Genomic DNA, 144179 nt, shown 5'->3' with positions numbered 1-144179 from the left:
TTTGCCCAGGATGCCTGGCAGATTAGTATTTTTGCAATTTTACATAGCACAGACTCGACCCAACGGTATTAGAGCCATTACATCGGCACCAGTTAGTTTACACATGGGCACAGAAGATTTAATAATTTGCACAGAATCCTGTGATGTGGAGATGAAGCCGAGGATGGAACCTAGTTCATCAGGTCCAAAGTCGTCAGCTCTGCCTGTTACGACACAGGTAGAATGCTCTATTTGTACCTAACAATGTGAGAAAAAATTCCAAAACACCAATATTGGTTTGAATAAATATGATAGTGTGTTTAATCACTTGGATTTTCAATTTCCACATTTGGTAGCCGAGAAACAGATGAAAACAGAAAGAGTAAAAGATTAGCCAGAGATGGCGGAGGACAAAGAAGGAGAAAGTCCAAAAAGAGGGAACATGAAAGACGCAGGAAGCAGTAAAGAATGCTTCATCATTTCCACGCCTGTTTTGATCCAAAAATGTTTTCGTTATCAGAGGCTAAATGTCTATTTATGTGCATGAGAACTGATTACAAAACAGCGTACAAAAAATTTAACAAAACTTGAAAAAACTGACCTTGAGTGCGATTTTGATTTGGGCTAGGAATATAAACATGTTCTGTGGCAGTTTACCTTATCTTCTAGATCCACATAATTTTCACATAGGTATTAAGGATGTGTACAACATTCTAAACACCTTCAGGTCATTGCACTGTAAACCATGCACAGCAAAACACTGTAGCCAGAGACATGGCACAAATGCTGACTAATCGGTCTTGCCAGGCCTAGAAAGTTGAGGCCTACAGAAAGTGAGGTCACAGCTCCTTGTTACGCAATAGCTGGCTAATTCTGTAAGTGTGCTTGCTTTCACATGCATTGGCCAAGAGCAGAAACCTAACTCACGTGGTTCAATTTATTATGTGTGCCCTCATTTCAAGCCGTTTCCCAAAGATGTTTACTCTTAATAGAACAGTTTATGCGATAGGCTAAGTCAATCTCAGCAAAGGAACTGTGAGTAAACAATAAATTATACAAATTATTTTGTATAGCACTTCATACCTCTCTTTTGCAGTTTCTAAACGCCTTAAACAAATGATCCGAATACTAGTAAATGACATACACAAAGACAACTGTATGTTTGCATGTGTGCCTGTCTGTGCTAAATAAGCTGGTTTGCCAAACGGGAAACATCCTTTACAACAAAACTTTTACAACGCAGTGCTTTTACAACGCAGGTTTTACAACGAAAACCATTACAACGCATTGCACTGGGGGGCGCTCTAGGATAGGGATAGTTTTAATTTACTATCCAACACCTTCCCTACTATCCACGGGGACTGGAGTTGGAATAGTAAATTAAACTATTCACTATCCAGCACCCCAAAGCGCTATGCATTGTAACAGCATGCGTTGTAAAAACTGCGTTGTAACAGCATGCGTGGTAAAAGCATGCGTTGTAATGTCATACATCCTTGCCAAACCGCATTAAAATGTAAATGAGAATCACATGAAAAGATGATAAAATGAATGAGCTAATCAGATACACTGATATGGGGAAACGCACCACCACGCCAGGCTCCCGTCTCACCACTACCACCACCATAGACAGCACGTTAGAAAGAGCAGTCAGCATTGTCTCAACAGACATCGAGTTAACAGAAAGGCGACTATCTTTGGGACTGTTGACACACCAGCCTACCTTGATGGAAGAAGAGGAGCAGGAGGTTTGCACTGCCCCCTCCCCCCCGACACCAAATGTAATCGTTAACACTATCAGACACTCAGAAAGGCGGTTACGAGTTGGCAAACAATGAGGGTAACGAGGTCAATGTAGGCCTTACGGCTAGTCAAGCTTCGACCCAGGCAAAATACATTGTCCCAATAAAAGACGTATCCCCAGACCTCAAAACCACAGGTCTTAAAGATAAAGAACTTTGGCGAAACATATCAGTACTAAGAGGAAACAACCACCTTGCTCAAAACCACAACGCACAGCCCTGAGCTCATGGATACAAGGCACGGCTGCCCCGGCGATCACAGTAAGCACTACAATTGATAACACCATTGATCTGACCTCATCAGAAACTGTAACCCACTCTATTCATACACAAACTGAACATACAATAGCCCGATGACTCGCATTAGACCCGGTGACATCTCAATTGACACCATAGTGGACTTGGTGGATAAAAATTGTAATGCCCTTTTGAAACGCTTAGATTGCTTGGAGGCTTTGATAAATAAATCAAATACACATATAAGTATACCCAAAGTCCCAAGCAAAACTGGGGGGTTCAGAATACAAAGCCCTCTAGCGCAGCAAACACAAATATGCAGAGCAAATAGAGAACTGCGTGTAGCATTAGCGGCTACACCCAGGGATGTAACTCTTGTTAGATTATTACGATCTCATTATAAAGAAGAAGCAAGGCTACAAAAAGACGAGCTTTTAAAAGAACGCTGGGTCAGCCTTGCCTTTGCCGCTACACTTAATAACGGAAATGGTTTCTGGGCAGCAGTTAAAACTATGAGATCCTTGGGCCTCACCTTACTCCCCTAAGCTGCAACATAACCAGTGAATCATGGGAAGCACATTTTGCTAGGATTTACACAGCCCCGTCCGAGACTATGAACACGTTAATTAGTCCTTATGTCACTAGGGTCTTTATATCGGTGTCAGAAGTTGAGGATGCCATACATCAAAGCGTAGGCAATAAAGCCCCAGGGCCGGACGGGATTTCTATTGATCTTATCAAACATGAACCAGACTTCTGGGCGCCCCTTTTATGTAATGTTTTTAACAACTTAACAAACACCTTTATTCCAAGCACCTGGTCTACCAGCATTATCGTACCTATTTTTAAAAAAGGAGATCGATCTAATCCTAGCTGCTATAGACCGATCTCTCTGATTGAGAACACCTTAAAAATCCTAGGGAGTGTCGTGTTTAACAAAATTAGGACATGGGCAGAAAGGGAACACATTTTAAATCGGTGCCAGCTGGGATTTAGAAGCAAACTGGGAACAATCGAACAGTGTCTTAACTTAAATCTTATTATTGGCAAGCATACAATAGCACAGAAGTCACCTATTTATTTGGCCTTCATGGACCTTACCTCAGCGTTCGATTTTGTCAACAGGTCACGCTTGTGGTGGGGGCTTTTTAAACTATGGGTTGGACGAGGCTCTGGTTGACTTTTTGGCACATTTGCACAGGGACTTGAAGGCGCGGGTAAGGATCTGCAATGATGGGAAGTCTCAGGGGACATCGTTATTGGTGGAGGGGTCAGACAGGGATTTGTACTGGCCCTTCTCCTATTCATTCTTTACATAAATGAATTACATATTACCCTGTCAGTACTCACTAATGACGTAACAAAAATGAATGGAAATGTACTTCCCACGCTCTTATATGCGGATGATGCGGTCCTTATGGGCCACACTGCGAATGCACTACACACGTTAGTTGGGGGTTTCGTGTCATTTATGACAGACCTAGACCTCTGCACCAATTTAAAAAAATCCTTTATAATGACTTCTGGCCCAAAAAAACACTGTATAAATTCAATAACCTCAGGTCATGAACGCCTACTACGCACCCTCACTTTTCCCTGTTTGGGTTTAGTATTTTCTGACACTGGATCTTGGGCACTCCATGCTGCCCATAGTAGAAGTAAGTTTTTAAAAGCAACTAACTCTATTCCAAGTCTCCCTCAAGCAAAACAGGCAGAGGTAGTTTTACCCTTAATGAAGATCTACAAATCGCAGTGTATCCCCACCGCCACATATGGCGCTGATGTATGGGGTTTTATAAATTACAGTGGGATCCAAAGAGAGGAAAATAGAGTTTGCAGGAAACTTCTAGGGGTCCAAATTTCGTCCCCAAATTATGTATGTCATAAGGAACTAAAATTGTAATATATTGAAGATTTTATCAGGTCACGCCCAGATATATTTTGCCTAAAAATCTGGCTAAACCCAGCAGCAACTTTAACAAGGGAGATCATTGTAGACTGCCTCAACTGCGCGTGGGAGGATCCATACCCTGGCTTTTCGCTGTCAGAAAAAGCCTAACCAGCGTGAACCTTGAACATATCTTCTTAAACCCATTAGCACTAGTGGGTATGAACAAAAGAGTCCTCATGGGTGCATTGTATGAATCTTATAACATTGAAAGACATGCCACAGAGCGTCTAAAACCTTCAGTTGCTAGGTATATGTCCCTACTGGGGTTAAATAGCCCTCAAATGCCTATACCGTCCAAATACCTTCTGAAGAGTATTGGATGTTGGGGAGGAGCCTGCCTTTTCGCCTTAGGGATGGCACTTTAAAATACTCACTTTGCTTCCCTCTGGGATTTAACATCAATCTAGATCAATGCCCTGCCCGTGTGGCACTGGCAACAACCAAACGGTAGTACATTTTATATTCTTCTGTAATTTTTACGGAAGGTACACAAAACAATACTTGATTCCGTATTGTAAGGCATTTGCTAATATTGACAGACCAGGGTACCTTGAGATTCTTAGACTTGAAACTGACGATCTGATTTTCCGTGTCAGCTCGTTTCTGAGAGCGGCAGTCCGCTCACTTATTTCAATGAGCAATCTTCAATGTGTTAAAGACCCTCAAACACATAATATTGTATTTTGCATGCAGTTACTTCTATTTACTTAGTTGAACACCAATTAAAGTGCTATTCGTGGGCCGGATAACCTTAAAAGCTTAAAATGTAATTGCACTTATACTATGCTGCTAATATTGTTAATAACCAATTGCACTTAATTTCAACATAATGTTGCTGCTACATGTCTGTCCAACTCTTTTAATGTGCTACCATTTTAACACTGTTATCTGCTTATCAACTTGAAAATTTTAATTATGATATTGTTGTCGTATATTATGCCCTTTTTAATGTGGTTCCCAAACTTTTTTGACCCGTGACTCCCTTGACCTAATTGGCAGTTGGCCGTGGCTCCCCACCATTTTTTTTTACCGGTTGGCGGGTGGGGGAGGATGTAAGCCCGACCTCGGGAGTACTTCCTGTTGTCTTCCTTAAATTAATTGGGATGCAATGAAGGTATTATAATCATATTTGTAACAAAATAAGATAACAGTTGTTTAATAAAAACTCGTTAATCTATAAGATTAATACGCAAATATGTTTCCATGCAACTTTTTTCAACCACACAAAAATTCAAAAACTTCTGTATAATAAAATCTTTTCAATGAACAGGTAAAACAACAGAGTCCGAAATTTACCTTAAAAATCCTAGTGAGATGGGTGCGTTTGTTTTTCCAACTTTGATTTATTTTATTTATTTATTTGAAAAGTTTTATATAGCGCTGGCTAGACCCGGAGGTATCAGAAAATATAAGATAATTAACACGTAGGCCAGACTAATGACTAACAAAAGCTTGATTGCTATGTCAAACTGTCAGTGTAAGCATTATCGCCGATTAGTACCCCATGGTTTTTGGTGTCACTTCTTATTTACATGCAATAGTTTAGGTGCCATTTTTCCACCAATGGCAATCTAGGTTGGAAGACTTGTGTATAGTGCAAAAAACCTCCATAGTGTGTCTTTACACCTTTAAAACTGCCATAATTTACTAATATAGGCACGCTTTTTAGCAATCAGATTCGCTAAAGGGGGTCGTATATATTTTGGTTCCTGTGCCTATTTTCTCTCAGTCCGATCCTGAAGACAGCCATGCTGCTATTTGTAATGTAATTTTTGATCGGTAATTGAATACCTTACAGGTTTATATGGTGGCATGGTTTTTTTTACACTTTAATTCTTTTAGTTTATGTTCCAAGTGCTTATGTTTGTGTGTCTGTTTATTGCAGGTGGGTACATGGATGAATACATGAGTGGGTCAGTGGGTGGATGAATACGAGTGCAGAGATGAGTGACACAGTGTGTGTAGGTTGACTTATTGAGTGTCTAAATTCATCAGTGGTGGCATTTCAGTCATAAGCTATGCCTATTGGAATTGCCAGTTCTTGGCTCTCAATTTCTCTTTCCTCTCTTTTCTTCTGTCTCCTTTCTTCATTTTGCATTGCTCTTTCTTTTGTTACTCCTTCCTTGCTCTTCTGTCTTTTCTCCCGTTCATCTGTTTATTCTTCTGCTTTTTATGTCTCTTGCTCGCTATTATCTTTAGCTCTCTTTCCCTGCCTTCATTTTCAACTGCTCCGTTTCATCCTCTGGCTCTTGCTCACAACCTCGTACTTCTCTACTTCTTTCTTTTGCCAAATGTCACCTTGTTCTTTCAGCTATGACGCCTCTCTGTTTTCCTTATTCCTTTTTCATTTTGACTCACTACCACTTGTAGATTTTCTGTTCTCTTATACTTTTCTGTTCTTACCCTACCATCACCTCCCTCCGCCTAATTTGTGTTCTCTTATGCCTCTCTCTCTCCGACTGTGCACCCATCCATTCACCCTTACATATTTCCATTCATCATCCCTTCCTTGCATTTGTTCAGCACCAGGCATCTATCTGATGGCGGCCAATCTATTGATCTAATCTCTTTCTCACTCCACTGTGCTCTTTTGTTTTTCTGTCTTTCCCTCCCATGCTCGTGTTCTCGTCCTCTGTTAGTATATCTCCCTGCCTACATTTCACTCTGACGCTCTGATGCCTTACAGTTCCCATCCTCTCATCCTCGGAAACACTCGGTTTTCTCCCAGTAACCAGACTCCCTTAAAGTGGTCGCAAGATAGATCACTTTCAACTAACAAAGCTAAAAGCCAACAGGAGCCTGTGAGGGGAAATAGAGCGGCCGTCTGACGCCTGCTCTGCGGCTGCGGTAACCGGAGGTCCGACCTATGGACAATTGACTTCCTGCATTTTAAACGCTGTCTATTTACCGTCTTAGTCCGACCATTTCCTCACTGTGGTCGCCCCTGGCTCCTCATTATGGCGCACCGGGGTGCCGCTGCGCACAGTTTGGGAACCACGGGTTTTACACAATTGTAGTCTTTTTATATCGAAAGTTCCTTTTAATCAAAGCTTTCTATGCACCTTGTGCTTTTACAAGAATAGTATTAATGTTGATGGTGTTTGAACTGTGCTTTTATGGATATTTGTATCCAAATAAAGAATATTGAATGAAAATGAATGGGCAATTGAACATTGCTCTAATTGTCTTGAGCTCTTCATAGCAGCTGTCAAAAGAGCAACGTGTTTTGAAAGAAACCACTCTAAGACACTATGACCCTTGGGCCTTTTTTCACTGCATCTGCTGCAGTCAGCACTTTTAGATTTACACATTTTGTTTAAAGAAATGTTATGTTACTGCATGACCGTACATTTAAAGGTGTTTGAAAGACTGAACAGCAGTGTGTAAGACTTTCTTCAGCAACTTCGATGTTGGAAGACTGAAATTCATGAACATTAAATTCTTCATTTCACAAACTAACATGAAATTAAATAAACAAGTAGTCCCTAAATAACAAATAACACTTACTTTTGTAAGGAGACTGTAATTGGCCCGTGCTCCTCACGAAAAGCCAGAAATGATTAATCGGAGCACTAACGAATACGGAGAAAGGAGACAAAAAATGACACACCAATTAACCAATTGCGAGAAGCAATGCCAGAATGTCAGAGATTACACTCCTTAGAGTGATTACTGAAGGTCTTGCAGACAGCGCATGCACGCTGATGCTCAACCTAAAAACAACCTCGGCTCATGTGGTTGCGTAGACCAGTAGGACTGCCAGCGGGGTTTGTGCACTAACCTCATTTTAAGAGTAGGGTCCAAACATTTTTTCAACTCCTCAAGTCGAGTGGGAATTCACCGGTGTACCCTAGAATGATGCCCTACAGTGCCTCCATGCTCCCTCAGAAATTGTTCTGCACACACATTTGCTTGCTGCACAATCTGCTTAAGGAAGTCAACGGCCAAAAAGAGATGGACATACTCAATTGACAAAATGTTGGGTGCTATGACTGTACCTCCAGCACTGCCAGTGAACGGCGGAATTTGGGGATGAACTAAATTGTGGGATGCCAAGAAAGCACTTTATCTGTGCCTGCCGCCCCAAGTGCCTGCCCTCTGGGTTGGTCTACCTTGCTACAGTCACTCCACTGCACAGTCTGTGTTTACAAAGGAACAACACAACTGCCATCACCATGTCCCTCAGGATTGGATGGGACTCCGCCAGATTCTACTCCATTTTCCTCTCCCTCAGATGCTGCCTCAGTATCTAATCTTGATAGCTCGAGTATGGGCCTGGGCAGCAGTAATCCACCAAGGTGCCATATCTGCTGACTAGCTAAAACCTTCCTTCTAACAACACTGCCCTATGAAAAAGGCAGAAGTATTGTTTTAAATCAGCCAGTGGGTGTGAGCGTCTGTGGGATGTGTGCAACAGTAAATAAAAATAAATCCTAATAATGCAAAATGACTTCATCTTGTTTGCTGAATCTGTAGATTGTCCAAAGATACTACAAAAAGTCAAAAAAGACACAGCATTACTTCACCTTGACACATGCCCAATTCCACAGCATACGTTTGTCATGGGTTATGCAAATTGTTATAGCTGGGGGAACTGCTGGGCACATGCCAGTATAAAATGAATTTCCTAAAGCCGAAAATCTCCCTTTGATTTAAAAAGCATACATTCACATAGTAGCCCCTGAAACTTTGTGCACAGGCGTTCTCCTCGTGAAAACACACAGTGCTATCACCAGGGTAAATGGAAATGTGCAAGGGATTATGAGACAGGGTTAGGTGGCATAATGCAGCACATTTTTCTGATAGTATTACTTATTTTGTGATTTCAAAATATGATAATACTGCCTGGGCATACTAATTTTATCACCAGTATAGCAACCAAATACAGAAATAAGAAACTGAACTATGATCAGTCAACTTTCTGTAGGGCCTTCAACAGCATACCAATAAAATACTGCCACGTATGTACAGTGTGGCCTTTTATTGTTTTTATAAATGGGTGTTTTCCTATGGGAGTCTCAATTGCCCCACATGAGGAAAATACACACTTAAGAAAAAAGAAAAGAAAATGAGCCTCAAAGGGAGTCGACCCATGTCCTCAGGGCTGACATTTTGCCCCACCTACATTTTTAAAATTTTTGGGAAATGTGTGTTTTTCCTTGAAGGACTGCGTTTTGGTAATAAATGCAGTCCCAACAGGGGGGGGGGGGTCAGCCTGTATATGACAGTAAGGCAGATGCACTGACAATTTTATTTTAAAAAATAACCTATATATATTTCTTTTTAAATCAGTAAATGCGATCGCTCCACAAAGGGTATCAGCCAGTTCCCCATAAAGGCCGACATCCCTATACACTGGTACCTGGTGTCTTAGTGGGATCCCTGGCAGTGGATCGCTGAGCAACTGCAATCGACAGCCATGAAACAGTTTTAGGACAGCCTCGTTGTCCAACAAGGCCTCTCAGAAATGTGGTGGGAGGCCATTTTAGGCATTCTAATCCCCTACCCCAGTCCCCCCCCCTAGAGCGGGAAAGAGCACTCGCCTACGCCTTTTGGCCACTTCAGTGAATAATCTGTGAAGTCAACGCACCTCGTCCAACTGAAGTGGGTAAGGAAATATTTATCATGGAATAGAAAACACACTTCTACAATGCAGATATTCAACACTTCTACAATGCAGATATTTAGTGAGAGATAGGCAGACAGCCAAAAACACAGACTGTAGAACAAAAAATGTGAACTGGTATAGACGAAGCAACCAGTTCGCAGCCACTGATTGTAGCTTTTGTTTTAAAGCAGCAGTTAGCAGCCACAGATTTTTGTATTTCCTATTTTAATTTTGTGTTGATATAAATATATGCATTTTAAATGTATGTTACTATTTTATTTTTAATACCAGTTTGATTAATGGGTTTACTTGTAGACATACTTTTATACATGCACGTATTTTATATAAATATTTGAAACACTTTCTTACACCCCTATTGTAAGTAGGCCACAACCTTGCCATTGCCTGCAATTCCTTTTTTTCGTGATGTTTATGGCATGTTAGAAATGGAGCTACGGTTTGACTGGGGTGTGAGCCCTGGTCAAGCAGCAACAACAGTCCTAGTCAGGGTAAGGCACAAACAAACTCCAAATTAATCTGTGCACAACCCCCTGATAGTTTGGCCCAGAGCAGTCAGGCTTAACTTAGAGCCAATATGTAAAGTATTTGAACAACACTTCAAACATTAAAACAGTGACAACACCACACTAAAAGACCCCACACCAGGTTAGACCAATAGAGCTTCACCTAATGAACAAAAAAAGACCAAAACGATAAAAATGCAATCAGTAGAACCGGAGTTATGAACTTTAAAAGAATAAAGTACAATACAATGCCTAAAGCATAAAGCGCCAACCGCAGCTATCTGGTTGCACTGGACAAGGTCAAAGTTAGAAGTTCAAGCTGACCGCTATGGAGCTAGGGTCGGATACAGTCACAGATTAGTCCATCTTAAGTTTTACCTTCTTTCTTTTTGTGCCAAAAGTCCTGTTTGCATTAGAGAGGGTCGCAAGTAGAGCGTCACGGGCCACGGTCGGCATTGTGCAAAGAGCATATTGGTGCTTCCCGCTCGCTGACTCCAGTGAACGGTTGATACTGCTGTACAAAGAGATGGGCTGGTGGCGGCTTGAGCTGATTTTTGGTGTGGGCAGCACAGTTCCGGTGCGAAAGCCCCTGTTCTTGGTTGAAAATAGTCCAAAAGCTTGCATTTAAGAACTCAAGAGCCACACCAAGGGTCCAGGATCTGAGAGGCAGGAACATGCTGAAGATGGGTCCAGGAGCTGTTGGGAGGCCTGTTATGTCCCTGAGGCTCAGATCAGGACACCAGCAGACTAGTCCTTGGAGTCACTTTGAGATTCTGGGTTCAAGATGGGTTGCAGGTCTAGTTCTTCCTCCCAGGCATGATGGCATCAGACAGCAGGTCAGCACAGGAAGACAGCAGCTCCTTCAGAGCAGCAGTCCACCTGAGCGGCAGTCTTTTCAGCAACACAGCAGTCCTTCTTCCTGACAGAGTATCCACAGGCCCAGAAGTGTACTGAAGAGGTGGAGTGAAGGCCCTATATTTATATCCTGGTGCCTTTCTCCTAGAAGGTGGAAGAAGATTCTGGAATAGTTTGTTGAAGTGCAATGGATTTCCTTACTCCCCTGTCCTGGCTCCAAGCTGGCTGCACGGGTCATGAGGCCCTGCGTGTGAAGGCAGAACACAGGCTACTCTGGTATAAGTGGGGTTGTGCTCAACTAAGGCCCCCATCCAGCCAGCAGATGTCCCATTTAGGCACACCTAATCCATATATTGTGGGATTGTCTGGGAGTAATTCACAAAATCCAACTGTCAGCAACATCCGGTCGTGTGACCTAAGACAGGCTGCTGGCACAAAGGGCTATGGGCAGGAAAATGCCAACTTTCTACAAAGACGGTTTGTCATTACAATTTCATAGGTAACCAACGTGATATATATCCCTCCTTTCAATTAGGAATTACACTGTATTAAATGTAATAAGGAATACCCAATGTTATCCTATTGGAGGGATAGACCTCACAGTAATGAGAAACAAATTAGTTTTCACTACCGGGACACGTAAAACTTAAAAGTACATGTCCAACCTTTTAATTACACAGCACCCAGACCTATCGGCTACCTAGTACCTACCACAGGGATGACTTAGATGTAATAAAAGGGGAGTTTAAGGCTTGGCAAGGGGGTTGAAATGTTAAGTTGACTAAGCAGTGAAACACTGCATTCAGGCTTCAATGGCAGGCCTGGGACATGTTCAAAGTGTAAAGAGCTACTTAAGTGAACGCTGTCCAGGTGGATCATCCTCTGCATCAAGATATTCTACGCCTTGGTCAAGAAGGAGCGTCCTAAAGGTATTCAAGCTCATTCCACTAGAGATAAGTCCTCTTCTTCGGCTTTAGCTAGCAGTGTCCCTGTTGTAGACATCTGGAAGGCAGCAACTTGGACCTCCCGCCACACTTTGGTGAAGCATTATTGCTTAGACTCAGAGGTGAGGAGGGACGGCCACTTCGTACGTTCGGTGCTGCAAGATGTTTTGGTTTAGATAGGCATACACCCTCCTCCGAGAGCCGGACTGCTTGGGGCTTCCCTTCATAAGGTGATGAATCCACAGGCAGATGTATCTATCAGAAGACCAAGTTACTTACCTTCGGTGATGCTTTTTCTGGTGGATACAGTATCTGCCTGTGGATTCCTCACTGACCTGCTCACCTCATGCTGCCTGCCTGTTTATACCAAAAACAGTTGACATGTCAATCGTGAATTTTGTTATGGTATATTTGAAATAATGTGATATTTGTCACTAGGAAACATCTATGTATTACAATTTTCAGTTTCTTTCTTGGTTTCTGTATACTGTGTATACTTGTGGAAATGTTGTTGGCTCACCCCTTTGCCTCGAAGGCACAGAGAAAATGGGTGGAACTGACATCAGCAGGCCGACGAGGTCTTCTTATGGCTCCGATGACATCACGCGGAGTCGCGTGTGGAGACATTCCATTGTGACGTCCTCGTCGACGTGGGTGAGCTATAGAGAAATGTTTCCGTCGAATGATGCGCATGGGATAATTCATAAAGTGAGGCATCCACAGGTAGATGTATCCATCAGAACTATGGTGTTTGGAGTTGCAGCAGGGTTTGGTGACCTTTGTACAACACAAAGAAGAACGGGTGAATGGGGAAAGTTTGCGCTGGAAAGAAAGAAAAGTTATTGACAAGAAACAATATTTGGTAAGCTCAAAAGGATCAGATACCGGTCACCCAACCAGGATCAAACAAATGCGACTCCGAAGGGGCCACGTTTGTACAATTAAACCATGAACATTAACCGCAGCGGTTGTTTGTGTACGTGTGAAGATTGGATTCTACTAAAGATTGAAAAACTAAAGAAGAATAAAACGGAAAAACTTATAAATTTGGACTTGATATTTTGAATTGACGTACTCCTTTTCAGCTCAGGATCTAATGTTCTTTGGTGACCTTTGTGCACAAGGTGCATTTCGCTGTGGGTGGTCATGTTGGGGTGGAATGTGTAGACTGCTGTAGAGTTTTATGGGGATTTAATTGTGTAGTGTAGCAAAGCACAAGTATTTTCTGTAGAACACATTATAAACAGTCCTAGATGATCAGTAATAACCTCTTTGCTAACATCCATCAAAATGTTAATTTTCCTATTACTGTGTGTTTTTCACCTCTCTAGCAAGAAAACGTCGAAGGTATGTAATGAACATCTTTAAAATATTTAGTGTCAAATATCAGTGTTTTCTTGTTCCTAGATCACTACTGGGATTATATAACATTCATAGCAAGAAGACAAATTTGAATATAAAAACTGATTATATTCCAGTATTACTATATAAAGACTATGCAATAAGGGTCCTTTAATGACATGGGTTTTCGGCTCAATGGCCGGCTGTGTGAAACATTTTAGATGTTAATCTGTGACTCACAAGTTACGCATGGGTTTCTGAAATAGGTGCATTGATCTAGTGAGCTATCTTACCACAATTAGAAGGATGTATTTAACCTAGCATCTTTATAGCTGTTCAGAAACTAGCTCATTTTTATGCACTTAATAAAAGTCACAAAATGTTTAGAGATGAAGTAATGCTTAAATTAGGTTGTCTAAAGTGTTCTGATTAGTTCTAGGAGTTATGAATCACCAAAAGAATTAATGGGCAATGATTAATACATGTGGTATTTACTGGTGAGAGCCTGAAGCAGGAGTCCTTGGTACTTCCAAGGGCATTCACTTTTTGTAGGTGAGTTAGTACAATGAACAATACAATTAAAAAGGAGAGGAGAGGGTTATTTAGCCAAACTGTCTACAGCACTTCACAATCGAAGATCTATCTTGTACAGCACAGCTCCCTTGTCTGGCATAGTTTCAGACTCCGGTCGGTATTCGGTATTCGGGACCGCCCGCCACAAGGGCGGGGGTCCCGTGGGGGGTATTAGGATGTGCCCGCCACAGTGGCGGGCTCATCCTGTATTTTCAGCATTGTGGTGGGCGGTGCTCTCTGCACAGCCCGCCACAATGCTAAAAATGCATTTCAGCATTTGCATTTACAAAGCGGCAGGCACCGCGCGGTGCCTGCCACTTTGTAAATGCAAATGAAGGGGGGTACCACAGGTACCCCCGTGTGCACTCCCCACCTCTCCTTCACTCTGGGGGACCGCAGGGGGCCCCAAGAGTGAAGACCGCATGCCTTTCCGTGGCGGCATCGCCGCCGCGGAAAGGCACCTAAATTCAACCATCATAATATGGTGTCTGATAGATACCACCACCATATTATTCCTTTTCCGCCCCGGCCGCAAGGCGACTGGGGCGGAAAAGCGGCGGACGGTCTTTCCATCCGCCGAGGTCCCCCCCGCCATACTAATATGGTGGGGGAAAACAAGTGTGGATGTCGGGCGGATTGCCCCCGCCAGGCGGGCAGTCCGCTCGACATCCTAATGGGCCCCATAGTTTTTTCGATTAGCTCCATTTTAGCAATGACATTTAATTTAAACATTTTGTGCAAGTGTTGGCACAAGCTGAGTTAATCAGGAGCTCGTGATTTTGCAATATATAATTCAAAAGATTAGAATATAAAGTTTCTTTTGAGATATGATGTACTTTTTAACAGCTGCTAATTGGGCAGATAATGAAAAGAGGAATGTATTGAAGACACCAGAAAGTTAATGATATATTGGTATTTATTAAGGAGATAAGTCCACATCAACCAACCCCTGGCAGGGGCAGACACCGTCTAAGCACATTTCCCCAGTCTAAAATACCCACATAACATTCTCTACAAGAGACTAGAGTAAAAAGATGAAATAGAACATTAACAGTATGGGGAACGGAGGAACTCTGGTCACTGACCAAATCTGAAATCAGTTAACTACATGTGAAATGCACAAATCAGTATCACATAGTTACCATGCTTCTCTGCACTGGAACAAAATGATGCATTGACGCAATATTAAATTCTGTAACATAAGTCTCCCAGAAAAGGATATTCTTTCCAATATGTTTACAAACCTCGCAACTGGATGGTGCGCGTTGGTGAGCCAAATGAAGCACAAAATGATGTTGATAATTGTGAGGTCACAATTATCAACATCACTTTGATAATTGTGAGGTCAGAAGATGGCGGCTGTGTGAGGTAGCCGCGGAGCAGCAGCACGGGCGCGGCGCAGTAACCTCTCTCCCCCCCATCGACTTACCCGGTTGAGAAGGAGGTTCGCTGTCCGAGCAAGCTGGCGGCTGTGTGAGGTAGCCGCGGTGCAGTTACCAGGAGATGAGCTGCAGTCTCTGGTGGACTGGAGCAGCGGGCTTCGGTGCGAGGCGGATCGCAGATGAGATTCTGGGGCTGCTGTTCACGGCCGTCCTGGCGTTCTGGAGCCGACGCCTGCGGCGCTGGGGGCGTGTCCGGAGCTGGCAGAAGCAGGCCGTGCGAATCGAGGGGAGAGCAGCGGGAGGAGCGTCCCTGCTCAGAAACCTGCAGCAAAGACTGCATTCAGCGATCACCACATCAGTAATGGCCCCGAAAATGACAGCAGGAGCAGCAGCAAAGGCAGCGGCTGCTGCAAAGAAGAAAGCCCAGGCAGCACAAGCAGCACAATCAGCCCAGGCACAGGCAATACAGACTGCACAAATGGCTCAAGCTGCAGCTACAAGTATGGAGCAAACACAGCATGAGACAGCAAACCTATCTCCGCCCTCAGTGATCCCGAGTGTAGATGAAAATGTTGAAACGCCGGCGCAAACCAAGAGAGGAAAACTGGTGGCACAGCGTTTACGGCAGTCCCCTTCTATTTCGGAGCTGCTGATTCGTGGTGGTAAGAACCAAAAGAACGCTGATGTGACGGTGCTGCAACCCTTAGCCCAGGAGTCAGTGACACAAAAATGTAAGTAGATTAAAGAAGCAGGTATCGATCCCGCACTTACCCCCCTTCCGGATGAAGTAGAGGAGCTGTTATGTTATGTTATGTTATAGTGGCTTTTATAGAGCGCACGGCTACTCAAAAAGAGTGTCCCGGCGCTTTTAATTAACAGGCTGCAGTAAAACTAACATAACACATTAAAAAGAGAGTAACAGCTACACAGTCAACAACAAAAAAAAATAAATACAACACCAAGGGCCTACTGGGAGAATAGCCACGTTTTAAGGTCCTTTCTGAAGGCTAATAAACTAGATGCTCCCCGAAGAGACAGGGGCAAAGAGTTCCACAGTTGGGGCGCCAGTAAACCAAATGAACGGCCTCCCAGGCGTGCACGCTTTACTCGAGGAACGGTCGCCAGAAGTAAAGATTCTGACCTCAGGGAGCGCGCCGGTTGGTAAAAGGTGAGTCTCCTCTGGAGGTACTTAGCCCCCGTCGCATGGAGCGCTTTGTACGTCAGAGTCAAGGTCTTAAAGGCGATCCGCTTACGGATTGGCAGCCAGTGCAAGGTCTGTAACAGAACCGTAGCACTGGCCCGTCTGTTCAATCCATAGATTGCACGCGCCGCCGCGTTCTGCACAACTTGCAGCCGCTGAAGCAGGTATTCTGGCAGGCCCAGGTATAGAACGTTGGAATAATCCAACCTGGACCCTATCAGGGCCTGCACAGTCAGCCTCCTGTGCTCCTCCGATAGTAGGGGAAGAAACCTCCGTAGCATCTTCAGGAGGCCGAAACACATACCCGACACTCCGAGGATCTGGGCCTTCATTGTTAGCCCCGTGTCCATCTTCACTCCCAGGTTCTTAGCCCATTGGGATGAGCGCGAAGGGGGGGCCATGTTGATAGGCCACCAGGCCTGCCACTCTGGTTCCACATCACACCCGAAGAAAAGTACCTCAGACTTATCGGGGTTGCACTTGAGGCTGTGTAGATGGAACCATTGAAACACAGCCTCAAGGCAATCCCGGATACTTTCCCCCTCAAAGTCCACTCCTCTCTTACACGAGAAGAGGAGCTGGGTATCGTCGGCGTACGATACGATCCGGGCCCCGAAAGACTCCGCCAAAGCCGCCACAGGGGTCATGAAGATATTAAAGAGGGTCGGGCTCAAAATAGAGCCCTGAGGGACCCCTACTCCCAGCGGCGGCATCACGGCGGATGGCAGCTGGCGGATGAGACGCTGCCTGCTGCTGTGCAGGCTGAAGAAACAGTCGAAACCGAGGGACAAGTGGTAGCTGATGGACTCTTGGAGCATGCAGGTACAGATAAACAACCTGGTGGGACTACACCTGAAAGCGGGGGGGTCAATTGAACTTGTTGCGTACATCGCACAACCAGTGCCTGTGCAGCCTCCGCAGTCAAGTAACCAGCTGGAGATGACTTTGGGCCAAGCTATGATGATTGAAGAGGGTGCGGTTAGAGTGAAGGAGAAGGAGATTACACAATTGTGCCCTCGTCTAGCCCAGATGACTCTCACGGGTGAAAGGTATATAGAATAAGAGAAGGATAAAGATAGTAGCGAATGTTTCTTCTCAGTATCAGAAGATGCAGAATGGTCCGATGAGGCGAGGTCCTCTGAGGGGGAAAGCATTTCGGGTTCCGATAGTGATTTGGAACAGAACCCCCCCAGCACGGCTAAAAGACTTGCTGCCCATGAAAGTGCCCATACACAACCCATGTGTGATCTGGCCTGGGATAATTCTTCTGCTACACCCCTTCAGGGTAGTCCTAATACCGAGGCCCCAGCATCCTATCCTCCATTATTAGTTGTTATCTACCAGACCATCCTTACGCACAGGGAAGAGGCTAGGCAGGACACCCGGAAGGCACAGGCAGCTATGCGTAAGATGCAGGGTGTCGTTAGAAAACTGTCTAAGGCATACACTAATGTGGGGGATAGGGTCACTAACTTGGAGGAACGGATTGTGGCAACTGAAGCGGAAGCCGCTGCAGCATCATCTAAGGTAGACTCCCAGAGCGCTCAAGTTATTGACATTCAGTGGAAACTGGAGGATATGGAAAATCAGCTAAGGCGCAATAACCTGCGCGTTCTGGGAGTTCCGGAAGGGGCAGAGGGCTCGGACATCAGGGTCTTTATGATCAATCTTTTTAAGTCAGCATTCCCCGAATTATCGGAGTGGAACTGGGAGGCGGAAATGCAAAGAATACACCGCACACCGTTTAGACCTCGCCTGGGAGCTGGAAATAGTGACAAGCCGAGGGCAGTCTTGATTTTTTGGGAAACTTTGTCCTTCGACAGCTTGTCTCTGAAAAGGCTCGCCCTGATGCAAAAAGATCTAGCGAGGGTGTGACCTTTTTTGTGAGACCGGATTTCTGTCATGCAACAGTCGAGAGGCGGTGGAGACTCCGCCAGTTGATCAAGCCCCTCCAAGATAAACATCTCCAAGTCTACTTAGTGAATCCAGCGCAGTTAAAGATAATTAAGGATGGAAGGACTCTCTACTTCTCGTCAGAAGTAAAAGCAAGGGAGTTTTTGGATTCTTTGTAACTTAAATAAGCATGTATACCGGAGGGTTCAGTTTGCTGGTGGGTTTAAAAGGTAAAAGAAAAAAGAAAATGCATAATGTGAGTGCTCTTTTTTGCTTGTTTAGATTTGTCTAGTTTGATAGTAGGACTTTTTAGGTATAGGGATTTAGAAGGATCTAGAATGATTTATGCTTAGGGCTGGTTATTTTCTTAGCCTAGCTTCGTTCGTTTGACTCCACTTCTCTTTCTGGGTTTTTTTCTTTTTTCTTTTTTTTTCTTCATCTACTCTTGATGGGGGGGCGTGGGGGAGGGGTAAGATATGGTTCACTTGATTGTTTAGGTTTATCTAACTGCTGCGCCCACGATCCGTGCTGCTACACTCAACCATCATCAGCTCAGACCAAGGTCTGAGTGCTTCCAGAGGGAGGGGGGGGTAGCAAGGGGGAAGGGGGGCGGGAGGGTAGTACGAGGTGTGGGGGGGGCCACGGGTTGGGGGGCTGAGGGGGGGGGGGAGCAAAATAAAATGAGAATTTATGATACAGTGATTTTTGTAGTTTTTGTATTTTCAGGAAATGATACAAATGATACGGAAACAATTTTTTCTTTGTATTTACTGCGGGCAAGAGTAGGGTGCCTTTCTTATAGTGGGTATGTCGAGCCTTAGTGTATATTCAATAAATATAGGTGGGTTGAACGATTGGAGGAAGAGAGCAAGATTGGCACAGTTTGTCAAAACTGAGCCTATCGACATTCTTTGCCTACAGGAAACCCACCTACCATGGGCTAAGAAGCAGCTCCTTAGGCTTGAGGGGTTTAATATATTGGCATGCTCCACTCAAACCTCAACAGTAAGAGGGGTTGTGATTCTGGGGAAAACCATGCTGGGGGTGGCGAAATGTGCTAAGTCTGATGCACATGGTAGATGGGTCCTGGCGGAGCTGGAGTGTGGCCTTACAATTTGCAGCATTTATGGTTCAAATCAGGATGACCCAGAGGTTTTTGAAATATTGGAAGCGGAATTGGCTACTTGGCCAGCCCCCATCCTCGTTTGTGGGGACTTCAATATTTCTATAGACCTTTCTGTAGGGAGCCCGTATGCGGGTAGAAAACCCAGGGTATCTGCAGCTCTTCGGTCTATGATGCTATCTCATGGTTTAACGGATGTCTGGGGGGCAAAAGAGCCTAACGACCCTTGCTACACATATTTTTCCTGTCCTCATCAGAGGTATAGCAAGTTGGACTACTATCTTATTTCGTCCACGGAAATTAGTAAGATCAGTATCAGGAAACTCCCCAAGGTCCTCTCGGGTCATAATCCGCTGGCAATGTTATATAATGGCATAGCATTGGTCAGGAGTCGCAGTGCTTGGACATTTAATCGAAAACTCCTGTCAGACGCACAGTTTGTGGAACATATGCAAAAAATGGACCATAGAATACTTCGATGCCAATCGATATAGCGCATCAAGAAACGGTGTATGGGATTCATATAAGGCAGCACTGAGGGGGGAGGTCATTAGTTACACTGCTCATTCTAGGGAAAAAGTTCAATCCAATAGGAATAGGCTCATGGCAGATTTAGTAAAGGCATAGGAACAGCATTGCCAAGATCTATGTCAAGGAAAGGAAGGCAAAGAGAGTCAAACCAGTAGCTGCTTAATCAAAGCGGAAATAGAGAAACAACTGGCAGAGAAAGCGGCAGCAGAATACTGGACATATAGGAGGAGAGTATATGAGACCGGGGAGCAGGCGGGGAAGGAGTTGGCGTTAAGGGTCAGGCAAGGCTATACTAAGAACATAATAACCAGCATCCAAGAGAACGGACAGGAGGTTGTGGAACCCCAGGGTATCCTTGCAGTTTTTGCAAATTTCTATCAAACCCTCTATAGGGAAGAATCGTCTGGGGAGCGCCCACTTGGCAGATACCCGGACAATGGGCCCAGAGTGGGATCAGAGGACAGAGCAAAATTGGAGCTGGACATAACACTGGAAGAGATCCGCGGGGCGCTGTCTGAACTGGCCTCCGGAAAGGCCGCCAGGCCAGACAGCATCCCCCTGGAGTTGTATAAGTGTCTCTCGGTGGTGCTGGCTCCAATTTTGATGGATCTATTTAATGGCATTATGGGTACGGGTAGGATCCCGGAAACATGGAAAGACACTACCATCATAGTCTTTCATAAAAAGGGAAAGCCAAGGGAGAATCCGGGGTCCTACAGGCCCATATCTCTGATTAACTCAGACAATAAGCTGTATGCAAAGATCTTGGCCGCACGGTTAGGGGGGATCATTGGCGGGCTCGTCTCGCCCTGGCAGCATGGGTTCATCCCCGGCCGGGGAACGATGGACCACGTTAGGAGAGCAATCTCATTGTTTGGGGCCCATGCCGCTGGGGGGAGGGGGGTCGCCATGATCATCCTTGATGCGGAAAAAGCATTCGACCGTGTCAGGTGGCTATATCTGTGGACGTCCTGACAGACAGAGGCTTTGGCCCAAAATTCCGGATGGCTATGGAGGCCATGCATTCAGTTGATGGGTCAGTGCTCCGATAGGATCCGGATTAGCAGGGGTACCCGTCAAGGCTGCCCCTGCTCACCGATCCTGTTTGCACTATACATCGATCCACTGATTAGGCAAATTCTGGGGAACGTGGGAATCCTGCCAGTAGTAACCAATGGTTTTGAAAGTAAAATATTGGCCTATGCCCATGATCTGGCAGTCATTACTCCAGAGCCAGCTGAGGCCATGCGGATTTTGGTGGAAGTTACCAGGGAATTTGGCAAGCACTCGGGGTACCGACTGAATGAGTCAAAAACTCAGGTGATTTGCTCAAACGAGGTCATTAAAGCTGATGAAAGATATGTAGACTCTGCGATTTATCTTGGGGTAGTAATTAACGCAGAGACAGGCTCTATTGTTCAGGATAACTATGCTCCACTCTTAAAAAAAATTGAGGCAGAGTTGAAGTGGATGGATTCACTGCACTTATCTTTGATAGGGAGGACCAATGTGCTAAAGATGACTATGTTACCCAAGCGCCTCTATTTGTTTAGATGCATACCTTTCTTAATTGAGGAAGGGTTGTTAAAAAAGTTTGAGTCTATTTTTAACAGTTTTCTCTGGCAGTATGGTAAAGTTAGGAGGGCAGCCAGGTATATGACTCTCCCACAGGAACGTGGAGGCCTAGCAGCCCCAAACATAAGATTCTATCATTGGGCTTGCTTGCTGACCCAGATGTCTATATTATTTATGCCAGCACCCAGAAGAAGGCACTCTTATGACCCGACATCTAATTTATATGAACCTCCATCAATCTACGAACTATTGATGGGCAAGGAGGCCGTAGGGGCACTGTTGAGAAAAACTAGCCGCAGATTTTTTTAAAAATCCCGGCATAAAGGGTTGCTCAGTGCCTGGGATTTATGGAAGAATCTGCAGAAATTGCTTCATATCCCCAAGATTAATAAGTATACCCCGCTGTGGAATTCAGGGCATCTCCCAAACTTGAGTGTGGATGGGCCTGGCAACAATGGGAACTACTGGGTATTCGGACGGTTGGAGATGTAATGCCAAATGGCAGCATACTGAGCTTTAACAGGCTACAGGAAAAGTTCGGTCTGACCAGCGGCCACATTTTTAAATATCTCCAGATCTCCCAAACACTTAAAACTGTTGCTTCAGAAATAGCTCCTGGCCCACCTTGCCCAGCGCTGGGATATCTGATAAGAGGAGGAGATAAGATAAGGAATATATATCAAGCCCTTATAGAAAGAATACCAGATGACCTTGAGAAGCACGAGGCGGCTTGGGCAGACAGACTACAAGATCCTGACACCGATCTTGATAAAGCTTTGGGGTTCGATAAACAAATACTGCGCTCCTCAAACTTGAAGGCTCAACATTTTAAAACATTATTTAATCTGTACTATACTCCCTTTAAACTACATGACTGGGGTATGAGGAGTGATAGCAACTGTCCCAGGTGCCAGAAAGGCCCTGGAGATCTTTTACACATGTTTTCTAATTGTGAGAAGCTCAGTCTGATAAAATCTGAGATTGAGAAATTTTTGGAGGGGCTGCTAGGCATAAAGATCAGCCTATCCCTGACGGTGATAATTTTGGGAGTGATAGTAAAACGGGCCTCGTCAACAGGGAAACAGAGGCTTTTATTTTTCTGGCCGTGGCGGTATTACGCATTTTACTCGCAGCTGCCTGGAAAGACTCTAATGCCCCAACATTCCAAATGTGGCTGTCCAGACTTCTTGGTATACACAATATTGAATCCACCTTATATCTTTATAAGGGTAAGAAAACGCGGGATTTCGGCAACAAGATGTGGGATCCCCTAAAAGTTTGGAGGGATGGGCAGTTATAATTAAATGAGGCTGGGCCCATTTTTATCTATATTTATTTATAATGTATGTGTAAATATGTATTTATTTGTATATATATTGTATGAATATATTCTAGCCTGTATCTCTGTTTTACCGAACTATTTTTTACCGTGTAATACATCTTCGTTAGTACCATGTGTATCTATTGTAAAAAAAAAAAAAAACATTTTTTTTTGCTGCATCTGTTTTGTATCAATGAATTCTCAATAAAAAAAATTTTTTAAAAAAAGATACTTGTGAGGTGAAGTGCTAATTCTACGTCTCACGCCTAGACAATCTTGTGTTAATTCCCATGTCTTTAGACATTCTTCCATGTAATGTTGCATTAGAACAAGAAAGTCAATTTTCGGGTTTCTTTTGTGAAAGAAAATCAACAAAGGTTGTTGTTTTACTCTGTAAAGGGAAAACACACTATAATTACTCAGTTTGTGATGATTGGATGGAGACCACATCAGCTTTTCAAAATGTAGCTCATGCAGGTTAGGCATGATGGCAGGCTGAATCTCAGGTTTGGGATTTAATGAAAAAGTAGATAAAGTATCCTATTTTAACAGATGTCTGTCTACTGTTTATTCTCATGGATAAAAATAACATAAGTATAACCCATGAATTATCTGTCTTTTTATTGGTCAGAGCACCGAACCAACTTTCTGTTGGAAGCCATCCAAATGGTATGTATAGTAAATTCATCCCCACATTCTTTCTTCTGTTTTCAGAGCTTTCTAGATTGCTCACTCACATCTAACAATCTAACCTTCAATTTTCTTCTGATATTTGTGCATTACTCCCACTCGCTTCTCTTCCCGCATATTTACTTTCTAACTCCCACCCTTGCTTGAATTAATGATTTGGAAGGGATGTACTCATTTTAAGATATCCTGTTAAATCTTCCAATCGTTAAAACTAAACATGCATTGTTTCAATAGCGATGAATGTTTCAAAATGATTACTTATCTTTCACGGTACAAAAGGGGGGGCACCGCTTTGTTTGCCATAAGTTGGCAGGGTATGCTCAGACGTGAGTACCTTGCTCACTTTGCCACTGGATTCAAGAAAGCGTGGCTGAAGACGGCAGGAAGGCCAGAAACCGGTCCTCGGAAGCTTGTTTCCGGTCCAGGGAAGGCATGGCTTGGCAGTTCGGGCTGGACTGTTCCCATGAGGCACAGGGTCAGACTGATTTGCATATGGCCATGTCTGAACTGGGGTGGCAGAGTGGGCTAAAGAAAGGTGATGGATTAAACCCAGATCTGTTGACTGGGTGTGAGTGTTTGGTTGGTTCAGATGCTCCGTCCATCACCCTCCCCCCTTTTGTACTACTTATCTTTCACATCAGGTAATATGTGGCTACTTCTTAACCATGATCTGCTACAATTAAGAGTTTAGATTTTGTGTTGCATACACATTACTACAGATTAACATTCAGTAGTGTACTTGTGCTTAGAAATATACTTTTTTACTTTTTATTCTCTAAGCAGCTTAGGATAATGAGCAATCAATCAATTAATTTCATTATGTTGGAAAATAGACATAAATATTTCGAGGGAACAATAAGTAAATTGAAGGTGTCCCTTCCTGCACATAAACAATTCTAAAATGCCATTCTGTCACTTTCATGTGTGCTGCTTCATGTAGCACACATGAAAGTGGCAACATGGCATTTTTTTCAAAGGTTTGTGTAGTAATCTGCTTCTTATGTAATGCATCTCCCTGGCCCTGGTTCTCTGCCTGATGCTCTAGCTATATGATGTCATTTGGAATGTTATGGATGTTTGTACTTGAAGGGGAGCAGTTGGAGAAGATGGGCTGAGCAGCCAGGAGGCTGCTCCTGGTGGGGCTTATATTAAGGCTTACATTGGAACTTACTAAGCTGTAACCTAATGAATAAAATACCATCTACAAGAGCTGTCAACAAGATGTCATTGATTTCTACAGTTTGTTTATGTACAGGAAGGGACACCTTCCTGTACATAGACAAACCATGGCATTTTGCTCGTCCCATGTGTCCTCGTTTCACCAACTTAAGACCAGGGTTTAACTGGTCTTAATTTTGGCGCTTCCTCCCATGTACGCCACCCTTGTATATAGGGGGCAGCGTCAAATACAATGGGTGTAGCAGTGGAACCCCGACCACAACACCCACTGCACGCCCCTTTCATGCTAATCATAGCGTGAAAGAGGCCCTTATGTACAAGGAAGAGTTAAGCGACGTTAAGTGGCTTAACGCTGCCTTGTTTTTTTTTTAAGTGGCTCAGTGCTGCCTTGTACATAAGGTGCAGCCCCTATTGCCACCACAACGTCTGTAAAAGTGACGTTGTGGTGGCGATAGGGGCTTGTACATATGCCCCTCAGTTCTGTATTTTGGAACTGAAGATGAGATGACCACATTCTTCCAATCCATATTTCACAACCGTCAGTGCGCCTTCCTCACAGAAGCCACCATACTTCCTTTGATTTAGAAGACAAGCTAAATTGATTTATGCACTGGTGTCACAGGTCATTTCACCTTATGGGAACCAGAACTGGGATGACAGTAAACTCGGTTTAAACTGGCCACAAAAGGTGGAAGATCATTTTCGGTCTTGCTGCCTAGGATCTGGAATAAACTGCCTGAGGCTCTTCGTAAAGATGGACACCGGCTCCACTTTAGGAAAGCCCTAAAGACTATCTTATTCAGAGCAGCGCTGTGCCCAGTATAGTTTCTACTCGTTCTCCCGTTATTGATTAGGTTGTTATGTTTTGCGGTCAAAAGCGCCCTGAGACCTGCCGGTGATTTGGCGCTATATAAACTGACATTAACAATAACAATAACAATAACAATCTTGTCTTAAGTAGTCAAACAGATGCAATTTTTGCCAATTTACTTACTCCTCTTGTTAATAGATATCCTTCTGAAATTAAATTATGATGCAGCAAAGTGATGAATTAACAAAAAGAAAAAGCACAATTCTGTACATTATTGTATATTTGTTTTTCTTTGTTTTATTATCGCCAATATGTAAACTTGATTTGAACATGTTTAATGCACCCAAATCTAGGCAATGCCTATCAACGGGTTTCATAATATTGTAAGCCAAAGTTGAACAGGATAGTTTTTAATACAACCTGGTAATTTGCTTATATTTCAGAATCATCAAGACTACAGCGCAACATGCAGGTAAACATGGTGTTTTGTTAGTACTTGTGTTCCCTCTCCATTTCTTCAAGTTTTGCAAAGGGTCACTACACAAAAAAACCTTCAGTTGAATGCAAGATCCCTAAGAAATCCCATTGCATTTAACAATTAACTGATGCTTAAAAATGAGGGAAAGGATGCACAGACTACTACAGAGTGGCTTGGCTAGATGCTGAAAACTGTTAAATGGCAGGAGTAGTCATTTAAATGTTATTTTAATATACCTTACCGCAATGATTATTCACTTCTCTTTATAGATGTGTATGATAGTGTTCTGCTTGTAATTTAGTTTTTATGAAAAAGTGTTGCACTGCTAACCTTAGAAAATGTTGGTCCATAACCAGACAAAATCGTAATACTAGACATGAATAATCACAATACATAGTTCTCTGTGGTAACATGCTGAAAGTGGGCATCACATTGAGTAAACAGAACATGTCCCTGTGCTTCTTCAAAAATAGTGCCCATTTTTAAGAAAGGTCTCCCAAATGCTATTGCCCCATCCCCCTTATTGATAGCTCTGCTAAAATCATGGCCCGAGAGAATTTTAACAGTCTGAAACCCTGGGCAAACCAGTCCAACATCTTGTGTCCTTCTCAGTCTTTGATTCGCCAGGGGCTGGGTACAGTGGAGCAGTGCCTAAACCTAAACTTGATTATCGGCACGTATACCATTGCTAAGCACTACCCGTTGTATACCTGGCCATTATGGCATGTGGGCTGGGCAAGAAAAATCTTTCAAGATTAATTATTATTTGGGGTTTGTTTTCACAATGTAGGGTCTTGCCAACCACTGATGTGTCTGAAGTTTTAGTATACCATACCATACCATACCACAATATTTGTAGAGCGCTCAGCCGCCACAAACGGCGGTGTCCCGGGGCTAAATGGTATAGATCAGCAGAGGGTTTATTTAGTATGCCTCATGCGGCAGTGGTCCCGTCTTGCCTTTTATGACCATTTATGATGCCCAGTGCATCTCTGTGGCCCTATATAGTGCAGGGGTTTGGGGACACCATAAATCTAAGACTCGGCAAATAGAGTAAAACCGCTTGTGTAGGTGTCTCCTGCACCTTCCTTCTTCTAGTTCTCATTTTATTATACGTTCCAAACCAAACCTGCAGTACATATCCGATAAGGTGAAGATGGCCCCTCTTTTGTTATCGGTCAGTTTTTGGATCAACACCGAGACAAGTCTAACTAGAGACATAATTCTAGATTGTATTAAACAGGATAATGGTAACTCATTCCCCTGGTTAGCATATGTCTGCCACAGCTTCATAGCTTTAAGCCTCTATGGCATTTTTGATGAACCTTGCACTTTAAAAAATCATATAAGTCACGCTGAAGCACTGTTTTTTAGATCTTTGTCAATCATAAAGATTACAGTCAGAAATATGCAAAAGTTCTATTAAAAATGACCTTGTGTTTTTGTACCCAGGGAGCCCATGCTGTATTCCAACACTGCCTTCCCAAGCTGGGCAAGATCGCTATGGGTGGGCACAGTGTAGCGGTTAATGAGCTTGCCCGGCTCGAATGGTCTCTTGGGGGTGCCAACCTCAGCATGTCCCTGTGATGGTCTTTCAAAGCAGACTTTCAGCCATTTTATGTTTCTTTGCAAGTATTATAATCCTTTTGTATTACTATTTATTAAGCCAATTTTAAAACCCCTGAGATTTAGGAAACGCAGAGATGCTCTGATTTATCTCCAGTTTTTGAATTGCTATGTCGTCGTTTCCGGCCTATACTCCTTTCTGAAAACTGCGGTAAGATGCCGGAAGTCAATGGAGGGTTAGCCTAATATCTATTTCTATTGACTGGAAGAGGGCCACTGAATTATGTCGTTTAGACGTTGTTGTGCGTCAGAAATAGCAATGTTTTTTAAATCAAAATTTTAATGCTGATTTTCTGATGAAATTGTTATGGATTTTATGTATGGTTTATTTATGCACCTTTTATGGCCACAATGCGAGCCGAAAAAATCAATTTGACTTGACTTGAGTAAACAGGGCAGGTTGTGCCAATTACACACTTTTTCACTAAGCCAAATGGAAACTAAACTCCAACAGAGCTAAACACATTTGCCTGGCAACACTCAACAAGGAGAGTGAAGACTTCACTTGAACCACCAAGACAACAAGAATAATACAAACTTCTCTTTTCCATACCGGCTGTTTTATTAAGCACAGTATGCAAATTGCATGTTAACGCATCTAAAATAATTATGCATACATTTTTTAATAGATTCAGAAACATGTACAAAATAAAAGTGTTTAATCAGAGTGAAGCAACTATAACATAATCATACAAGGGATGATTCAACAGGCCAAACAAGTGAGCAGAATCAAGAGAGCAGGCTACACTTAAATGGAATCTCCTGCAAACCACATCCATCGCAAACAAACCCACAGCTAGTGTACCCCACATAATCAGACCTGAAAACCTCTACAGCCGCGGCCCGTGGAGGAAGTTGCGGTGGGGCACAAAGGCGGGGCGGGGGAGGGGCAGGGTGGGGGGTGCTAAAATCCGGAAGATGGATAATTGGAGGTAAGTAAACAATGTAATTAATAAAACAAATTTCGTAGCACGCCCTGCATTGCAAAATGCGATGCAGCGCGCGCTACAAAATTCGTTTTATTTATTAAATTGGTTACTTACCTCCAATTATCCATCTTCTGGATTTTAGCAGCCCCCACCCTGCCCCTCCCCACCCTGCCTTTGTGCCCCACCCCAACTCCCTCCACGGGCCGCGGCTCAAACTTCATAAAAGCATAGCTGCCATTGTTAGCTCCCGCCCAAACGCTGGCGCAAAGCTATTTGCCTTGGACTACACTGATGTTACCAACCAGCAAGAATAATTCAACCTCATCAATTTGAAACACAAACTAGCAAACTACTGAAATACATGCAACACTAAGCCCCCTGTCCCTCGCCCCAAGGCCAATATCAATGAGTAGCTACTCTGGGTTGCTTGCCTCTCAGCTTCTTCCCTTCCACTGTTGTTTTATAATGCTTCCAAATACTCACCATCTCTGATACCAGACGTGCTTCTCAAGAGTCAGACCAGCTGGCCTCCTGTAGTCCCAGGGACAAAAAGGCAAGAAGGGCAACTTTTCAAAACAATCAGCAAACCTGTGCTGGAAGCCAGGCTGAAGTGAGTGGTTGAATCTGCTTCCCAATACTATATCGGGTCTGGTTTTCTAGAAGCTCTTCACAGCAGTTTGGGTTTTTTAGAAGTGGCCAGGTAGAACATATGCAGTCATCTGAACGAAACAAAACATTATAGTGTTGCAACTTTTTAGAGGAATGGGACTAGCTGAGGCCACCCTAGAAAAAAGTATTTGGTATTTGACAAACAAGGTATCTGCCCATGGGGTCTGTTCTCATCCTTGCACCAGTGAAGGATTTCGGGCTCAGGATAATTGAGTTTGTCCAAATTTAAATAGCAAGAGAAGGGAAAAGAAGCAAAGGGAACTAAGCAGTGAAGTGATCTCAGTGGCTACATTTGTCAACATTGCCTCACTCTGAGATGTAGATGCCAAAGCTAAAGGCTTCATTGGGACTGTGAATTGATCCTATCATGCCCATAAAAGTGAGTACGACAGAATGTAAAATGGGCCGTATCCGACCAGGGTGCCACTGCACCCGGACAGCAAAGTTCCTAGGTCCAGCTCAACCCCTGCTTAAACCATCAGTCCAGAAAATAACTGCTGTCTGTGGTGCTGTGTTTCAGAGCCTGCAAATAGTCATGAAAAGGAAACCAAGTATTGTTACTGGTGGATAGGGTTTGGGGAGAACCAGGAGTGAAATAAAAGCAGGTACTATTTATACCTAACTGTAACAGAAACAGTGAATTACCAAGGCACCAGCACATGTTCAAGGAAATAAGTTTTACTATATGAAAAACATGCTTTCCGGTGGGGGTGGGGGCTATCAGTTCCTGGGATCAATAACATTCTAAGCACCATCTTGTCAGTAATAATAAGGAAGCTTGTAAAGCGCCTGGTTACGCCCACCAGCGTGTCCCCGCGCTATAGTAAGTGAAAGATCCTAGAGCCCCCATGCCCAGACTACGGCGCCCAGGCCCATTAATGAAGGAACAAGTGTGTTTTAAGCTCTCTTCTGAACCTGGTCTCAGAAGGTGCCAACCGAAGCTCAAGAGGGAGTTTATTCCAGCTCCTGGCCGCCAAGAGACGGAATGATCTACCACCCATTCGAGCCATCTTGACTGTGACACCGACTGGACTACGGCAACGCTCTCTACGCCGGAACCACCGCCAAGCTCCAGAAGAGACTCCAGCGGGTCCAGAACGCCTCAGCCAGACTCATCCTCGACCTCCCACGAAACAGCCACATCTCCGGACATCTGAGAGACCTGCACTGGCTCCCCGTCAAGAAAAGAATCACATTCCGTCTCCTCACCCACGCACACAAAGCCCTACACGACCAAGGCCCGAGCTACCTCAACAACCGAATCAACTTCTACGCTCCCAAGCGCCACCTCAGATCAACCAGCCTCGCCCTCGCCGCCGTCCCCCGCATCCGAAGAGCGACAACAGGAGGAAGGTCCTTCTCCCACCTGGCCGCCAAGACCTGGAACTCCCTCCCGACTGACCTGCGCCTGACCCAAGACCACCTCGCCTTCAGGAAGAAGCTCAAGACCTGGCTGTCGAGCAGTAACGGCACCCCCCCCCCCAGCGCCTTGAGACCCTACGGGTGAGTAGTGCGCTCTAAAAATGTCGTGATTGATTGATTGAACTCCCATGCCACCCTATTACATAATTCCATCCACCTTTAACTGCACATACCACAGAGAACACACATATTCCTTACTGTTGATTTGTATTTTTTTCAGTGGGGCCAGAAGGCCATGCAAGGCAAGCCTTTCATGCATCATAGGAAAACAGGACCAAAAGCACCACCTGTGCCTGATTTTTTATAACTTATTTCAATGTGTCTCACACTAACGCGGTCTTCGACTCCATGCAGTTAATGTTATTCTTTTGCTTGACAGCACTGGGTAGGTGTCAACCTAAAGAGCTCTCTTGAGTTTACCTGTGATGTTGCAGCACTGGTACTCTGTGGACGGTCAGGTTCTAGCACTGGCTGTACTAGATCCCTCTAATAATGAGACTAACACCTTCTTCCCCAGCTAGAGAATAGCACTGAGCATGTAAGCATGTACCTGTACAGATGCTTTAGTCTGCGCCTCAGCCACAGGGCCACTGTTATACCGCTCTCTTCTATGCAAACTCTATAGGGCAGCTAGCTGGGCTCCTGGTGGACATAATTAACTCATTTTCCTGAGAGAGATCAGAAAATATTTTTTTAAGCCACAAAAGAATCATTAAAACAATATTTATTATGGAGACAAAATCGTCTTTCATCTGGCAGTGTAAAAAAGACAAATAATACTGTTATAATACCTCTTTTCTATTTTTCCTAAAGGGAAGAAATGTGGCGACCACTTTAAGAGACGACAACATCAAATATGCCCAGATTAACTTGCAAAACCCTTCTTCGCAAGGCCCGAGGGCAAATGCCATCCTCTACAACCAGAAGCATCAAAAGAATGTTCCACTTCCTACTCAGAGAGAGGGTGAAGTTTGCTATGCTCAAATCAACCAAGTGAAATAAAAGCATCAGAAACCCAGGCTGCTGGAGAATGCAATGAAAACAGGATATGAAGCGGTTGTAATGCAGAAACACCCTAGTGTCTGAGTTCAGAGAACAGACTCACGAAGCAGCAATCTGTTTTTTCACAAAAATACCACTAACACACTCACAGCCCAAGTTGTTCACACTTGAAATAATACTGTATGGCAGTGGTTTCTTTTTTATCAGGATAATTATTTTAGGCACATTTGTAGCATGAACGACTGTGAGAACATACTCAAAAACCTGGTCTTGTTAGCAAAGACCGAAAAAAAGTCATACTTACCTTTCATAAATTGTGCACCAGAAGCTGATCTGCTGCTGGTTTCTCTTCAAAGCAAACCGCAGCTGAAACCCACAGCTATGATCTCTGACCAATAAATGATGATCGTACAAACAAGACATGCTTTGAATGCAGGATCTGTGCCAGGGTTCCAGGATTGCTACATGGGATACATTTTGATACAATCTAAATGGAAATCATTTAGTTATTGGTAACAGCTCCAGCCTTCAAGGAAGGAATAAAACATGTTGCTCAAACCAAACTTAATATTAAGGACTATACCAAGATACTCTTTCTTTGATTGGTAAGTACTGACTGTTGCAGATACAATTACCATAGATGGGATTTACATTTCTGACACTGATCCGCAATATATTTCTGTAAGTTTTCAAGACACCTTTCAAGAAACACATTACAGCCTTCTAAAGATATTAGGACATTGAATTGTTTACGAATCCCAAGGGTTACTTTACGTTTGAGATGACTAACTTATCTTTTCTTTTGTAATCATCAGAACTTTAATTTGAGAACAAGATAAAGTATTCTTAGAATTGGGCTCAACAAAAGGATCCAAAGCAACTCTGAAAACTGCACCCTCAAATAATGAACTAAGTACTTACTGGTGATCTTCATTACCCCTTCATTTGTCATCCCCATCACAGTCCCTTTTCTTTGAGGATGTAGTCAATATTAATCATTTTCTGCAGGCAGATACACACATGAAGTTTTCAATTGCCAACTCTGCATTTTTAATGAATCTCTCTCTCAGAACATTGTTATTCCTTATACATAATTGTTTTCCAAATTTCTTAACCACATTTTTAGCATCATCACTTTCTAAAGCCAAATTATGGGGTCAATTAGGATGGCGGACGGATCGCCACCGCCATGCAGACGGTGGCGATCCGTCCGCCATCCTTGCTCGTCCGCCACCTATTTCTCCCCCGCCATATTACATTGGCGGGGGAGACCGTAGCGGACGGGAAGACCGCTGCAATGTTACAAATGCGGGATGCACCCGCCACTGTGGCGGGTGCATCCTAATTCCACGGACGGGACCTCCGCCCCTGTGGCGGACGGTGCCGTCCTCAGACAGGATGGCGGATGGACTTTGTCCGTCCGCCATCCTAATTGACCCCATAGTTTCATAAATATATTGCTATTAAACTAGGTTGGTGTTTTGCAAATCTCTGACAGAGGTTCACCACTTGCATCTGCCCATGATTGCGCAATTCCCCTGGATGATCTGCTGTGTATATTTCCAGGAACTGGAACTCCTATTGACAATTAAGCCTGAGCAATACCTAAGAAAATCCACCAACTTGGAGCTTTATTGCGATGTCGGTGGGACTGACACCAATGTACTGTCAGTCCCATAGACATCTATGTCCGTGGTCAGACCGCCGCATTACGATGTGGTCAGATGGATCACATTGCTCGAGGGACCGACCAACAGCTTCTAACAGGCTCAAGGAGCCTGCTGGGCGGTTGGTCGGATCTCATTCCCCACAATGGAGGCAATGCCTTCTCGGGCACCACTGTGGGGATTACGATACACCTTCCTGCCAGCCATTTCATGTTGGGTCTTCCGACGTGAAAAGGCTGGCGGAAAGGATTTCTTTGGTGCCGCAAGCAGGGCTCCTGTCCCCCGAGGCTCTCCGCTATGGACCCTGGGGGGCACTAAACATCCCTGCAAAATGAGGCACATGGTGCCTGCAACAGGGTGCAGGGACGTTTAAAAACAGGTCCCTTTATCGCAACAATGCCAGTCGGACACTCATCCGACCGGCATTGTAATCAGGCCCTTAGAGTCATCATAGAGAGTTTGTTCACTTGTTCCCTGGACAATATAAGACAAATAGAGACTCTGAATCTCTAAATTACTTTCTAGGTAGATTTGGAGCACCCTAAAATTATCAAACCCTAAAAGAGGATTAGCTTTATTTTCTGATTGATAAACTGGAAGAGAAGACTGAAACTGTGAAAGAACCTTTGGTTTAAACCTAGGGTCTAGTCGTAGGACTGTCCTGTCTGGAAAGAAGACACCTCCCATACCACTTGCCAAGGTTTGGTCCACTAGAAAAACCCACTTTTGCTATAACCAGCTGGAGGGATATTGTTTCCAAATATATCCAAGGATTTTAGATCCCAGGATATACAAGTAATTGTTCTGCTTGGAAAAAGAGGATATCCATCAAAACATGTGTTGGCTGGCTTTTTTGAATGCTGTTTCTCTGGAATTTGGGTTTTATGAAGAAATGTATCCAAACTGTACAATAAAGAAATGTTTTGAACTTGCTGATTGCATTCTTGTGTGACCTCCTGTATAATACCATGTATTTTTTTAATGTACCTCTGGGTTTTGGTGCAGGAGATGGACTTGATACCAATTCTGCTCACCCTGGAAAGTCGTACAATGATACGTAGCAGGAATGACTGCTACGATTCCTGGATTTGTTCATCTAAAACTTATCAGGAATATAATGGTTTCAGAGATGAAAACTCTACCCATGACTCCTGGAAACCTCTAATAGCTGCCCACTGGACTGACAAAGTAGGTGGTGCACGTCTCTTTTGAGAACCATCCACCAGGAAGCCTAAAAGTTTTAATTAATCACAGGAGATAGGCTCTAAGGTCTTGATTTAGAGTTTGGCTGACAGATTACTGCTGTCACAAAAGTGGAAGATATCCTATCCACCTTATTACAAGAGAATACATTCTATAGGCTTGTAACAAGGCAGAAAGGAAACCCCATCCACCAAACTCAAAATCAGGCCCTAAATCTTTGTCTGTACACTACTGAAAATGTCTCAGAAGTTTATTGTATGCTGATACATTAACTGGCTTTCTGGAGTTTTGAATGGACTTCTCTTGAACAACTCTGGTTCTGTAAAACTACTTTCTCAATTTTCACCCTTTGATGTGAAGCATCTGTAGGGACTTCTGAGATTAGAAAACTCAAAAGATATGGATGGAGAAGTAAATGAAAACACTCCGGGACTGGCATTTACAGTGCAGGAAACTACCATTACGACGCGGTCATAACACCGCAGTACCATTACAATGCGGATTTTAGAACGCAAGTCGTTACCACGACTTGCGCTGGAGGGCGCTCTAGACTAAGGAATAGTGTGATTTACTATTCCAACACCTTCCCTACTGTACCTAGGCTGGAGTTGGAATAGTAAATCATACTATTCCTAAGTCCAGCACCCTACAGCGCAAGTCGTGGTAACGACTTGCGTTGTAAAAGCTGCATTGTGATGGTACTGCGGTGTTATGTACCGCGTTGTACCTTCAACATCCTTACAGTGCTGTCATGAACCATGGTCTACTTGACAGATAAGGAGAATTCAAGATCAATGGAGTCGTTTCCTCCCAAATCTAAAGAAGCACCTTTGGGAGAACGGGATTACGAAGGAAATTAATGGAGGAGCCCTGTTGGCTATTCCCTTTCAAAAGGATTCCCTCTCAATGTCAGTAATGGTGTTACTTGAAAAATTTACTCTAGAGAGGATTCCTTTAGCTCTATATACAGGCCCCAAAAAATCACAAAAATATTATCAGGCCTGCAGGTATAATGACCTAAATAATCTACCCAACCTATTTGCAATGCTTTGACCCACAAACTGGTTTCAAATGATGCGATCATGGGAAAATATTTGAATTCATTGAGCCACCATTTTTTGTCATTATCACATACGAGAGCACCTCCAAATGTGCGAGTTCAGCATGTCTGTTGTACAAAATAATTATTTTGTTTGATTTAATAGACTAAACTTTTTTTCTATGTATCTAGCCACATATAGGATACACATGACCCCTGACCTGCCTCTTAGTTCATTAACACATTGTCATCAGGGCAGGAATGTTTCTCAAATCATGGTTTAAAAATAATCACTTGGAATAAATCCATAACTAAGGCATGAAGTGGTAGAACAATGTCATTTGTAATCAGCAGATTTTACATTGAAATGGCCACAAACTTTCCCATTGACAAGCGGCTTTACTGATAAAACTATATAGTGTACACACAACAATATTTGGAAATAGAGTTTCTGCAAATATGCAACATTTACACATCACAAAGTAAAGTGTTCTGGTTTGTTTTGCTCCTATTTAACTCTTTGTTAGCATCACACTTCTTAATTACAAAAAAAAATGTGCTTTCGTGATTCCGGATATATTTTGAAATATTTGTAGTATTAATGTACAGGCTATTTATTTAAATGTTATGTGTTAGAGAAAAATAAGTGACATCTTCTGACTGTTCCCATGACAAAAACCTCTAACTCTAGTATGAGAGCGAAAAATAAACCTAATTTTCCAAGCAGCAATTAGTTAAAAGACAAACTGACATTTGACCACTTTCCTTGAACAGACAGCAAGATAAAAACAAGATTTAATGGCATCTTTATTGCTCATTCACTTTCGGAATAAACAGAAACACCTGTTCCCTTCCAGCCTAAGTATACTCACCAGATGGGATGAGTAGGTGCTGAAAATAGCTCGACCTGACAAAATTTTACTCACAATTGCGAGAGGGCCGGTGATTCCTCAAGGCCTGATAGAATATCCATTAAAATATATGGAGAGTACTTAAGCCTCTGGTGAATAGATGTTTCCACTTACCATAATGATTGCTATCCTGCCTCTGATTACCCATAGTCATGCTTTTGCAAGCTGCTGATGAGATTGCAGAGTGGTATTTTCCAGCAAGAACAGCACTTGCAAGGCCACGGGTTTGGACCCAAAAAAGGTATTTGATTTTCCTGTACATCTTGCATATATGTTTCATGAATAAACAATGTCTTCATTTGAGTAGACCAGAACTGCAGCACAATCTTCCTTTCTTCTGCAGTTTTGTGCAGTAGGTCATTTAGCGCTGGCCCAATCAACTTCTGCCCAAAGAATTGAAGGGGATGTATCAGTGCCCTTTGTCCATTTTCGAGCATCAAAGGCTTAGCCAAAAAGGTCTTCTTTCTTTCTTCCTGCAGTAATAGCGGCTGCTGTGCAAAATTTGCATTGGCATACGCACATGTGAGAGCACTCTCCATTATTTTATGAGTTGGATCAGACAATAAAGCTTCTTCAGAAGCCAAAAAAAAGATTGGAACTATGTTTGAAAAATATGATATTCAATTTGGGAACCTACAGAACAACCTCTTAATTATTTTATAGGGGATAGCTTTTGTTCACAAAACATGAAAAAGAGAATATGTCTATGTCTTACAATTCTTGCATTCATATATTTGTAATACCTCATGAAAAAGACTGTCTTCATCTTGCATACTGGAAATAAAAGCCTTCCTAAGGTTGCTGATACTGAATCAAACCCCAAATCTTTCCTAATATGTATCAACATATCTTGAAATTATATAACCTACACATATGCACCCTTAGGTACCATCTATAGGTCATCCTCACACAATTCCAAAAGCTGCCTTTTTGTAGCTGGCCTCTTTAAAGTAATAGAAATATCTTCTGCCATCATGGCATGCAAGTCTGAGCTTGTGATACCATTTCCTCTTCACTCTCCACCAAAATGTGGTGGTGCTACTACGTGCTTTTCAATTTCATAGTGTGCTCTCAAATGACGGCAGTAGTCCTGTTTGTAAGGAGTTTCTATAGGAAACTAAGCTCTTTTTGTGAGAATAGGTTTCTTAAGAAAACTCACGGGTGCAATTGCCTATGTTTATGTTACATTATCAACAGCACACAAAACAAGAGCTACCAGTTCAACACCAAGGAAGCATAGGCCATAAGAAACAACAGGAAACAAAACCACAGGTGGTTTCATTTTAAATGACATTTGTCTAGAAAATTTTCAGCAGTAGCCTTCAACCAAGAAAGAATGAGTCAAAGAAAATTACATATCTGCCAACATTGACGATTGAGAAGTAACCTTTTGTTAATATAGAAAAATATGTGTGTGTGTGTGTGTGCATACATATAAACATTCAGTATTAATGCAAATCGTTAAGGTGCTCAGTGCTTTTGTGAGTCCACCATGAAGTAAAATACTGAAATGTAAATTGTATATGTATACTTGTATAGCGCACTACTCACCCGCAAGGGTCTGAAGGCGCTTGTACAAATACCGCTGTGGAACCCATCCTGGCTTTCCCTGTGAGGTGTCCACTCCTGGGAACCCCCAGGTGGAGGCCAGGCATCCTTAGCGTTGTGGGGGCCGTTGTGGAGATTAAGCAAGCTATTGCCCAGAGTTGCAGAGTGGGACTCCATGATTGGAATAGGCACCGAGGCGAGAATTATCAGGTCCGTGGAATTTTGAGCCCAAGATCCGCCGAGTCAGGGAATTGAACCCTGGTCTCGGGATAGACCTCTGCATCAGGGTCTGCCGCTCTAACCATTGAGTGAACACCAAATGGGGGTTTGGCCCAAGCGACAGGACCCAGCAAGGGCCTTAATTACTAAGTAAACTCAATATACCTGGAGTCCCTTTAATTTAGTTTTTAAGAAACCACACTATATGCTTTTTGTGGTTAGGGTTATTTATTTTACCCATCAATTTATATTTTCTTTTTCTGCAAAACAGTTTTTAAAGGATAATCTCTTCTTTTCAGAGAAGCACACAATACACTTTAACATTCAATATTTAAACATTATTACATTCAGACACTGTACAACATGAATAACTCCACATATATAAATGATTGTTCTACAATATATATAGAAGAAATGTATGACAAATTGAAAAAAATCAAAAAATATTTTTGACGCTATGTACATCACATATATATACACATGTAGCACCTTGCACACCAGTTTATCAAGTGCATAAACACTACCATGAACTCAATCCTGATTTGAGAAAACTATTCATAAACTTGACAAGAAAAAGGCATAACATTATTCTGTCAACCTTTTTGTCAGTAATTGAAGACATAAATCAATTATGTCTGCTCTAACCATTGAGCCACACTTCTCCACGCATACATGTGACCTGTATAAACGAATAGGGTACTGAAGTAGCTTTACTCATGTTCCATACTATCCAGTTATTGTATTAAAACTGTTCACAGATAACATGGAATTACTTTTCTGTCAATAAGTCTAATTATTGATGACACTGTCATTCCATAAAATACAGGAATCATCATCCGGACAAAACACAATTGCAGAGTCAGAAACTGACAATTAACCCACATATTGATCGTTCAATGTGCCCCCTCTGAAGCTCCCCATCTCAGCCCAGGAAATGGATGGTGAGCTGCTGATCATGTCAGAGCACCTTAGCAGCATTTGCTGAAGCGAGACCCCAAACTGCGGTAAACTCCAACCAAAAATGCATTATATTGTTAGAATGCTGCATATGATGAAGCCTTGACATGTCTCAGCATACAGATTAAGGAGGCACAGGGAACAACGGAGGGAACCTTTTATTGTTTCAAGAGCAGTAAAAAGGGTTAGCCACGAGTCTGTGATTAGGGGATGGACCAATTAAAAGAGTAAGGACTGTGAGAGGGAGGAAGGGTGAAGGAGTAAAGTGAATCTTAATGAATACAAAATGGCTTTAAAAAAAGATTAAGCAGAAGTCATTGGAATGTAAGATCACCCATGTTTTTGAGGATATTAAGTTGGAGCCGTTTAGCCAGGTTATAAAAGAAATTGGAAGTAACGGAAAAACACCTGATTCATGGCAAATGACTAAAATAATATTTGTTTTAAAAAAGGGTAAACCAGCAGAGGAATGTCGGTCATTTAGACCAATTTCATTGATAAAGGCAGATGCGAAAATGTATGCTAAAATCCTGGCTAACCGCTTCGCCCCTATAATGCCCAACTTAGTCTCCCCCCATCAACATGGGTTTATTCAAGTGAGAGATACTACCTCACATATAATTACTGCAATAAGTGCATTTGACTTTGCTAATATCAATCCCACCCCACTGTGGTTCTCAAAATCCGGACCCTGTTGTTCTCCCGATATCGAGGTCCAATACCCGTGTCACGAAACCTCAACGTACCGAGACGATTTTTGTGTCTACGAACCGATAATGATTAGGACATCATTCCTATGTATTTGCGTTACAATCGAGGGTTGCCAACACCCCTAAATCACAGTTTCCGTCCCATCCCTTAAACTCCATTTTGTGAACGGCATCCATCTTGCATCTTGCCCTCATGATAAGTCAATTAAAGGTCGAGCTTGATCCAAATAGACACGTCCACCTTTCGTGACTTTCCCCTGACCTGTCCCAACTGACTCCACTGTCTTCGGCCAAACCTGTTTAGGCAGCTCCTCGCCCAGTGGCCGAATGCGATAGCATCTACGCATAACATTCCACGAAGCATTCACTACATACAGACCATGCTTTCTGCAAACGTGCACCTGTCCACGTTCCTTGTTTATGGCCAGGTTTATGACTGGGTTACACCTTTCTTTATTGAGGTTTCATCGATATCTGATGGGAGTTCCAGGCCTAACTGGGTAATCTATCAACGAACTGGACATCTAAAATATGGGCTTGCTTACATGACTTCGCTCTTTGTATTATTGTAGAAATATGTATATTGCCATACCATAAACTCAAGAATTCTTGCTTGAAGCCATGTCTCTTGTATATAAGGAGAAGGCTGGTTCTGTAAAAACGAACAGTCTCCCAAGAACCTACTCTCCGTGTGGTGTACTTCTGGGACACGTGTTACTTGGTAGCTACCAATAAAACTTGATCTTTGACTGCGACTAGAAGACTCCGTGTTTCTGTGGTCCGGAACAAGGGAGAACTCAGAGGTCTTCGGGTGTTATACCCTGACACCTGCGGGTTCCTAAAAACCCGTTACCTCAGTTGGCGCCCAACGTGGGGCGATATCAAGCGGTGACGGTCCAAGCCAGATGTTCGTGAGGAGCTTCGTGTGAAAATTCCGGAGGACGGCCAGCCACTTCAGCGACCCCTGTATGTCGACGTGGTTCCGAAGGTCTTTGCTGCGAGGTTCCCCGCGTCCCGACGGCTACGAAGGACTGCTTGCCTGACTATCGCCTTGTTTTGGACCCAGTGATCCTTGGTAGAGCGAAACGATAGACGAGTCTTCTAGCGACGTCATCGATCTTCAAATACTTCAGTTAAGTATAAGTGGAGCGTCTCCCAGTCCTTAGTTTGTCCTTAGTTTTTGGTATCCTTGAGATACGACTTGATTTGGTACTTGCAAGCCCCAAAGCCGAAGGACTCGTGTATTCACGAGAAATATCGTAACAGATAATCCTTTGAAGTTTGAAGCTAGACTAGTGAGCGAAGATGCCTGGTTTTAGCAGACTTGGAAACTTGTTTTGTCTTGGTTGTAGTAAGGACTCCCAATTGGAAGATTCTTGTCCGGTTCCTCCAATTGGAACTCCAACGTATGAACTCTATGTGTAGCACGGCGTAGGTCCTATAACATATAACGAGGTATGGATAAAATACACCCGCAAGGATGGTGTTTTAAAATGGCCCCAATATGGTAGTTTCGACCAAGAAATATTAGATAACTTAGAGGTCAAATTGTTCAAGAAGAAAGCCCGGCCGGCGATGTTTGACTCTTTCCGCTTATGGCGCAAAGAAGCCAAAAAGAAAGAAATAAGATTAGCAAAAAAGAATAAAAGAGGTATGTCAATGGTGCAAGCTGCCGTTGCATACAGAGATAACGAGGAAGAGCAGGAGAGCGAACAGATGCTTAGGAGCAAGAAACTAGCGATAGATAAATGTTACCCGATGCTGCCAAATAGAGGAAAAGGTCAAAAGGAAGGATCCGAGAAAGATCCATTAATGTCCCACCTATTAAATTCTCCGCCACCCTATGCACAAAATGCCACAGCACCTCCGCAACCTTTAGTTGCACCTTTGGTAGCTGTAATACAGGCTCCTTTACCGCACCCACCGGCTACTCTTCAGCTGGCTCCTGTTTCTTTGGCACAGCCTCCTCAAGGCTCACCGATCACATCTACTTCTCCTACCGTTCCTTCTAAAATTTCGCCTAGCGCACCTTCTAGTCTCTCTGATACTCGTTCTACGAACATTTCTGTTTCTGCTTTGCGTGACTCTGTTCTACTACCAGTTATTTCTCCACTTTCACCTTCCGTCTGGCATAAAATGGCCAGCATTGTTACTAACTTTCCTTCACCACTATTTCGGTCGCCTAAAACGACCCCTAACACGGAACGAAGACAATTACGAAGCCAAAGGCCTGATTATCAGGAAAGGGAGTCATTGAATAAGTTAGCACGAAATTGGGCTATGGATACAGCGAGATATGATGTAGAGTCTGTCATGAACGTCTTCCGTCAATGGGATGAACCAACGCAAAGATACGTCTTTGAGCAGATGTGTGTTTTCCTGTGTGAGGATTTGGAAGATAATGGTCAGAAGAGCAACCAGCAAGAGTTGTGTAGTGTGCGATTTAAATTTGGGGAGGGTATGATAGTTGGTCCCGATGTTGAAAAAGCAGTTGAGATATTATTATCACATCGAAGTACGGGTGGTAATTCTGGGTCATCCTCTGACAGTGGTACGTCTAGTAGGAAAAGAGCGAGACAGTACCCCATGAGAGAGGTTCCTCCGGTTTGGAGGGAAGGTGATGCAAACGCAGTTCCACCGGTTCTGCCTCATTTCCAGCGTGTATGGGTACATGTCCCCTGGAAAAGATCCGAAGTTTTAGCACTCAAACAGACACTACCCGATCCCCGTAAAAACCCGACTGGGTATTATAAGGAGTTGTCCCAAACTGCAAGCTCATGTATAATGAATTTAGCGGATATAGACATGTTGTTTGGGAACGTTGTTCCACATCCTTTATGGAGTAAGATACGTCATACGGATCATGACCAAGAATTAGGTGACTCATGGGCGAACATTGCGACTACAGATGCTAGACAAATCGGTGGTTTCAAGCCTGAGCCGTTAATAGCTGAACTTCCTGGTAGAATTATTGCGTACATGAAGACAATTATGCCTGATGTACGTGTAAACTGGGACAAGCTATCCGCGTGCAAGCAGAAGAAAGACGAGAATGTGTCTGACTTCTTCACGAGATTTGAGGAAACTTTCACTGACCATAGTGGTCAGGATATGGCTACCGAGGGTGGCCAAAGACTGTTTGTAGACAAGTTTGTACACAATTTGCTTCCTGAATTGTGTGCTAAACTAAAAGACTCAGAAAGTGCTTGGGCTGTCTCTACGTCAGCGCAGATTCTAGCAACAGCCCAGTACTATGAAAATAGGCGTAAAGACGAGTTAGACAAGGCAGACAAAAAGACGAAAGATTTGAAAACTAAAGTTCTTCTCCAACAGGCCTATCCGCCTCGTATGGCTAGCCAGCCCAATTATCAACAGAATCAGCAGTACTCTAGAGACGTGCAAGGAAACGAGCTTTCCCATCAGCGTCCTACGTATGGCCCGAATCAATGTGCGTATTGCAAAGAAGAGGGTCATTTTAAAGGTAATTGTCCGGCTCTTGCACGACGTTTAAACGGTGCCCAAGGTGTAAGGGGAAGAGGTGTCCAGCATGCCTCTAGAGGTAGAGGCCGTGGAAATTTCACTCAGAATATAACTTCTTTTCCGCCTCAGAAATCCATGAATAGCTTTGATCAACAGAGTAATTCATCGTCCAAGTCAGCTCAGTACTATGCTGACGACTATTACACCGAACACGACAATGAGGGTAACGATCGCTAGGACAGCCATGGACAAAGAGAGGGAGTTGTTTCAGTTCCAGTAGATCAGGATGGACCTTATGTCGAGGTAATTACCTCAGGAGTGTCAGAGCCATTTGTGCTGGATACTGGTGCTACAAAAAGTTCTATTATGCACTCAAAACTTCCTGGCGCACCTTTGTCTGGCGAAATGAATGTCTCAGTAGGCTTCTCTGGCGCCCCTGTTAGAAACCCGATCTCTAGTCCTGTTTCCCTTTCTGTTGGCCCCTGTGAATTAGAAGCACCCCTCATTCTTACAACAGGTTGCGGTGAAAATTTGTTAGGATTGGATTTGCTAAAGAGGTTGTACGCGACTTTGTACTGTTCTCCCTCGGGAGTACAGCTTACTTTAGGGAAAAAAGTCATTTCTCCAATGTACTTGTCAAAAGAAGGTATCCCAACCGAATTGTCATCACTTCCGGATATACTGTGGGCTAATGGTTCCAACGATGTAGGTCGTTTAGAGATAGCACCGTATGTCATAACTTTGAAAGCCAACGTCAGATTGCCACGTATTCCCCAATACAAAATATCTAGCGAATGCGAGAAGGCATTATTAACGATCATTTATGATTTGATCAATAAAGATGTTATCGAAGAAACAACAGGAAACGTTTGTAACAGTCCAGTTTTACCGGTCTTAAAACGTACTGATCCTTCACAGCCCCCTGTGTATAGGTTTGTGATTGACCTCCGAGAAGTAAATAAGGTAGTTATACCGCAGTTTTCAGTCGTCCCCGACATTACTGCTTTATTGACAATGGTTCCAGCTTCAGCAGCTTGGTTCTCGGTGATTGACCTGAAGAACGCTTTCTTCAGCGTCCCGATCGCCGAAGAGAGTAGAGACCTTTTCGGCTTCAATTTAGGAGGACGAAGCTTCCGCTTCAAATGCGCTGCTCAAGGCTACTGCGAAAGCCCATCAATATTCAGTCAGGCTCTGAAAACACAACTAGACACAATTGTACTGCCAGATGGGTCAACATTGATTCAGTACGTAGACGATCTACTGATCGCTGCAGACACTGAAGAGATTTGCAAGGAAGCTACGTTGTCGCTATTACGTCACCTATGTGACATGAAGCACAAAGTCTCCCTTTCAAAACTGCAATTTTGTCGACAAGAAGTAACCTACCTAGGTCACATCTTATCGAAGGAGGGAAGGAGACTGACACCAGAAAGAATACAGGCAATCACAGAACTAAGTGCCCCACGGACACAGAGAGGTGTTCGAGCTTTTTTGGGCATTACATCGTACTGTAGACAATGGATACCGAATTTCTCACTACTAGCCAAACCCTTACTGTCACTACTCCGCAAAGACACGCCTAATCCTATGCCTTGGTCTGAAGATTGTCAGACGAGTTTCCACGAGTTGCGCGATGCATTGTGTTCGGCTCCTGTGTTGGGAAACCCCAACTACAGTAAGCCTTTTACATTGTATGTCCACGAAAAAGAAGGTTGTGCATTATCAGTCTTAACGCAACTCTTTGGGGACAAACAGCGCCCATGCGTGTATTTTTCGGCAACTCTGGATCCAGTGGCTAAGGCACTGCCAAGTTGTCTAAGAGCAACAGCCGCAGCAGCTGTCTGCATTCGACAGTCTGCTGGATTAGTCATGAATAACACTTTGATCGTTATGGTTCCGCATGCAGTAGACATTTTGCTAAATAGGACAAAGACACAACACCTTACTAGCGCTCGACTATCCAGTTACGAACTTACCCTGCTAGCAAGTCACATCCATATAAAGAGGTGTGATACACTCAACCCCGCTACGTTATTACCCATCCCGACAGAGACAGACAAGATTGACAAACATGACTGCTGTTTCAGGACCGAGGAAGAGACAAAAGGGAGAGTAGACTTACAAGACACTCCCCTTCCCGAATGCAATGATACTCTATGGGTTGATGGTTCATGTTTCAAGTTGCCGAATGGTGATACGACTACAGCATATGCCGTAACAACGTTACACACCATTGTAGAGACTGCAGGCATTTCCCACAGTTCTGCACAAGCTGCAGAGTTGATAGCGCTTACTAGAGCATGTGTGCTGGCGAAAGGAAAGCGAGTGAATGTGTACACTGACAGCCAATATGCCTTTGGTGTGGCTCACAGTTTTGGGAGATTATGGCGTGAACGTGGGTTCCTTACGTCCCATGGTGCAAAGATACAACATGGCCAGCTAGTCAATGAGCTCCTTGAGTCACTCACCTTGCCCCTACAAGTCGCCATTATAAAATGCAGTGCACACAAAAAGATTCAGGATGATGTTGGCCGGGGGAATGCATTGGCAGATGAGGATGCGAAAGAAACTGCAAGGAACACAATGAGTCGGATGTATGTCATGGGTCCCGCTAGATGGATTGCTGATGTGGGAATGTGTGAGGACACCATTGAAAGCGTAAAATCGATACAAGCCGAGGCCACTGAGAACAAGATGAATGAATGGAGAGGAAGCACAGGTAGATTGGATGCGAATGGTTGTTGGGTCGAATTATCGGAACACCAGCGATGGTTATTACCTAATGCATACGTACTTGCAGTAGTAACGATGGCTCACGGAATGGCACACATCAGTTCGAGAGGAATATGTAAACTATTGGCCCCAGTATGGCAGAATAGCAATATCCCAAAATGTGCAAAGAATGTGGTCGAAAAGTGTATGGTATGTTTGAAGTACAATCCCGGTAGGGGAACCCCAACTCCAGCTGGTCATTTTGCGCCTCCAACGTACCCGTTCGAGGTTTTGCAGCTCGATTTCATCCACATGGAGAGGTGCAACAATCTGAAATACGTTCTCGTTGTTGTTTGCGCCTTTTCAAGGTGGGTGGAAGCTTACCCCCTTAAGGACAACACCGCCTTATCAACTGCCAAAGCCCTTGTCAAAGAGTTCTTCCCTAGGTTCGGTATGCCTAGAATCGTCTGGAGTGATAACGGAAGTGAATTCGTAGGATGCGTGATGAAGAGAGTGTGTGAGTGTTTAGGCATCCACCAGAAATTCCACTCTGCAAATCACCCCCAATCAGCTGGATTAGTAGAGTGCTACAATGGCACTCTAAAACTCAAACTAGCCAAGATCCAAGCCAGTACAGGTCTTAAATGGCCTGACGCCCTGCCTCTAGCACTTTTGTCAACCAGGACGACTGTCCACTCCAGGTTAGGACTTAGCCCCCATGAGATTGTGTTTGGCCGCCCAGCCAACGTCTGGGTCGTGCCAAGACCCAAGAAACTAAGCGAGATAGAACACCCCGTACTGCTTGACTATTTGTGCGAATTGACAACTAAATTGCGTGTTTTACACCAACAGGTTCACAGTTCTTCTCCACCAGCCTCTGACGATCCAGGTAACCTCATCGAACCCGGTTCGTGGGTTTTGTTGCGGAATTTTCAGCGCACCAACAACGGACAACCGAGGTGGACCGGACCGCACCTAGTACTACTTTCAACAAGATCTGCTGTGCGAGTGGAAGGCAAGAAGAACTGGGTACATGGGACCCACTGCAAACGGGTCCCTCTACCCCTTCCATACGACCGGTGGGTCAACAAAGGACTTGCCGACTCAGACAGAATCCGTACCTCACTTCATCCCCTTCAGCGATGCCCGTTTGAAAGAAACAAGTACCGAAAAGGAGAGTGATCATATTTTGCAAGGACTTGTGTCACCATCTATGCAATTGGACACTACTGAACCTGAAACGCTGTTTGAAGATCACACCGTACCTGGGAAACGACGATACAACCTGCGGTCTAGACAAAAGAACTAATAAAAGTTTGATCTAATGTAATTTCCTTTTTCCCCTAAGAACTATTTTTGGATTTTCAGCTCTCTCGTCCCAAGGGAACTAGCTCATTTTTGATTTTTCTAACCGCCATCCGGTTCTGCTGCTAGGGTCGCGGTTGAAGTCTGGGGAGTGCAACTGGGAAGTTCTAGGTCCACGGTTCTGATTGGTCCACGGGAGTTACCCCGGACTGAGCAGAGCGCGCTCCCTGGGAGAATCAATCAACCACCGCGGGCAGCAACTAGAGGATGGAGTTTCCAAGGGTAGAGAGACCTGTCAGGCTCACGAACTTCAGAAAACAGTTATGCGCGATACTGTCCAGAAGAAGATTCCTGATACTATGTGTTTTAATGTTATGTAGCATACTTGTGTTTTTTACTAGTTATACACTATTCGTTTTTAAAGTTCCCTTTTCGAATGACACCCAGCCACCACCTCCTCCCACTATTTCTCCACACTACTTTCACCCTTTACCTGAACACGAGTCTGCCCGAAGACTCGAATTTGTAAACAACTCTTTCATCCAGCTTCTACACCAACACCAGTCCATAATGAACACGTCAAACTGTTGGATATGCGGACTTATGCCACACACAACCGATAAGGGGATCCCATACTTCATTTTGCCATTCAGCTACTATGGTTATCTGTGGGCTTTCCAGACCATGTTCTTATTCGCCCTAGAACCATACCCGACCCGTTCCGCTGTGAGCGATTCCAGTAACAAGGCACTAATTGCAGGGATAAGGAACATGAGTAGGGATATCGACACATATCTGACAATGCCCAAAGATGAACTGAGTCCCTACACCCGTCGGAACGTGACTAAACATGGGGTTTACCTGGTCAAGAGCCAGGCAGCACAGAAATCTCGCCCAGTTTGGATAGTTCCCCACCGAGGTCACTTATGCTTACAGGGTATTGGTAGGAACCCCACAGCACAGTTAGGAAAGAGCATTTGCACGGAAACATATGTATTTACTTCCCGAACTTCCCCTATACTCTTGGCAGCCAAAGGCACGTATTTCGTTTGCCACGACCAAGCCTACACGTGGTTGCCCCCTGATTTCTCAGGTACATGTTTTATTTCATTTCTGCTGCCTCCTACCTACACGGCCCGAGCCGATTACCATCGGACAAGGACAGCTAGAGGTGTCGTGAGTAAAGACGACACCGCGGGTCAGGAATTCGCTGACTTCGCAAAGGGTTTTCTGCCATTTTGGGGGCCTATGGTGAACAGCAGGAATATTCGCCAGCTAGCACGGATAGTTGAATCCGCCGTGATTACTACGGCCGGAGCCCTTGGCAATTTGACAACAGAGCTTCGGTCGGATCGACTTATGACCCTTCAGAACCGAATTGCCTTAGACATCATACTCGCCGATCGTGGTGGTGTGTGTAGAGTCATCCAATCCAGTTGCTGCATATTCATCCCTGATAACGCACCGACAGCATACCAGGCCATCTCCAAACTGCACAAAATATCTGGTTCCCTTTACATTGAGAAAGGGGATTGGTCCCTGCTGGGGTGGTTCTGGGAACTGATCACTGCCTGGGGATGGAAAACTTTGATTTTCATTGGGATGATCTTGGCACTTCTGTTCATGTTTTGCTTGTGTATACAGTGTGCTCCTGCACTATGTGGCCTCTGTGCTACCTCGTGTGTACGGAAGCCTGTGTCGCAGGACGAGCTGAGTAACAGAATGATGCTACAGCAACATCTCCTCGAATTTCTTCATACCGATTTGGACTCAGATTAGCATGAGTTATTGCCTTATATGAGGGCAAAAGGAGGGTCTGTGGTTCTCAAAATCCGGACCCTGTTGTTCTCCCGATATCGAGGTCCAATACCCGTGTCACGAAACCTCAACGTACCGAGACGATTTTTGTGTCTACGAACCGATAATGATTAGGACATCATTCCTATGTATTTGCGTTACAATCGAGGGTTGCCAACACCCCTAAATCACAGTTTCCGTCCCATCCCTTAAACTCCATTTTGTGAACGGCATCCATCTTGCATCTTGCCCTCATGATAAGTCAATTAAAGGTCGAGCTTGATCCAAATAGACACGTCCACCTTTCGTGACTTTCCCCTGACCTGTCCCAACTGACTCCACTGTCTTCGGCCAAACCTGTTTAGGCAGCTCCTCGCCCAGTGGCCGAATGCGATAGCATCTACGCATAACATTCCACGAACCATTCACTACATACAGACCATGCTTTCTGCAAACATGCACCTGTCCACGTTCCTTGTTTATGGCCAGGTTTATGACTGGGTTACACCTTTCTTTATTGAGGTTTCATCGATATCTGATGGGAGTTCCAGGCCTAACTGGGTAATCTATCAACGAACTGGACATCTAAAATATGGGCTTGCTTACATGACTTCGCTCTTTGTATTATTGTAGAAATATGTATATTGCCATACCATAAACTCAAGAATTCTTGCTTGAAGCCATGTATCTTGTATATAAGGAGAAGGCTGGTTCTGTAAAAACGAACAGTCTCCCAAGAACCTACTCTCCGTGTGGTGTACTTCTGGGACACGTGTTACTTGGTAGCTACCAATAAAACTTGATCTTTGACTGCGACTAGAAGACTCCGTGTTTCTGTGGTCCGGAACAAGGGAGAACTCAGAGGTCTTCGGGTGTTATCCCCTGACATCAGCGGGTTCCTAAAAACCCGTTACCTCAGGTATGATTGTATTAGTGACCGTCCTGAGCTCCTCAGAAGCGGTCGCTCCCCACGCTGCTCCCTGCTCTGACCTGGAATCTGGTATTGTAGCGCTATACTGCCAGATTGATCTTTGCTCTTTGCTTGGGAAATCAACAGCGCTTAGCTCGCATTGCTACTGGTTTCATTTGTGCCTGATTGCTGATTACATTTTATCATAGCGCTATATTGCTGAAGTAATTTATCATAGCGCTATACTGCCAAAGTGCGCTTTAAGTAATAATCAATTGCGCTTTGCTGCCTTTGCCTGTTTAATCGATTTGTGCCTGATTGTGCTGGTGCCATTGACCATTTCCTAGCCATTATTCAGGTTGTGCCCCAATATCGTCGTGGTAGGCTCTTGGCTTGCTGCCATTTTGTTGTTTGTTGTTGTGCCTCCCAGCCCAGCTCTCCACCCCGCTCCCGCCTCCCAGCTGCTCCTCCCTCCCACTGAAAGTTTAGGCTCTACCATCCTGTTCTAGTGCTGTGACCGTCCTGAGCTCCTCAGAAGCGATCGCTCCCACACTGCTCCCTGCTCTGACCTGGAATCTGGTATCGTAGCGCTATACTGCCAGATTGATCTTTGCTCTTTGCTTGGGAAATCAACAGCGCTTAGCTCGCATTGCTACTGGTTTCATTTGTGCCTGATTGCTGATTAAGTTTTATCATAGCGCTATATTGCCAAAGTGCGCTTTAAGTAATAATCAATTGCGCTTTGCTGCCTTTGCCTGTTTAATCGATTTGTGCCTGATTGTGCTGGTGCCATTGACCATTTCCTAGCCATTATTCAGGTTGTGCCCCAATATCGTCGTGGTAGGCTCTTGGCTCGCTGCCATTTTGTTGTTTGTTGTTGTGCCCCCCAGCCCAGCTCTCCACCCCGCTCCCGCCTCCCAGCTGCTCCTCCCTCCCACTGAAAGTTTAGGCTCTACCGTCCTGTTCTAGCGCTGTGACCGTCCTGAGCTCCTCAGAAGCGGTCGCTCCCCACGCTGCTCCCTGCTCTGACCTGGAATCTGGTATCGTAGCGCTATACTGCCAGATTGCTCTTTGCTTGGGAAATCAACAGCGCTTAGCTCGCATTGCTACTGGTTTCATTTGTGCCTGATTGCTGATTAAATTTTATCATAGTGCTATATTGCTGAAGTAATTTATCATAGCGCTATACTACCAAAGTGCGCTTTAATTAATAATAAATTGCGCTTTGCTGCCTTTGCCTGTTTAATCGATTTGTGCCTGATTGTGCTGGTGCCATTGCCCATTTCCTAGCCATTATTCAGGTTGTGCCCCAATATCGTCGTGGTAGGCTCTTGGCTTGCTGCCATTTTGTTGTTTGTTGTTGTGCCTCCCAGCCCAGCTCTCCACCCCGCTCCCGCCTCCCAGCTGCTCCTCCCTCCCACTGAAAGTTTAGGCTCTACCGTCCTGTTCTAGCGCTGTGACCGTCCTGAGCTCCTCAGAAGCGGTCGCTCCCCACGCTGCTCCCTGCTCTGACCTGGAATCTGGTATCGTAGCGCTATACTGCCAGCTTTATCTTTGCTCTTTGCTTGTGAAATCAACAGCGCTTAGCTCGCATTGCTACTGGTTTCATTTGTGCCTGATTGCTGATTACATTTTATCATAGCGCTATATTGCTGAAGTAATTTATCATAGCGCTATACTGCCAAAGTGCGCTTTAATTAATAATCAATTGCGCTTTGCTGCCTTTGCCTGTTTAATCGATTTGTGCCTGATTGTGCTGGTGCCATTGCCCATTTCCTAGCCATTATTCAGGTTGTGCCCCAATATCGTCGTGGTAGGCTCTTGGCTTGCTGCCATTTTGTTGTTTGTTGTTGTGCCCCCCAGCCCAGCTCTCCACCCCGCTCCCGCCTCCCAGCTGCTCCTCCCTCCCACTGAAAGTTTAGGCTCTACTGTCCTGTTCTAGCGCTGTGACCGTCCTGAGCTCCTCAGAAGCGGTCGCTCCCCACGCTGCTCCCTGCTCTGACCTGGAATCTGGTATCGTAGCGCTATACTGCCAGATTGATCTTTGCTCTTTGCTTGTGAAATCAACAGCGCTTAGCTCGCATTGCTACTGGTTTCATTTGTGCCTGATTGCTGATTAAATTTTATCATAGCGCTATATTGCTGAAGTAATTTATCATAGCGCTATACTGCCAAAGTGCGCTTTAATTAATAATCAATTGTGTTTTGCTGCCTTTGCCTGTTTAATCGATTTGTGCCTGATTGTGCTGGTGCCATTGCCCATTTCCTAGCCATTATTCAGGTTGTGCCCCAATATCGTCGTGGTAGGCTCTTGGCTTGCTGGCATTTTGTTGTTTGTTGTTGTGCCTCCCAGCCCAGCTCTCCACCCCGCTCCCGCTTCCCAGCTGCTCCTCCCTCGCCCCTCCCCACTCCATTATCCACTTATGACAGATGCTTTTGCGCGCAGTGTTCACGCACAGCGATCGCGCCCAATGCGCGCCGAAGGCGCGCCAAAGGTAAGCCGGTCTACGCCCGTCCGCGCCTGGACCGCGCCCAGCGCCAGACCCCCTGGTCCCCGCATAATCCACTCCGCCCGCATAACATACGACGCCGCAACCCTCTCAGCCCTTAACCCTGGCCGCCCACCAAACTGCTACCAAGCCGCCCCAGGACACACCCATGGACCCTTCACCTGCCACTCCTGCAAATTCGATTGCATCAGGACCCACACCAAATCCACAGACTCCAATCAGAGCTCCGACACTAACCACCTAAAGTGCATCCTGCTCAACACCCGCTCGGTCCACAGGCACGCCATTGAACTCTGGAACCTACTCGACACTACATCGCCGGATGTCGCCTTCCTTACAGAAACCTGGATGAACACCTCATCAGCACCCGACATCACCATAGCCATCCCGGACGGCTACAAGATCATCCAAAAGGACCGCACCAACCAAACAGGAGGAGGCATCGCCATCGTCCATAAGAACTCCATCCGCATCATGACCAGTTCCTACGACTACCTCTCTACCGCCTAACACCTTCACTTCCAGATCCACACCGACCCCAAGACCACACTCAGAGGCACCCTCATCTACAGGCCACCAGGACCCCGCACACAATTCAACGAAGACATCACTGACTTCATCAGCCCACACGCCCTCCCTTCTGAGGACTACATTCTACTGGGAGACCTCAACTACCACCTGGAAAAGAAAAACGACTGCAACACCACCACCCTGCTGGACAACCTGGACAACCTCGGACTCGAACAACTCGTCAATACCCCCACCCACTATGCCGGACACACGCTCGACCCAATCTTCACCTCCAGCAAGCACATCTCCTTCAATCACACCACAGCTCTCCACTGGACGGACCACAGCTGCGTTCACTTCAACTACAAAAAGACCACGACCCACAACCCCCCACAACCTAGTCCCCGAAGAAACTGGAACAAAATTACTACCGACCAGCTCTTCACATCGCTTCACCAAAACCCTCCTGCCAAATCATCGGACCCAAACCAAGCAGCCACCAACCTCACACAATGGATCACCCACAGCGCTGACGAACTAGCACCCTTGAAAAACCATCAAATCAAGCAAGGTAGCAAAAAAGCCCCCTGGATCAACGATGACCTTAAGAAATCCCAAAAATTATGTCGCACCCTCGAGAAAGCCTGGAGAAAAAACCCAACCACTGACAGCCTGACCACCTTCAAGAACGCCACCCGCAAACACCACCAACTGATCCGATCCACCAAGAAATCAGCATTCAAGGATCAACTTGACAACAACGCCCACAACAGCAAGGAACTATTCAATATCGTCAAAGAATTTACCAACCCCACCGCCGGCACAAACGACATCACTCCCTCCCAAGACCTCTGCGACTCCCTAGCCTCTTTCTTCTACAACAAAATCGCCGACCTACATAACAGCTTTGAAAACCAGTCCGGAGACCATTCCACTCCACCCACCTCCGACCCAAAACCCCCCTCTAACAACCTTTGCGCCTGGAACCAAATCACCACTGAAGACACCATCCGCCTGATGAACTCCATCCACTCAGGATCGCCAACCGACCTATGTCCCCACCACATTTTCAACAAAGCAGACTCCATCATCGCACCCCATCTCCGAGACATCATCAACTGCTCCCTCAAATCCACCACCTTCCCGGAAAGCTTGAAGCACGCCGAACTCAGCGCCCTTCTGAGGAAACCTACAGCAGAACCCACTGAACTTAAGAACTACCGCCCCATATCGCTCCTCCCATTCCCAGCCAAAGTTATTGAGAAAGCCGTCAACAGTCAGCTCGCCGCCTTCCTCGAATCCAACAAATCCCTCGACCCCTCACAGTCCGGCTTCCGAGCCAAACACAGCACCGAGACCGCCCTCATCGCAGCAACAGACGACATTCAAACTCTACTGGACAACGGAGAAACAGCTGCCCTCATCTTACTTGACCTCTCCGCAGCCTTCGACACAGTCTGTCATAGCACCCTCATACAACGCCTCAGCAACGTCGGAATACAAGGAAAAGCCCTGGACTGGATCATCTCGTTCCTCGCCGGAAGAACCCAGAGAGTCCGCCTCCCCCTTTTAGATCAGAGGCCACCGAACTCATCTGCGGCGTACCACAAGGATCATCACTCAGTTCAACCCTCTTCAACATATACATGAGTCCCGTCGCATCCATCGCACGCCAACACAACCTCAACATCATCTCCTACGCAGACGACACCCAGCTGATCCTCTCCCTCACCAAAGACCCAAACACCGCCAAAACCAACTTACACGAAGGAATGAAAGAAGTAGCCGAGTGGATGAAGAACAGCCGTTTAAAACTGAACTCGGACAAAACGGAAGTCCTCATCTTAGGATCATCCCCCTCCGCCTAGGACGACTCATGGTGGCCACCGGCCCTGGGAACCGCACCCATACCTACAGACCACGCACGTAACCTGGGCTTCATCCTGGACCCCTCCCTCTCGATGACCAGACAAGTCAACGCCGTCTCATCTTCATGCTTCAACATCCTACGCATGCTCAAAAAAATCTTCCGCTGGATCCCCACCGAAACAAGAAAGACGGTCACCCATGCACTGGTCACAAGCCGACTGGATTACGGAAACACCCTTCACGCCGGAACCACAGCCAAACTACAGAACAAACTCCAACGCATCCAAAACGCCTCAGCTAGACTCATACTGGACATCCCCCGTCAAGCTCACATCTCCGGCCACCAAAAAGACCTCCACTGGCTCCCCGTCAACAAGAGAATAACGTTCCGTCTCCTCACCCGCGCACACAAAGCCCTCTACGACCTAGGACCCGAATGCCTCAACACGCGACTGTCCTTCTACACCCCCACCCGCCAACTACGATCGTCCAATCAAGCCCTCGCCGCAATCCCGCGTATCCATAGATCCACCATGGGGGGGGAAGATCCTTCTCCTACTTAGCGGCCAAAACCTGGAATTCTCTCCCCACCCACCTCCGCCTTGTACAGAACCACCTCTCCTTCAGAAAGCAACTAAAAACTTGGATATTCGAAAGTAAAGTACCTCCCCCCCCCTCCCCCAAGCGCCTTGAGACCCTCTGGGTGAGTAGTGCACTATACAAATTTCTGAACTTGAACTTGAACTAGAAAAGGCGTTTGACCGAGTGGGGTGGGAATTATTATGGGCTATGTATGAATTTGGATTTAAGGGACAATGTTTGCTACAGATACAAGCACTATATGAGAACCCTTGTGCTAAACTGGCTTATTTAGACCTCCAATCCTCTACATTTTCGGTGCTATGGGGCACCCGTCAGTGATGCCCCTTATCACCCTCATTAGTTACAAAATGATTTGCGAATAAGGGATTTTAAATCAGGGGCAAACTCCCTGAGGGTAGGCCCCTATGCAGACGACATCGCGGTCTTTTCAACAGAACCGGGGGAAGCATTAAATATAATAACTGAAGCAGCAGAACAGTTTGGATCAGTGTCTGGTTATAAATTAAATGTTAATAAGACACAGGTTCTCCTTAACTATGAACCAGAGCGATCTATATTAGATGCTTGCCTGACTGTTACATACTTAGGGGTTAAACTAACAGCAAGGATTGATCAAATATTATCATTAAATTATGATGAACTACTAAAAGAGACGAGCAGGTTTTTAAAAAAATGGCATTCACTACCGATTGGGATAATTGGTAGAGTTAATATTATCAAAATGAAAATGTTGCCCAAATTTCTATATCTCTTTCGAGCCATACCGCTCCGTGTCCCAAACATATTTTTCAAAAAATTAGAAGGCGTATTAAATATTTTTAAATGGGGGTATAGGAAGGCACGGCGAGCGATAGATCGGCTAAAACTTCCGTATAGCCAGGGTGGTCTAGAGTTTCCTGATTTTAAAACATATTTTTGGTCAGCTTGCTTCACACAACTTTGCAGTCTTATCAATTCAGCCAACACGATGTTTAGTTATAAGTTTATTTTGGGGATAGAGAGTTACAAGTTTTTGTATAGACTTAACAACCCTAACTACTTTAAAAGGGTCAAATGAAAGACTCTACGAGGCGAGGTTTTTACTTGGCGCTCAATTGCGTTAAGTAAAAATATTTCTTGTTACCACAAGGAGCTCTTTGGCAGAACCCAGGGCTACCCAAGATATTTCATGATCTGGCAGGAAAGAAATTTGATGATAGTGGTGTCACTTGTATGGGACATCTATATGATTATGATGGATGTGTTTCATTTGAAAGGTTGCAGGAAAATTATAAGTTATCGGGGTCTATGCTCTTTAAGTATGATCAGATTAGAGATTTCTTTGTGAAACAACTAAAATTAGAGAATACAAAGGATTCGGAGATATGGGGCATCTTCTATACTGGTGGACCAAAAGCCATAATAAGTAGAGCATACAAATGGCTTAGTATTGGGAGACTGGATGACTGTGATAGATTAGCAGAAAAGTGGAGTGGGATGACTGTGATAGATTAGCAGAAAAGTGGAGTGGGATGACTGTGATAGATTAGCAGAAAAGTGGAGTGGGATGACTGTGATAGATTAGCAGAAAAGTGGAGTGGGATGACTGTGATAGATTAGCAGAAAAGTGGAGTGGGATTTTGGGGACAACATTGACGACAGGTGCAATCTCTCAGGCTTTTATTACCATAGATAAGGCTGTACATGCGACTAACTTGAGACTGCAGCAACATCGCATGATCTGTTTGTTATATAACACTCCAGATAGAATTGTAAAATGGTCATCAGGTAACAACGCTAATAATTAGCGGACAAGTTTGTCTGTGGGGAATTGCATTTTGTACTGGAAGGGTACCCGCCCAGTACACGACCTATGGTAGACATCATGTACACACCGTTTCACTATGGTGCAAAGGTATATGCTAGGCAGCCTTATTGTGTGCCAGCACTAGGGAGAGATATATGAAGAAGTGGTTCTGTCCGGAATGTGTCAATTTCTTTGTTCAATGTAATTAATATATCCAAAACATTCAATTTTCTAGCAGTAAACATTTACAACCTTAATGGAAGAAAATGTTCAACATCATTTTTAAAGAACCAAATTGGAATACGCGGAACACACCACAAGGACAAAATATTTTTGGTCAAAAACGACAATTGTAGTGTGTGAGTATTATACACACATATTAAAGAATATGGCTGTCAATAAAACAATACAATACAAGGCGATAAAGTGATTGAAGTGCATGAAAAGTGACTCGTGGTGATAAGTGAAAGATTTTCTATACATTTATTATACAAATAGGTAACCCGTAAGGTCAATAGTAGTTATGTTGAACTGTCCATTTCTCAATGCATGGATACATGACCCAAGAGTGACTTTATATTGAGGTCAGGGAAGCTGCATGGACTAGTATGACTGCAACGTCGACGTTTCGACCCTAGGCGGAAGCGCATCTTAATATGTGTCAAAGGCAGGTCTTCATCTGGACAGGGGGGTAGGAAAAACAAATGTTGACAGCCGCAAGGAATGAATGCTGGGGATCCTATGAGGTAAGTAGTGTAGGATCCGAATTAGTTCCGATTTTGAAGAACTGGTAGACCCACACCAGGAGTTTATGGTCTGAAAAAGTGATGTTAACTCGTGCAAGCTCCACCAGTCAGTTGGAGATGAGTTAAAGAATGATTTTAAACAACGCTGCCCTCAAGCGATCATTACAATAGGGAGAGACGTGACCTATTCAGTCTGCTTCCACTCTGCTAGTCTAGAAGTGCCATGTTACCGACCGAACCACTTCTTTATATATCATACATACCCAGGTTCTGAGGGAAACAGGGTCACCCCATTATTGCTAATGGAGCACTAGGGAAAGAGCTGGATAGTGCCATATCTGAGTAGCTATGGCACTTTCCTGCTCTCTGCTTATCACGCAACACAGTGCAACGCAATGCAGCAATTTTGGTTCCTGTGCTGGATTGCATGCATGTTTTTTAGTAAATATACCATGCCGTGTCAAGAAATAGTCATTATTAGTAAAGCTCATAAGGGAACGACCTACAGGTTATATGGGGGCATCTCTGTATGAATGAATACTATATGGAAAAATATATGTATATTGAGCTTGATATCTTAAGCTTGCACAGTGGCACGATAGATTAGTGGGAAATGGTTCAGGTTACACTGGTTGGTCACTGGATTAAAGGTTCCAGGAACCTAATTAGCCCCGACAGAAAGTGTAGGCCATCTACCTGTTTAAGTGGTGTTAGGTTATGTTATGTTACATTGATTACATTTAATATAGCGCTCGATTCAGCTGTGGGCTTCTCAGTGCTCTAAACAGAAGCAGGCAAGCATCTACAAAAATATCTCATTGGAAAAGGGAGGCTTTCAACAGTTACCTAAATTGGCAATAATTCATACAGGTGTGAATATGCACTGGGAGTCTGTTGCAATAGACAGGGGCCAGGTAAGAAAAGGTTCTACCCCCACATCTAGTCAAGCAAATGCAGAGGACACACAACAGGGCTTTGTCCTTGGATCTTAGACTTCTGGTTGGTACATGAAAAGTAACTTTCTGTTGGAGAGCGCTAGGGCCAATGCCCCTTACAGCCTTATATGTGAGGAAGCAGATCTTAAAAAATACACATTTTTCTTACCGGCCGACAGTGCAGAGACTACAATGAAGGAGCTGATGGAGTACCGACGTAAGACTGAGAATAAGTCTTGCTGCTGTATTTTGCACCACCTGTAGTTTAGCCACGCAGTCTCATTCGCTGGGGCCAATATGGCGTTCCTGTACTCTAGTCGACTCACTACTTAGGCTTCAACTAATGTTCTTCTCGCAGAGAGCGGTAGAAAGGGGAATATTATGCGTAGGAGACGCATATTATAGTAGCACCTGCCAGTGGCGTCCAGGAAATGATCTTTCACATAGAGGGCTTGAGCAATTTTTATGCCAAGAATCTTCACAGATTGTTTGGCGGATGGGTCTGATCCTAGTTGGGAGGGCCACTACTCCTTAGACCAGTGATGGCTTTACCATACAGCATGATCTCAATCTTGTCTGCGTTCCATTATAAAAATTGTCTGTCATCCAACAGAAATGGCCAACATTCCTTTCACAACGTGATCTTTAGGTAAATCTAAATCAGACTCAAAAGTGAAGGTCTGCAGCGTGTCATCAGCATAGGATTTAATTCCGAAGTCAAAAGGCTCAACTATCTTAGAAAGGGACATCATATATATGTTGAACAGAGTGGGGCTCAAGCATGAGCCCTGTGGAATACCCTTAGACAAACACTTCTTACAAGAGGTATATGGACCTAGTATGATTGATTGGGATCTATCGTCCAAGAAATTATGTAACCATTTAAGCACAGACCCTCGAACATCAATCTCACGCAGCCTCTTAAACAGTCTAGAATGAGAAACTCCCGATCTCCATTTTCCACCTTGGCATTAGTCACAGAGCGTACAGGTAAATGGGGGAGTGGAGCTCATTGGTCTGGACTTGAGTGATAACTAAAAGGAGGTGTTAGGACAGCAGAATATGGCCTGGATACGAGGTAAAGTTAAAAACAGTGACATGGAATATCTGTCCAACATATGATTAAGCTATATTTAAGGTAACAACAGCCATAATACGCTTTCCAGAAATAGGTAGAAGTCTTCTTTTGTGCATGGGATTAATAGCATGCATCTGCTCCCCTTGCAATCTGGGTCCTCATACTGGGCTCTCCTGTGGGAGAACTTTTACTGACTCATCAGCAAGCTGTGGTGGTTTTCTATCACAATCTTAGACGTTATCTTGCACAACCTCTGCAAATTCTCACTGGCATAAATCACACTACCTGTGTAGATGTAGGTGCATGACAAGTTCTAATTCTACCCATAACAGCTTCTAACTTCTATCTACTTTTCATGGGATGCCTGGAGACTGCCTAGCCTTCCACAAGTAACACTGGTCAGCCTCTGAAAATAGTGGGATTGTGCTTTTAATTAAAAGGTTTGTGTAATAAAGTATATTCCAGGGCCAACAAGGTTAAAGTAAGAGGTCTTTATTAAACAACCTCCTCCAACAGGAGTAACTGCCAAACTTAGAACCTCACAAGATTCACATAAGGAACATTACACTGACTTGGTTCTATACTGGAACACTATACTGGAACACTCCTCATAGAACCAAGTCACATCATCACAGTTTGCATCTCTGAAAAGATGCTCTCAGTCTCAAATCGAGGATGGGAGAAATGAAGGAACCTGTTGATATTTTACTCTTCTCCAAACTAAACATGTAGATTTATTCCTACGCAATGCCAAAAACGTGGTTGTTTCTTTTCAATCTTTCCATGTAAACTTCATGAATCAAGGAGATATGGAGTATTTCCTGACCCAGGAGAACCACATGAGATTTTCTTGCTTTTAGTCATAGCAATACTATAAGCCACAAATGAAATAGGCATTCTCCTTCATGATGAAATTAAACCCAGTAACCAAAGTTTTCCACTGGAGCATTGGCTACTGGAGCATGAAAGTAAGATTAACGTAAGGGTAATGCAAGGGTTAAGGACCAACATGTGTCCACTGGATGCCACTAGTTACACAAACTACGTTTTGTGGCTGAATTCAGTATGTTCAGTAGCTGGTTCTGGTTCTGGAACAGTTGATTGTTAAGTAAGTGAACCTTACTGAACTTTACTACGACCATTTTTACTCATCTATTCTCTGGGTACACTTCTAAAGTGTCAGTATTTGATCAGGAACTGGAAATCACATCCTTAGCACCCAATACAACAACATGAACATGCAATAACAATTAACTCGCTTATAAATTTTGAAGCCAAAATTCACAAGTTGAGTCACACATAAAATAGGTACATGCAAGACGTGCGAAAATATAGTTAAGGCTGAGTTCACAAAGACATTTATAGCCATAAACATATGTTCTTCGTCAAAAACAGTTCCATTTACACCAGTCAGGAACTCTCAAAAGTATACCTGGTAGGTGTGACTTGCTTTACTACTGCGTATTGTATGCCATTACTGTATACAATTATGAAGTGGTAACTCTCTCTGCCTAACGGTTGTTGAGGATGAAAGTGTGGTTTGCTTTCAGAGTTTGTGAAAGGCAACTGATACCTCTCAGGAAACAATTGGAAAATTACTCTGGTAAAAGGGTAGAGTAACTCCCATTCCAAAATGGGTACAGGAATGGACAAGCCCCAAAGTTTATGGGAGTGCAAGAAAAGTGGTTTCTCATTGGGGCAAAAAGTAAAAAAAAAACAAAAAAAACAATATGGACTTAGGAAACAGGAAAGTCATATGACATTTCCAGAAGCACAAGCACAAAGATGAGGCTAGTACAGCATTACAAATATAGTATTGGTCATGTTTGAGAATTTGACACATGGCAGGTATAGCCTTTGGGCAAGGGACAGATGAACCACTGGCTTGCACACTTTGGTAACTTGAAGTAAAATATATTTTTTAAAACCATTCGTAATTACACTTTAATTTAAAAATATAAGTTTATTTAAATAAACTGTAAATTGTAAAAAAAATGTATAATTACATAAATGTGTCTGTATATTTTTGGGAGGATAGATCCCCCCTTTCCTCCTCTTTTCTAATATAATTTCAATGTTCTGTTTTGGAATTACCCCATCACCCCCATCACCCCCCCCCCCACCTCCCCAATTTAAGCTAATTTTGAACGTTTGTTTCAAGGGTAAGCCCCACAACCCTCATTTTCCTTTAAGAGGAGAAATGGAAGACATTTTGAGAGTAGCTGATTGCTCAAACGCAGGAGTTTTTGCAAAGGTTTAATAAAGACCTTTGAAGCATGTTCTAAGTGTTACAATGATGGGCTTTGAACATGCAGAACACTAGCTTTCGGTCATGCCATTACATGACTATTGTCCAAGGATTGGTGCCAGGAGAATTTAGGTTTTACCAAAAGCACAGAGACTGCTTTATCTCACCCATATTAAAAAAATAAAAAATGAGTGAGTAAAAAAATGTTTCAGAGTAAAGCAAGGATTAAGAAAGAATGTGTAGGTTATTGAATTGCTGTTCTCTTATGTTCGCAGAAGGGAACATGTGTGATGGAGGAATTGAGAATGAAGACGAAAAAGGAACAACATAATTTATAGCGTCAAGTGTCAAATACAATGAAGAGCTCTGTAACCCAGAGGCTATCTGCTACAGTGTAAAGTACAAAAAATTTGCATTGACATTCAAAATATATATTTTTCAACAAAAAAACATTATACATAACCAGAATAACCCCCTCCCTCATTGCACTGTCCCTGCACTGCATCTCCAGCATCACCTCCACTCCCACCACATTAATAACAGTTTCCGCTTAACCACTGGTCCCTTGCAACTCCGTCCTGCGCACTCATCCCAAAACCGTAGCATCTCCAGAAGAAATGGGCTCCAGGTAGAGGCCTCTATAGTCCGCCCATCGCTTCTAGATCTTGGAACGGTTTTGCGAGCACCCCCTTGCTTTAAAGATAGGAACTTCCAATCCCATGTTCAAATCAAGACCATTTTTCCGTGCTGACAATGAAGGGGGGACCTCTGCCTTCCACTTACGTGCAATGTCTCGTATAGCTAGTGGAAATCCCAAATAGCATTAGGTTGCGTTTATTAATATTACCTCCCACAGGGGAGAAGGGGAGCTCCCACCACAACACCTCTGCAAGACAGGCCAAACCCCCACCAGAACTTTGCTATCGCTGTACACTGCCAGCCCGTGTGAAATAAGGTGCCCTCCTCCTGACCGCATGGTAGTCAAGTTGGAGATGCCACTAAGCCTGCCCTCTACAGCCAGATCCTAGTATATTATACTCAGTGTAGGTGATTACATTGGATTAGGCGGAGCCGCATTGCGATCACTGCCTCCCAAGGGGAGGCCAGCGCCGCTGTCCAATAATCTCCATCCAATGGGCCAAGGTCCTCATCCCACGCTTCCCTACGTTTATCTAGTGTGGTGGGACTATTCATTACTAGAGACCGCTACATTTTGGAGATTGTATGGTCCTTTAGGTCTCCCATAAACAGTCTGGCTTCAATGGGCCTAAAATCCTGGAGGGATTTGAGTCCCTCAACATTCCGCAGGAGGGCATGCTGATACTGAAGGTATTTATAAAATTGGGTCTTTGGCATCTGATATTCTTGCTGGAGATCCTGAAAAAACTTGAGAACCGTGCCCCTCATCACATCTCCTGGAGTAGAAATCCCTATATTGTCCCAACCCCGGAAGCCCACTACAGCAGCTAATTAAGGCAATCTCCCTTTATTTATTTAGAGATTTATAAAGCGCCTGGTGACGCGGAGGCATCCCCGCGCTATAAAGTCAAAAGTCAGAAACGGGCAGAAGGAAGCAAAAGGACCTATTTAGGAAAAAGAAAAGTTTTAAGCTGCTTACGAAAGCGCAAATGGCAAGATTCCAGCCGCAGGGGAGAGGGGAGTCTCCTTCTTCAATCTACCCCACCACCCATTCTCCGCAGAGCCTGTTTCCACACTTGGAATACAACTCTGGTGGCCAATGGCAGGGTATTGCGCACAGAAGCCCCGTTTAAGATAGTATGTAGAGTGGTAGTTCCTATGCATCTTCGTTCTGCTGCATACACAGGGTCCGTCCTGTCACCATACCACCAGTTAAATGCTTATTTTTTGAAGACAGTTTCCAACTCAACTGTCATAAATTTAACAACATAATAACAAGCCAAGACTCCAATAATGTAAATATGATGTCTAAATCCAGATAGGGCTATACCTTACTGTAAACTTTGTTGCTTGTTGTAGCTACCTCAGAATTGATAGAACTGCAGCTCTCCACTATGTAAACAGGCTTCAGGGTCTCCACTCAGATGTTCTTTCAGACATTGTAATGGATATTTAGCACTTTTCTGAACCAGTAGTCTCTCTTCGGAGAAAGCATATCTCAGGCCTCAAGAACCAGGAGGCAGGTTGGCACTGTGACATTTCATCAAAACAGCAGCAACTGACTCCTTATTTTGACTCTGAAATGGGGCACATTCGCAATGGAACAAAAGGACACCAAGTAGAGCCATGTTTCCCGGATCTTCCTGTCTCTTCTGGACAGTTTAACCAGGGAAGCCCACAACCTCGTCCTCCAGGTTCAAATTGAATTGGTTGACTGCTTAATGTTAAGATTTTCTTATTCAACTTGAGAATTTTGGCTTCAGCTGCAGAACTTCTTACAAAAGTATGAGACCTGGGGGCGTGGCTAGAGCCAGAGCAAGATGGCAGCTTGAATCTTCTGCTCCACACCCAGCCTGCAGCTTGAAGGGATGGGTACGCTCCAGGATGAACTGGCCATTCTTTCCACCTTAGTAAAAGCAATTGGATACCAGTGGCGGACCCTTGGTGCTGTTTTTAGCCCTGAAACATCAAGATTTGAGTGGATTGTACGGATAGGTGCGCTAAGGCCGAGAGTAACATGATGAGGGTGGCACTGCAAGGTTCTGATCGGCCCGCTCCCCGTGTCCCTGTCTGCCTCCAGCGACCACAAACAAAAAGTAAAGAGGAAGTTGGTATTAGCTCCCACACTTCATGCAATTCACCCAGTCGGCCCGAGCTCACATCTAGACTGCAAATACCAAATCAGAGTGTAAGCATGCACAGCGCTAACAAACCTCCAGGGCCGCACTGTGGGGGAGGCAGACGGGGACACCCGCGTACCCTCTACAATCAGGGCTGATATCTAACACCTAAAAACACCTGAACACCACCACACGGATACTGTTGGATACGGTCGGCTGACCTGCATACCGTTGTAGTCCAGAGTGTTGCATCCCAAGCGGGTTGCACTGACAACGCAACACTAGTAATGCAACGCGAGAAAATCCATGATGGTGGCCCCCTCTCCCCCCAATCCGTGTGTCCAGAAATGAGCACCCCAGAAGATCTACGATAAAAAGAAGCAAAAGAGAATTCAGTTTGAGTAAGCCCGAGGGAACACCATCAGTCAATGCTGAGAATGTGCACCTCAGGTCCTTTCACCCTCTCCTCACTGCGCACAGAACATAACTAACTTCCACGATCGAACCGCAAGGAATGTTACGGGTGTGAGACTTGTGCATCATCCCACCTCAGGGATAACCTTCAGACCTCCAGACTCCAAAGGGAACCAAACCCACATACCTCGGGCGGGGTCCTGCTTAAGAAGCTCATTCAGATTCAGGAAAGTAAAGCTTCTGCTCACAAGATGGCTGCTGTTATCATAGCCTATGTGGCTAAAAGGTGACCACTTGTGGAGGAGTGTGGCTCAATGGTTAGAGCGGCAGACCCTGATGCAGAGTTCTGGCCCGGGACCAGGGTTCAATTCCCGCCTCGGCGGGTCCTGGGCTCAATTTCCTCGGACCTGACAATTCTCGCCTCGGTGCCTATTCTAATCATGGGCCCCACGCTGTAACTCTGGGCAATAGCTTGCTTAACCTCCACACCGGCCCCAACAGCACTAGGATGCCTGGCCTCACCCTGGGGGTGCCCAGGAGTGGACAATTCACAGGGAAAGCCAGGAAGGGTTCCACATCGGTATGAGTAATAGCGCCAGGAAACCGCTTGGTGACAGTGCGCTCTACAAATACCTTGACATTGACATTTACATTTACATTTAAAAGGTAACTGGGTCCCTGCCATACTTCAAGAATAGGTTCTGGCTCCAGTCTGTCTAGCCTGCCCAGCACCAGCCTGCCCACTAGCCTACCTGACCACTACATGGGGTACTTCCCGTGTAAAACCACAACCTGTAACCCGGCAACCCCAACAGATCAAAGAATTACCACAGATGAAAGATAAACCATGCACCAATCTAAACTCAAACAGAGCTACACTTAAAAACTGGAAGTCCCCAACGGCACTCAGGTGCCAAATGGAAACCAGACAACACTATTCAAGATGGCAACCTTCTGCTAGTGCTGCAAGCAATGTAACAAGACTCGACTCAGTAAATTGAATAGAAGGAAGGAGTTTGGAATCCTGAACCTATGCTGAGGTCAAAGATCAGCACTCAAAACCTGTACTCAAACTACATTGAAAATGGAGTCAGCCTCCTGCTAGAGCTATGAGCCTCGCAGTATGGCACAGCTTGACAAGCTAAATAGAAAGTAGAAGTTAAAACCCTAAACCTTCAAGTGTGGCACAAACACCTATCGTAACCCGCGGATCATTGCCGGAAGTATTCCTAACTCCAAACCCGGCAAATCGTTCAAATCAATGAACTGAGTGGCATTGACCCTGTCACACATACACAAGATCTCGGTGACTCACAATGGTGGATCATTGGGGTAAAACACCCAAGGACAGCAGAGACCCCAATGACAACCAGGCACCATAAATAGACACCTGGTAGAGACATGCTCTAGCTGCAGATTTCTTACCTTTGAACTTCCAGGCGTCAGGCTGGATCCAGAAGATTTTTGATAGCAGTACCCCTGCATACCAGTAGGTGGCGTCGGTTGACTCTGCGTGACATCGTAGGCATCGTGTTTGTCGTCATTATGTCCATGTCGTCATTATAACCACCACTCCGGAGTGCTGATGTCCATACTTTTCACGACTACCACACCAAAAGGGGAGCATCTGAGAGGGAGTCAGGTGTGACTTTGGCACGTTCATAGTGAACCCAAGTGAATGCAAGAGGTTTGCCGTAGTCTGGAAATGGCAGATGACTGCCTGGGACGAGCTGGCCTTCAACAACCAGTCATCGAGATAGGGGAAGACTGGAACCCCTGATATCCGCAGATGAGCTGCGACCACCACCCTCACCTTGATAAACACCCGCGGGGCACTGGTGAGGCCAAAGGGGAGCACAGCAAATTGAAAGTGCCCCTAGCCCATTGTAAACCGCAGATAGCGACGATACGCCAACAGGACGGGAATGTGGAAATAGGCGTCCTGCAAGTCCAAAGCTACCATCCAGTCTCCCGGGTCGAGAGCAGACAGAGTGAGCTGGTGGAAGAGAAAATTTTCTTCCCAAAGGTCTCCAGCCATTTGGATTCCCTGTCCAGAGGGGGGGAAGGGAGCACACCACAGGAAGTGGAAGCCTGACCAAGCTTTGGGGGGTGGGGTGGGCGTGAGAAAAACTGGGTCGACCGGTGCAGGGCGATGGCGGCGGGCAGTCATTGTATTCACACCAGCCTCTGTGCTGGGTTTGGACCAGATACCCAGAAGAACGTCCGTTAAGGCCTCGTTAAAAAGCAACAAGGGTTCTGACGAGGAGACACCAGGCTCCAGGATTTCCATCAAGACTTTCGTCTTGACCTCCACTCTAGGAAGCTGCAGGCCCAGGACCTCCACAGCCCTATGCACCGCCATACCAAACGACACCCCCTCCTTCGTAGCCAGCTTAGGGGAAACAGCATGCCAGAATCTGGGGAGGTGTCCAGGCCACTGGCATCACCATGTCTTGGAGCTGCTGGATTTCTAAGGGACCCTGCTCCCCCTCCCAATCCTGTTTCCTCCAAACCTAAACCTTCAGAAAGGGGTTGGTTAGATGGCATAAAGCCATACGGCTCCGGCGTTGCTGGTCTCAGTCTCAGAGGATGCCAGACCGGCTCCGTATTATCTAGAAGAAGGAAGGGGGATGCACCACCGTGGGCACCGGAGACCTTGGCGTCTGATGCGGCACATGGGAAGGTCGTTGTAGAGGTGCTACCAGCACCAGTCTGGACCCAGGAATGGGTGCAAAGGGAGGCTGTGGCACCGGAGCTGAAGGCCTGGGGCCTGGGGCCCAAAGGCGCACCGGCAGCATCAGGCCGCCCAAATATGGCACACATGGTGTCGGAAAAGTCCTTAAGTTGGGCGGGGGTTGCTCCTGCCCCCGGAAAGGGAGGGAGACGTGGAGTCGACCCAGGTGACCACTCCGCGGAGTGGGGCCTAGAACACCGAGGCACCTCCGTCTCGCCACGTGGCAGACCGGGCAAAGTCGAAGTACACTTGGATTTCTTGTCGTGCCTCTTACCTGATGACTTTGACAAAGAGGACTTCGGGCCCCCGGAACGATGCTCAGAATTTCCTCTCGACTGAGACCGGGAGCGAGATTGACAAGGCGACATCCGCGGTGCATGCCGGTCCACGAGCAGCTTCAGGAACTGCTCCCTCAAAGCCTTCAGCGCCATGGCCCAGCAACCAGTGCACGACTTTATGTTGTGATCGCGCTCCAAGCAACAGAGACACATGAGGTGGGGGTCCGGTACCTACATGGCGCGGTGACAGGCGCCGCACAGCTTGAACCCCGAAGTCTTCTAACTGGACATCTTAACACACCAAAATGAGTAAACAAAAGGTTAAAAAATTCTGTCAAAAAGTGAAAGAGGTTAGCTCTCTTCAACAGAACGGCGCTGGCAGGCACGAAAAAAAATAACTAACATCAGCGCTCCAGAGTGGCGATTATACTGACGACGTGGACTTCGCGATGATGATGAACACGTTGCCCACAATGTCATGTGGAGTCGACCGATGGCCCCTACTCCCGCGCAGGGGTACTGCTATAAAAAATCTTCTGGATCCAGCCTGATGCCTGGAAGTTCAAAGGTAAGGAATCTGCAGCTAGGTGTCTCTTTCAGATGTATCATATCGAACACCGTTGCCTCTCTCTATCTACTACGCAAACGATACATCATCGCACATATGGTTCTACCATAGCCTTCTTATGGCATAACCATGCAATCAAACTAGAGGGCACAACACTCTACTAGGAAACGTGGGCTAGGACACGTATTAATTCAATAAATTACCTGGGCTCACGTCCAAACCCCATCCCATTCTGATCCTTGCAGCAGTGTTTTGATCTCCCAAACATAGACTTCTATAAATTCCTGAGACTGAATGGCGCATTCAGCAGGTTGATGCCTTCACACCACCCAGAGCTACCGGGAATCCTGGGAAAACTTAGAAGAGAAGACCCTACCGGTTCACATTTATACCAACTCCTGGAAACACCCAACACCTCTACACGGTGACTCTTAACCTATAAATGGGGACCGCACATACAGTTTACACATCCAGCCGATTTCACAGAGAAAAAGTGGTGTAACATTTGGCAGTCTCCCTTTATGTGGAATATCACACCAGCTCTTGCACGGTCAAGCTTCTGGTCAATTCACAACATTTAGTGGACCCCTCCCAGACTGCACAAACCGAGGCTTAGAGATTTGGATTTATGCTGGAGATGCAGGGAAGGCACAGCTGACCTACAACACATGTTTCTTACACACAAAATCTCTCACCCACTGTGGTTGAGAATACAGTTCCAGAAAATCTCAGGGTCAACAATAGAAATTGACATTTTAACAACAGCACTGGGCATCCACGCTAATCCCCCTTCCTCTGAAATTACTGGAAATACTGCATTACTAGTGGACCTGCTAATTTCATTGGGGACTAAGTCTATACATACTCGCAGATTGGAACAAACCATCCCCAAACCTCCTTTGACAAATGGTGGAAGCTACTATGCTCAGTCCAAGGACCAGAAAATATACTATGCTCCAAATTTCACACCTCCACAGTACCCAAATGAACCCCACTTTTAGGATTAATAAGGAAAGGTCTCTATCCCCTCTAATTGGGCGCACACACCTGTATGATGGTACCCCCAGGGTTAAGTGTGAGCCCAACCCAGTGTAGCCTCCTTTCCTCTCCATCCTCCCCGTGCCTGTCTCTCTTTCACCCTCTTAAATCTAGCTTTCCCTATATTCTTATCTCTCTTCTCCTATGAGCCACTCAGTCCGCCATGTTACACACCTGTTGGACCAGGCCTCATAGTACACCCTTGCAACACCTTTATTGCACTCTGAATGCAGATCTTGATGTATCCCATCAGCTCCCCACTTGTTTAAGACTGCTAATCAATACTTTTCCCCCCTTCCAAATGTATTGTAACAGGAGTGTATGGTATACTGTTGCTACTTATTTTGCCTATTTTATATGAAAATTAAAATCAACTGAACAACAACAACAAAATAAAAAGCCTGAAACCCTAGAATTCCTAGGTGCCAAAGATCCGTTTGGTCATGCTGGGGTCAGTGGTTAGTGGCAAGTGGTCGGTTTAGCCCCCTTTTTAGCACCTCTCACAGCCATAGTCAATTTTATGATGTTCCTCATCACTAAGAGCAAGTTCTACTGATCCAATACCTTCTATCCACTGGCTGTCTCCATTAGTCATCTCTTGTTTAATGGTCTTCCAGTGAGAAGAATGGACTTTATCTCTCATCTACTTAAAAGTACTTAAAGCATCCCGTGGGGGGATCATTTTGTTCTGTCTGTGTTGCCTTCTTGGACTCTGACTGGTTCACTGGACCTTGAGAAGCTGTATCTGAAGCTGACACATCTCTCTTTTTCCTATTTCCATCCTCTTGGTATCCAATACTTCTGCATTGGATATTGATAATGGGTAGTTTACTCCTGAGGGTGTGTCAGGTTATCCCTGGCAAATGATGCCCGTGCAGGAACAGCTTTGAGATTCGTTGTTCTTAGAATATACATTTTTAAGGCTAGATGTTGGATTTATACATTTTATAGTCTTGTGTATAAGTCAATATCCTCTCTCTCTCTGTTAAGTAAAAAAACATAAACAAAGAACATCCATAATATCTTCTCCAGTAGTTCAAGGTAGTTTAGACTTTAATCACAGGCATTTCAGTCTTTATTCACAGAGTCCTGATGGGGAGAGGTTACCGTTTAAAGATCCTCCAGTGGCCGAGGGCATGAAGAGGAGGAGGAGAAAAACTGATGATGAATATCACACCAGGGCTGCATGCATCTCATCACCCAAACAACCTTGCCAATATTATAGCTCCTGCTCTACTTGTCATCCACTTGACTGAAGAGGTGGAGAGAAACCGGTCAAATATATTCCACCAGCATTGCCTGTATCTCCCAGCCTCAGATCTCAGTTCCTATCTGTATGTAGCTGCATGGTGGGTTGAAGCCCATCGCCTTTGTTGAATTGTTCCAATCCTAGTCATCTTTTAAAAGAGGGCTGCACCCTTGGGGAGTGTCCCACTATTTCTACAGGTTGAAGGGTAGGGCAGCTAAGCCAGGCTATTCCCTATAAAAGGACACTGCTACACTTGGCAACCAACATGGTGGCCGTCACAGTTGGCATGCCAGGATTTTGCAAGGCTCCTGTGAACATAAATACTGGGAAGTTTGTGTGGAAGTGGGGTTAGTCGACTACCTGTTCACCAACCGTGGGAGCCGTGAAGGGGATTGTAAGGTGATAACCTAGTTACATTCGGTGCACCAAAATTAGGTGGTATGTTTTCCCAGATCAGCATCAGCTTAAGGGCGGGCATACGGTAGGTACCAGTGCTTTGCTTATTAAACGACGTCTGTTTATTTCCTATCCTGGAGCAACAGAAAACCTGTTATTTGATTTTTTTTGCCTCCTTCCCAAACTTCCAAAACTTGTGTGTCATATGCTGCTTTTAAGTCTATGATGAGAGAACTGAGCAGAAAGTGGTGTCAGTGGCAATTTTGGCACTCACCATGTGTTGCATGTACCTGGAACATTTAGTGCACACCATCATCCTAGGCTGCAGTTTACGGGACACCTTAAAGGTTGCTGGTTGGTCCAGTGCCTCTAGCCTGAAGACAGTCAATTTCACAAATTCTACTGAAAATATTATCACTAGGCATTGAACTTGCATTAATGTTAGCCTCTGCATTTTTAACTAAAATTTATATTTTTCATCCTATGCATAATAAATAATCACTTTACGAAAGACAAGTAGGTTAATATTGTTCTCTCTGTAACCACTCATTATCTCTCCTCTCTTTTAGGTATTTCTAGGCCGAATACCATAGGGTTAGCTTTCGCTTCACAAGCATGGTTCTGCTTCTTGTCCGATGGTCTGAGTAGCTGGTTGTTACTTCCCGACAAGGACAAAGCCAGAATGTACTGTAGCTCGTATAAGTATTGTTTGTTTATGATGTAATTGTTTCCTATAGAGTGGGGTGAAATATATATCTTAAACTTAATTATAAAATAGGCTATTTGAATAAACACGAACATAACTGAGAAATGCCTTTTCAAATCTTACATATACTTTAGTTAGTTTAATCAACAAAGAGGATTTGCTCAAATACTGTGCTTTCAATCAAGAGGGGTGTTTTACAAAAACAAGGGAGCCCAAATGGTGGTCAGGGACCTTGGGTGTAGAATATGTTGCAGGAACAACAGTCCCTAACAAGGAAACAATGTTGAAAAAGTATTTATGTAGAAATACAATGTCTATATTTGGCTGTCCTACTGTACATGATTGTTTAATGTAAGAAATGTAAGGAACAACATACAAGTGGGAACATGTACAACATTGAAAAGGGAAGAACTCAGGCTTTACATGGAGCAGGGACAAAAATACATCAGTTAGGCCAGCAAAAGATACACTAAGGCACCCTTGCACATACTAATGAGAGTATAAGTTTGTGTTAGAGTGCAAAAAGTCAAAGACGTTTCAATAACTTTAACACATTATTGGGATCATCTTCAGGACTAGACAATTGGTGCCTGAGACAGATGCCTATTAGAGTCTGAAGCAAGAAGGTGGAAAGAAGGGGGAGGGAAGGAAAAGAGGACATACAATGGGAATATATTAGAGAGAGGGAAAGATACCTGATTTTTAATTACTGGTGAATAGTAGAGTTCGATGAGCTCAGTAGTATTCAATATTCAGCATGCACTGAATGTAAGGCATGCTTAGAAGATGCTAAACGTATTTCTTAGACAGTTGTGTGTTCAGAGTATTATAACGTGAGTTGGTACAAACAAGCAGTGATGTTCGCTGTGACCGTGTCCACCAGTAATTATCAATTAAGTTCAATAAAACGTGCACAAGTCTTGTAAAATTGTGGGAATTTGTGATTTTAACAATTAGTGACTGAAATATTGTAGTAGACTTAATTAGCTTTTTTACCACAGGCCCTTATATGAGCGGAGGTAATGGCTCAATTCAAGAGGAGAAGGATTCTGGTTGGTGCTAAGCAGTTGTGGTAAAGGAGGAGATCCACCTTGCCGTTACGATCAATGTATCACAAGTATTTTGGAAATTGGAAGTACTGTGGGGATAAGTTAAGCGGATTAACGAGCGCTGGGAAATTTGCGCATTGGAGGCAAAATACTGGGGAAGGCAAGGGGATACATATGCTTGTGGCAAAATTGGAGTGATCAGGGAACGGACAACATTTCCATGGTACAAACAAAAAACAAATGCTCCAGGGAATGGAGCCTACCGCTGCAAAAATAAGTGAGGGGCGTTATAAAAACAGATAGCAATTAGGTTGAGAAATGGGCCTGGGTGCACGGTGATTCTTATTATGATCGATATGAGCGAGCGGACTTCAAGAGGAGTGACGGCGTTCAGCTGCCTTGAACAGAAGGAAGGGTATTTATTGCAAGAGTTAATTTAAGGTGAGAGAGTTCTGGTGAGACTAACGTGATAACACAGTAGCGTTACATCTAATTAATGTGCTCAGAAACGGATGAAAAGCTGTGGCCATATTGGAACAGAGTATTCAGAGAGCAGTTGAAAGAGAAAACATGTTATTTAAAGATTTGCTAGCAATATTAAATTTGTAACAATTATGAAATGTACATTGATCTGCACAAACAAAAGCAAAATGCTGTGACCACAATCAAGCAAAAAAATCAAGAGAGTTGCTGTGTGGATATATAGACAAACCTTATCATGGTCAAACTAGAGAGCGAAAGAATAAAAATGTATCAACTGTAAAAAACAAACAAGCATGTAACATTTGGAGCGGCGTCAATACAACATATCATTTGGTGATGCGAAATTTTGTAATGATAAAGTGAGCCGACTGATACAACTATTTAGGATTGGGTCACATTCATGATTTCAAGGTATACTGTGCAGAGATTTGTATTCCTATATATGAATAGGTTGCAGTGGTTCAGTATTGTTCTTGGAATTTAATTAGGAACTATATGAGAGTGGTCCAGATCTCCATTCGGTTTAGACTTGTGTATAGGTTCTTGATGTCTACAGCTCTTGGTGGTGGTTTAACCACACTGATGACATGCCAGCGGATGTCGTCTTCTGTGTGTCCCTTAAGAGAGAAATGATCCAAGAGCGGGGCATTTGATGTTGAGAGATGCAAATTCTTACTTTTTGAGTAATTTGGCTAATGTAGATCTTGCTGCATGGACGCAGAATGGCATAAATCACACGGAGAGTGTTACAATTAGAAAAGTGTTCTAGAGAAATCCTGATGGCATCAAACACAAATTCTTTGCTTTCAAAAGTAAACTGGCATGCAACCCAGTTGCCACATTTGGAGTGGCCAGTTAGAGGGGGTCGGGCCCGGGGATCATTAAGTGTCTGTGTTGGTTTTTTGGCAGAGGCAAGCCCTGACCAGATGGTCTTATTTTTGCAAAATGCAAAAATGGGGCATTCTTCCTCTATGAATCCTATCACTAAATCTAGAAATGCGATCTCCGTCCTGCTGTGTGTTAGTGTGAATTTTAGCCCATTGTTGTTAATATTGAGCAATTCTAAGAAGTCCATCAATGATCCCTGGTTGCCATGCCAAATCAGAAAAATATTGTTAGTATAGCATTTCCAGGTACATATATTTTCTAGGTACGGGTTAGTGGGGGTCAGTATTTTGGTGTTGTTAAGGTTGTCCATGTATAGTATTGCAAAATTTGTGGCAAACCCGCTCCATTTGATGTATCCTTGATCTGTTGGTAAAATTGGTCATTGAAGAAGAAAAATTACGAGTTAGGAATATGGTTAGTAAATGTAGAATAAAAAAGTAGGGACCGCGTGTGGGTGTGTTCTACAGTTGAGTGTATTCTCAATGACTGCCAAACCTTCCTTTTGGGGAATATTAGTGTAGAGTGATTCTACGTCCAAGGTGCAGAGAATATCTGTGTCTTGGTTAAAATGGTGATGTTCGACTTGTTTTTTAAGATCCATGCTTTCCCTGACATAACATGCAATATAATAGGGTAACCCAGTGTCCCTCAGATTCTGGGTAAGATTGAGATTGCTCCAATAGGTTCTGTCGGGTGTGGCAATTGCTTTGTGTCGCAAGAGAGCTGATCGCTTTATGCACTTCAAAGATAATTAGATTATACTGATCAATCTGGAACACACCAAACACCAACACAATAAATAGGTTCAAGGCTTTATATATTCATTGATTGCTGCATGGAATATAAGGCTGTTGTACAATGAATAAAAAGGACCAAAAATAATAATAACAAAGTAACGCATCATGTGATGTGGCAGTGCAGTTGTTGGATTACATTTGTTTTGTTAAATTCTCACAGAGTCAGCGTCTGTCATTTGCTGTTGCCAGGACTGGTTATATAGATAGATAGATAAATATATATGGTCTAGTTGAAGGCATTGTGAATAAAAACAGAGGATCTAGCTGAAACGTATATGTAACGACTGGACCGATAATTTCAGTAATGTTTTTTTATTCTTTAAGTTTGATAACAGTTACATGTTGGATTTATATATATATATATATATATATATATATGTTGCACTGCCACATCACATGTTGTGTTACTTTGTTATTATTCTCTTTTGTCCTTTATATTCATTGTACAACAGCCTTTTATTCCATGCAGCAATCAATGGATATATAAAGCCTAAACCTATTTATTGTGTTTGGTGTGTCCCAGATTGATCAGTATAATCTAATTATCTTTGAACTTTAAAGTGCATACGGTGATAAGTTCTCTTGCACCACAAAGTCCCTGACATAACAGCGAGTCTTTGGTTCCAAGGGGCATATTTACAAGGGCTTTATCTCCGCTTTTGTGGCTTACAAAGCCAAAAAAGCAGAGATAAAACCAGCGCCCTATTTACAAGAGGGTGCCAACATGCATAATCGCATGTTAGCACCCTTTTTCCAAACGCCTCCCGTTACTGGGCGTAACCAAGATGGATTACCTTGCTAATATCGCTGATGTTTACATCGCAATATTTACAAGGCAGCCCACATGATTTTAGCAAACATTAGATTTTGGCGTAAACGGACATTTTTGCTAAAACCTAACGTCTGCTAAAATCCTGACTTAGCCATCCCTAACATGAGGGTGGATTATGCTGTGGGTCGTATCAGCAAGGTTATTGCCCTTTTGCAGGGAACATCGCTGGGAAACCAGCGATGTTCCCTGCAAAAGGGCGATAACCTCGCTATCTCTGGAATTTTTATCGCCCTGGAGTAACGCATTGTTAATAACGAGCTACCAGGGTGATAAATACCAGAGATAGCCTGCGATAATATAATTATCGCTATGCACGGCCAGCGATAATTATCGCTGGCCGTTGTTAATATGCCCCAAAGTCTTTTATGAAGAAGACAACATACTGTCCAAGGGGTTCCAAAATAGATCGACATCCAGAAATAATTGGACGTCCATGGGACTCTCAGTATTCTTATGGAGTTTGGGAAGTGTGTGAATGGCAGGTGTTCTGGGTGATTTGGCGTTAAGGAACAAGAATTCATTTTGAGTTAGTTGCCTTGTTCCGTGATATTTAGAAAAATGTTTCAGATTTCATGTGTAGTGTCTGTAGCCAGTTTTTGATAATGATTTGTGTTGGACAGATGTCCTAATATTTCTGCTTTATAAGGATCAATATCCTGGATCAAAATTCCTCTGCTTTTGTCGGCCAGTTTTATAACCATGGTCAGGTTTGCTTTTAGGCTGGTTAGGGCCTTTTTTTCTAGTAGTGTTAGCTTGTAGGGAATAAAGGTGGGTGTGTGTTCAAGTCTGTTTATTTCTTTGAGAACATATTTCTCATAGGTATGTATCTCTTGGGGGAGGCATCCATGTATGGTAGAGAAGATAGATGAGGGTGTAATGTAGTGTTAGCATTACTCGGGATGCTTGGGCTTCTCTGGAAAAAGAATTCTAACCGAATTTTGCAAAAAAGGCATAATAGCTCTTTCTGCAGTTCCAAAACATTGGGACGAAGTGTGGGGACGAATGAGAGACCTTTACTCAGTAGAGATACCTCATCTTCAGAAAGAAGATGTGTAGACAAGTTGAAAATGGGTACAGTTTGTATTGTTTCCATGGTGTTGATGTTGTTAGTGGATTTTACCACTGATAGTATTTCTACTGTGTCTGGCGATCTCCTGGTGTATTGTACCATCGTTGTTGTCGTACTTTGCCCAGTGTGGTGGGTTGAACCTGGCCTCTCCCTAAGAAAGCCTGGCTGCATGTGTTGGTGGATGAACTGGGACCTTCACTTTGGTCAGAGTTGCCCGATAAGTCTCCTGATGTGTCTGAAAAACCTACTATGGTGTTTCCTTTTATATCTACCCCAGGTCCGTCCAAAGTTGGGGTTAGTATATGTTCTGTTAGTGTAAAAGTAGTTGTTTAGATAAGGGTATGTTTTCTCTGTTGTGTAGGATTGAATGTCTTTCTTCACCTTAGTCGTTTTTTTATACACTTTAATCTTATGGAATTCGTTCACGGTCTTCTGAACCTGGAGTTTCTTGCAGACCGTAATGGAACTTGTTTCTTTTATTTGCTTTTCATGGTCATTAATTTCTTTTGTTAATTTCTGAACCTGTTCAACAGCTGTATCTCTCCCAAGCACAATCCAGTGCCTGGAGCAGGTAGTGTCAATGTAACTAAAATTATTCAGGTATTTCTTGTTGTCAGTGAAGCCACCAGACATATTCCTACCCTGCAGGCCAACCGGGATGACTTCTGCCTTGAGGTATTCTGTTAGCATATGACTCATTAATTGTAGTCTGACCAGTTTCTTTCTACACCTTTCTAGTTGTTCAACTAGTGATACGCTGGCTGGTACCTCAATGGGAGCTGTTTTTGCTCCACACTTTGTGAAACTATTCATGGACAACCTTGACACCACCAAAATACTGACCCCCACTAACCTGTACCAAGAAAATATATGTACCCGGAAACGCTATATCGACGACATTTTTCTGATTTGGCATGGCAACCAGGGATCATTAATGGACTTCTTAGAATTGCTCAATATTAACAGCAATGGGCTAAAATTCACACTAACACACAGCAAAACGGAGATCGCATTTCTAGATTTAATGATAAGACACATAGCAGGAGAACTATTACTTCACTCTATAGGAAACCCACAGAAACACTTTGCTACTTTATGGCAGCCACCATCCCTGCCCTTGACAGGATTCACTCCCATTCTCACAATTTCTGCAAATTAGGAGAAACTGTTCATTTGAAGAGGACTATTTTCATGAAGCCAACCTTGTGGTGGACAAAGTACTAGCCAGAGGATATCCTCATAAACTAATTTGTAGACCAATCATGAGAGCCTGGTACTGCCCACAAGATAGCCTCCTTACACCAAAAACCAAAAAAGACACCCTTAACCGCTTAGTATGTGTAACAACTTTTTCACTCATATCCAATAAAGTGAAGAAAAGCATCCTAAAGCACTGGCCTACACAAAAGTTGGTGATTTCAATCTGGAACACCCCCTTTTTAGATTTCGCAAAAATGAGAGCATCAGAGAACATCTGGTCATGGCTTGAAAAGAACAACACAGACACTTAATGATTACTGGGCCCTTCCCCCTCTAACTGACCCCTCCAAATGTAGCAACTGTCTTCCAGGTAAGTTTAATATTGAAAGCAAGGAAATTGTGTTTGATGCCATCAGAATTTCTCTAGAATACTTTTCTAATTGTAACACTTCAATGTGATTTATGCCATTCTGTGTCCGTGCAACATGATCTAGATTGGCCAAACTACTCAAACAGTAAGAATTTGCATCTGTCAACATCGAAGCCGCCTACACTGCAAGGTTACACATGCCCAGCTTGTGGAGCATTTCTCTCTAAAGGAACACACAGAAGGCGACATCTGCTGGCAAGTCATCACTGTGGTGAAACCACAACTATGAGGTGCAGACATCAAGCAAATCTTTAATGAGGAGGAACTTAAATGGATTCTACGCACCAAGACCTTTTACACATATCTGAACCAGATGGAGGACTGGACCACTCTCATATAGTCTCTAATGAACTTCCAAGAACAACACTGAAGCACTTCAACCTATTTATATGTATGAATACAAACCTCAACACACTATGCCTTGAAATCATGAAAGTGACCTAAGCCTAAATCTTTATGTCTCAATCGGCTCACATTATCATTACAAAATGTAACATCGCCAAATGATATGTTGTATTGACGCCGCTCCAAACGTTAAATGCTTGTTTGTATTTTATGGTTGATACACTTTTATTCTTTTGCTCTCAACTTTGACCACAATAAGCTTTTTCTATAACAGCCACACAGCAACTCTCTTGATTTGTTGCTCAGTTGTGGCCACAGTGTTTTGCTTGTTTTTGTGCACATCAATGTATATTTCATAATTGTTACAAACCTAATATTGCTAGCAAATCTTTAAATAATATGTGTCTATCATTTTCTCTTTCCACTGCTCTCTGAATATACCAATATGGCCGCAGCTTTTCATCTGTTTCGAAGCACATTAATTGGACACATTGCTACTGTGTCATCACGTTAGTCTCTCCCGAACTCTCTTGCCTTAAATCAACTCTTGCATTTCCCTTCCCGCTGTTCACAGTGGCTGAACGCTGTCATTCCCTTGAAGGCCGCTCCCTCACAACGATTACGGTAAGAATCACAGCAAACGCAGGGCCATTTCTCAATCTGGTGGCTATCTGTTTTTATAACATCCCTCACTAATTTTTGAAGTGTTAAGCTCTCTTAGCTGGAGCATTGTTTTATAGTTTGGACCATGGAAATTTCGTCCATTTCCTGATCGCTCCAATTTTGCTACAACGGTTTGAATCCCCTTGTCTTCCCCATACTGTGGTCTCCAATGCACAAATTCACAAGCGCTCATTAATCTGCTTAACATATCCTCACAGGGCTTCCAATTTCAAAAATACTTGTGATACATTTATCGCCACAACTGCTTCACACCAGCCAGAATCCTTCTTCTCTTGAATTGAGCCACGGCCTCCGCTCATATAAGGACCTATGGTAAACAAGCTAATTAAATCTACCACTAAATTCAGTCACTAATTGTTAAAATCACGAATTCCAATAATTTTACAAGACTTGTGCTTGTGTTCTTTAACTTAATCTATAATTACTGGTGGACATAGTGGCAGCGAATGCTACTGCATGTTTGTGACATCTCACGCTATAATACTCTGAACACACAACCGTCTAAGAAATGAGTTTACCATATTCTAAGCATACCTCACATTCAGTGCATGTTGAATATTGAATACTGCTGAGCTCATCAAACTCTACTATTCACCAGTAGTCAATGACCACGTATCTTTAGTTCCTCCCCCTTCTTTTCACCTTCTTGTTTCAGACTCTAACTGGTATCTGTCTCAGGCACTAATTGTCTAGTCCTGAAGATGATCCCAATAATATGTTTAAGGGATCAAAACATCATCAACTCTTTGCAATCTAAATCAATCTTATGCTCTCATTAGTATCTGAGGGTGCCTTAATATATAACTGATGTATTTTTGGGCATGCTCCATGTAATGCCTGAGTTCTTCCCTTTTAAATTTTAGTATGTGTTCCCACTTGTATGTTGTCCCTTTAATTCCTTACATTAAACTATCATGTCCAGTGGGACAGCCAAATATAGACATATTTGTATTTCTATATATATATGTATGTTTTTATGTTTCTGTCCTTCTTTAGGAGAAAGTAACATGTCAGTTTTAGTGTGCTTGGAAATACTGCTGAAAGTCTTTTCAGGCTAATTACCACTCCCAGAGGGCTGGTGCTTTACGTTCAGAAAACAAATTGTTCAAAACAGCTTTTATATAATCAAGACTTGAAGTCAAATATTTATAATATGACTAGGGCATTCGACAATGCGAACCAAATCGTAAATTTACCCTAGTTTTTAGTTGTTAACTAACCCAAAAGAGGACACATCACAAACAATATGGGTCTCTGTAATTACTAAACTAAATATTTCTCCATAAGAAATATATCACTGTGAGCTATTCTAGTTTCTCTTTCAAGCCAAACTCCATTACGTAGAAGGTCCAGAAACTTTCTTGTAATGAGCATTATATATGCACACAGCATTTAAACAAATTGCAAATAATCTTTTCAAGGATAACCGATCACAAATAATAAGTCTCAAGCTTCATCTTAATGAATTTTTTTTTACAAATTATACAGTTTTTTTTGTCCTAGTAGTATTTTTAGTGATTCCACGTTTTTGCTGGTGTTACATATAATCATCATGAGCTTTATTTAGAATCTGGAAGAACTCCTCAGATGAGGATGAGCAGATAATTTAGAAAACCTCACAAATTTTCTGGGCTCAGAGTATCTCTTCAGGAAAGCCCTGATAAGCTTAGTTCCTAAGCTCATTGGTCTCATAATAAAGTTGTCAATATGGATATGCACATCTTAAAATCCTTCCCATTTTATTCAATATTTTTATTAGTTGTGTATTATTTGTAGCTCACAATCTCTCTGCCTTGATCACCTTTGGTTTCTATTCACTATAGCCAGTGCTTGATTAACAGTGAGTTGTTTTTCACAACTCTGTTATTAGCAATTCTTTTGTGCTATTTCAGTGATCAAAAGTATCTTGCCTCTTGAACATCTATTGGATATAAATGTCCATCCCACCTTAAATTTCATTTGGTGCATAAAGAAGCACCACTCTATGGGTGACCCCATATCAGAATGTAGAAAGCAGAAATGTAGGAGTCCACCTTGAGCTCCAATTACTTGATAATCTGTTTTCTTTGTGGAAATTGATGCATTGTGAGCATCTACTCAAAAGGTGTGTTCTTGCCCACGAGTGTTGCAAGAGTACATGGTGAAATGTGTATGCCGTTTGTAACAAATGAAAATAACATGTCAAAACAGGAACAGCGTACAGGTGCATGTCCTCATCACAGGCACACACCAGCAATCATTGAAGGCACATGCACTTTACCTACAAAAGTGGGAGACCTGATGCAAGTGCATGAAATACATTGACTGCTCCTGATTAGCCTTTAACAGCTTTACTTGCATCCTATGGACCAAAGGAGCGAGAGAGAGTTGGTGGAGTGGTAAAAATAACACTACAATATACTGCCCTTCAGTCTCAAAGTCACCCCTTTAGCAAGATACTCGCTACAGTAGCAGCTTTTCTGCTATCCATATCTAGAGGACTACCTAATCTGGTCACCATTAAGGAGGAAGCATAGTCTGGTGTTGCCATGAAGCTCAGAACCAAATACACTAGTTGATGCTCAATGAGCAACTTAATTATTTAGTGCCATCTAAGAGGATGCAGTTCATAGGGCCAAACTTGGACTCTCATTGGTAAAGACTTTTCCTCTTCCAGCCAGAAGTCGTCACTCTGAACAAAGAGACCGTGCTAGCCTGGTGGTTTCAGAGGGTACTCAAACTGCATGAATAGAGAAGGTTCTCCAGGCCAAGCTCCATATGCGTTAATTTCAATTTTCTCTGGTGAACCACTGGGAAAATTGCATGTCGATAAGCTTAAGCCCAACCCCTTACAGCCATCCTTTTTTCCAAACCTAAGATGTCCAGCATAAGCTCCCAATCCCTTGCCATCTGCCATATTCACAGCTCATGTTCCACAACAACTCTACCAAGTGTGGGTGGGAATGCATTGCAGGGCACTCAGCACCAGTAACTTGTGTGACAAGAAAGGTTTGTCACTATACATAAACAAGCTGGATCTTACAGCAATCATTCCTAAGGGTGTAGGAAGAAGACACCCAGTTGAGAAGGAAGGGAGGGAGGAATGTGGTCTGCGTGGAAGTTCAGGGTGTTACCACATTCCTGGGGTGGGTGGGCCAAGGGGGAGGGAAATGCAGTAAAAAGGTACATAGGTAATGGATGTAACAGTTGTTTTTTTAGCATTAGGTACTCAACAAGGACAAGAAATTTCTCTCAAGATGAATCTTGATGTATGTAAGATCCTGTCAATTAATGCTAATGGTATGTTGAACAAACAAAAGTATGGGGCTCTCTTGAAGTGGGTAATCTCACTGAATCCTCCAGTGGTCTACTTTCAAGAGACACATCTGAAAACGAACGACCCTAATTTGCTTATTCCGAGATATTTTAGTCAAGGTGTTTTTTCATCTGCAGGGGTTGCCCAGAGAGGGGTAGCAATTTATTTCTCTAGGAATCTACCCTGGGAGTTTATCCAGATCAAAAGGGACTCCAAAGGGAGGTGGCTTTGGGTTTCAGTTAAACTTCATGAGAAAGCTCTAAATTTTGTGAACTATTACGGCCCTATTCTTGATGATGTTTCTGCTCTGAAAGAAATTCATGAGGCTTTAAGAGGTGTCCCAGGACAGATTATTTGTGGAGGGGATTTTAATTTTATCCAAGATCTGAAAAGGGACACTTCAAATAAAAATAAAAAACAGTTGAAGCCCAGAACTAAAGGCTCTCTCGAAGCATTCGTATGTGCATACCAACTACGGGATCCTTGGCGCTCCAGGGATGTAGAGAGGGAGCTGTTTACATGTTATTCTCATCGATTTCGGACTGCATCCAGAATAGATTTTTTCTTGATATCAAGATCTCTGCAGATCTCAAAAAATCAGATTGGATGCAATCCTTTTTCCGATCATGGCAGAATCGAATTAGATCTTGTTTTGGGAGGGGTCGATATGGAGCGCCCAAGATGGCAGCTGGATCGTACTTTGCTTCAAGATCAAACCTGGGTATCAGGATTTAGATCATGGATTGTGGAATATTTTGAAATAAATGAAGATTCAGCTGAACCCTTCTCAGTCTGGGGCGGGTTTAAAGCAGCAGCACGGGGCAAGATAATTGCTTTCACAAGCGCCCAGGCGAAGGAGAGGAAGCTAAAAATAGCTAAATTACAATCTGCTGTCGAGGAGCAGTATGTATTACAGCTTCAGTTTCAGCCAAATCAATTGGAACAAGCAAAAGCATGTTTAAGGGATTTTTTTGTTCTCGAAGAAATAAATAGTTCGAAAACTTTCCAGCAGAAAATTTACGAAGACAGTCAGTTGGTTGGGAAATTACTTGCCAACTCTGCAAGAAAAAACAGGAATCTTCACATATAGTGAAAATTCAGGACCCTCTGAGTGGGATTGAAGAGGTAGAAAGTGAGAAGATCTCCGGGATTTTCCTGGACCACTTTAAGAGAATTTATTCCACAAACTATCAGGTAGAGGAAGAAAGGATTCACGAGTATTTCGCGAATATAGAGATTCCTAAAATCTCAGAACTTCGGAAGACTCAAATAGGCAGTGAATTAACTGTTTCAGAAATTCGTAAAAGCGTCAAGGCAACTGCTGGGGCCAAGGCCTGTGGCCAGGACGGGTACCCTATTAAATTTTATAAGGTATTTCTTGCAGAATTAGAACAACCCCTAAAAAAATTATTTAATCATATTAAGTTATGTGGCCACGTTCCTGGGGTTTTCAAAGAATCAACAATTATATGCTTTATAAAAAAAGATAAAAATAAGGATGATGTAAATTCATACAGGCCAATCAGGCTTTTGAACTCAGACTACAAAATTTTCATGAAGATATGGGCAGAAACATTTGTTCTGGCAGCCCAGGAAGTAATCCATCATGATCAGACTGGGTTTATTGCAGGACGCTATATGGCCACAAATACGGAATATCTAATTCAGGCATTGGACTATCTGAATGCCAATTTGGTGCCAGCTTGCATTTTAATGGTCGATGCCGAAAAGGCATTCGACTTGGTGAATTGGGAAGCCCTATACTATTCTCTCGGCCAATTTGGATTCCCGGCGCAAATAGTTAAGATGCTACATAATATATATACTGGAGCATCTGCTCAGGTAATAATTAATGCGAAACAGGCCGGGAGGATTAATGTAACCAGGGGCACTAGGCAGGGCTGTCCCCTATCTCCCTTGCTTTTTACCTTTTTTATTGAGCCCTTGGTGGCAAGGATTAGGGATAAGCGGCTATTTTGCCCCCTATCATCGGCATGTCTAAACTAAAATTATTTGCAGATGACATTATCCTTTATCTAGCCCCCGAAAAGAAGGTAGTTGAGAATTTATTGAAAGAGTTTAAAGCTTATGAAAAGATCGGGGGGATATAAGATAAATGCTAAAAAAACTGAAGTCCTTGCTTTAAATACAGATATAGGGTTTCTCCATAGTTTCTTGCAAGTCCAAGCTGCAAGAAGAGACCCAATAAGATATCTGGGTATTTTTGTAACTGCAGAGTATGATAGGCTTTTTGACCGGAACTACATCAGAATGAAAAATAAAATCAAGCACCTGTTAGATAAATGGTTTTTGCTCCCATTGTCAGTGATTGGTAGGGTGTCAATGGTTAAAATGTCAGTTCTGCGTCTACTTATATTTTTGTTTACTAATGTACCGATAAAAATTAATTTGTCTTTTTGTCAAAGAATTAGAAACAATGTTAAGAGGATTTATCTGGGGCAATAAAACTCCTAGAATTAAGCTCCCGGCGGTACAACTCTCAATAGATCAGGGAGGGTTAGCGTTACCCCACCTAAAGACATATTACGAAGCTGCTTTTTTTTATATAGTGGCAGGTCTTTTGAGGGTTTATCAGACAAGAGATAATTTTTTGGGGGAGAAAATGGTACAAGAAGCAGGTTCCCAAATCCCAATTTTTTTAAAGACCGCAAAGCTTCCTAAAAAATCGAGGTATAAGACGGTGAAAGAATATACAACGCGCTTGCTGCTGCTTTTTAAAAAACATGTTTCTGATGGTTCCCAGTATCTAAGTTTGTCCGAATGTAGTAAAATAGGCGTTCCATTAAGTTTGTCTAAGATTAAAAAATGGGAATTGTGTGGGTTTTGGGAGTTGAGAGACTTGCTAGTCCAAAATAGGGTTATTAGCTGGCAAGAGGTGATAACTAGAACGAACATTCTAAGGCGACGGTCTTTTTTTGAATATCTAAAGATTATTTATTTTATTAAAAAGGATGTAAGTGGCCTGTTGAATGCCCCTAATAACTTACTAAATACCCTTTACGGAAGGAAGAGCAGCGGGGTAGGGCAGTGGTATAAATTGCTCCACTGCTCGGGTCAATCCCCACTGATCGATAAACATTTGAATAAAGTAAGTCTCTCGACACAGTGCTTTTTCTCCTTGAAAGATTGGGAGGCTCTCTGTTTACTGGGAAACAAATCTTTGCGCGCTGCCAACTATAAGAGGATGGCCTTCTTGTCCCGTTGGCTAGCTTATTATACGCCTGAGGCTATGGAAAGAATGTTTCCTGGAACAGAAAATAAGTGTTTTAGATGCCTAGCACATGGTCAGGGAGGATGGTAGCATATCTTCTTTGCCTGCCCGATGTTGGAATCTTTCTGGAAAGAGATATTTGCGGAAATTGAATTGGCCATTGGAAAATCATTTTCGCCTATGGTAGAAGCGGCCTTGTTTGGCATAACCAAGGATAGGAGTAGGTTTAACAAATCTGAAGAGATAATTATATTTATATCATGTGCGGTCGCTCGCTCTTTAATACTACAAAATTGGAAATCAAGGGAAATTCCATCACTGATAAAATGGTTCAACAAGATGAGGAGAACCTGTCTCTTTGAAAAAGCATACGCGGGCAGAGTAGGTTCTATTAGGAGGTTTGAAAGGAATTGGAAGTATTTTGGGGATTTGGAACAATTAAAGGAGGGATGAGCTGATAAAGAAGGATGGAGATAAGGAAAGGGTTTATACATTCGACTGCACTAGCACTTTTCTAGATTTCACTTTAGTATAGCTTTTTGCACTTGCAGTAGCACTTTATTGCAGGTTTTTGCACTTTTTTGCAGTGTCACTTTATAGATTGCGGATTTTGCACAGACCCTTCTTGATACAATTGTTGTTTGTATTCCCTTTCTGTGCTTGATGAATTTCTTCGCCTCTTCCTAATCTTTGTGTCTCATGTCTGATATATATATATATTTCTTTTTTTTTTTCTTCTCAAGCCTTTTTAACTATTGAAATGATTATTGAAAATGAAAAATGAAAAGATGCTCTGTACCATTGATTATCCATTGCTATGTTCAATAAAAAATAAAAAAATAAAAAAAGCAATCATTCCAACACTGTCAGGACCATTGGCAGGAAGTGATGATCCACACCGCCAATAGCAGAACACTGGTCACCTCACATTAGCCACTGACTGTGGTCTGTGGGAATGGGTGCTAAAGTTCGTTCCTCCTAGTCTGATAGACTGCACCGAATATCATCACCACAGTGGCCAGCTTGGAACAGCATCTCTACTCAACACGCACATAGGAACTTTTGCTGTAAGATCTTGACCCAATCTTTCAAGCCTGGGTTTGTCCAGCCAAAGACAACTGAACACAAGATGGGACCAGTTCACGCCTTTCTAGGACAATGGGCTTAGCTCCCCAGGAGGTACTTATGTTCAAATGAACAGCTATGTTCTTGTATGCCTTTTCTTTAACTTCTCTCATTTCAATGGTCCTTCAGAAGATCAGGGAGAGCTCATCCTACTTACTCACTGTAGAGGCCTTCCCAAATAAGATGTTTGGACCAATGTTATTGCCTTTAATAGGCCCACATCTGCCTCCCACAGAGGGAAGCTACCCATTGAGAAAAGGATAGCATTGTTGCCCTACCTACTATCACTCAATTTGACACACAGTTCCTGAGGAGGAAATCAGCACACATTTAGGTCTATCCTCTGAGAACCTGGAGGTCCTAATGTTTGCTACGTAATCCTCCACTAGACCCTAGGACAAGAGTAAATGTTCTGCAAATGTGTACAGTTAAACAACATGAACCTTATCTCATGCTCAGTGAATATTTGTATGCCTCACCTGACTCAGCTGGGGCTTAGGGTGGCCGTGTGCATGACTGTTCTTATGGCTATTACGGACAATCAGAACAGACTAGGGAGTCCTACTCTTGGCTGAAAGAGATGGGTTTCACATACGCAAAATGCATCTATTTCCTCTGGTTAAGTACCCACTGACTGTTGCAACTCAATCTTGGTCCTGCTAAGGTTGATACATAAACCACCTCAGACATGACCTCATCTGACACAACCTTTTTTTCATGAAAGACCTCTTTCTTGTCAGCCATTACATCGGCAAGCAGAATACGTGAGCTGCAAAACCTTTGCAGAAACATTCAATTTTCCCCGACAGGGTCATTCACATGATTCATGCCTCACTCATTCAAAAAGTACCACTTGTTTGCCCCCTGATGCAGATAGCTCTCCCAACATTTTAACATTTTCCTTGTGTATCTTGTGTTTTTAACACCACAGAATGAGGAGTGTTGGTTCTACTATCTATTTGTGACTTTTTGAAGCAACTAGCAACTCAATAAACACAATTTTTAAAATACCCTATGCTCTCTTGCACGTTGTCTCCCACTCTCTGTTTTTGCCTAATTGCTTCTGCTCCATCATTGTCTTCAAGATCTCACACACACAATCAGTCTTAGGTGCACACATAGTCCAACCTGTTCATAAGGCTCACGCCTCACCATCACCAAATATGGGCCTGACCTGACTGACTGCACACAACTGTATGAAATGACACCCTACATTTTCAGCCTAGACCTGACCACAAAAAGATTCCATGACCTCACAACCTCTGGTCTGGGAGGGGTGGGGTCTGAATACCCAGCCATCTGCTAGAGAAGGCTCAGTTTTGCAAGGGCTCTATGCTGTGCAGTCCGTAGAAGAATGGAACTGTGGCACGTGTCATTTCAAATTGTGTTCTTCAACCTGATATGCACAATGTATACTGGTAAGACTGCAAAATCAACTTATTTTTTAACAAGGTACATATTTTTATAAAGATAGAAATTGTGACTTCTAATGAAATTTTCACAGATTATTTTCATTTATACTAGTTTATGTTATTATTCACTATTTGAAAAATGTCTTACTTCAATGTAAGATACAAGTAATATAATATTTCAGGAATAACCTGGTTGAGCGAACTTAAAAAAGAAGATTCAATGGAAGAATGTTTGAACATTTTAAATAGATTTACCAAAACCTGATAAAAAACACATTTGGTTTACATAAATAGCCCTCCATTTTTGTGACCTTTTGGATAACACTGCTAAATTATTTAAATGAATGACCGCCTTCATTTGTCTCCTCCTGCGCCAAGGGTTCCGGCTAAAGAATTTTTTTTTTTTAAATCTACTCATTTTAGGAAATTACTTTATGTGGCCAAATACATTCTTAAGGTCTCTGATGGGCTGCAGGTTAAGGTACAGTTTTTTGTAAACTTCTGTTCCACTCCAAAATGCTAAAATATGACCGTTGGTAATGATATAATATCATGTTTATATAAATGTAAGTATTGGATTGTTAATGCATCTAATAATAATATATTACACTCAACATTTCCGAAGGAAAAAAAGCTCATGCAATTAATTCAGTGGAGATTATTTGCATAATAGTTGAGTTGATGATTTTTGAAAATCCAACTCAAACTTAGTATTTGAGGGTGCATCTCTCTCGTCTTTGCTAAATATTTTGTCGTTAATATTGAGGTCAGCTGCATGCATTCCTAAGTCTCCTTAACGTTCCCTTTGACCAATTTACAATATGTGATTAATATCTATTTATTTTCCTACTTTGTAAGATGTGGGACCATTTATCCAGATGAGAAAGGATTTTTTTATTTCATTATTTAAACTAAGTAGCAAACAATGAGTAATAGACAAGTGTCACTGTGATTTATTTAAATATCTGGTAAAATAACTTAACTGCAGAGACCGTAGCTGTGCTGATTTTGCCATTCCTGCTCCTGAATAAATAAAATGAGTATTATTCAGATGGGCAATAATAACTCTTAATTGCTTAAAAATTAAGAGAGGCAACAGGTTGTGGTGTATGCTTTATAAATCATCAGTGAAATGCCATTTAGATTTTCACAATAGCATTCATTTGCAAACTGGCACAAAGTGCTATGAAATGTATTCTCGTGAAGTATAAACAAAATACCGTAGCAATGGGGGAAGTGAGGAAGTGTGGCTAGTGTGGTTAAACTTTGGCTCAAAGGACAATAACGCCTCCCCTGGCAGCGATGCAATATAAAGGTATCTGTGATAGAACCAAATTAAAGAATTTTGTCAGAAAATTAGGACAGCCAATGCTCTAATCAATACAGATTTTACCTGCTACTTTTCAGAGACAAATTACAATTACCTCTATGACTCCTAATCTCCAAAACACATGCTCTCAAAAAATGTACCAGTCTGTCTCATGTCCTTTATAAGAGTTTGCCAGTTTATTGGTTGGCATGGTGTCAAATTACAATTAAACTGGAAAATGCGGATATAAGCCCAGGTTTTGTTAACCATGGAGGTAAACATTTTGGAAAAATATTTTTGAATAGACTGCTAAATCTATGCCAGGGAATCTGCTGTGAGACACAAAAATTATTCATGCCACAATCTAGAAACCCGAATCTCAAAGTTATTTGTGCATTTAATCCAGACTCATATGTGCAAATAGCTGTATTTGAGGATGCAAAGCCACTTTCCAAATTCCAAATTCAGAATAGTTGGTTTTGCACTCATTTAATAATTTACTTACATATGTTTATGGGCATTTGCAAACTGTTCTCTGACCTCTTAACACCCTAGCAAAGGTCACAGATGCCTCCTGTCAAGGGCAGAAGTAAGTGAAGATGTGAAAATATACAGGTATATGCTTTTGCAGGAGAAAACTGAATTTACTAAAGTTTTTAAGATATAGGCCTGAAACTTAAAATTTTTTCAAAGTTTTTGGCGTACCTGTGAATTGCTGAAAGAAGTACATTTCCACCCACGTACATTAAACCAGCAGGTCCATGTTTATGACTTTCTTTCAGAATCAAACTGTGTGCAGTGAAAAATTATATTAAGGAAAAAAAGAGAAAACCTGCATAGTGATAGCTACAATAGTCAAATCTGAGGAATACTTTAGTTTCAGATTCACAAATGTATTCCCATTAGTGTGGGTAGACTCCATTGATATTCTCAGATAATGTGTTTTCCAATGATAAAAAACATTTGTTCTCAACGCCAAGTGTAGGAACTTTACAACCAATAAACCTATAAAAAATAATCTACATACAATAAACCTTGGCATACAAATTTAGAAAAATACATTGTATCAAGTGCAGCAAAGAAAGACCAGTGATTGAAACAGTTCTGGGCAGCAACATTTCCGTTAACTGGCAGAAGTTAGCTACATTTGAAGGGATTCCACTAAACACAAAAGTTCCAGTCAGATGGAATTTTATGAAGTACTTTTTAGGTGGTATGCAGCAAACTAGAACTCAAAAAGTTGCGTTTTTCATCTTACAAGATCAGTGTGCTAAAGAGGTTTCTCTAACTGATTGTATGTAACAAACGTAGGAAATGTATTTTATACACCAACTCCTAGAAACAAGATAAAAAGGACCAAAGAAACAATCACCCACAAGAACAATGTTGAATGCAAAGGTGGTTACTAATCTCCAAAACTAGATAGTGTAGGAGTTGACTGTTAAAGAGTAAACTTCCTATGGCAAATTTGATTCGACCAAGCTACCACCCTCAATGGCAAAACAAAAACAAATTCCCCACACTCATGTTCAAATCATCTATGAAGTTATCAACAATGTATCTACAAGGCCAAAACCCTTCTGTTTTTCACAAAATTCTCTTAACTGAGTGCATATTGCGACTTTAAATTTTTGCTGCATTAGATTACCCAGTCATATGAAGAATAGACATTTCAGTATCTTGAATCCTGTATAAAAGTGTTTATATTGGTCTTTTTTAATTGAAAGTATTCATACCAAACCCAATGGTAAATGCTGGAGCAGGTCTATAACACTTGCATTCTGCTAATTTTCTGAGGTTTGGTCGAATAAAGGCAAGTGCATGGAATGCAAATTGCAGAGAACATGAAAAAGATATTTTCTCTTAATGTGTCTACTTGAACAATAAGAAGGGTCTGTCTTGGTTACCCCATGTAACCTACAAAACAATAACATTACAGCTCCATCGCCGGTGTCCATATACACCCTGTTTAATGGAAATGAACCTGATTTTGTTTTCTACATGCACAATTTCTTACACAATCGAGCACGGGCAGCGATCTGCTACCTTTTGGATAGGCTTGCGCTATAAAAGTATGATATACATACACACAATACTAAAGTAACATTAGAACGATTATTTTCTTTATTTGTAAAGCGTGCACCAGTTTTCACAGGGAAATGTCCACATGTTAGCTAAACAGACATTAATCAAACAAGAGCTTACTGACCCAAAACTGCAATTGGATGTGAACAGACATCAACATAAGAAATGTTTCAGGCAATGGAAGGGGGGGGGGACATATCAACAAACTATTCATAAAAACGAAATAAAGTAAATTGTCGCTCTTTGCTTCAACAACTTCTGGAAAAATGGTTTCAAAGTGATACCTGACAGAGGTCTACAAAAACAAGAAAATTAATTTGCACAACTCTAACTAAGCATTAGGGATCACTCTATTTAAAACTATTACTATAGAAGCCAGGCCCACATTTTCTGGAGCATTGCACTAAAGATAAACAAGTCAATTTTATACCGCACAATTGAGAAAAAAATGTAATTAATTTACGTTTACCATGTAATTACATAATACATTTGTATGTAAGGTGGGGGCATTCAGGTACCGACCATGGCTTCAGAATCTCTGTAATCGAGATCAGTTTTCTAAAGAGTTGTCGTTTGTGTTTTTAATTGCTTAGTGTTCCTTTCATTGCTTTGTTTTTGAATTTACTGGTGTGGAAATTTAAGGACATAGTTTTAAAGTCATTTTGACAAAGACTTGCCTTCAAAATTTGTATTCCTTTGTCTTGAACACAAAACTTTCCATAATCTTGAGGAGGCAGCGTAGATGAAACAAAATGTAAATGCCATCATGAATGAATATGAATTATATGGCTGTTTTACAGCTGTAACTGTTACAGATAAGGTTTTTACCTTTTAGATTAGATAGGAGTAGTCAAATAAACTGTAGATATCGCTTATAGATGCCCAAATAAAAATACATTAGGCAATCATTGAATTGGTTAAAAATGTAAAGGAAGTGTGATAGTTTTCTGGCACGACATTTCATGTATGTCAGTATAATTGTGTGCAATTTCCAGCATTACAGGTTAGAATTGTAATACAACGTCATTACAAAATGTTTTGTGGGTGAGACTTTGTTTGGGATTAAGAACTAATTGGGAAATTAGGGGAAGAATGTGAACGAGCTGAACACGGTCGGCTGTTGTTTGCTGCATGCATGATTTTGTACTATTTTTTTAACACAAATAGCTATTCTGGGTCAAAAATGGATGTGAGGACTCATTTTGTGCTAAACATAGTGCACAATGCTAAAGCTGGCATTTTATGTAGGAAACATGTAATTTTGAGTGATGTGTTGGTAATTTCACAACATTTCCACTAAGGAAGCATAGTTCAGAGTACGTAGAAAATAGAAGCTTACTCATGGGCATATTAACAAGGAACAGGGAAAATTAACGCTAAGGGCGCTTAGCGTTCATTTTTTTATCGCTGGATAAAATCGCCTGATTATCGCGTTATTAACAACGCTAACCGCCTAGTCGATAAAAAATCCAGTGATATCGGAATTTTGGGAGGTTATCGCTGGTAATGCAGCGCTAAAACTACAAGTATCGGGATATCCTTGTTGATAGCCATGGTGGATTTAGCTATGTAATCCACCCCCTATTGGATTACATGGCTATGTCTGAAAATTAGCAGACGTCAAAAAGCAGCGTTAATCGTGGTTAGCGCTGCTTTTTTTTCTCTAACAGGGTTAGTGTGAAGCTTGATAATAGGAGAAATGTCACTTAGCGACATTTCTCCTATTATTTTGCTCTGGAACGCCCACTTTGCAACTCATTAGAGATGCAAAGGGAAGCGTAGTGAAAAAGGGTGCTAACATACGATTTTGCATGTTAGCACCCTGTTGATAGGGAGATATTTTTATCTCCGCTTCTTTGGCTTTTAAAGCCAAAAAAGCAGAGATGAAGCCCTTGTTAATATGCCCCTCAGTTACGGCTATTTCCCTTTTTTTCTGCGTGCATAAATTTATTTCCAGGCTATTTTAAGAGAAGCAAATTACTAAAACGTTATAGGAATTAATTAATGTAAACATTTCTCCAGATCTTTCTGTAGTTTATAGTGCAAACTCCACCATATGACTCTTGCTCCCTGAGATCATGTTAAAGAATAGCAGCAGTAAAACAAGGAAAAATAAATTGAAAATAATAGTCGAAATAGAAGACTACTTGTGCAATGTGAATGTCAATTTCTAATCTGCATCATTCAGTGATGAAGGGAATGAATAATAGCACCTCAATATAACAATAACAACTTTAAATTTAGAAATAAATATTCTCGACCTAGAAAGAACTGATAATTTAGACTACTGCTTGTTATCTTTGAACCATCTGAAGTTACCGTAGATTTATTGCTTTTTCATGGCTCACTTAGGTCAATTATTTCCAGGAAAAAGAAAATGATATTCTGTCACCTCCCTCCAAAGCACAACATTTCTCTGACCTTGTCAGAAACGTCATTAATTTTTTCTGAAAAAACAAAGGACACAATTTTTCCATCACCATATAAAGAGCTTGAAGATTACAGACACTAAGGAAGAAAACACCTCCTTTAGCTGCCAGCCCTAGTAAAAACACAGTGATGAAGATGTACCTTATATGTGAAAGTCACTAATAACCCACGAGATTAGGACATGGGGTCAATTTCTACCTTGTTTGAAAGAGTAGGATTTATTTCCATTATCAAAAGATTTGGATTCTATTCTGATGAACTTGTATAGCGAGAAGCTACCTGAACCTAGCGATGATAACAACAGCCAGATTACCTAATGAACTACAGACTAGTGCCAGGCTTAAAAAAGTTGAGTTTTGAGGAGTTTTTAAACTGGCTTTAGACTGTTGCCATCTTGGGACAGCGGGGAGAGCGTTCCACAGTTTAGGGACGAAGTACGCAAAAGATCTACTGCCACACCCAGCTCTGTTGACCTTAGGTACCACCAGACTGTAGAGGCCTCCTTAGAATGTTGGGGGGGATTAGTTTCTGAATAATGAGTGGGCCTTTCCAATGTATGGTTCGATTGGCGATGCACAGTGTCTTAAATTGAATACTTTTCTGCACCGGCAGCTAGCGCAAGAATGCTAGTGCTAGGCCGGGTGATTGATGTTTGAGGATTTTATTTAGAATCCTGGCTGCAGCATTCTGTACTGCTTGAAATCTTTTTCCACATATTTTGAACTACCTATATAAAGGGAGTTTCCATAGTCTAGACATGAGCTAATTAGTGCTTGTAGGACCATTCTTCTGGTGGAGAGTGGTAGCATGATAACCCCTTCGCCGCTGGCGGGATTCCCCCACTGTGGTGGGGGGTGGGGGACGCGTACAGCGCCCCCATGCTTATAATGAGGTCAGCTCGTCATGAGCCATGGCGCTCCGGTGCTCAGGACGAGCTGAGCTCGTCATGACCGCGCCCGGTCCAATGGAACGTTCAGCATAGCAGGGGAATCAGCCCAGCGTGCGAGCATTCCATCTAACGGGCGCGGTCATGACGAGGTCTGCTCGTCATGAGCACCGGAGCGCCGTGGCTCATGACGAGCTGACCTCGTCATGTGCGCTCAAGAGGTTAAGGAATTTTCTGAGAATTCCCAGAGTGACAAAACAGGACCCAGCAAGTTTTCTGGCCTGTGTTTCCATTGTGAGTCCATCATCAATTAAAAAAAAACCAGCTTTTTACTGCCTAGGCTGGCGTTTGAATTTCTACTAGGTATTCTGGCCATGACAGTTCCGTCCACTTTGAAAGGCTGTTACCTGCCACAAGTACTTCCATCTTATCACCACTGAGTTTTAGGCTGCTAATGGACCTACAGTCAGTGGCCTGGTTTAGACAAGAGTTAAGTTGATGGAAGTTCTCCCTGATTCTGGTGTGAGGGCCATGATGATCTGTATACAACACTAGGGCGAGGCCGTGTAGACACACAATCTCTGCCGGGGGAGCATGTAAAGGTTAAAGAGTGTAGATCTTTGGAAGTAGCCCTGTGGGACACCACATTTTAAAGGGTGGATGGCTGAGAAGAGGGTTTCTTCACATATCTGGAAGCATCTATTGTCCAGGAAGGCCTCTAGTCGTTTTAGGGCATTCCCTGACATTCCAGCTTATATCATCCTCTGGATGAGGGTTGGATGTGAAACAGTGTGGAAGGCTACACTTAGGCCTATCATTATAATGGCTGCTGAGCCGCCTTGGTCGAGAATTGACCAAAGTTCCTCGGTAGCTACTAACAGGGCGGTCTCAGTGCTGCTCCAGGCTGTCTGGGTAGGATGGAGAATGGCATGAGTTTCCAAGAAACCAGAAAGGTGATAGTTTGACATGTTTTTCCCTTAGTTTTCTTGCTACCGGGAGTAGAGAAATAGGTCTGAAGTTTTCCACCATGAGAGGATTGGCAGTGGGATTTTTTAATAGAAGTTTTACTATGGTGTGTCTTTATCCTGAGAAGATATTGCCACATGCCAGGAGGTGGTTGAGAATGTCTATTAGAGTGGACCGGAGGGTGTTACCGCCCTTTACTAAGATATCAGTGGTGGTGCGGATCAAGCGGGGATCCTGATTTTATAGACTTTACAGTTGATGCTGTGATTTTGTAGCTTAATGCAGATAACAACATTATTTTGGGTCTGGTCCATGTCCCTGCCAGTGGGATTGAATTTGGAATGATGGTGGTTGGCAGAAGGCTCAATATTTTTTTTTCTTTTTTTTATAAACTTTTATTAAAATCAAACAAAACAACAGCAGTCAAGGCATTAGGATACAATACAGATGATCATGTGTCTAACAGGGAGCAATACTCTAGTGGTCAGGTAAAAATATACATTCACAATATGTCGGGAGGGAGGGGGGCAGTGGGAAAAGAAAGCAGCAATCATAGTACCAGACAATATGTGGAACGCCATTTAGGGGGTCAAGGGAGCATCAGATGGTAAATCTGGTGGGGGAGTGCAAATATTTCCACGATATGCATTCCACTGGGACCAAACCCTATTCCATTACCTAGGCTTACCCCTAGCCTAAAACACTGTTTTCTCCCTAAACATACACCAATCCATGCCCTCCTTCCATACCAAGACCGCGGGCGACCTCTGGGAGCCGCAGAGCTGTGCAATGTCTCTCTTAGCTATCATGTTACCAAGGGCCGCCCAGCGGATCTGTGCTGCAGTATAATCATTCGGTTCCCATACATTCAGGAGGCAACGCCTAGCTTCAGGGAGCAACGACACTCCCGTAACTCTTTCCATCACAGTGTGCACTCGCGTCTAGAACGTAGCCACCGCCGAACACTCCCATAGAATATGAAGAAAAGTTGCAGGCATACCACAGCCGCGCTTACATAACCCATCCAGAGAATAGCCCATTCGCACCAGACTCGGACCAGTAACATAAATACGGTGGAGGATCTTAAGTTGGATGAAGCGGAGACGGGCAGGAATGGCAACCTCCTTAGGGGAAGATAACGCAGATTGCCAATCTTCGTCGTCCAGTTCCAACCCATCCTCGGTTCAGACCGCTCTGAGACGCACAAGCAGATCTGCACGATTATTGATCAATTTTTTGTAAATCAATGAGATCGTGCTGTCAGGAACATAACCGTCCAATATACGGTCCTGCAGAGGGGAGGAATCGGGGACATCAGTGCCCACAGCGAAGACCGACAACAGAGCATGGCGCACCTGAACTTACCTGAAAAATTCCGTGTCTCCGAGCTCATATTCCGTACGCAGTGCCTCATAGGTTTTAACATCTCCCTTGGTCCACAGATCACCCACTCTACTAATGCCAATCATGTCCCATTTGTCAAATCCTTTTGTTTTCCATAGACAACCCAATCTCTCGGAGGCATACAATGGAGCAGCACGAGTCAATCTATCACCCCACCCCAAAGCAACATTCGCATGGTGCCAAACACGCACAGCAATCTTAGTGGGCCCAGTTAAAGTCTTACCAACACCTCTAGAATAGAGCGCCTACTAAAGGTCCCGCCCGGTAAAAGGTGTTTATCCATATCAAAAGCCGGCGAAGGACCCGGTGCATAAGTAGCATGATAAACCGCACTCAATTGAGAGGCCCAATAGTAACCCTTAATGTCTGGAAGAGCGATGCCACCGTCGTACCAGGGGAGCGTGAGCTTGGGGAGAGCAATACGGGCACGTCCATCCCAAAACAAACGACGCTGTAAGCTCTCCACCTCCCGAAAGAATCCGGAGGGAATAGGATCAAAGGAGTTTTGCAAAGCATACAACAATCTTGGCAACAACATCATCTTAAACAAAGCTGCGCACCCTAGCGGTGATAGCGGCAGCCGACGCCAGCGCGAGACATCAAGTTTCAGCCGATGAAGCGGGGGAAGTAAGTTGCGCTCATAACGAACCACAGGATCCAGGGAGATATAAATCCCCAAATATTTGAATCCTGACTCAGAGAGCTGGATAGGGAATCTGCGAGGCAACTCGGGGAATTCCCCAGCTAGTACATAAACACAGGACTTCGTCCAATTAATAACGAGTCCCGAGTTCTTCCCAAATGAAGTAAAAACATCAAAGAGCACATTCAGGGATTTCCGGGGGGATGTGAGGTACAGAAGAATATCATCTGCACACAGCGAAACACGATCTTCGAAGTCAGGAGTCCACCTGATGCCTTTTATCGAGGGTTCCCAACGGAGCCACGCAGCTAGTGGTTCAAGCGCAAGGGCAAAAAGTAAAGGAGACAACGGGCAACCCTGCCGAGTACCACGTCCTAGCGTGAAAACACCGGATGCCTTCCCATTGACCACCACCTGAGCCAGGGGCTTCTCATAAAGAAGTTTCACCCAAGCGATGAATGCAGGTCCGAAACCAAATTTGGCGGGAGCCGCCCAGAGATAAGGCCATTCTATAGTATCAAAGGCCATGGAGGCATCCAAGGAAGCCAAGATAGCCGGCTCAGAGAGGGTCGCGGCTCTCGCGAGAACTCCATGGAGTCAGCGGAGGTTGAGGGCAGTATTGCGACGCGGGTTAAAACCGGACTGGTCCGGATGGATCAAGTCACCGATCACTTTAACCAAGCGGTTGGCTAGCAATTTGGCTAAAATTTTGGGTTCGGCGTTTAAAAGGGAGATGGGCCTGTAAGAGGCGCAACGGTCTCGCGGCTTACCCTCCTTGTATATTACCACGATGGAGGCCAGCCGTTGATCCGCAGGGAGGGAACTAGACGCCAGCGCCTCAAGGAACATCTCCCTCAGATAGGGCGCCATTTTGTCAGGCCGCAATTTGTACAACTCAATAGGCAAGCCATTGGGGCCCATAGCCTTGCCAGAGCGAAGGGAGCGGATGGCCGTCGCTATCTCGTCTGTCGAAAGCGGTGCGTCCATGAACTCCATATCAACATCAGAGAGACAGGGCAATACAATATCACGCAGTAACAAATGGGAATCCTCCTCATCCCTACCACAAACCGGAGAATATACAGTCCGGAAATGATCCACAAAACAGTCCATAATACCAGTCGGGTCAGTCACACATACTCCATCCGACCGCTCAATCATAGGAACCACACGACTCGCTCTTTCTTTCTTATCCAGCCAAGCAAGCAGCTTACCAGCCTTGTCACCCACATCATATAGCCTACCCTGTTGCTCCCTATTCATAACCTTAGCAGCGTCGGTCACCAGGGCTTTATATTCAGACTGTTTCAGACTGAGGGAATGAAGTTTAGCACGGGTGACACCCGCCTCGAGGTCACTCTCGAGCACCGTTATTTCAGTCTCAATGCGGGCCAATTCCTCACATTTCGCCTTCTTGGCACCAGTAATTAACGACAATGAATGTCCACGTATGACAGTCTTAAAAGCCTCCCACAATGACACAGACGAGGAAACAGATCCCACATTATCACGGAAATAGTGATCAATAGATTTTACCAGCTCCGAGCGAATTTTAGGATTACGGAGATACCAAGGGTTGATGGGAGCGATTCTTCCCGCATTACACACGCCAGCCTCCACAGAGAGCCACAAAGGGGAATGATCTGAAATGCCCTGGGGAGGTGACGAATTTCCCTGATAGAGGAGGATTGAGCCGCTGGCATTTGGAAATAATCAAGCCTAGAAAGGCTCCCATGGACACCGGAGTGGAAGGTAAATTGTAACTGTACGGGGTGCATCAACCTCCAACTGTCTACCAGTCCGAAAGTGTCTAAAACCCACTCAGCCATGTCTGGGAGCTGGCCAAATCCCTGGGAGGGTAGCGATCAGAAATTCCAGAGACCACTGAATTAAAGTCCCCACCCAAAATGAGGAGACCTTTAGGAAGCCCCAGAACCACCCTTCCAACATCAGCAAAAGTGAGAGTCTGTAGGTCAGGGGGGACATAAATAGAGAGGATAGATAGCGTCTTCCCCTCCCATCTACCAGTGAGCGCGACATAGCGCCCCCTGTCATCAAGTATCACATCATCAACCTCAAAGGGAAGGGAAGTGCGGACCAGAATACCCACCCCTCTAGAGCCTGAAGTGAATCCGGAATGAGCAACCAAACGATACCCTCGTCTATTCATGGCTTGGCAGATGTTACCAATCAAGTGTGTCTCTTGAAGGAGAACAAAATCAGGAGCATGGCGTCTCAAAAACTGTAGTACAACCCCCCGTTTTATCCTGTCCCCCAACCTGTTAACATTCCAAGACAACAGCCTCAACTCACTACCCCCATTCCCGAGAAGACTACAGAGCATACTCCACACAGAGCACATTAATCGAAATAATAAAGAGTACAATACGATGCCTTGCAAAAATGAACAAACAGACAAACACCCCCCCACCACCCACCAACAGGAACCCGTTACAACTCCCCCTACCCTGCACCCCTGCGTGAGACTCATTAGCCCCCCCAACTTGCAGTGTGCCTGTCGCCCAGCCATCAAACTAGTCTAAACAAAGAAACCCAGGAGGAGGAAAGAGCCCCTATTCACCCCCCCGCCGCCCCGGCTCAATGTAACAGGACCAAAAAAGACCAAAATAGTACACTGTACTGAAATAATAATAAAAAGTTCAGACATCAGGAACCACGGTGTCACTCCTGTTCCGACAGGCCGCCCTCCGCTCCACCATGGTGCTCGGATCGATCGTCCCTTTTGGGCAAAGAGTCAAGCCAGTCACTGACACTCTCCGGGCGATCGAAGAAAAGTGTCTGATCTTCATATTCAATACGGAGTCTAGTCGGGAACAGCATGGCATACTTGAGACCCAAGTCACGCTATCTCTGTTTAACTCCCTGAAAACCCATTCTCTGTCGCTGAACCAACTGAGTAAAGTCAGGGTAGAAGGAAACAGATGTGTTCTCGAACTTCACCGGGCCACTCACCCGAGAGGCCTGCAGGATAGCGTCTCTGTCACGGAAGTGAAAAAGTTTTGCAATGATAGGTCTCAGGGGGGCACCTACTTTTGGTCTTCCACCCGGAATACGATGTGCTCTCTCAACTGCGAAGAATTTGCTGAGCCCAGAAGGGGCAAGATGGTTTAAAACAAGGTCTTCCACCAGGAGATCAACGGAGGCATATTCATGGTTCTCAGGAACCCCAATAATTCGTACATTATTACGCTGCGCCCTATTTTCAAAATCCTCGAGCCGGTGTGCCATCAAGTCGTTCGAGGCACGTAGGTTGCCAACTTCGGTCTGTATGTCGGAGACGTCAGTGGTCAGGCTGGAAGTCTTCAAATCCAGGGACTTGACCCTCTCATTTGTTTTCGCCAGGTCCGCTCTAATCAGAGTAACGTCAATGGCCACTGTATCGATCTTTGATGCGAGGGCCTCGTATTGCTGACCCATCGAAGCCTTCATACCAGCGATAGCGCTCATGACATCCTGTAGGGAAAGTTCAGAAGAAGCGGCAGGGTCAGCACTCGGATCTTCAGGAGTGCGACCGGTGCCACCGGGAGATCCCTTAGGAAGGGTATAACGATCCATAACATTAGTTTGAATCTTCCCCCCTCGGAGAGGTGTTTTAGTCTTGCGCTTTTCAGGGTCAGGTCCGGTGGCCATATTGAAGAAAGCGCCCCGAAGGGGCCCGCGAGACCTGGTGAAAATGGCCGGTGCTGGCGAGGCCAAAAGTCAATAAAAGTGAGTCAAAGTGAGATAAATGCCAGAAAGATCGAGGGCAAAATGCTCACAAAAGACACACTTTGAGAGAGGGCAAGTCAATCCGGATCAAGGGCGGATCTGAGTCGTTCTCCAATCAAACAAGGCCCGGAGTAAGAAAACGAAACCGAAAGTTAGGATGAGGCCATCTGGGGGATCCCCTCGGCCGATGTTGTTCAACTACTCCACGGCTTGCTGGCAAATCGAGCCCTCGGCCAAGTCCCAGGGCAGGCCGCGGAAGTGAAATGCGATGTAAAAGCGGTTTCCGATGTCCGATCAAAATTTTGAAAAGAGTATTGATATCAGACAGAGCAGATCTTCAAAAACCCATCTGCAGAATCAGGATATATGACAGGATAGTTGCGAAGGGCGGCGAGGGTCCCGGGAGCTCTGTGCTCACGCGACCATCTTGGATGCCCGCGAAGCTCCTCCTCCGAAGGCTCAATATTTTATTACCTTGGGGTTTAGGAGTGGTAGCCACTGAAATCGAACTGACTGAACAGCGGCTATCGTTAACTCCGAACTTAGATTTCCCCTTGACAGATCTTGATGCCCCACCTACTTCAGTTACCTTGGTTAGTGAGGGACTCCTCCAAGACGCAGACAAAGGGGCAGGTGATTACCGCTGAACTACTTAATGCTGATCTGTATCGAGAGGCTGCTCCTTCACAGCCAGGGAAAAAAGGGAAATCCAAGCCAGCTGTGAGATCAGGGGCAAAACGGAAGAAGAGTGCAGAAGAAACAATGGACAACAGTGACACTGGGGCGGGAGGAACAGCTTGTTGCCCAGGAATAGACAACGAGCACCCAGCATGGGTAACAAACCTGGTGGTGGACTTACAAGCACAAGTCAGGGCCATTGTGAAGGACGAGCTCAAATCCCTGATAACACAGTTGGACAAGCTGGCATTACTATTTGAGGCTTGGGTAGCCAATCAAGGAGTAACCACTAGGGGGGACAAGAATGTCAGTCGTCAGGAAGCACTAGCTGCACCCTGCACTAGTAGAGTTGATTCCCCACCTATACAAAATCCAATCCCTTTCAACTGTCCCAAATCAGACTAACCAGAGCTCCTTAAACGCAAGTAGGGTAAATACAGCTACCCCTTGAGCACTCGATAGCAGGCAATGCCAGGGGCACAGCCATTAGGAGGGGGTAAGATCAGTTCGATGTAAAGAAGCCAGTGAAGAAAGGCCAGCCTTGCCATGCATTAATCTCCCACCCGATTCAACCCCAAATGTTATTGTTTTAACAGGAGTACCAGAGTTTGAGAGGGGGCAGAGGGAATCACATCAGGAATTAAAAAACAAATGCATGTTCTGGCTATCTAAACAGAGGCAATTTTCCTACAAGGATGCAGGTGAGATCCTCCTGACACGTGGAGCTGGATGGGTGGGCTGGAGACTGAAAGATATACAGGAGGACTGTATCGTGATAAAGTTTAGAAATCTATTGGTTGCCCGAGCCCTCTTAGGTAGGGACGATTATCGACAAGAAGGGGGCATAAGGGCCCTTCCGTTGGGCTACTTCTACTCTCTGGGGAGAGCCCCACTGAAGGCAGAATGGATGGGAGGGGGGAATGCTGAACCAGTACTATCAAACTGCTTATTCAGAATTCGAACGGCCACGGCAGCTACTCTTTAAAATACCAATAACAAACAGATATGGGGTCTTGGAGGAAGTAGATTGCCTCGTAAAGGCATCAGTTAGAGAAACTCCATTGCCAGAGGGAGCACCAGGGGAGAGTCTCTCAACTAGGGGAGGTCCCCTAACAGAGCATGTCACCCAGGTGGGGTGGGACCCATGGGAAGGCATGTGGAGACGAAATGGAAGGAGTTAACATGGTTCATGGGGATAAAATATGTAGATCATCTTTAAACCTACCTATGCAGGTGCCCGACTTAATTACAGAGGAGGCTTTATACTCACTACCCCCCACACCTACGAGCACAGATAGCCGTTTGGGCACACCAAGGTTGCGGGTACTATCTTGGAACGTAGCTGAACTTGTTTCTAAGATGGACAACCCTAAATGAGGGAATTCGTAGAACAACATAAGGTCTGTATGGTCCAGGAAACTTGGGCTAGGGTGGATATTCTTAGATCAGGCTACGCATCGTATAGTGTAGCTGCTACATTGGGGGGGAAGGGTAAGCCCTCAGGGAGGCTCTGTATTTGGGTCGGTGTACATTTAGGTTGTGTAGTAAAACAAATGGAGACACACTCAAATGACATCCTGTGTATCTACATTATTTTTCCATCAAGGATTAAAATCGCCTTAATTAATGTCTACTCTAGACCGGTTACTGCAGCCAGAAGTCAAGGACTCTCAATGAGCTAACTGCCTTCTTGTCTACCATCCCTGATAACTTTTTGGTGATTCTCTGTGGTGACTTTAATTGCAAATTTGACCCCTTGGATGGCCTAAACGGAGGAAACCCCAGTGAAGAAGATCAACACTGGGGCATCCCAGAGAGCAACATTCCGTCAGCTAAGGCCTGGAGCCCATTTGTGCTCCAGATGAATTCCCTCACACTAAAACATTCACCAAGGGCATGTAATGGCCGAACAAAATCAGACTCACCAGGCAACTACACCTTTAATACAACTGGACATGCCTCTATTCTAGATTACATCCCGATAGATATAAAATCCTGGCACAGGTTAATAGATTTTAAGATTGTGCCTCGCCATGATAGCGACCACAGTGCCCTGATCCTAGAGATGGTTTTTCCACGCCCTGAGAGTGTAACTAGCCCAGAATTTCCTGCTGATTACAGACTGATCCTTGCCAACTGTAGAAAGAGAGTTTGATGGATGGACATATGCCAATCACAAGAAAAGCTGTCCTTATGTCAAACTATTATTCCTATCCTCACGATTGAGATGCAGTCAGTACTGGCTGATGGCACCTCAATTGAACTTCTGAAAGTTGCAGAGAATCACACAACATTAACAATAACTATGGCCAATTTTGTCAACCCCAATAAAAGAATCAGGGCATGCAAAAAACATTGACACCCTTGGTTCAATGAAAGCTGTCGTACGGCTAAATCAGCTCTAATTTCTGCCATTAAGGCCAAGGATAGGCCATTAATTAAAGAGACAAGGGCGGCCAATAGACGCACCATAGATGAGGCTAAAAAAGGTTGGGAATGCGACAAGTGGTAAACCCTGAGAAGTTCCCTGAGCACACATGATATGAGGACCCTTTTGAACGTGATAAACACGGGTAGTTCCGGAGGCAAACAGGCAATATAACCTAATCTAGGAGCGGACATGTAGAGGGAACACTTTGAGTCCCTCAACTCAAGTGCAGAGGTAGTAGATAGTGCAGTAGGCAACAAGTTTATCCCCCCACAGGCTAACTGTACTGAGGTCCACACGATAACCTCTAAGGAGACAACAAACGGCCCTATGATAACCCTTAAAGGGATAACTGCAGCCCTCAACAAATTAGCACCATCTAAAGCTCCTGGGCTTGATAAGCTCCCCGATGACCTCTTCCGCAGTGAGCCTACCATCTTGGCACCCTATTTGTGGAACCTGTTTAACGCCATCCTGTTAGGAATGGCAATTCCTGCCACCTGGGCAGGCGAGGAAATTGTACCAGTCCACACTTCTTCCCCCAAATTACAGGCGCATAAGCCTCAACGACATTAGTCAAAAAATATTTGCTAAAGTGCAGTTGGATCACCTTCAGAGCTGGATGGAGGAGCATAATGTTCTTAGCCCATTTCAAGCTGGGTTCAGAGAAAAGATGTCCACATAAGATACAATTTTCAGGCTCCAATTATTACATTGGAAAACTTTGTGCATAGAGGGTGGCAGTCTCTACTTAATATTTGTGGACCTAAAATCTGCCTTTGACCTGGTGCTGAGGGACAAATTGTGGGCAACCCTACTGGACCTGGGGGTTCCAGTGTATCTTTGCCAACTTTTGAAATGATTACATGAAGGCAACTTTGCTGAAAAAGTTTCAGTGAACTTCCTACTCCAATACCCGTAGAAAGAGGTGTCCGTCAGGGCTGTGTCCTTGCCCCGACTCTTTTCTGCCTTTTCATAAACGGATTAGTTGAAGCTTTAACTGCAGGGAAGGACATAGACTTCCCCCCCAAGTTGGTGAACTGTAAAGTACCGGCCATGATGTTTGCTGGCAACACTCTGTTACTCTCTAAAACATCTTCTGCAAGGAAAGGGGGCTTGAAATCAGCCTGCAGAAATCAAAATTCATGGTGTTTAACTCAGTCAATAACACCCAGCCAAATCCGTGTTTGGAAGGCAGGCCCCTGGAGAGGGTGTCTGTTTTTGAGTACCTCGCATAACGATCACAAAAAAAATGGACTGGGGAGCCCAAATTAAAAAAGACAGTCTGAAGCTAGCTCAGACAACGGGGGGCCTGACAAAGGTATTTTGAAATTCCATCCACAAATCTGTTGGCCTGGTAGTTGAAATATACAAAGTGCAAGCCATAGGTGCTGCCCTATATGGGGTTGAAATCTGGGGCCACTGTTCACCTGGCAACATAGTAAAAGTTGAGAACATCTTTGCCAGGCAACTATTTGGCCTCCCTTGTAGCTCCCCCCTCACACCGCCCGTCTAGACCTTGGGGTCAGAGCAATCGCAAACGAAGCTGCCATTTGACCTAGTCTATTCTGTCGGCGTCTGGTGGGCCACACCACAATTGGTTGAGTACAGGAAGAACTGAAAGAGATATTGAGTATACAAGGGGTGGGAAAACTACTGTGGCTGGGTTTTTATTCGGGATACATTTATGGCTATGGGAAGGGGCAATTTGTGGTACAACCCAGAAGTAACTTGTCGTATAGTATCAAGGAAGGCTTTGCAACGTTCTTATGAAGGTGTGGGGTCTGTAGAGCTTGAAAGGAATTTCATAAGGCTATTTATCACCTGCAACATTTTCTTAGATGAATTAGGGGTGGTTGGTATCTTTGCCTTCTGTTTTCATTTTATTTAGTCATATCTAGAATCTTACTAAAATGTCCCAATATAGATAATATAATATAGATAATATCTGTGAACAAATGGAATCAGGCACCCGTGCAGTCCTCATAAAAGGAACATTGTGTAATCAAATTGAAAAAAGTCAGTAACTTTGGGTCTATATATGAGGTAACAAGTCTCTCCACCAGAGATAGTTATTTAGCAGTCAGTCCTTAGGCACTCAGACTTTCAGGATTTGTACACAAAGTGATGAATTGCCACTGCAATCAACATAACCCTAATCTGAGAGTTTTTAACTTATCTTTTTTTTGTCTTCAAATTTTTGAGAAGATAGATTAGAACAGTACAAAAACCTTTATTCTTTTACAATATTTCATATTCTCTTTGTTATGAGAAGCCTCATCTGCAGCATAACACCTGGTTGCCATCAGATGAGAAGATGTTAATGGGACCATAACTGATATACGGCTTCTTCTTCCTTGCACATTCATCAGTTTTTGCAAGTCTTGACCATTACATAACTACATTTCCTAGCTTTTTTTTACTTTCCTGTGGCCTGATGCCAACATTAGAATTTGTAAGGGGCCTGAATTAACAGTGGCAGTCGCTACTTTCAGTGTGGGGTTGGAGGTGGGGTAGGCCATGCACACATACACTCACCAATCTCCATACACACTCACTCACAGCCAATGTATTCACAAGCATGCACACATTCACCCACCTTTTATAATCACACACACCCATTCACATCCTGGACTCACACACATATGTACATACATACACATGCATAAACCATGTTTTAAAGTGCTTACCGGCTGTAGCAATGATTTTAGCCTCTGAGGTGCCTGGAAGATTGGGACTTAGGTCGGCCAGTGAGAGGAGGAGGCAGCCCAAATCTCTTCACAGAGTGGGATGGGATCAATTAGAATTGATGTCCCAATCCCAATTAGTTATGAGGTGTCCCATGGCACTTCAGGGCTTAAAACAGAAGCACCCCGGCTCAAGACTATCCACAACTCTCCCCCTCATCGTGAAGGGGAGGTCTTCTAAGCCCATGACCGGGCTGAAGAGGTCAAGCTTTATGACATCTTAGCCCAGCAAAGTTCAGCTTAGGCAGCTTGGGGCCTGTGCATTTAGTACAAGTACAGTCCCTGGCTGTCTGACCTGAACATAAGGAGTGTCTTGAATCTTTGTTCAGCCTGACAGACACTCTTCATGTTAGCCAAAAGGTGGGGGACATGGCCCCTCTGCTCTTACGGAGGGGCTGCTGCTGTAAACTGTAAACTAATCCTCTGACTCTTCTGTGTGCAGCATGGTCTTCTTCAGTCGTCTGTCCTAGACTTTACCAGATTTATTTTCATTCAGTGTAGACTCTTTTTTAAATTTAAACAAGGCACATTTTTGTGAACTGCACCTCAGTCACAGCTAAGATGAATGTCACCAGTAAACCTCCCAATAATTGTCACGTTTCCTCATAAACTTCATTATACAGGGATCCATGTAGGCAACTATCAATACTATTATTTCATTCACTAAGTCATACACATTGTAAGGAAACCATTTGCTTTTCTTTCAGACAGAGTGACAAAAGAAAGATTCCCTCTTCAACCTGATGGGATGGCTGGGATGCCATTACTGAAGAAAGTATGCAGATCAGTCACTGACATTATGCAAGTGGACTAAGATCTTCCACAATGTACTGTTTCATATGAAAAATGCCATAATGAATGAATGAATGAATGAATGAATAAAACGTTATTTTTGGTTACTCAAAACCATTAAATAAGACATCAAACTTTAAAATAAAAATTTTTATCAAGTCAGAGGTAAAATGATAACAAATGAAAAGAAAAAAAAAAGGAACTTAAAAATAAGTGAAAACATGATTAAAAAGTAAATTAATTAGTCCAATTCTTCATGAGCCAATATATCTCATTAATTGTGCAGTTAGCGGCCGCTGGCCTAGTCATGCGGGCCATCAGCTTCCGGCGTGCCTGTTCGATGAATTCGCCGAACACAGCCATATCTTTCACTGTTTCCATTGTGAATAGATAGTGGACCACCTCCTTTTTCGTTCTAATTCCTTGTCTGAGTAAAATTGGCTTTAAATAGCGATTACGCTCACCGGGCAGCAAAACAGGGTGTGAGCGAAGCTCTCTTGTTTATACTTACATAAGCGGCACTCAGAGTGCATTATCTCAAGTATCCTCGTGGGGTAAAGCTCTTTGAGGGGCAGAGGGTGTAGTCGGAGCGCTAAAATCCTGTTAACTGCCGCCTTGCCCACGGCTTTGGTAAGGTGCAATTTCGAGGTCTGTGCCAGCTGCGGGAGTATTAGGGACTCATGGAAGCCTCTTAGTTCCAATGCTTCCAGGTCAGTAGTGCGTGAGCAAAGCCGGACTCGTCGTTTTGTTGCGCTTTTAATGGCTGCATAATTGATTAGCTCGGGGTCCCAGTTGTCCACAGCAAGGTTCAGAGTATCTTTAGCGAGGGACAGAATATTTGACCACGGATTCTTTTCTTCCAGGAAAATGTTCTTTATACTGAATTTCAGCGAGTTTTCTGGGGCCGCGGTTGTAAGATAAAAATATTTACTAATTGCGGCCAGTTCCTCAAGTTTTTGTTGTGTCAAGCCGAATTCGAGTCGCACTAGCGTGTTTCTGGTGCTGGAGGGTAGATGGAATAGTTTTTTATAGGCCGAACAATGGATTTTTTCCAGGGTGTTTGATAGTTTGCCTGGGAAGGCCTGCTGAGCATAATTTAATGAGGGTATTAACTTCGCCCTTAATACTCTTTGAATTGCTGTTATCGTAGGGCTATATAGAGTTGCGTGCAGCTTCCCCAGGGCGTATGAGATGCTTTTCCCTTTTGCTCGTATTTTGTCTAGATGTACTCCTGGGCGCCCTGTCTCACAAAGTCAGACTCCCAAATAGTTGTATTGTCATGTACAGTTCAACGTCAACTGTCCTATCCTCTATTTTATCGGGTTTTTTTCGGATAAGGTCCAAATATTATTATTTTTGATTTGGCTGCATTCATGATCAGTTTATTTTTTGCATTATAAGTGCCCAAGGCCGTTAAGGTAATAGTACCAGATCGTCGGCTTACTGCAGTAATTGAATCTTGGTATGCCCAAGGCGGGGGGTTGCTAATGATGCTCCCATCAAGGCTTTGCCCATGTCTGCGGTGTATAGGTTGAATAACAACGGGGCTAGTACGCATCCCTGCTTCAAGCCGCGATTGGTGTAAATTTTCTCTGAAGCTGACGTATTTCACAGTTTAATTCTGACCCACGTGTTTGTGTATGGGGATATCATTGCTTTTAATAAATGTGGGTTGATGTTCCAGGTTTCCAGTTTCTGCCAAAGAATGGAACGCCATCAAAGGCCGCAGTATAGTCAATGAAGCAGGCAAAGATAGGAAGAGAGTTTCGTGCCACTGCCTTGTGCGTTAGGTATGAGAGCGCTATGATGTTATCCACTGTTGAGGCTCCTGGTCTGAACCCAGTTTGGTAAAATGGCAGAAGGCCCTCCTTACTGACCCAGTTTGAAAGCTCCATTAATAGGGTACTTGCATAGGCCTTTCCCTCGATGTCAAGGAGAGCAATCATGCGGTAGTTTTGTGGATTTGATTTTGACCCTTTCTTGTAGATGGGATGCAGGAGCGACCCTCGCCAAGAATCCGGTACGTTCCCTGCCAATCGACATTCGGAGTATAGCACGGATGGCGCTCCATTGGGTCTGATTTTTTTTAATATTGTGTTGACTAACTTTTTTTCTACTGTATTTAAATTTTTCGGGTTAGTTAGTTGTGATAGATTGTCTAGTTCTGTGAGTGAATAATTTAGGATGCCTTCCTCTTTATATAAAGATGTCACATGGGCTATCCAGGTGTCAGAGTCAATTGAGTTCTCTCTCTGCATACTCCCTTGATTTAGAGTATTGAGTATTGAACTCTTGCGTTTTACTGGGGCTCAGCAATCCAAAGATCTTTAACCACTTTGCCTCCGTTTGTTTCAGTTTTTCCGCCCAAACTTGTTTTGAGTGTAGTTTTGCTGTTTCCTGCAGGAGTTTCTTGTCTTTAGTTGAACCAGTTTTCAGGTAAGTCCTTCGTTTAGTGCGCACTAGTTTCGCGCTTTCACGGATTGCAAGGATATCACCGAGGTTATGCTTAGGGTAAGAGTTAGTTTTGCTTGTTTTCCCTCCTTGTAGGTGTATTACTAGATTATAGGCAAGCTGGTCCCATTCTTTGATTATGTCCCTGTTTGTATCCTTTAATGTGCCATCCCCCCAAGCTTTTTTCCATTCCTCAAACTTGTGCATAGGGCCTGCGCCCCATTTAATCCTTCTTACCAATGTATGGTGTTCAATACAAGTCGTTGATCCCAGTTGTTTAAGTATGTAGTGGTTATCTGCTGTCAAGTCTAAAGTTGTTATTAAGGCCGCATGGTCGCTTTCCTTCCGCTGTTCAACTTTGTACCCCCTCATTAGGCTATGTAGCCGGGTACTTAAAAAAATATAGTCAATTGTAGTAAGATTGTTGTATGTTGGCGGGCAGAGGTTTCCTGGAGACTCCTTTAAGAATAAGGAACGGGCTGAAGCCAGCTGATAGGCATGCAAGAGAGCATTGAATGCTTCCGTTGCGGGCGAACTGTGGCTTTTTGCTGATTTATCTCCAATGTTGTGTGTATTGAAATCCCCAAGAATTATTGAGTCCATGTGGGCATATTGTAAGAGGAGGTTTTCAATGACTTCTAATAACTCGGAGAGCTTTTCCTTTATTCCCCGTCCATTAGGGTTATAGTAAACATTGATCAGCAATATAGACAATGTGCCCTTACTTGATGAAAGGCATTTCAGAATGCCGACTATGTACAAGTTTGACGTTGTTATAATTTCCCTAAATTGTATCTTCCGGGAGAGCCTGATATATATGGAGATACCTCCAGACGGTCTGCCAAAGATGTTCTCCTTAACAGCTGGTTTGTGATAATCCGTAAATCCCCTGATAGAGACTGGTTTGATAACCCACGTTTCTTGCATGCAGATTATGGTAGTGAGACAAAATATCGAAATTAAAATATCGATATACAATAATATCGATGTTTTAATTTCGATAGTATAGAATATCGATGTCCAAAATATCGACAGACAGAATATCGTTTTTTTAAGGTATGTATCTTACTAATATCGAATTTTACTAATATCGAAATTTTGTTTAGTGTTATGTATTTTATTATGTTGTTTATATGTTTGTTAAACATGTTTTGTAATGTATGTTTGAAAATTTGTAAATTTGTTTACATTTTGCGTTTTAGTATCAGAGCGGGTTGTGGGTTTATAGGGGAATAGGGTGGGAAGTAATTTAATAATAATTAATTAATTAATATATGTTTGTAAATATGTTTAATTAAGAATTAATTGGTAATTAATTAATATTAATTAGTTAATTAATTAATATAATTTTGTACATATTTTTATTAATAATTATTTGGTAATTAATTAATATGAATTAGTTAGTTACATTAATTAGAGTAATTTTTTTATATATATAATTTTTTGTTATTGTTAATTAATTAATTGGGGAAAAATAATATTAATTAGTAAATTAAATTATTTACAGCTAATGTGCTAATATATTTACTTTATTGTTATTGTTAATTAATAATTAATTGGTAATTAAATAATATTAATTATGTAATTAAATTATTTAGAGTTAATGTGCTAATATATTTACTTTATTGTTATTGTTAATTAATAATTAATTGGTAATTAAATAATATTAATTATGTAATTAAATTATTTAGAGTTAATGTGCTAATATATTTAATTTTATGTTAGGGTTCAGGGTCAGTTTTCAGTTTTTGGGTAAAAGGGTATTTTTAGTGTTCAGGGTCAGTTTTCAGTTTTTGGGCAAAGGGGTATTTTTAGTGTTCAGGGTAAGTTTTCAGTTTTTGGGTAAAGGGGTATTTTTAGGGTTCAGGGTCAGTTTTCAGTTTTTGGGTAAAGGGGTATTTTTAGTGTTCAGGGTCAGTTTTCAGTTTTTGGGTAGAGGGGTATTTTTAGGGTTCAGGGTCAGTTTTCAGTTTTTGGGTAAAGGGGTATTTTTAGTGTTCAGGGTCAGTTTTCAGTTTTTGGGTAAAGGGGTATTTTTAGGGTTCAGGGTCAGTTTTGGGTTTTTGGTATCTTTAGGGTTCAGGGTCAGTTTTCAGTTTTTGGGAAAAGGGGTATTTTTAGGGTTCAGGGTCAGTTTTGGGTTTTTGGGTAAATGGGTATTTTTAGGGTTCAGGGTCAGTTTTCAGTTTTTGGGTAAAGGTAAATTTTTAGGGTTCAGGGTCAGTTTTGGGTTTTTGGGTAAAGGGGTATTTTTAGGGTTCAGGGTCAGTTTTGGGTTTTTGGGTAAAGGGGTATTTTTAGGGTTCAGGGTCAGTTTTGGGTTTTTGGGTAAAAGGGTATTTTTAGGGTTCAGGGTCAGTTTGGGGTTTTTGGGTAAAGGGGTATTTTTAGGGTTCAGGGTCAGTTTTGGGTTTTTGGGGTACAGCGGTACAGGGTAAAAATAAAATAAAATAAAATTTTAATTAAATCAATTAAATTAAATTAAAAAAAATTAATTACATTAAATTATATTAAATTAAATTATATTATTTTCAATTTTTTTAAATTAAAAAAAGTAATATATACTTACGAATACTTACGTTGTAATGGTATGCGTTGTAAAGGTACCTGCGTTGTAAAAACATGCGTTGTAAATACATGCGTTTTAATAGTTTTTGCGTTAATTTATATGTAGAGTTTTTAATTTATTTTAAATGTATATGTATTAGTTTTAATTTTTTAATTATGTTTTAATGTTTTTATTTAATATTTGTAAATTTATATGTATTTTAAAATTATTTTTACATTATTATTAATATATTTAAAAAAACGATATTTTTATTTTCGATATTTTTGTACTACGATATTAATTTTTCGATATTTTTGTACTTACCTTTATGACGATAGGACTCCGATATTTTTGATTTCGATATTTTTGTGTCGATATTTTTGTATGTAGATATTCTGTCTGTCGATATTATGTCATAGATTCGCAGAATATATCCATTCCTGTGTAAAACAGGGGTGTTGCGGGATATTGTATTAGTTTTAGTATCCCAGCAACGTTCCAGGACATAATAGATAAGTTCTGTTTGCCGACTGTCGCCCTTTTATGGTTTATGCCTGGTAAATCTGCTTGCCAATGCTGTGCTGTGGTCTTAATTGCCAAATAAACAACAAAGGGCCTCAGCTCATAACCAGTCAGGCTGAACCTGATCAACTATAAATACCAAAACGTGCGCCAGGACTGATAGTTTCCTTGTGATAAACAATTTGATTATGGTCTTCATGAATAAAACATAAACACCTGCTTGAAAATTTGCATCATTTAATGATGTGATTCATTCATATTCTTTGTCTCAATTTTTTAAACAAAAATTATTGCTGTGTGAAAAAAACACTTTAGACAATACTATATACAAATATACAACAAATACAACAGATCAACAAGTGAACAAATTGCACTTACACCACATGCATCCTTCTTACACCCTTAGCATTCACACTACAGAAAACCCTAGGAGTATTGTCTAAAGTGTTTTTTTCACACAGCAATAATTTTTGTTTAAAAAATTGAGACAAAGAATATGAATGAATCACATCATTAAATGATGCAAATTTTCAAGCAGGTGTTTATGTTTTATTCATGAAGACCATAATCAAATTGTTTATCACAAGGAAACTATCAGTCCTGGCGCACGTTTTGGTATTTATAGTGGTCTTAATTGCAGCAGTACGCAGTTTAGGAATTATGAGCTAAGGCTCGTGGCACCCAAGACCAATCTTCAGTAGAGTTGTTTTGAATAGAGCAACTCTGGATACCTTTGCCCAGGTTTGTAGTGACCTTGATTATCCCATCACTTATCAATTTTTTGTTTGTTCCACTGTCGCTCCCATGGAGTATGGAGAGTGTTTTAAGGGTGGGAGTGGTAGCTCTACTGTCGGGGTCTCTCTTTGTGTGTCCAGTGTTCTAGAACCATTTTGATTCTTCAAGTGGGCACGTTTCAGCGGTATGGGGTATTTTGTTGTCGGGCGACTCGTGATTTTTATGCCCCAGTCTTCCAGTAATTGATTGTTTCTTTTTAGTATATGGACTATCTCTGGGTTCGAAAAAAACAATTCTGTGGATTCATTAGTGTCATCTGGTCCTTGCATAAGAAAGGAGACAGTGTCGATGTCAGATGACATTATATTTTCCAGGCCTGGGATGTTCGCAAAAAGTTTTAGTAAGTTGATACGATTGAGTATGTCCCATTTGCCCTGTGAGGCATATTCTGGGTAGAGACATAGTCTCAGATCATCCTGTGTGTGGGGGGTCTGGGTCTTATATGTCCCTATTGTGGATGGGTCTTGACTCATTAAATCCTGTCGGGTTTTCAAAGCCACAGCATTGGCTTCATCGTTTACATGGGTTGTGGTGCCCATTCTTGTTTTCGGCAGCAAAACCTCACTTGTTTCATTTACTACTATCTTGTTGGAGTTGTGGGGGTCCTTCCAGCATATTCTCTGGTTTGCTTCCTTTGCTGAAATTCTGGTTTTGCTATATAAGGCTTTATCCGTCGCGTTGACCAGCGGGGGGCTATCTCGATGTGGTACCTGGAGTTCTGGCGGAGCCTGACTGCCTGCCCGAGTTGTTTGTTCCTCATGTAGATTGGGATGCCCGCTGAGTATTGCGGCTCTTCCTTCCCAGTTTTTTGGGTGTTGGCCTGCACCTTCGTATGTAATACCAGGGATTGAATCAAGGTTAAATTTACCTGGGTTATTCGGCCAAATAACTTTTCCGTCTGGGGTTGATGGAATTTGATGAGTGATAGACGCAACGTTGTTCTTACTGTGCATGGGAATTTCTTTGGTTTCTGGTAATAGCCACAGCCTCATTGAGCCATTTTGGTTACGATTGCTTTTTCTTTGTTTGTTTAGCTTTTTTAATTTTTTCTTATTTTTCCGAGATAAGTGACCAGTATCAAGGCTTGTCATCTGCAAGCTATTTGAGTTTGCTTGTTCTTTTGCCGTGGTGCTGCATTCGTCCGTAGTTGTTTGTGATATCCTGCTTGGTTCAGCTGCCGTCGTCTTTGTGTAGTCCTGATGTGGTTCTTTGCCATTGAAGTCGGCAGACGTCTGTGTCCCGAGTGGGATGCTGTCAATATTTGACGGCTTCAAAGTTTCGTTGCTCCTATGCCTGCTGGATTCTGTTTTTAGATCTTTGATCAGTGTGTTAATTATTACTGGCAGTTTTTCCAGGCAGAGCAGCACTGGGCTACATCCACAGTCCTGTGGCTTGGATGTGACTGTGGTATTTTCCTGAGCGCGTTGAATTAAAGAGTTCAAGGCTTCAAGTTTAGAGTCTATGCCTGATATCAGGCCGGCGACTGTGTGTAGAGGGCTTATCTGGACGTCTAGCTTGTCGGCGTGCATTATAGCTGCGTTTACCATTGAGGACAAGACGTCGTTGATCAGTACAAGGTGATGGTCCAGTTTAGCCGGCTGCCTCTCCATTGTATGGTCCGCCCCCTGGTCTTGTTGATTGTATCTACCGCCAATATGATCCAATCCAGGGCTAGCTAGGGTTGAGTGGGGTATTGCAGGGATTTTAAATGGCTCAGCGTATGCACTGAGTGCTGAAGTACTGATTTCGCTGACCCCTATGGTGTGGGTCAGCCCTGTTGCCTGGTGTGCTTTAGTCACGCCGTCGGCTGGTAAAGCCCTTTGGGTGTCCCCGGTTTGTTGAGTTGCTTGAGTTGCTTGAATTGCTAGAGCATGGGGGCTAACTAGGCCGGCTTTGTTATTAGGCAAAGTCGGAGTCGTTTTTGTATGAGCTAGTAGGCCACCCGGAACAATAATTATTTTTGGTGATAGCGGGGTCGCTGGGCTCAAAAGAATGTTGTCTCCTGAGGGGTTAACGGCTGTGTCCGAGTTAGCTACGACGCTCTCTTGGTCTACGTGCAGGTGTGTGCAATTAGAGATTTTATGGGGGAAGAAATCCTGTATGTTTCTATTACTAGCAATGTTGATTGTTGTTTTTCTATGGCTACTTAAAGGTGAACCCTTGTCTGGCGCTGGCGTTGACCCGTGTGGAGGTGTAGTCTGATCTTGTTGGGGCTTGTTTCCATGGAGTTGTGCTGTTAGGATGTCTCTATTGCACCTTCTTGCGTCTAACCCAAGGCGCAAAAACCGTTTAGCAAGAGTTGCGGTTGCTTCAGCTCCCTTGGAACGCAGTTTTGCTGGGTTTGCGCTGTAATCCACTGTGTGTGCAGCTGGGCTCGCGGTATTTGCTGTGTTGTACTGGCGGCGCTCTCGGGGCGACTCCCAAAAGCTGTTTGATGCTCTGTGGTATGGCGAGGTTCTGATGTCAGTGATGCGGGGTACGGGATACAGGATGCAGATGAAAAATATTCCCAGTGTTGGGTATTGGATGTTTTTTGTCCTGGGGAGGTTTAATGTGCCGCAGTTGGTGTGCTCCGCACCTCGCGACGCTCACCCCTCACCTCGCTGGATCCCCTTATGCCACAGCTGCGCTGCAATCCCGATCCCGGGATCACGCCTTGCCGCCGGTTACTCACGATTGATTTTTCTGTGGTATTCTATGACTCCTGCTGACTACCTGCTGACTACCGGAGCAAGGTGGGGCGAGATGGGGCGAGGTGGAGCTAGTTAATTATGAGTTCTAAGCCTCTGGGTCTTCACTGGCAGTGGAGCTTGCGAGGGGGCTGGCTGCGAGCGGAACTCACGGGGGTGACCGCGGGCAAATTGGACCTAGTCGGTCTGCCTTTCGGTCAGCTCCCCGGGCTCTTACTTCGCGGCCGCCTCTACCGGCAGCCGCGCTCGCGTCTCTGTCCCCCACTCTTTGGGCGGTTTTGCGCCACCTCACCTCCGTTTGCCTCCGTTTGTCTCTTCTACCGGTCAGACAGGCGGGTGTGCAAGGGGGGTGCGACTTCTTCTTCACACTGGCTAAGGGCGCCGGAATTGCGGAAAGAAACCCCAGGTGGCTGCCGGCAAAAATCCGCTGCCTTTGCTTCGCCTCCACTGCCTCCGCTGCTGCCTGCTCTCTTGCTCCTCCTCTGACACGTGATCGGACAAATCTTGTAAGTAACAAAAAATGCCATAATAAAAATGGATATTTGAATATCATGCTAACTGATGTTTGAAAAGTCAAATGTCTTTCAGACCGATATGTGTGCACTGAACACCCAATCCAAAATATCTGTCCAATGCATGTGAGCTTTCCAGAGTGCTGCAGCAGGCCCACTCACCTGGAGGCACTAAACACTGTGGGACATGGCCTAAGTGTTATCAGCAAAAAGAAGCACAATTGTCATGTGTTTTGAGGTAGCCGCATGCAGAGGGCCATAACCCTCCATAACCTATGAAATAACAAATATAGGAAAGGAAAATGCTACTTACCAGTATGCATCTGTTCTTGGCATGTAGAGCTGTAGATTCATATACTTGTACATAGATCGCCATCTGGTGTTGGACTCGGATGTTTGCACTTTGTTTTTGTTTCGGAAGAAGTCTTTGTAGTCACGAGATAGGTGACTCCTCCTGAGGATCGCAGTGCGCATGGGCATCGACTCCATCTTCAGATTGTTTTTTGCCATAAAGGGTGATGATGGAGTTAGTAGGAAATAGAAAAGAGATGCCCATGTATGATGTATCTAAGTAAGATAGTAAAGCAACAGATAGAGGTATCTGGGGAGGCAAGTAGGCGTATATAAATCTACAGCTCTATGTGCCAAAAACAGATGCATACTGTTCGGGGCATATGAGCTGTAGATCATATACTTGTGCATAGACTATACAGGCAATTATGTCCTCAGCGGTGGCTATCTGTATCTGTTGCAGTGGTTGAAAAAGTGTTCTTAATACAGCCTGGCCCACACTAGCATGCTGTTTTGCTTGCACATCTACACAATAGTGTTTTGTGAAAGTGTGCGGCATAGACCAAGTTGCTGCTTTGCAGATGTCATCTACGGGAATGTTTCCTAAGAATGCCATAGAAGCCCCTAGTTTGCGTGTGGAATGAGGTCTAGGGGAATGGTTAATGTGCGTTTGGCTTTAAGATAGCATATTTGGTTCCATTTAACAAATCCACCTTGCAATCCCTGCTTTTGAAATGGGATTGCCCTTATGAGGTGGGGAGAAAACCACAAAAAGTTGTTTAGTCTTTCTAAAAGATTTTGTTCTTTCAATATAGTAGAGTATTGCTCTTTGAACGTCTAGCGTGTGAAGAGCCCATTCTGCCACTGAGTCTGGTAGAGGGGGAAAAAACTGGGAGTTCAACCGACTGGTTAAGGTGAAAGGCAGAAACGACTTTAGGTAGAAATTTTGGGTTCGTTCTAAGAACCACTTTGTTATGATGTATTTGCAAAACTGGTTCTTGTATGGTTTATGCCTGGAGTTCACTAACTCTTCTAAGAGATGTGATAGCGACTAGGAAGGCTACTTTCCAAGTAAGGAACTGTAATTCGCATTTGTGTAGAGGTTCAAATGGGGGCCCCATGACTCTGGTAAGGACAACATCTAGATTCCACACCGGAGAAGGTGGAACTCTGGGTGGAATTATTCTCTTAAGTCCCTCCATAAATGCTTTGATAGCGGGCACCCGAAACAAAGACAAGTGTTGTCTGTTTTGGAGATAAGCTGCTATTGCAGCGAGATGTAGTCTTATAGATGTATATGCTAGGTTACATTGTTGTAGATGCAAGGGATAACAGATAATGTTCTGAATAGAAGCATCTAGTGGATTCATTTTGTTATTTGTGCAGTAAATTACAAATTGTTTCCAATTTGCTGTGTAGCATGCTCTGGTGGTAGGACATCTAGCTTCTATAAGGATATTCATGCAGTCTGGCTGGAGATTGAGGTAGCCAAACTCTAAGACTTCAGGTGCCAGATGGCAAGGTTGAGTTGACTGGGATCTGGATGCCTTATCTCTACATGCTTCTGAGTAAGAAGTTTGGGTGAGAGGCATAGCTTTTGATAAGGAACTACTGATAGTTCGAAGAGGGTTGTGAACCATGGTTTTTGGGCACATGTTGGAGCAACCAGGATCATTATGAGGGAATGCTGTTTGAGTTTCCGAACCACTAACGGAATGAGCGGGAGAGGCGGAAAAGCGTAAGCAAATTTGCCTGACCAGTTCATCCATAGTGCATTGCCTTTGGACAATGGGTGTGTATACCTGGACGTGAAGCTTGGGCATTTTATGTTTTGGTGTGTAGCGAACAGATCTATTTCTGGGTGGCCTCACAAGTGAAAGAATGACTCCCACCGCACTCTACAAACACGCCTCCACGACGCTGGAATCCAAGAGAAGGCCCTGGACTGGACAACCTCCTTCCTCTCCGGCACAACACAGAGTGCCCGTCTCCCCACCCTTCCGCTCCGAACCCACCAAGATCATCTGCAGCGTACCCCAAGGCTCATCCCTCAGCCCAACGTTGTTCAACGTTTTCATGGCACCGCTCGCCCACATTGCACAACGGCACGACCTCAACATCATCTCCTATGCCGATGACACCAGCTGATCCTCTCCCTCACGAAAGACCCCCACACCGCCAAACCCAACCTCCACGAAGGAATGAAGGCCATCACCGACTGGATGAGAAACAGCCGACTGAAGCTGAACTCGGACAAGACGGAGGTCCTCATCCTCAGATCCACCCCCTTGGCCTGGGATGACTCCTGGTGGCCGACCGCACTAGGAGCACCCCCCACTCCCACCGACCATGCACGCAACCTAGGGGTCATCCTCGACTCCACCCTTTCCATGACGAAGCAGGTTAACGCCATCTCCTCCTCCTGCTTCAACACCCTCCGCATTCTTCGCAGGATCTTCAAGTGGATCCCCACCAAAACTAGAAGGACGGTCACCCAGGTCCTCGTCAGCAGTGGACTGGACTACGGAAGCGCACTCTACGCAGGAGCCCCGGCCAAACTCCTGAAACGACTCCAACGCATCCAGAACGCCTCCGCACACCTGATCCTCGACATCCCTCGCTGCAGCCACATCACACCCCAATTTAGAGACCTGCACTGGCTCCCCATCAACAAGAGGATAACCTTCAAGCTCCTCACCTACGCACACAAGGCACTCCACAAAACCGGACCAACGTACCTCAACAGCCGACTCAGCCTCTACACCCCCACCCGCCAGCTCCGCTCCACAGACCACGCCCTCGCCCCTGTACCCCACTCCCAAAGAGTGACTGCCGGTGGCAGATCATTCTCCCACCTTGCCGCCAAGACATGGAACACCCTCCCCATCCGCCTGCGGCAGACCGAAGACCTCCTAACCTTCAGGAGACTTCTCAAGACCTGGCTCTTCGAGCAGTAGCAGCTTCCCCCACTATCGCATTAAGACCCTCACGGGTATGTAGCGCGCTTTATAAATGTGATGATTGATTGATTGATTCATTGAAAGAATGGAAGAAGAACTTGAGGATGAAGTTCCTATTTGTGGATCTGCTGTCTTTGAGGACAGAGCAGTTCTGCAATTTGATTGTGTACTCCTGGGAGGTGTTCCGCAAGGCGATATATGTTTTGTGGAATGGCCCATCTCCATGTGCTTTGAGCTAGGTGTGAAAGCTGCAGAGAGCGTGTCCCCCCCCCCCGTTTCTATATGTAGTACATTGCTGTCATGTTGTCCGTACTGACCAGGACAGCTTTGTCTACCAGATGGAGCTGAAAGAATTTTAACACTAGAAAAACTGCCAACAATTCCCGGTAATTTATGTGGAATTGTTTTTGCTGAGGAGTCCACAGGCCCTGAATGGTATGGTTCTGAAGATGAGCTCCCCCAGCCGGAGAGCTGGGGGAGCTTTGGAAAGGTTTTGTGTGTTCCACCACTGCAGAGAGTGATGTGTGCGGCCATCAACCAACACCAGATCTGTTAGCTGACCCTGAGCCTGGTTCCACCTGCATGCCAAACACTCCTGTAAGGGACGCATTTGGAGTCTTGCATAAGAGATGATGAGAATGCAAGAGGCATCATCCCGATTAGCTGCATTAACACTCATTAGCTGCATGAACACTTGAGCTGGTAATGAGTGTTGAGGCTGAAAGTTTGATATTAGAGCTTGCATAGTGTTTATCCTGAGAGGGTTGGGGTATGCTAAAGCTTTTGAAGTGTTTATGGTAGCTAGATATTGTTGTGTGCTGGACGGTTGGAGGTGGGGTTTGGTAAGGTTGATCGTGAATCCCAAGTCATGAAGCAGCTGGATTGTTTTGCGTGTATGTTGCACACAGCTGCTGTGTGACTTGGCTTTTATGAGCCAGTCCTCCAGGTAAGGGAACATATAAATGTGTTGTCCTCGTAAGTGAGCCGCCACTACTGCGAGGCACTTGGTGAAGACTCTGGGTGCTGTCAGCCAGAACGGGAGGACTTTGAATTGGTAGTGTTGACCGTCCACCACAAACCTGAGATGTTTCTTGCGAGCGGGGTGAATGGGAATATGAAAGTAGGCGTCCTTTAGATCTAGAGTGGAGAGAAAGTCACCTTGTTGAAGCAGTGGGAGCACCTGTTGGAGAGTAACCATGAGGAAGTGGTCTGACTGATTGTAGAGTTTTAACGATCTGAGGTCCAGTATTGGCCTGAAAGAGCTGGGTCTTTTTGGAATTAGAAAGTAGAGGGAGTAAACCCCTGTGCCTTGATGAGGTCAGGGGACTGGTTCTATTGCATATTTTTGTAAGAGAGAGAGAACCTCTTGTTTGAGAAGAGTCAGATGTTCCGAGGACATTGGACGTTGTCTGGGAGGGATATTTGAGGGAGTGGAGTGGAGTTCCAGGCAATAATCATACTGGATAATTTGTCTTACCCACTTGTCTGTTGTGATAGAATTCCAGACAGGTAGGAACTGTGAGATGTGACCCCCCCACCGGAGTGGGGTGATCGGGGGAATTGAAGGGAAAGCCACTGCTTGGTGGTAGAGGAGTTGCGGGTATTGTTACTGCGACCTCTTCCCTTACAATTGTACCCTCCACGAAAGTACCCTCTGGAGGAGATAGTTTGATTGGGGCTTTTATAGGAAGAAGAGGGATGCTCTGAGCCAATAGTTTTGGAGCCAGCCCTGTAAAAGGAGTGACAAAATGAATCTCTAGGGGAATGTATATGCAAGGCGCCCATGGACTTGGCAGTGTCCGTATCCTTTTTCATCTTCTTTAAAGCTGTATCGACTGTGGGCCCAAAAAGATGCTCATAGTCAAAAGGCTGATTAAGAATAGGAGACTGCACCTCCTGCTTGAATCCGGAGATTCGGAGATTCGGAGCCAAGCGTGCCTGCGTAGTAAAACGCTGGTATTACTAGCACGAGATACTGTATCTGCTGCATCAAGCGCACGTTTGATAGATGTATTTGTTATTAATTTTCCTTCCTGTATAAGGTAATTAGCTTTGTCTTTATATTGGTCAAGAAGATGTTGCATAAGCTTTTCAAGCTCATCATAGTGAGCTCTGTCATATCTGGCCAATAAAGCTGGATATTGGCAATCCGCCAATGATTTGCAGCCTGTGACACGATACATTTTCCAGATGCGTCTATAAGTTTTGATTCCTTATCAGGAGGAGGGGTGTCATTTGTGCTTTGTGAATTTACCCTCTTGCGTGCATTAGACACCAAAAGAGAATCTAAAGGGACCTTACCTTTAATGTACACTGGGTCATTGGGAGCTGCCTTATATTTTTTGTCCACCCTGGTGTTAAGAATCCTGGCTCTAACGGGGCCCTTAAAACCTTTTGGTGCATGTTTTATAATGCCTTTTAACATTGGCAGGGTGTGCGTGGACGTTTGTGTGGTACAAATGTTTCCAATAAAAAGTCTTCCCCTAAAGGGTTCAGAGTGTAATTGTACCCTGTGGTATTCAGCAGCTCTATTAATTAGTTGCGCAAACCCAATATTCTCATCTGGTGGTGATGGCCTAGAGGGATATAGGTCTGGGTCACTGTGTGGGTCGGGATCTGTGTTGTAATCATCCCAAGGATCTGTATTGTGTGGGATGGTATGTGCGTCATCATCTCTATCTGGATCTCCATCCCCACCCTCATCAGTATAATCATGATTATCATCCTGTGGTTGAGGTGAAAATGTATGTTGTGGGGAGTGTGCTGGAGAAATTAGGAGATTTGGATCAGCCGGAGAGAGAGGTGGAGAAGTATTATTGCCTATCTCCTTCTGCTTCATGGGTATTTCAGAGTCTCTTGAAGTGTCCAATTTTCTCTTTTTAGGAGGCTTGGCGATAACTTTGCCAGTTTCTGGGTCAATGTAGAGAGTTTTTTGATTTGGATCCGAAAAATCTGGTACAGGCTGTTGTGTGGGTACCACGTCCTTTTTCGGTGCAGAAGACTTAGGGTCAGAATGTTGTTTAGACCATGTCTCTGAAGCTTTCTGAAGGGGTCTGGGACTCCTTAGCTTTTGGAATAGGAGTTTGTGGCTCCGGGACCTTTTTCGGCTCCGAAGGTTTGTTCGGCTCCGAAGATTTCTTCGGCTCTGAAGATTTTTTCAGCTCTGAATGCTTGTCCTTTGTTTGTTTCGACGCCAGGGCTTCAGCGTCGAGGCTTTTTTTGGTGGTGACGAAGAAGGGCATGTCACCTCTTTGGTTTTGGGTTTCGATGTCAAAGGTGATTTTTTGGCATGGAATGGGGTTGGCTCAATCCCGAGCTGAGAGGCTTTTCTTTTGGTTTCATAGCCAGGCTTGAGGGCGGGGCATCTGAAATGTGTTGCCTTAGGTTTGGTTTTGGTTGTGTCTCGGTACTCACGGACCTCTGAGCCGGGGTGACTGTCTCGTCTTCGACGTCGGAGTCATTGGCTTCGGAGACGGAGATGTCTCCTTCATCAGCTTGTTGCTCCGGCTGGAGATTGGGATCTGCTCTGAAGATGTCTGGAATCGAGCTGCTTCCGCAAGACATTTTGTGACGTCAAGCCCGACGGTCACAGATGGATTTCTTTGACCTGAAAGATGCACAGGCCTCGCAGTTCTTCTGTTCATGCTCGGGGGACAGGGAGAGATTACAAACGTTCTGTAAGTCCATGTGTGGGAACTGAGCACCACACCCGGGGCATTTTTTGAAGGGAGTCCTTTCCATTGACTGCTGGCGGGGTCGGCGCGGATAGGCCCAACGGCCCACGTCCAAGATCTAGGTCGAGGAGTTAATTTTTGAAGATGCGCGTCGAAAGGGGAAAGCAAGCAAGACATTACCGTCGAGTGGAGAGGGATTGTGTGTCAAAGGGGGTTCGAAAACAAAGCCAACCCGGAGCACATCAAATCACATCCGAACCGGATGGTGGAAAAAACCAATCTGAAAATGGAGTCGATGCCCATGAGCACTGTCACCCTAAGGAGGCGTCACCTATCTCGTGACTACAAAGACTTCTTCGAAGACAAAATAAAGCACAATCATCCAAGCCCACACTAGATGGTGATCTATGCACAAGTATATGATCTACAGCTCATATGCCTCGAACACAATATTACACTGTAATATTGTACTGTAACAATAATTCCCCTGACATCCTAAAAAATTGCCGATCGGTGACTCGGAGATGTGTAGCAGGTCCTGGTTTGGTTTTGGGTGCTCTCCTCTATAACAGTAGCCTGAATCAGTCTCCATAAGGAATAGGTGCCCTAAGCTTCTCACACTGGATGTTTAAACACTGCTGACATTCCTTAGCTCCTTCATTGTGTTACTTTGATAAGCCATGTAACACCACACATACATTTCTTACCTCATATGGCCAGCCTCTTCCACACACCTCAACAGTAGGCCTGTCCTGCATGTGTTTAACACCTCTAATGACCCTTCCTTGAATGATATCATGTGCAAAACTTCATCATGCAACCAATACAGCATTCAACACAACTTCCACCTGGAAAGTAACACAGGCATGTGTCTTCATCAGTCATGCATGAAGTCATAAGTCATAAGTCATAAGTCATAAAATTTATATAGCGCACTACATACCCAGAGGGTTTCAAGGCGCTTAGGAAGGGGGGGAGGATTATTTGTCAAATATCCCCGTTTTAAGCTGCTTTCTGAACGCTAGGTGATTCTGGGTGAGGCGAAGGTAAGCGGGGAGTGAGTTCCATGTCTTGGCAGCCAGGTATGAGAAGGATCTGCCTCCCATGGTGGTCTTGTTGATGCGAGGTACAGTGGCGAAGGCTTGACTGGAAGAACGTAGTTGGCGGGAGGGGGTGTAGAATGACAGTCGAGAGTTGAGGCAATCTGGTCCGATGTCGTAGAGTGATTTGTGTGCGTGGGTAAGCAGTCGGAAAGTGATCCTCTTATTGACGGGTAGCCAGTGGAGGTCTTTAAGGTGACCAGAGATGTGTTCGTTGCGTGGGATGTCTAATATGAGCCTGGCTGAGGCGTTTTGGATTCGTTGTAGTTTTTTCTGGAGTTTGGCGGTGGTACCTGCGTAGAGGGTGTTTCCGTAGTCCAGTCGGCTCGTGACTAGAGCGTGGGTGACTGTTTTCCTTGTTTCGGTGGGGATCCAGCGAAATGTTTTTCTGAGCATGCGAAGAGTGTTAAAGCAGGAAGAGGATACGGCGCTGACTTGTCTGTTCATTGAGAGTGAAGAATCCAGGATGACGCCCAGGTTCCGTGCGTGGTCTGTCGGGATGGGTGCATTTCCGAGGGCTTCTGGCCACCAGGAGTCGTCCCATGCAGAGGGGGAATTACCTAAGATGAGGACTTCTGTTTTGTCTGAGTTCAGTTTCAGACGGCTTTGTTTCATCCAGTTGGCGACTTCTTTCATTCCTTCGTGTAGGTTAGTTTTGGCGGTGCTGGGGTCCTTGGTGAGAGATAGGATCAGTTGAGTGTCATCCGCGTAAGAGATGATGTTGAGGTTGTGTTGGCGGGCGATGGCCGCGAGGGGGCTCATGTATACGTTGAAGAGGGTGGGACTGAGTGAGGATCCTTGTGGTACGCCGCAGATGATTTCAGAGGCCTCGGACTTGAATGGTGGGAGGCGGACTCTCTGGGTTCTTCCGGTGAGGAACGAGGTGATCCATTCCAGTGCCTTTCCTTGGATTCCGATGTTTCTGAGGCGTTGTAAAAGGGTGCTGTGGCAGACTGTGTCGAAGGCTGCAGAGAGGTCGAGGAGGATGAGGGCGACTGTGTCTCCATTGTCCAGTAGAGTTCGAATGTCGTCTGTTGCTGCGATGAGGGCGGTCTCAGTGCTGTGTTTGGCTCGGAATCCAGATTGTGAGGGGTCGAGGGATTTGTTGGCTTCGAGGAAAGCGGCGAGCTGGTTGTTGACAGCTTTCTCGATGACTTTGGCCGGGAATGGAAGAAGCGAGATGGGGCGGTAGTTTTTGAGTTCGGTGGGGTCTGCTGTTGGTTTTTTCAGAAGGGCGGTGAGTTCAGCGTGTTTCCAGTCTTCTGGGAAGGTAGCGGAGTTGAAGGAGCAGTTGATGACGTCTCGGAGGTGCGGGGCTATGACGGAGTCTGCTTTGTTGAAGATGTGGTGAGGGCATGGGTCTGTGGGGGATCCAGAGTGGATGGAATTCATCAGGCGGATGGTGTCCTCAGTGGAGATTGGGTTCCAGTCGTTAAGGGTGTTAACGGGGGGAAGATGGTCAGCTGATGGTAAGGTGGGTTGGCTTCCGGGTTGGTTGTCAAAGCTGTTGTGGATGTCAGCAATTTTGTTGTGGAAAAAAGAGGCTAGGGAATCGCAGAGGGTTTGAGAGGGGGTGATGTCGTTGGAGTTGGCCGAGGGGTTGAAAAATTCCTTGACGATGTTGAAAAGTTCCTTGCTGTTGTGGGCGTTGTTGTCAAGTCGATCCTTGAATGCTGTTTTCTTGGCTTTTCGGATCAGTTGGTGGTGAGTGCGGGTGGCGCTTTTGAAGGCGTCCTTGGTGCTGGTGGTTGGGTCTTTTTTCCAGGCCTTTTCAAGGGAGCGGCACAGTTTCTTGGACTTCTTGAGGTCATCGTTGAACCATGAGGCCTTCTTGATGGCAAGTTTGTGTTGACGTTTTTTCAGTGGTGCTAAGGTGTCGGCGGTGTTGGATAGCCAAAGGGTGAGGTTGGAGGCGGCTTCGTTGGCGTTAGAAGAGAGGGCTGGGGAGGTTTGAAGGAGCGATGTGGAGATCTGTTCCGTGGTGATTTTGTTCCAGTTTCTTTGTAGAGTTGGTTGGAGGTGGATGATGGGTTTCGGCTTGTTGTAGGTGAAGTGAACGCAGCTGTGGTCAGTCCAGAGGAGATCTGTAGTGTGGCTGAAGGAGACATGATTGCTGGAGGTGAAGATGGGGTCGAGTGTGTGACCTGCGATGTGGGTGGGGGAAGTGACCAGTTGTTTAAGTCCGAGGTTGGCTAGGTTGTCCAAGAGGGTGGCGGTGTTGCGGTCGTTGATTTTTTCAAGGTGGAAGTTGAGGTCTCCCAGAAGGATGTAGTCTTTGGAGGGGAGTGCGTGTGGGGTGATGAAGTCTGTGATGTCTTCACTGAATTTGGCGCGGGGACCTGGTGGTCTGTAGAGGAGGGTGCCTCTGAGAGTGGTCTTGGGGTCGATGTGAATCTGGAAGTTAAGGTGTTCGGAGTTAGCGAGGTTGGCGTCAGAGCTGGTTGAGATGCGGATTGATTTCTTATGGACGATAGCGATTCCACCTCCTGTATGATCGGTGCGGTCCTTGCGTGTGATCTTATAGTCATCAGGGATCGCGATGGCGATGTCAGGGGCAGAGGAAGCGTTCATCCATGTTTCCGTTAGGAAGGCGACGTCAGGAGAGATGGTGTCTAGTAGGTTCCAAAGGTCAATGGCGTGCCTGTGGACCGAGCGGGTGTTGAGAAGGATGCATTCTAGGTGGTTGGGGTCGGGAGTCTGTTGAGTGGTCGTAGCAGAGATGTTGTCGGTGCCGCTAAATTTGCAGGAGAGGCAGGAGAACGGTCCATGGGTGCGTCCAGGAGCGGCTTGGACGCAGTTGGGGGTGCGACCGGGGTTAAGGGCTAGGAGGGTGGCAGCATCGTAGGTAACGCGGGGGGGCTGGGCAGCGCGAGGGGCAGGGGGTCTGGCGCTGGGCGCGGTCCAGGCGCGGACGGGCGTAGACGGGCTTACCTTTGGCGCACCTTCGGCGCGGATTGGGCGCGGTCGCTGCGCGTGAACGCTGCGCGCGGGAGCAACTGTCATATATGGATGGTGGAGGGGGAGGGGCGAGGGCGTCTCAGCTGGGAGGCGGGGCGGGCTAGGTAACAGGACAACAACAACAAAATGGAGGGCGCTTGGGGGAAAAGTCGAAAAGAGCAGCAAAGTTGCGCTGGAAATGTGGAAAGACACAATAATTAAATAATATGCAAATCGGCATACACAGCGCACAGCAGGCAATTCAATGAGGGCGTTTGGGGGAAAAATGGAAGAGCAGCAAAGTCGCGCTGGCAAAGTGAAATGACACGATAATTAAACAATATGCAAAGCGGCATACACAGCGCACAGCAGGCAGTTCAATGAGCACAGATATCAGCACAAAGCACAAAGCGTTAGGAAAACGATACCGGGCCAAAGGGAGCGACCACTCGGCTGGGAAGCGTAGAGTGAGTCACGGTGCTTCTAGGTAACGGAGCGCTCTTTAACTTTGTGGGAGGGCGTCTCAGCTGGGAGGCGGGGCGGGCTAGGTAACAGGACAACAACAACAAAATGGAGGGCGCTTGGGGGAAAAGTCGAAAAGAGCAGCAAAGTCGCGCTGGAAATGTGGAAAGACACAATAATTAAATAATATGCAAATCGGCATACACAGCGCACAGCAGGCAATTCAATGAGGGCGTTTGGGGGAAAAATGGAAGAGCAGCAAAGTCGCGCTGGCAAAGTGAAATGACACGATAATTAAACAATATGCAAAGCGGCATACACAGCGCACAGCAGGCAGTTCAATGAGCACAGATATCAGCACAAAGCACAAAGCGTTAGGAAAACGATACCGGGCCAAAGGGAGCGACCACTCGGCTGGGAAGCGTAGAGTGAGTCACGGTGCTTCTAGGTAACGGAGCGCTCTTTAACTTTGTGGGAGGGCGTCTCAGCTGGGAGGCGGGGCGGGCTAGGTAACAGGACAACAACAACAAAATGGAGGGCGCTTGGGGGAAAAGTCGAAAAGAGCAGCAAAGTCGCGCTGGAAATGTGGAAAGACACAATAATTAAATAATATGCAAATCGGCATACACAGCGCACAGCAGGCAATTCAATGAGGGCGTTTGGGGGAAAAATGGAAGAGCAGCAAAGTCGCGCTGGCAAAGTGAAATGACACGATAATTAAACAATATGCAAAGCGGCATACACAGCGCACAGCAGGCAGTTCAATTAGCACAGATATCAGCACAAAGCACAAAGCGTTAGGAAAACGATACCGGGCCAAAGGGAGCGACCACTCGGCTGGGAAGCGTAGAGTGAGTCATGAACCCCACTACACCATCAGCTAAGATGGGAGACTGCTTTATCCGGCAAACCAAAAATCTGATACAAGAAGTACACCTGTATGCCCACTCACTAATTAATGGCTCTTTTCATTCCTAAGCTTGAAGTGAAGAGTACCTTTGTTATTTGAATGTGAATCCTCTGCTATCGCCAAATGAAAATTCATGAGCTAGGCAGAGCTCCCCACCCATTATATCATGGAGAGTACTGCTGCAGGAAGAAGAACACAAAATCATATTGATGAAGGAATCAAGTTGTCTAAGGCTTGTTTGCTGGTGATTCATAGCACAGAGACCTTCACTGCGAATCTCTTTCTTGCAAGACAGAGAATTGTGCCAGAAGCCCAGTGGTTAATGTCAGGAAGGCACATTACATAAACCCATTTTACACCTTTATGCACCCAAACGGATGTACGTTAGTACAGCGCGATCTTTTAGATCGCGGTAATTTACAACGCTGCCTTTACAACGCAAGTCGTTACAACGACTTGCGTTGATGTGCGTGGATTGTGGATTATTATAATGTTATATTCTAACACCAGCCCACGTAACAGTAGGGAAGGTGTTGGAATATTAAATTACAATATTCCTTATACAACAGCGCCATCCAGCGCAAGTCGTAGTAACAACTTGCGTTGTAATGGCACCGTTGTAAAGGTACTGCGGTGTAAACACCGCGTTGTAAACGATGTTCCCCCACCCAAACAAAGTGCAATGATGGTCATCTCTGTTGGTTTGTCTACGCAGGTGATGCGGAGTCCCCCCTGAAGGTACTACAGGCCTCCAGTCAGAATGCGACAGCAGGTGGCCCAGTTGTGTTGACGTGCTCCTTTGAGAACGAGGGTTGGTCACATGTTAGGGCAACCTGGACTCAGAAAAGTAATCAAACCAAATCAGAAGATCTAAACATCGCTGAACACAACAAACGTTGGAAACCGTCCACCCTGGAGCAGAACAAACTAGGGAAAGCCACCTTGACCATCTCAGATGCCAGAGTAAGTGACTCTGATGTGTACTACTGTGAAATCAGTGTGACTGATACAAACAAAGCGACCATAAGCCGCAAAGGAAAAGGGGATGGAACTAAGCTTTTGGTGATTGAGAAGCAAAAAGGAAAGAATCAAGGTGAGTCTCTCAAGCCAATTTTCAAACACTGCAGCCAATGGGCAGTAGCTTAAGTGTGGCTTTAATAAGAATCTAAATACCTCATGGATATTGAGGGTTATATGACGTTACAACGCATACTTTTACAACGCATACCTTTACACCACATTTTTTACAACGCAACATCCATTACAACGCATTCCATTACAACGCATGCCATTACAACGAATTTTTAAAAACTACCGTTACAACGCATACCATTGTAACGCATAACATTACATTGCATGTATGGTAAGTATTGGATAGTATAGGGGTAAAAATTACTATTCTAACTCCAGGGGGTGCAACAGTAGGGTAAGTGTTGGATAGTGTAGCGGTAAAAATTACTATTCTTACTCCAGGGGGTGCAACAGTAGGGTAAGTGTTGGATAGTGTAGGGGTAAAAATTACTATTCTAACTCCAGGGGGTGCAACAGTAGGGTAAGTGTTTGATAGTGTAGGGGTAACAATTACTATTCTAACTCCAGGGGGTGCAACAGTAGGGTAAGTTTTGGATGGTAATGGTATGCGTTGTAATGGTATGCGTTGTAATGACTGAGTTGTAATGACATTGTAGTGGTATGCGTTGTAATGGTTGCGTTGTAATGGCATGCGATGTAATGGATGTTGCGTTGTAAAAGTTTTGTTGTAATGGTAGTGCGTTGTAAAGGTTGTTTCCCATATTGAGAGCATGGGCATTAATGAACATGTGTGAGTGAGTACTCAGACATTGTGTATGGTTGTACTAAACAGTCATGACAAATTTAGAGTGAAATCATTGCTCGTGTTAGTTGCCCTTGATGACAGAGCCTCTCAACAGGAGTGAGAGCTTCCAATTAGAGCAGGTACATGTAGATGTCTCCACATGCAGCACTGGTTTGGTACCATTACGGCCAAGGGCTTTACCCCAGGAAGAACATATGCTCTGTAGGGGGGCACATGAACAAGCAATGCATCCTTGGACCAATATCGCTAGTTGCCTTACTTCATCTAGCGTTTGCCCATTTGCCCTAAGTATTTTCTAGACGAGGCTCTTGCACTGCGTGCATCACAATGAAGGTGTCACAGAGGTCATCTTGTGAAGCCATTTGTGCAAACTATCCTTAGCACTGATCCTAGAGAAAGATTAAACTTATTTTCCTTGGTTAGGGCAGGATGCAGTCACAATCAATGATCAACCCAAATTCGGGTGGTTAATTACAATATGCCCTCAATACGTAAAACCTCAGAATAATAGTATGTGTGTAAATCCTGCTCTAGAGAAAAGCACTCACATTAATGTAGCCCAGCAAGCACTGCAATGTAACTTAATATCTCTCCTGACATTAGTGTGCGAGCCAGAGTATAAAGGGTAGTCTATCTGGATCAAACCACTAGCACAGGGCTCTCCTCTGCAGGAAAAGAGAGTAAGAGCTTGTTCCCTGTGTGCTCTTTCCAGAATTATAGACAAAAATATTACTCTCAGAGCTTGAAATAGACTTACACCCCTTGGGACATCCTCCCTTCAGATTAGCCCACTGACACAATACTGTCTATTGCTTGCCCGCGCTAAGGACCATTGCACGTGGAGGTGGGAGCTAGCTGGTGAGCAGTTCCCCTCACATCCCAAGTCCATCTTCCAACACCCCATGATGTAGAGTGTCAACAGTGAGGAAATACTATGCTCTCACAGAACCGTGCTAGCAATTGTATTCTCTCACTTTCCTGTCTAGCGTCCATCTTCTGAATGTCACTCCAGGAGCGCTTACCTTAAGACAGATGCTAGACACCGGCAATAGAAGGAACACAACAAAGGAACGCTATGCATGGTTTGATGCAGCTGTTACCCAACTTCATGCTTGCTCTCTCTTTCCCTCACACAGGCTTTTAAACACTGATCATCACCATAGTTCTTATGTTACTATAAATGATGGGGGGATAAGCTAGTATAAGCTAGTGAATGCTTATTTTCTGACAAACCAGAAAGTCCCTTTCACACACCATAGCTTTTGCCAAAACAATAGCGCCATGTGTGCTATCTGTTTGAAATTCTTGGGGCCGATTCACAAAACTAACTTACGACAAAATCCTAAACTTACTACTTTTGGTATTCACAGAAGTTAGGATTTTGTCTTAAGTTTGACTTAAGACAAATTTAAGACAGACTAAAGACAAACTTAAGACAAACTTAAGACAGACTTAAGACAAAATCCTAACTTAAGTCTGTCTTAAGTCTGACTTAAGTCTGTCTTAAGTTTGTCATAAGTCTGTCTTAAGCCTGTCTTAAGTCTGTCTTAAGTTTGTCTTAAGTCAAACTTAAGACAAAATCCTAACTTTATTACTACTAAATGCTTTCTGTGAATAGCAAAAGTAGTAAGTTTAGGATTTTGTCTTAAGTTAGTTCTGTGAATCGGGCCTCTTGATAATACTGATAACCAAATAATCAAACAGAGTAACCAGATGAAACTGGTCTGTTCTCAGATAAAAGCTTTTCTTATTTTACTATGAAATAGATATCATTATATTCACTGTTCTTTTGTATTCTTCAAAATGTATTCCAGTGTGTTTAGTGTACCTTGCACAGCACCCGCATAGCCAATGTCCTCATTACATGATATTAGGGTATTATTGGGTAATTTAATGGAACGGTTGAACGATAGCTTCCTAAATGTCATCTCTGGACCTTCTTAAATTCACTTGCAAGATCCACCTATGAACCTTACTTCACTGTGGCGCATTGATGGGTAGGTCTTGTATTTAGAAGTTTCATCCAATGTAACCCACTAGACTGGAAGGTTAGGTGTATCAGATGGAATTGCTTCTCCTTCCACAAACATCCTGGGTCATCTAGAGATAGGCCATGAGTTGAGATATGGATGCGCCAGGACCTCTGTCCTGAGAAATAGCTGGACCTGGTCTAAAGCTTGTAAACAAGCAGTTGTGAATGCAGAACACATTCTTCAATCCTGCCTTCTGTATGGCACATATGCAATCAGAGCCCACTTTGAATAGGAATGGCACATTTGCACAAAGCGCTGCATGCAAGGTCTGGCCTTTACCATTTCCTCACCGCCTATACTCAGAATGTACACCTTTTGCCGCACATTGAAACCACTGCCCCGCCCCTTGCCCATGTCTTTCACGCTCTAGATGGAGAAGTCACACTCAGAAGCGCTAGAAGCAAGACAGGCCTTTAGCTGTACCCTACAGGCTATCAGCTCAGGATGTGGCATATGGCCATTCCATGCATCTCCACTTATCCCTCAGTCCCACAGCTGTGCCCAGTGTGCTAAAGGCTACCCCTTGCACCCAGTAACTCAGCCATATAAGCTTGCAGGGTACACAGACCTTGGCCATGCCCAGATGATACAGGCTGCAGACCCTGGTGAACATTTCAATCGTGAGCTTTTTGTGGATAGGCTAAAGCCATGGTCAATTGATCTTTTGTCCATGATGTGGTAGATACCGGTTGTGCCTTAGCTGAAGAATGTGGCCTTTAACAATGACCAGTAGGTTCTACAAAGAGGATGTGGTTCCTGGCCTCACGTTTCACCCAGCATGTCCTAAAGCCCACAGGGCACTGCTATCAGATTAGAAATAGACTAAGGGCCTTCTGCAGAGTTTGGCAAACGGGATAAACGTGATGGATACCACATCCAGCTTATTACATTTTAACAGGCTATAATGCCCTTGTAATACAGTGGACGGGACATTAGCCATGTTTGATCTGAAGTATCCCATCCTCCAAACTTTAAATAAGGCCCTAGAAGACCTCACATTCTGCAGCAAGCTTGAAGGAAAGAAACTAGGAGAAGAAGCCGGGGCAAGCAGCTGCGGTGTAAAGGGAGAGGCTCCATGAGGATAAGCTATCCACCCATTATGACCAATGATGGGATGACCCAAAGGAAGTTAAGCAATGCATACATTTAACAAAAGAGAAGCAGAAGGGCAAACTCAGAAGCCAACTTTTAGAAATTGGGTCTCTAGTTGGAAGAGGTATGCACCATGTCCAAATAGGGACCACAATCCTAGTCAGCTAGATGCACACTAAAAGATAATCTGTTCTCACTCCAAGGTAGCTTGGCACAGAGCAATCTGGCTCCTCTAAAGAGGCAATGTGTAAAGTATTTGTGCAACACACACATCACATAAATGCTCCACACAGGTTTAGAAACATAGAGAATAATTGTATGAAAAAACTAGTACCAGGACAAATCCAAAGTTCAGGCAGACCGCAATGGAGGGCAGGCTGGCTACAGGACTCACACAAGTCCAGCTGACAAAGTACCTTGGAATGAGCAAGCGTTGATGTCGAAGACTCGATCCAAGGAGCAGGGAAGGAGATGTGTTGCATACAGGCTCTACATCATAGTTAATCTGCGCAGGGATGTCTTCGTATCGTCACTGCATCAGCTTCAAATTGCAAAGCACTAGTTCCAATAGGCGCAAAATCATCACTGCGTCTATTTTGAACCAGGCTGGTGTGGCACCTACGGCAAAGGGAGACCCACAGACAGCAGAGTAATTTTCTCGAAGTGGCATTTCTAAAATAGGAATGTTTAATCCAGCTTTGCAATTTAAAGGATTTATCATTACCATCCCATAGATATGAAACATGATGTAGCTAATTCTTTCTAATCAGGAATTACAGCTTAAAAAAGTATTAAGGAATTTCCAATGCTAGCTATGAGAGAAGTAGGCCTCATAGTAGTGAAAAACAAATTTAGCTGTATGTCACTACCAGGACATGAAAAACTTAAAGGTACATGCCCTACCTTTTAGTTACACAGCACCCTGCCCTTAGGGCTACCTAGGGCCTTAGGGGTGAGTTATGTGTAATAAAAGCAGAGTTTAAGGCTTAGCAAGTGGTTTTAAATGCCAAGTCGAAGTGGCAGTAAACTGCAATGGCAGGCCTGAGACAGGTTTGAAAGTCTACTTGTGTTGGTGGCAGAATCAATGCAGCAGGCCCACTTGTAGCATTACTTTACAGGCCCTGGGTGTTTGAGATACTACGTTAAAAAGGACTTAAAAGTAAATTAAATATGCCAAACAGGTGTAAATCAATTCTACTATGTTTAGAGGAGAGAGCGCATGCACTTTAGCACTGGTCAGCAGTAGTAAAGTGCTCAGATTCCTAAAGCTAACAAAATGAAAGTCAAAAAAATGGGAGGAGGAAGGCAAAAAATTTGGGATGACACTTCAGAGAGGGCCATTTTTCAACATCAACAATTCAGTCCAAGATTAGGCAGCCTATGTGCTGTGAGGCATTGTCTGAAAGGCCAAGCTCTTTAGTTGATGCCATGAGGGAAAACCCATATGCAAAGACTTTCCAAATCTATGGTAAATGTAAAGAAAAAGGTCTCTCATCCTCTCCTCCTACTCCCAAGTCTGACACTCATCTCTCAGCCCCCTTTCTGTGCCCCCAAAGCTTTTCTTTAGGACTCACTTTTCAGGTTTGCACACCTCCTAGTGCACAATAACTTGCAGCATTCAGTTGTACTGGATACGAGACACTGAGTGTCCGAGTGACTTGGCTTTGGCAGGTTCCCTGCAGACACCCTCTGCAGGTGCTCAGTACTCTGCCGATTCTGTAACTCATCTGAGTTGCTATTAAAATTAGTCCCTCGATAAGTGCTAGCCTATGTTAATAGCTGCCACTCTCTCCTTCTCTGTTGTTCCAGGTAGCCTGCTTTCCATTCTGATGTTTGTATACACTTCTTCCTTTTCTTAAAATGCAGCAAGATATCAGAAATATGGGCTTGATTTAGACTTTGGCGTTCCTGGGACCGCCACCGCCTTTTTAGCGGTCCGACCGCTCGCATACATGGAGGTCCGACCCCCGGATTACAATGTGGGCGGTGAGACCGCCGGCTGACCGCCTTCAGGCTGCTTCCTCCACCAAGAGCTGATCTCCCGCAGCTGGAATGGACAGCGGCGGTCAATAGAGGCAGTGCCGGCATCTGCATCGCCCAGGCCATTCCGTTCTACCTTTCTGACGACCTTTCCATGGCAGGGACCAAGCCACTAAAAGGTTGGCGGAAAGGCAGGCAAGGGGCCACAAAAAGGGCCCCAGGGCAATCCAGTCCATTGGGAATTGTGGCTTGGGGCACATGTTGTGCCCCTGAATGCCTGCAATGTTGTCCGCGCACTGTGTACCATGCACAACATGGTGCATGGCAGGCGCGCAACACCCATTGGGCTCACGGGGCTTCAGCCCCCCCCGTCGTGTGTGTCACCCCGGGCTGAGACAGCTTCGCTGGCTGGCGAGCATCAAATTGCAGCCGCACCCGAGTACTTAACAGGTCTTTAAAAGACCTTTTACTTGTAAATGAGGCTTTTATTGTGCATTCACCGCTTCTTACAGCCACTCTGTCCGTGGTTGGAAGAATTAGCCCTCCCCGCCCGAAATATTTTCCAGCTCCCCCACCGAAATTTGGCCCTAGTTTCCCGCCTGGTGCATGACAACAGTGCGTCAGACGTGAACGTGGCGCTGCACTGCGGCAGCATGTGCTTCAGGCTCTCTTTATGAGCCAAAGCATGCTGCCGCTGCGGCACTGCCGCTGCAACACCGCTAGTCCCGTAGCGGTTGGGATGGCGCAGGCTTCGCAGCATCCTCCCAACCGGTGCCGGCTGGCAGTCCGCCCACACAACTTTAAATCAGGCCCTATGTCTGTAAATTCCAAAATGTATTGGGAAAAGAAGTGACATTTTGTTTTCCCTTCCATAAACCTAACACAGCAAACACAAAGAAATCAGTTAGAAAGTATTTGATAGTTGCACAAGTTGTTTCAGCATGATAATATAAACAAAGACCAGGTAATCCCCAAAATGATACCGGCATTATTTTTCACCTTCCAGCTCTTGGCTGTTCAAGAATAGTAAAATGAAAACAAATGAATTGCACTTTAACATATGCACTATATACAGTGTGATTGTGTGGAAGACTGCATTAGGGGTTAGGCTCTGTAGTCATTGAAAGAGGAGAGAGGAGCCAGTCTGTGTTAAGAGATGGTATTCTTTGTAAACTGCTTATGTACCACTTCATTCAATTTTACATTCTATCTCTTTCGATTTTTGTTTTCACTTCTCAAACTCTAGAAGGTGACCACATACCCTCCCAGATACAGAGTGGACTTCTCTACAAGGTCCTCCTACCCCTGGCTTTATTCATTGGCATCCTGGGTTCAATCCTCATTCTCTACAAGATGAAAGGTATTTTCCAGCACAATAGTAGCCTAACTGTCAATAACATGTGTTTAATATACAGCTGTCTAGTTTTCAGATTGCTTATGTAACAAACCCCATCCCAGTAGATCTTCAGCTTTTCCCTCTCCAACCACGCCTGCACCGGACCAAAACCTCTAAACAAAATATCAGGTTGGACAACACAGTGCAGTAACCAGATAAGTAGACTATAATTAGGGCTCTCGGTTTTATGGTAATTATTTTTTTGCCATTTCCGTCTGTATTTATCCATATTTATTTTTTGCTAATTTTATCTGTATTTATCCATATTTATTTTAGATTTTGTGGAAAACTTGAGCTGAAATTAGTATATTTCCACATTTATTTAATCAATAAATATGCACTAATGCTTGAATGTCTGCCAGGTTTCAATGCTGTGAATATCCGCAAAACATAAAACAGTGCACTTACATGAAGATATGCAAATTTCAGTATCAACCTTGCACATATCTACTGCTGCTAAAGCCTCTGTACTAAAGATTCTTTCTTTTTTAACCCCCTTATCTATCAATCCACACATCTATTGGCCTGGCAGTCATGGCAGCCAGTATTTATAATTACTCAAAAAGCAACCCGTTTTCCATTTTTATCCATATTTAAAAATAAATAAAGACAAGAAAATGAATGTTTTCTGTCTGTATTTATCTGTAAAAATCAATAAGTTTATAATCATATGAAATACCAAAATACCAAAAATGGTACTAGGACCATCAGCAGCCTCCTATTTAGGGCGAGCATTTCCTGCCGCGTTTGAATCTAGCATTTACTGACGCTGAAACGCTGCTTGCAGACGCGCTGCTGGGTCACACTTGCACGCTATTGCTTTTTACTTGCAATTTTCAATTTTTAAAATCGCCGCTTTACTGTTGTAAATGACCACTATTTGCACGGTATAATTTTAACTATTGTGGGCACATTAGCAAAGTCACCTTCCTGTGTAGATACCACCGCTTACCTCCCCGTTCCACCGCAGCTTGTGCTGTTTGTTGTGGAGGGAGTGTCTAACGCGGTACAGAGGGAGCCCTTTCACCCTCACTTCCGGGGGCCATCTTGGAGAGCTGACGGTCTAGTGGTTGTACTAGGACCATCAGCAGCCTCCTATTTAGGGCGAGCATTTCCTGCCGCGTTTGAATCTAGCATTTACTGACGCTGAAACGCTGCTTGCAGATGCGCTGCTGGGTCACGCTTGCACGCTATTGCTTTTTACTTGCAATTTTCAATTTTTAAAATCGCCGCTTTACTGTTGTAAATGACCACTATTTGCACGGTATAATTTTAACTATTGTGGGCACATTAGCAAAGTCACCTTCCTGTGTAGATACCACCGCTTACCTCCCCGTTCCACCGCAGCTTGTGCTGTTTGTTGTGGAGGGAGTGTCTAACGCGGTACAGAGGGAGCCCTTTCACCCTCACTTCCGGGGGCCATCTTGGAGAGCTGACGGTCTAGTGGTTGTACTAGGACCATCAGCAGCCTCCTATTTAAAGCTCACATGGAGCAGACGTGCAGCGGTTACGCGCAGCGGGCGCGCCGTAGGTGCGCCGGAGGTGAGCCAGAGGTGAGCCCATCTTTGCCCATCCGTGACCATCCGGGGCCTGGGGCCAGAACCCCTGGCCAGAATGTGGTTTACTCAAGGGGTGACTTACTGCAGCTTAACCTGGGTAAATCCCATCTGGAGCCGGTTACTATACATCGGCTGGGTTGCGAGGGCCTGCTAATCTCACCTAGGAGTATTAGTGGGCGACAGCGTTCTTCCAATATACATACCCTGAGCTACGGTCTATTGAATACCCGCTCTTTGCAGAGCCATAGGTTGGAGGTCTTCACACTTCTGGAAGACGGGGAGTTAGACGTCCTTGCGCTCACTGAAACATGGTTGGAGGATTGCTCAGCGCCGGATTTAGTGGCGGCTCTTCCAGACAACTATTTGGCTATTCATTTTAATAGGGAGGGAGCCAAGAGAGGAGGAGGAGTAGCCCTTTTATATCAGTCATGCCTCCGTGCCGATAGGTTCCTCTCTGAAACCCTTGGAGGAGCAGAGGTTATGGGGGTTAAGCTCAGGAGGGGAGCGGTCTGTGTGGTGTTCTTGGTGGTATATCGGCCACCCTGGGCGTCGCCAGATTTTCCCACTCTCTTCATAAGATTGGTCCAGGACCTGTGCACAAGATATGATAAAATGGTGATCGTTGGGGACTTCAACTATCATTGGGAAAAATCCCCCAAAGAAGGACAAGCATTACAGATCGAGGAGGCGATCTCCTCCTTAGGTCTCACTCAACAGGTCAAGGGACCGACACATGAGAAAGGTCATGTGCTCGACTTAGTCTGGACCACCATGCCAGTCCAGGGCATTACGGAAATTCTCCCCTGTGCCTGGTCTGACCATTCTCTAATAAAGGGTAGACTCATACTGAGGGGCCCCCTGTCCAAACCTGGGGAGGGCTGGATAACGGCCCGCAAATGGAGAAATCTTGATGGGGAAAAATTGGTTCACCTCTTAGAACACCACCCTTCAGCAAAAGAGCAGGATGTCAACGTTGATGCTCTATGTGGACACCTCCAGCATAAACTGGGGAGTGCCATTGATGTGGTGGCACCTCTTCGCAGGATGAAGAAGGTGGCGAGAGGAGCTGGGGCGCCTTGGTATAATGACTCCCTAAGGGAGATGAAACGTGGGGTGAGGAAGAAAGAACGGGCATGGCGTAAAAAATATGACGCCATCTCCAAACAAGAATACGTCTCATCCTTAGCCCATTATAAACTAGCCATACAATCTAGAAAGGCTGTTTTCTTCGAGGAAAGAATAGCTGCTGCAAGAAATCTGCAAAAAGAAATTTTTCGGGTCCTGGCGGAGCTCAGGGTGAACAAAGAGCAAAGGCCCGAGTTCACTCAGGAGGACTGTCAGAGGTTTCAAGACTTCTTCGTAAAGAAGATATCCGATATCTTGGACGAAATTGCGGAAACTGCACCCCTCGAATGCCCTCGCCTACCGGACCTTATCGCCCCGTTAAACATCCCACCATTAGCTGAGTTTCCCCTATCTCCAAACAGGAATTACTTAAAATCATAGGCCGAGTTAAATCGGGTTCCTTGGTGGACCCTTGCCCTCCTGACATATTCAAGGTGGCAATGCCAGGGATAGAGGAAGAGGTTCTGCATCTATTGAACACTTCTCTTCGCACAGGACAGATCCCTCTAGCTTTTAAGGAGGCTCGCCTGATCCCCTTACTGAAGAAACCTGGTGCAGACACAAAATGTCTGCAAAATTTCCGGCCCATCTCTCAGTTGCCTTTCTTGGCTAAAGTGGTTGAGCAGCATGTGTTAGCTCTACTATCGGGCCATCTAGAGAATAACAACCTGCTGGAGACCAATCAGGCAGGATTCCGTGCTAATCATAGCACGGAACTAGTTATGTTATCCATTCTAGATGAGTTAAGAACGCGGGCTGATGTAAAAACACCGAGCGCCCTGATACTACTGGATCTCTCCGCGGCGTTTGATACCGTGTGTCACAAACAGCTTCTGTCGCGGTTGAGATCCTTTGGCGTCATGGGTACAGCACATGCATGGCTTACATCATTTTTGCAGGGTAGGACACAACGAGTGCAGTTGGGTGACCTATTTTCCACCCCTGCCCCGATCACCTGTGGGGTTCCACAGGGCTCTGCCTTGTCACCCCTACTCTTCAAAACCTACCTGCAGCCACTAATTGCTCTCCTGAACAGGATGGATTGCCTAGTGTATAACTATGCCGATGACACCCAGATAATCATCCGGTTGGATGATGGTCCGGGAGCATCCACTAGGCTACAGGACATACTGAAAACCACAGTCAATTGGATGTCCGAGAACTCTCTGAAAGTCAATCCGGATAAGACGGAAGTGTTGCCCATCTCCACCTCGGGTAACCCTTGGAGCGAGAAATTTTGGCCTAAGGAGCTGGGCGCACCACCAAAACCGGCAGTCGCAGTCAAAAGCTTAGGTCTATACGTGGATAACAAATTATCCATGGAAAAACAAGTTACCACCGTAGTGGGCACCTGTATAGGCCTCCTAAGACAACTAAGGAAGATCTCTGCCCTACTCTCATTCCCTACTTTGAGACACGTGGTTTCAGCCACAATTTTGGCTAGGCTGGACTACGGGAACTCCCTATATTTAGGTTTGCCACAGCGGCTGCTGGACAAATTACAGGGAGTTATGAATGATGCAGCTAGGCTGATATTTAAAAAACCCAGGACTGCTCATGCCTCTCCCCTGATGCAGGAGCTGCACTGGCTCCCAATTCGTCAGAGAATTGTCTTCAAAGGACTGTGTATCGCTCACAAGGCTCTGTATGGCAAAGCACCAAAATACCTGAAATCCCGACTATCCCCCTACACACCGGGCAGGACTTTGCGTTCATCGGACGCCACTCTTCTGTCCCAATCCCGCTTCAAATTGACCACGGTGGGGGGGCCGTGCGTTTTCCAACACGCTCCCAGCTTTATGGAACAAACTGGATCCAGAGCTTAGGAAGGAAAGT

The sequence above is a fragment of the Lissotriton helveticus genome, chromosome 5_1 (genome assembly GCF_964261635.1).
Source record: "Lissotriton helveticus chromosome 5_1, aLisHel1.1, whole genome shotgun sequence".
Classification (NCBI taxonomy): domain Eukaryota; kingdom Metazoa; phylum Chordata; class Amphibia; order Caudata; family Salamandridae; genus Lissotriton; species Lissotriton helveticus.
This window is presented reverse-complemented; position numbering follows the sequence as displayed.